This window comes from Microcaecilia unicolor, chromosome 14 (assembly GCF_901765095.1).
Source record: "Microcaecilia unicolor chromosome 14, aMicUni1.1, whole genome shotgun sequence".
Taxonomy (NCBI): Eukaryota; Metazoa; Chordata; class Amphibia; order Gymnophiona; family Siphonopidae; genus Microcaecilia; species Microcaecilia unicolor.
Window position 1 is genome coordinate 11,018,896 of NC_044044.1, and position 144,179 is coordinate 11,163,074.

Below are 144,179 nucleotides of genomic sequence, written 5' to 3' on the forward strand. Positions count from 1 at the left end.
TATTTACGAGTTGAAATAGTTTCTTCAGATCTTTGTTATCCGGTCCTAATTTAGTTTTGTAGTAGGACCTTTTAGTTTGTCTTATTGCATATTTGTATTTTCTGTGTATTTGTTTCCATGCATTGAGTGTATATTCATCTTTTATTTTTTTCCATGCCCGTTCAAGTTTTCTGGATTGTGTTTTGAGTTTTTTTAATTCGTCATTGAACCATGGTATCAAGTTTTGTCTTCTTGATATTCTTCCTAATTCATATATAACTAGAAAACCAGTCTAAGGTAAGCAAAAGATCATTAATTCTTAGGAGGAAAACGCCTCAAGAAGCACCTCTTCCGCTGTACTGCAGAAGGAGGGCTAGGACTTCTTCATCACTGGCGAAAAACCTCCTAGTCTGTATCGCTTGCTTATAGTCTTTTTACAAAGGAAAGCACTCAGCTGTCCGTCTTACATTAACTTTATGTACAAGTACTTAGCTTGAAGGCGTATGCTTTCCTTCTGTCCTTCAATGTTGCAACAGATAGGGACTGGTCAGCGAGATGAAGACGCCCGTCGGTTGCTTCATAGAAAGGAACAACAGTAGATCTTTCGTTTGAACACTTTAGTCCCGAAGGAGCTTATTGGCAAAATAGAATGGATTCGTTTTTTCTGATATATTCCATTCTTGCTTATGTTTTATGTTATTCTTTTGCCCCGACCAACGAAGAGTTCTGATTGGATATGAACGATAGCGTCTGACGTCATGAGAAGTAGATATAGCGGCCATAATTAGTTTGTTGCTGCCCTTCATGCATCCGTCAGCAAAATGAACGGAAAGTAAGCTTTTGTCTGTGCAAGCTGCGAGTTGAGTACAAGCAACACATCTACATAGCTCTTTCTTTTGTTTACAGGGAGTGACCAGTGGTTCTGAAGCAGCAGAGGCGAAACGGGGGCCAACGTTGACCACGGTCAGAGTAACATTGAAGGACAGAAGGAAAGCATACGCCTTCAAGGTAAGTACTTGTACATAAAGTTAATGTAAGATGGACAGCCGAGTGCTGTCCTTTGTAAAAAGACTATAAGCAAGCGATACAGACTAGGAGGTTTTTCGCCAGTGATGAAGAAGTCCTAGCCCTCCTTCTGCAGTACAGAAGAAGAGGTGCTTCTTGAGGCGTTTTCCTCCTAAGAATTAACGATCTTTTGCTTACCTGTAGACAGTGGCGTAGGAAGGGGGGGCAGGAGGGGCGGTCCGCCCCGGGTGCACGCACTCAGGGGGTGCCGGCCCCGCTGGTTCCCTGCTCCCTTTGCCCCGGAACAGGTTACTTCCTGTTCCGGGGCAGAGACAGCAGGGAACCAGCGGGGCCGACGCAGCTCCGAGTGACGTGCACTCGGGGCGGATCGGCCCTCCCACAGGTAAGAATGCGGTCTGGAGGGGGGTGCGCCGCAGAGGGGGGTCGTGCCGTGCTGCACCCAGGGGGGGGGTGTGCGCAACGGCGACCCGCCCCGGGTGCATTAGCCCTTGCTACGGCACTGCCTGTAGACTGGATTTCTAGTTATATATGAATCAGTATTGATTAGAGAGGAGACCTGTGCCCCTTTAGAAGTATAGTTCTTGATATACTTGTCTTTAATATGATGTCTATATATGATGGAATGCTATTCTGGGCACAAAATACCAATATTTATGCACAGAAGCATTCCAGCATAAGCATGGATGTATTTATTTATTGTATTTATTTATTAGGATTTATTTACCGCCTTTTTGAAGGAATTCACTCAAGGCGGTTTACAGTAAGAATAGATCAAACATGAGCATTAGGCAATTACAGCAGTAAAAATATTCAAGTAACAATACAAAGTATGCATGGTATACTACTTGCAATGGCAACACAATACGTAATAGAACATTATAATTGGTAGTGAAGGGTAAGGCAAAGTTGTAACATATAGATGAGTAAGAAAGTAGGAAGAATTAGAAAGTAAGGTGATTGATTTGAAGAAAGTTGCACGTGAGATCAGAGAGATGGTTAAATATTATCTCAGCTAGGGTAGGAGTGGATAAACATGTCCCACTGCAGTATGGAAAATGAGCAAGCAGATCAGTATATTATCCAAAATATTTTATCGAAGATACCTTATATAAGACAGTCTTATATACGGTATCTTCAATAAAATATTTTGGATAATATACTGATCTTCTTGCTCATTTTCCACGTTGGATTTCGCAGATCGTTTGCCTTGCTGTTTTCTGGGACCCAATGCAGTATGTGCAGCTCGAGTCAATCCTTGTGTGTGTGTGTGTCAATCCTTCAGAAAGTGGAGAAGAGAACCAACTGAAAGTAACAGGATAGATCATAAGGAATGCCAAGCCAAATGCAAAGCGGAGATAAGGAGGGCAAAAAAGGACTTTGAGAAGAAATTAGCGTTGGAAGCAAAAATACATAGTAAAAACTTTTTTAGATACATTAAAAGCAGGAAACCGGCCAAAGAGTCGGTTGGGCCGCTGGACGAAAATGGTGTTAAAGGGGCGATCAAGGAGGACAAAGCCGTAGCGGAGAAATTAAATGAATTCTTTGCTTCGGTCTTCACCGAGGAGGATTTGGGGGGGACACCGGTGCCGGAAAGAATATTTGAAGCGGGGGAGTCGGAGAAACTAAACAAATTCTCTGTAACCTTGGAGGATGTAATGGGTCAGTTCAGCAAGCTGAAGAGTAGTAAATCACCGGGACCTGATGGTATTCATCCCAGAGTATTAATAGAACTAAAAAATGAACTTGCGGAGCTACTGTTAGAAATATGCAATCTGTCCCTAAAATCGAGTGTAATACCGGAAGACTGGAGGGTAGCCAATGTTACTCCGATTTTTAAGAAAGGTTCCAGAGGAGATCCGGGAAATTATAGACCGGTGAGTCTGACGTCGGTGCCGGGCAAGATGGTGGAGGCTATTATTAAGAATAAAATTGCAGAGCATATACAAAAACATGGACTGATGAGACAAAGTCAGCACGGATTTAGTGAAGGGAAGTCTTGCCTCACCAATCTAATGCATTTTTTTGAGGGGGTAAGCAAACATGTGGACAATGGGGAGCTGGTTGATATTGTATATCTGGATTTTCAGAAGGCGTTTGACAAAGTGCCGCACGAAAGACTCCTGAAGAAATTGCAGAGTCATGGAATCGGAGGTAGGGTATTATTATGGATTAAGAACTGGTTGAAAGATAGGAAGCAGAGAGTAGGATTGCGTGGCCAGTATTCTCAGTGGAGGAGGGTAGTTAGTGGGGTCCCGCAGGGGTCTGTGCTGGGTCCGTTGCTTTTTAATGTATTTATAAATGACCTAGAGATGGGAATAACTAGTGAGGTAATTAAATTCGCCGATGACACAAAATTATTCAGGGTCGTCAAGTCGCAGGAGGAATGTGAACGATTACAGGAGGACCTTGCGAGACTGGGAGAATGGGCGTGCAAGTGGCAGATGAAGTTCAATGTTGACAAGTGCAAAGTGATGCATGTGGGTAAGAGGAACCCGAATTATAGCTACGTCTTGCAAGGTTCCGCGTTAGGAGTTACGGATCAAGAAAGGGATCTGGGTGTCGTCGTCGATGATACGCTGAAACCTTCTGCTCAGTGTGCTGCTGCAGCTAGGAAAGCGAATAGAATGTTGGGTGTTATTAAGAAGGGTATGGAGTCCAGGTGTGCGGATATTATAATGCCGTTGTATCGCTCCATGGTGCGACCGCACCTGGAGTATTGTGTTCAGTACTGGTCTCCGTATCTCAAAAAAGATATAGTAGAATTGGAAAAGGTACAGCGAAGGGCGACGAAAATGATAGTGGGGATGGGACGACTTTCCTATGAAGAGAGGCTGAGAAGGCTAGGGCTTTTCAGCTTGGAGAAGAGACGGCTGAGGGGAGATATGATAGAAGTGTATAAAATAATGAGTGGAATGGATCGGGTGGATGTGAAGCGACTGTTCACGCTATCCAAAAATACTAGGACTAGAGGGCATGAGTTGAAGCTACAGTGTGGTAAATTTAAAACGAATCGGAGAAAATTTTTCTTCACCCAACGTGTAATTAGACTCTGGAATTCATTGCCGGAGAACGTGGTACGGGCGGTTAGCTTGACGGAGTTTAAAAAGGGGTTAGATAGATTCCTAAAGGACAAGTCCATAGACCGCTATTAAATGGACTGGAAAAATTCCTCATTTTTAGGTATAACTTGTCTGGAATGTTTTTACGTTTGGGGAGCGTGCCAGGTGCCCTTGACCTGGATTGGCCACTGTCGGTGACAGGATGCTGGGCTAGATGGACCTTTGGTCTTTCCCAGTATGGCACTACTTATGTACTTATGTACTTATGTGTGTGTGAGTGAGACTAACAAGTTAGTTACTTCTTCCGTTAAAGGCTTGGTTGAAGAGCCAAGCTTTCACCTGCTTCCTGAAGTAGAGGTAGTCTTGTGTTAAGCGGAGCCTTTCAGGCAATGCATTACAAAGTGTGGGAGCTACTCCGGAGAAGGCTTGCTTGCGGATATCACATCATGTAATGTCTTTTGGAGAGGGTGTGGTTAGTGAAAGTGCTTGGGAGGACCTTAGTGTCCTTGGCGGTGTGTGGAGGATCATCCTATTCTTCAGATACTCGGGGCCATTTCCTTTCAGGGCCTTGAACATCAGACATAGAGTTTTAAATTTAGCCCTGATGTTTTTGCAAAAATGGTGTGATGTGATCACGTTGCTTGCAACCTTCTACGAGTCTTGCTGCTGCATTCTGAATCAACTGGAGCTGGTGCAGGCTCCTTGTAGTTTGGACAAGATCCTGGAGAAAATATCCATAGTCTGTTATTGAGACAGACATGGGGGAAGCCACTGCCTGTCCTGAGATTGGTAACATGGAATGTTGCTATTAATTGGGTTTCTTCCAGGTACTTGTGACCTGGATTGGCTACTGTTGGAGATCACTCAGAGATTATTTTGACTTCTTTTCTCTCTCTAGCCCAGGGGTTCTCAACCCAGTCTTTGGGACACACTTAGCCAGTCAGGTTTTCAGGATACCCACAATGAATATGCATGAGGTTAGATTGACATACCAAGGAGGCAGTGCATGTAAATTTATCTCATGCATATTCATTTTGGATATCCTGAAAACTTGACTGGCTAGATGTGTCCCGAGAACTGAGTAGAGAACCCCTGCTCTAGCCCTTTCCTTCCTTTTCCTTCTGATCTCCCCCTCCGCCTTTCTTTTGTCTCACCCATCTGGCATTCTCTTTCCTTCTCCTCTATCTCTGCTTGTCTCTCCGTCTCTCTCTATATGCGAGATATTACAAGTTACGTTCTGCTTTATGCCTATATAAAGTTAATTTCTAATGTGTGTGTGTATGTATTTGTGTGTGTGTGTCTCTCTCTCCCTCTCTGCTCAGGGTCAGACAGTAAGAGATGCCTATACCAGATGCTCCTGCAGGTCCTGCTGTCGTCAAAAGGTAGATTGCTTCCTGCACCTCAATAACTCCTGCTTCTCACAGGCACAGGAGAAAAGTCTTCAGATGAAACCCAAGAAGAAGACCTCAGTGAGAGAGATACCAATCCAGAGAGAAACAGTGAGTGTTAGGTGAACAATGAGACAGTCAAATTAATTCAAAAAAAGAGATCCGGTTCTTTATCACAGCCTGCGTTCCATAGCACAAATTTCTCTTACAAATCCCATTCACAGATTACATTCTAGACTAGAGACCAGCCTACACTGTAGATTTCTTTCTAGACTACATCCTTGTTTCTGTGATAGAATGTTCTAGAACATGTTCTCAGTTCTGTTTTAGATCCTGTTTACACCACCAGTTTTAATCGCTGCCTACCTTCTAACTATACACACAGGCTGGAAAAGACAGGCAGTTCCACTTATCACCGTATGTAGAGACCAATAATTTGCTACTGGTCCCTAGGCAGGGCAGGTTTACCTAAATAATTAGGCCTCCCTTAGTTGTGTTACTAAAATGAACCGATAAATGGCACCAACACCCGAGAGTCATAAGTGAACTTAAAAATAAAATTGCAGACTTATTATTAATAATTTGTAAGCTTGAAGATTTATTATTAATAATTTGTAAGCTATCATAAAAACGTATCTGAAGATTGGAGGGTGGCTGCCAATTTTTAACAACTGGGGAAAGCACTGCTCATGAAATTTTTTCCATTTCCTAATGCAAACATAGCCCAAACATTTTGCTTCCCAATGCTGTAAGCAAATGGCATTCAAATAGACTAAGCAGAAAAAACATGCCATCAGAGGACGGCAAACCGGACACCAGTCTGCACTAATGGCATCTCTGTCTTGTGCAATTAGTTTTCGCCAGATTGCGTGCACAAACATCCGTATATTTTTATTTGTTACATTTGTGCCCCACATTTTCCCACCTATTTGCAGGCTCAATGTGGCTCACATAGAGGGGCAGAATCGAACAGCGCCGGCCATCTACATGGCTGGCCATCTATGTAGCCGACGCCATAAAGGGGCGGAGCCAACCGTATTATCGAAAAAGATGGCCGGCCATCTTTTCCTTCTATAATACAGTTGGCAACGGCTAAATCTCAACATTTAGGTCAAATGTTGAGATCGCCGGGTTTAGAGATGGTCGGGTTCGGTTTTTGGCCATAATGGAAACCGGGCCCAGCCATCTCAAACCCGGCAAGTTGCAAGCCTCTTGGTCGTGGGAGGAGCCAGCATTTGTAGTGCACTGGCCCCCATGACATGCCAGGACACCAACCAGGCACCCTAGGGGGCACTGTTGTGGACTTCAGAAAAAGCTCCCAGGTACATAGCTCCATTACCTTGTGTGCTGAGCCCCTCAACCCCCCCCCCCAACCCACTCCCCACAACTCTACACCACTACCATAGCCCTAAAGGGTGAAGGGGCACCTACATGTGAGTACGGTGGGTTTGGGGGGGGGGGGTTGGAGGGCTCAACATATACCACCACAAGGGTAACAGGTGGGGGGGGGTGGGCCTGGGTCCACCTGCCTGAAGTGCACTGCACCCACTAAAAGTGCTCCAGGGACCTGCATACTGCTGTCATGGAGCTGGGTATGACATTTGAGGCTGGCATAGAGGCTGGCAAAAAATGTTTTATTTTAATTATTTTTGGGCGGGAGGGGGTTGGTGACCACTGGGGGAGTAAGGGGAGGTCATCCCCAATTTCCTCCGGTGGTCAATTGGGGAACTTTTTTGAGGCTTGGTCCTAAAAATAAATGGACGAATGTCATGTATCCTGGGACTACGCCGTAGATAAGTTTGTGGACCAAAGTGCAGATTTTGAAGATGATCCGTTCTTTGATTGGGAGCCAGTGCAGCTTTTCTTGAAGGGGTTTAGCACTTTCGAATCGTGTTTTACCATATATCAATCTGGCTGCTGTGTTTTGGGCGGTCTGGAGTTTTTTTGTGAGTTGTTCTTTACATCCCACATAGATTCCGTTGCAGGACCATTGATTGTATTAGGTTCCGAAAAGTTTCCCTTGGGAAGAAAGGTTTTATTCATTTGAGTTTCCACATTGAATAGAATATTTTCCTTATTACGGTGTTTACTTGGCTCTCGAGAGTAAGGTTGCGGTCGATTGTGACACCAAGTATTTTTAGGCTGTCTGAGGTAGGGAGGGTGTGTCCTGGGGTGTTTATGGTTGTGGGTTTGTAGTTATGTTGAGATGAGAGGATGAGGCGATTAACGCTTCCGACTTTACATACAAAGGCACTCAGCTGTGGAATGCTCTACCCAAGTCAATAAAATCTACCCAGAACTACCTAAGCTTCAGAATATTATTGAAATCAGAATTGTTTAAGAAGGCTTATTCCCCAGGTTCAACTTAATTTAAATTAACTCTTACCATAAATAAGACCTAAGGACACTAATTACTAGTTATTATCTCGTGTCTATTGCTGTTTAATTGTTATTTCCTATCTTATTCTCAATCTGTAAAATTGTTCTTCTTGCACTGTAGCCTCACTACAGATTAAGCCACTTTGAGCCCTGCAATCAGTGAGAAAATGTGGGATATAAATGTAATAATCATATATAATAATTCTCACCTCCAACATTCTGAGGCTGCCTGGAACCGTGGATCATGTTGGAGTAGATAATAGTGATGTCACACAACCCACACCAGATTGGCCAGTAGAAGGGAGAGGGGCGGAGCCACGATACAGGGAGCAGCGAATCAGCACAACACGGGGAATGCACAGCAGCAGGAACAGAAGCCTCTCTCACACAGTCACTCTCACATACACTCAGAGGAAAACCTTGCTAGCGCCCGTTTCCTTTCAAACAGAAACGGGCCTTTTTTATTAGTAAATAAATAAATAAATAAATGTCTGACAGAGGCTTTGCATACAGTTAGCTCCTATGCAAAACTCATCTACACAGGGCACACACAAACCTGTGCAGAAAGCCTAGCGCACTTTACTGAATTGACCCCCTAGTGTGATAATATATCAAACCGTTAGATGTAGGCTTACCATATGGCTCCAGAAAAAGGAGGACAGACTGAGCCAGTCTGGGTTTTACTTCCATTGCTTTCATTGGAAGCAAAACCTGGACTGGATCAATGTGTCCTCCTTTTTCTGGAGCCATAAGGTAGCCCTAGTTAGATGTCACTGTCAACATATTTAAAAGGATGGATTTTACTGTTAGATACTACTACTACTACTACTACTACTACTACTTATCATTTCTATAGCGCTACTGTAGAAATGGAGTGGAGGAGTGGCCTAGTGGTTAGGGTGGTGGACTCTGGTCCTGGGGAACTGAGGAACTGAGTTTGATTCCCACTTCAGGCACAGGCAGCTCCTTGTGACTCTGGGCAAGTCACTTAACCGTCCATTGCCCCAGGTACAAATAAGTACCTGTAAATAATATGTAAGCCGCATTGAGCCTGCCATCAGTGGGAAAGTGCGGGGTACAAATGTAACAAAAATAAAATACTAGATATAAAAAGACAGTCCCTGCTCGACAGAGCTTACAATCTAATTAGGATAGATAAACAGATAACAGCAACAAGTTTTCAGTGGCAGTACAACAGGAACCATTAAAAAAAAAACTATATAATTCAGTCAGATTTCCCAGTAGAATTTACAATAATGAAAATGAAACATATCTGAATGACTAAGAAGCAACCCATCATGGGTAGGGGTGTGGCAGCCCTGGGAGGGGGCAGTGCATTGTTGGAAAGCATGAGGAACACCTTCATGGAAATATTTCCAATCCATCAGTGTATATTTGTGTTTTGTTGGTGAAACTTTTCAGGATATCCACAATTTTTGCATGCATTAGATTATGGTGGAATTGTAGTTGGAGTGACTTCTGCAGTCAGATTGTTTTAACATTTTTATTTTATACTAATTATTCAAGTAGTTTCGAAGATTATAATAAAGGTTTAAATAGTATCAAGTGATAATTTATTACGTTGCAATGAATATTCATAAGAGAGGGATTTGCATGCAGTGGAGACAGTGCATGCAAATCTCTCTCGTGGATATCCTGAAAACTTAACTGGCTGGGCTGCCTCCAGGACCAGGTTTGGAAATCACTGGTTTAATCTCTCCTTGTTACAGTCCTTGCAGAAGATTTGCCACAAAAACCAGAAGATCTCAATACCAAGCTGAGAGAGTGGATGTTGTAAATACTTTTAAAATGGTGAAAATTTGATGATGTTACACAGGTTAGGAAAAGCTCATGCAGCAAGTTACAGTGTTAGATACAATTTATAGAGCACCATGCATGCAAACGGATTTCCTCCATCCCACTGGGTCAGCTACAACCCAGCATACACAGGGTCAAAGGCCAGCCAATAGGAAAAGTCCCATTAGGGATGGGGAACAGGGACATGTGCCTAGGAAGAACCTATCACAGGGCACTGCAAGAAGACTAAGATTTGTAGTCCAAAGAGCACAAGTACTTGTAAACTGTTACAGGCAATGCAATCTGATATAAACAATGTCCAGCATATACATATAAAGAACAGGCAACCTGCCTCCATGCAAACGGGGGCAGCATACCCCTGCTCTCACTCTACCGTAGTACATTCCATGTGCTTTCCAGTGAGATGCAGAGGTATTTTGTAGAGAGAAATAATGGTCCCCTTACACCAGGGGCGTATCTGCGTGGGGCCACAGGGGCCTGGGCCCCTGCAGATTTCGCCCTGGCCCCCCTCCCCGCCGTCAACCCTCCCCCGCTGCTTACTTTTGCTGGCGGGGGGCCCCAACCCCCACCAGCCGAGGTCCGACCCGAAGTCTTCATATTTCGTCTTCCTCCGTGGCCATGCTGCAAAGAAGTAATGCTGCAGTGCTAATTCGTTGAATCCAGTTCGGAGTCTGACGTCGCAGCACGTTGTACGTGCGTACAACGTGCTGCGACATCAGACTCCGAACTGGATTCAACGAATCAGCACTGCAGCGTTACTTCCTTGCAGCATGGCCACGGAGGAGTCGGAGGAAGACAAAATATGAAGACTGCGGGTCGGACCTCGGCTGGCGGGGGTTGGGGCCCCCCGCCAGCAAAAGTAAGCAGTGGGGGAGGGTTGACGGCGGGGAGGGGGGTGGAGAGAGACGGCGGCGGCGGGGGGGGGGGGAAGGGAGGCAAAAATGTGCCCCCCTCTCTGGCTCTGGCCCCCCCTACCGCCGGATTCCAGCTACGCCCCTGCCTTACACCAGGGATTCTCGGCCCAGTTCTCAGGATGCACCTAGCCAGTCAGTTTTCAGAATATCCACAACGGATATGCATGAGATAAATTTGCATGCATTACTTGTATTCTAGCTTCTTGTACTCCAGGAAAATGAAACACCATTGAAAGGTTGGCCAGTGAACCTCAGCAATAACGCTCTATGTTTAGTCTCCTAATACACAGTGACTTACATATTCCAGTCCTCACCGGTTCTTAGCCACCACCCATGTTTTTGTTTTACAAAATCTTAGTAAACGTGAAAAAACTTATTCAAAGTTTCATCAAACTGTATTAATACATTCTTAATATGCTCATCTTTGAAATGTATTATTTATTTATTTATTTATTTATTTAATTTATTTTATTGCATTTGTACCCCACATTATCCCACCTATTTGCAGGCTCAATGTGGCTTACAGAGTGTTGTTATTACATAGTCATGACAGGATCTTGTATACAATCGGTATTAAGCAGAAGATGTATGAGGTATTCGAGAAGGAGGTGTTAGATAGAGTGATGTAAGAGATGTATTTTGATACTTGGGTGGGTTGGGTGGTGATTTGTGTTGTCAAGGGTTCTTTTTGTAGGCTTTGTTGAAGAGATGTGTCTTCAAAGATTTGTGAAAGTTGATTAGATTGTCCATGGTTTTCAGGGCTTATTATATAGGCCTAGTCAGCATAGGGGTTTTCTTCCACCACAGCATGTGTTTGCCGTATTGCTTTATCAGCCACCGGTCATCCCGTCGACAGTCGCCCACAGTGCCGTGTCTAAAAAAAACTTCTACGCCGACTAGACCTATATAATACATTTCAAAGATGAGTATATTAAGAATGTATTAATACGGTATGATGAAACATTGAATAAGTTTACTAAGATTTTGTAAGATAAAAACACGGGAAGGTGGTGGCGGCTAAGAACCGGTGAGGACTGGAATATGTAAGTCATTGTGTATACGGAGACTAAACACAGTCAGTGGCGTTCCGTGGTTCACTTCCACCTGGGGCGGATCGCTGCTGTGTGCACCCCCCCCCCCCCCCAGCTACAGGGCAACACGGCACCCCCTCCCCGGCGTGACCCCCCCGACCCAGGCGACATGGCACCCCCCCCCCCAGTCCCAATCCCCACCTGTCTTACGAGCTCCGTCCACCTGGCGCCTCTGCGCTGCTGTAAAAGAAGAAAATCGCCTCGTTGGCCCTTCCCTTACTCTCTCTGTCCCGCCCTCTGACATAACATCCTATTTCCTTGAGGGCGGGACAGAGAGAGAAAGGGAAGGGTCGGCGAGGCGATTTTCTTATTTTACAGCAGCGCAGACGCGAGGCGCCGCACCACATAGCTGCCGGATGGATGGAGCTGGACTCGCCAGCAAAGCACCCCCCCCACCCGTTGACACCCGGGGCGGACCGCCCCCACTGCCTCCCCCCCTTGGTACGCCACTGAACACAGTGCATTATCGCTGAGGTTCACTGGCCAACCCTTCAACGGTGTTTCATTTTCCTGGAGTACAAGGAGGTCTATGTTACACGCATCCAGTATTTAAAGTTAAGGTGCCTTAGTTGTTTTTACCTTTATTCAATGCATATTATCTCATATATATTCATAGTGTGTGTTCTGCCCTTTCAATGAGGTATGAAAGGCATGCAGTTTAAACCAGAAAATAGAACATCCATATGATAAGACTCAAAAGTCTTGAACCAAAATCTTCTTTAATTCGGTAATCAAACAAGGAACGTTTTCTTCCAGTTCAGATGTGCTGGCAAACTGGGAGTCTGTTCTCAACCAGCTCTCTCTTCCTGCAAGAGAGAAGCTGGGAGTAATTCATCAACACACTCTGTAGTAATGCTGTTTATACTTCTATACAGGTGAAATCTTGACAGTGTCATAATGGTCTAAAAAGAGGTCATATAGCAAAGTCCAGTATAGGCAGATACAGTTCACAGAGGAGATAATGCTGCAGACCAACTCTTACAGACCCGATGGAGAGAGAAAGGGGCCTAACTAGATCAGCATGCACAGAAGACAAGGCGAGCCAATAGGAAGAGTCCCATAAAACACAGGAATCTGGAACATATGCTCAGCAGGGGCGTAGCCAGACAACAGATTTTGGGTGGGCCTAGGCAAGAAGTGGGTGGGCACCAAGTGTTGTCCCCTTCACCCACCACCAAAAAAGATCTCAGCTGGTGGGGAAAATGCTTCTTTCCACCTTAGCAGTCTGCAGCAGGCACACGCGCTGAAAAGTGAGCATGCGCAGGTGCTGGTATCCTGGAGAATAGCGTTTTCATTACCATCAGGGGGAAGTCTTCTGCTAGCGGAGCTTGGGATCCCCACCTGCTACCTCTAATACGTGTGCTGCTGTTGGGTGGGCCTGAGCCCTAATTGGGTGGGCCCCGGCCCACCCAGGCCCACCTGTGGCTACGCCACTGATGCTCAGGAAGAGCCTATTACAGAGAACTACAAGATTGTAGGATTTAAAGTTGCAGGCAATGAATCTGTTACAGACAATGCTTAACATATATTCATAAACAATAAACAGCCTGCCTCCATGTGGTAGAACAGTGTGTCCTGAAATGAAAACCTGACTGCCTAGGGGTGTCCTGAGGACTGGATTGAGGTCCTCTGCGTTACAGCCATAAAATATTTGCAGATGAATTTAAGTTTGTAGAGTAAGTCATGATTTCTTCATGATTCCAGTTCTCTTGTGACCAATTTTGTTTTTACAATGTATAAGATTATTTTTTTGTCTGCTCTCTGCCCCCCCCCCCCCCCCCTCAGAAGACACAGGATGTTCCCAGCTGCAGCAAGTCGTCTGAGAACAGACATCAAGTAAGCCGTGACCAAGAGAATTGCTCAGCTCCTCAGGTAAGTACCTTAAGATTCTTATAAACTGTATTTATTCATCAGTTTTTATTAATTTTATAATGAGTATGAAAACATTTTACAATGTCACGCTCCAGGGCAACTAGTTTGTGACCTGCTGGAAGGAGGAGATGGCATCATCCGTCAGCCAATCAAATCCCTTGATTTAATCTTTGGAAACCTCCCCAGTCTTCCCTTTGAAACATGCTGAGCAGGAATCCTTATTCAGGGCAATTTCATACTGTCCAGGATGCTGCAAAGCCCATGGTCACTTTTTACCCACAGATTTTGTAACAATTTTCACAGCAACAGTACACACATACTTCCACTTTTAAAAACTGCACCCACTAAAACTGCTCCAGGGACCTGCATGTGCTGTCATGGACCGGAGTATGACATCTGAGGCTGGCATAGAGGCTGGCATGTAATATTTTTAATGATTTTTTTTGAGGGTGGGAGGGGGTTAGTGACCACTGGGGGAGTAACAGGAGGTCATCCCCGATTCCCTCCAGTGGTCATCTGGTCATTTCGGGCACATTTTTGTGCCCTATTCGTAATAAAAACAGGTCCGGGTGAAAACATCCAAGTTTTAGTCTTGGACATCTCTGCTTTTTCCATTAAGGCTTAAAGACGTCCAAGTCTTAGGAACGCTCAAGTCCCGCCATCACCACGCGCCTCCGATATGCCCCCCTCAGATTTGGACATCCTTGCGACGGACTTCTGCTAGAGACGTTCAAATTCGGGTTTCGATTATACCGATTTGGATGTCTCTGAGAGATGGACATCCAAGTGCCGATTTCTGTTGAAAGATGGACGTCCATCTCTTTCGAAAATGAGCCTGTATATGTAGTTGCACATAGACATCCAAATCACGGCACCATTGACGCCATACCTCTAGTACGCCCCTTCTGAGGATGTTCAGACCTGGACGTCCATGTTATTTGTTTCTTTTGTGTGATTTGAATTTGGATATCCATGTGATATGGCACTTTTTGGTCATCTATATCATGAACATGGCTTGTATCTTATGCATAACTAAATCTGGTTCTGTTTACTTAGGGGCCCTTCTACAAAACTGTGGTAATATTTGCACTTACTGCATGTTTACTGTGGTAAATGTAAAGCCTGTGTGGTAAATGCGGGGGATGTGCCATGCATCTGCCTTGCAATTACCACACAGGGCAGACAGCACAAAGGCAGATGTTACATGGCAGGGCTAAAAACATATGCTCTCCACACTATCAGCCCAGGCATGTAACATTGCCCCCCGGGACTAACTATGACATGGAAAGATGGTGCAACTGGTTTGCCATCCATTATTTTCACAAACCCTGCACCCTCCAATACAAACTTCAGCCTCTGATCCCCCGCCCCCTGCACAAACCCTGTACCTCTGATACAACCCGTAGCCTCCGATCCCCCACCTGATCACACCTCTGATCCCCCTGCCCCAGCACAAACCCTGAACCCTCTGATACAACCCGTTGCCTCCGATTCCCCACCTGATCACACCCAACACACCCTGACAATGACCAAACACTTGGATCCGGGTCTTGACCTCCCACCTTGAGTCAAGAGCCCTGTCCCCTTGAAAGGCTCCACCCCAACAGCAAACCGGTCCCCTCTAAACTCTACCTTACTACTACTACTACTACTATTTAACATTTCTAGAGCGCTACAAAGTGTACGCAGCGCTGTACAAACACAGAAGAAAGACAGTCCCTGCTCAAAGAGCTTACAATCTAATAGACAAAAAGTAAAGCATTTAAATTTAAAATATTTAAGCAGTCAAGCACAAGAGAACAGTCACAGAAGGACAGAAGATGTTGAAGGGTGGTCAGTGTGATTAGGTGTAACTCTGGTTGGAGTAGTGGGAGAAGGTGATAGAAGAATAGAAATGGGTGAGGTAAAGTAATGAGTGGGTTGATAGGGAGGTTATATACCTTCCTCCCACTCCTCTGATCTCTCCCCTGGGCTTACCTAGGGGTCAGAAATAGTGGTACTGATGACTCCTAGCATTAGTTTCGCAGTACTATTAGCAATACCATGAGACTACCACTAGGGGTCATCTGTGCCATTTTGGAATCAGGTGCCAACCTGGGCAGTACCAGAGATTGCTGTCACCTGGCCCTACTGCACCACCAATTCTGACCTCAGTAAGTATGGGGGGGGGGGGGGGGGGGGGGGGGGAATGTGGGTGTGGGGGGGGGGAAGGGCAGGGCTTTTTCATGGGGGTTGGGCTGTTGATTCAGGATCGGGACCTGGATCCAGGGGTTTAGTCATTGACTGTGGATGTGTGATCACAGTCAGTGTTGCCATACCTCCTGTGACAGCATAATGCACTACTGGACTGCCGATACTGCTCCTTCACTTACCACCTCCTGTGCACTAGCTGTCACAGCCAGCCACCCTTCCACTTGCCCATGTCACACCCAGATTCTGCCCACTCCCACGTTAGGCAGCTAATGCAGGGATTTTACTGCCATAGCTGACAGTAGAGTAGACCTGTACTACTGGTTACTGGCCTGAAAACCCTGTGTTTGCTGTTTAATGCAGCTTAATTCTTTCACCGCTGCCGTTTTTAACTTGACAGAATTAGTGTAATTTGACAGTTCTGCTCTGTTTTGCCTTTTTTTAAAACCCAAACAACACTTTTGCAAATGCCATGAAAAAATGTTGTGAATTTCTTGTCGATCTCTTCACAAAGACTAGAGGAGAAAAGAGTATCCCTTCCACTGAAACAACCATTTGTTTTGGTAATGGTAAAATTTCCTTTTCACCTGGAAAGCCTTTACCTACCATTTCCCCCCCCCCCCCCCCCCCCCAGGTAATAATTATTATAAATTAAATTTGGATTTGTTTCAGTTTCCTCCATGCCTTGTTTCTCTTTCTCTTCAGGGTCATACAGCACACCGGATGAGAAGGAAGAAGCGACCGTCAGCGCACTCATTGTGCCGTTGTGCCCGCTTCCCTGGCCACATCAGCTCCACCTCAGCGGGAAGCTTGTCACAGTCGAGCATGACAGTCTCCCTGACTACTGCTTTGCACATTCTCCAAGCTGCCAGGAGAAAAGTACACCGGCGCCTCCAATACCTTAGAAATAGACGCTGGTGCTCCCACTTTATAGAGAGTCCAGATGACACTTCCACTGGTTGAACCCGGAAGGTGCTAGACTCTTCACAAAAAAGTCTTTACATATGAGTCACTGGAAGCCCAAAGTTTGAGTGTGTCTGGATTTTAAACTTTAAGCATGAATTCACTCAAAATGCTTTCCGAGTCACTTAGGCCTACAGACTCATATACAATTTTTCATTTTTCACTTCTTTTGTATATGTATATCCATCTTGAGAAAATACTCCATGAAAATCCTTCAGTATTGAATACTTTACACTTCTTTTAAATGCCATTAACCCTATCTTAATACAGTTGCATATTGTGTAAATGGCCACTTCTCTCAACATGAATTCATGTTTCACAAACTTTTTTTGTCACAGCCAACACATCTCGTAGTTGCGTGACCACGAGATATATTGGCTGCGTTTAAGGTGCCCTGACCCGTGGCCATTTGTTCACAACATACACCCACTATTAAGATACGTTTAATGACATTGGACACTAAATTAATGTTCCCATCAATCTGTTCCCATATGGCCTATTACGGGAACATTGGACACTAAAGGGTTAAAAAGAAGTGTAAAGTATTCCAATATTGAAGAATTTTCATAGAGTATTTTCTCAAGATGGATATACATATACAAAAGAAGTGAAAAATGAAAAATTATATACGAGTCTGTAGGCCTAAGGAAGTGACTCGGAAAGCATTTTGAGTGAATTCATGCTTAAGGGCTGTCGGGATCCATATAAAACTCATATTAGTAGTTTATAAACATTGATTCGATATTATTCCAATTGGGAGGATTTTAAACATGATATAAGCTACAGATTTTCATTTTGTTTTATTTGAATGCAGTATAGGGACAGTTTAGATTACTATCACCCACCTCAAAACTTCTCCGATTCAAAAATGTACAAAATAAATCCATCAGTTTACCCTGAATCTGCCTTTACCAGTTGGTCTGAATTGTTCAATGTTGGGTGACAAAAATTGAAGTTAAGGGTGTAGCTGCACTATTTGTAATCAGAAACATTTCATTAATGCCAGCTTTGAAACTCCCAGATTACAAACACAAGACTTAACTGAAAAGAAGCATTAAAGAGGAAAATAGTAACAGCCTGAAAAGTACAAAATGCAGCACAAACATCTGAAGAGAGACCTTAGGGAGGAATAAGCAGGGCCATGAAATACCCTATAGTATTTTATTTTGTATTTTTGTTACATTTGTACCCCGTGCTTTCCCACTCATGGCAGGCTCAATGCGGCTTACATGGGGCAATGGAGGGTTAAATGACTTGCCCAGAGTCACAAGGAGCTGCCTGTGCCTGAAGTGGGAATCGAACTCAGTTCCTCAGGACCAGGGCCGTGCCCACACGGTAAGCGAGGTAAGCATGGCAGGAGGGCGCCATCCTCTGGGGGGCGCCCTGCCGCACCATGCTTACCTCGCCCTCTTCTCCCCAGATCCTTTTCCTTTTTTTTTTGTTTAAATTTACCTCTGTCCGGCGGCAGCGTAGCGTTAGTGAGGAGGCAGTGCTCCCCCGCCCCGACGTGTCAGTCTTCCCTTCGCTCAGTTCCGCCTTCTTCTGACATCAGAAATGACATCAGAAGAAGGTGGGACACTGAGCGAAGGGAAGACTGACACATCAGGGCGGGGGAGCGCCGCCTCCTTCTCACTAACGCTACGCTGCCGCCGAACAGAGGTAAATTTAAACAAAAAAAAAGGAAAAGGATCTGGGGAGAAGAGGGCAGGTAGTGTAGCGATCGTTTTTTGGGGGAGGCGGGGCCAACTGCAGGGGGGCGCCGGAGACCCTAGGCACGGCCCTGCTCAGGACCACCAAAGTCCACCACCCTAACCACTAGGCCACTCCTCCATTGTTGCTACTATTTGAGATTCTACATGGAATGTTGCTATTCCACTAGAAGTCGGCCCTTGCAGATCACCAATGTGGTCGTGCCGGCTTCTGCTTCTGTGAGTCTGACGTCCTCAGACTCACAGAAACAGAAGCCTGCGCAGCCTTCTACATGGAATGTTGCTAGTGGAATAGCAACATTCCACGTAGAATCTCCAATAGTAGCAACATTCCATGTAGAAGTCGGCCCTTGCAGATCACCAATGTGGCCGCGCAGGCTTCTGCTTCTGTGAGTCTGACGTCCTGCACGTACATGCAGGACGTCAGACTCACAGAAACAGAAGCCTGCGCAGCCTTCTACATGGAATGTTGCTAGTGGAATAGCAACATTCCATGTAGAATCTCCAATAGTAGCAACATTCCATATAGAATCTCCAATAGTATCTATTTTATTTTTGTTACATTTGTACCCTGCGCTTTCCCACTCATGGCAGGCTCAATGCGGCTTACATGGGGCAATGGAGGGTTAAGTGACTTGCCCAGAGTCACAAGGAGCTGCCTGTGCCTGAAGTGAGAATTGAACTCAGTTCCTCAAGACCAAAGTCCACCACCCTAACCACTCCTCCACTCCATTAGTAACATGAATAACACAACTTGCAATCAGCCTTCCTCAGGAGCAAAGGACAGCTACCCCGTTGCTCCCAAGAAGCCTTCTTAAAGAGGTGAGGGCTGAAGCATGCTTTCCTCTCCCCCCTTTAGACCCACTCTAGACTCCACATGAAGAGTCTCCTCTCCCTCCTAGAGACCTCCCTTCCCCGCTCAAAGACCCCATCCAGCCTACCTCTTAAAATCCCATTTTCTAGGGGTTCCATGGCAGAAGCAATCGCTAATTGCTCTTGTCCCTGCCAGGGCCGCATTCAAAATGGTGCTGTGATCCCCTAGCAGTAGTCTCACAGTACTCTCACTAGGGGTCAAGCTGCCACATAACCTGCGTTATTCAATTTACACAATAATGAAGTGTTTTACATGCATTGCATGCTTTGAATCTCATTATGTTTCCTGCAGTGACAAACTAATATGTATTATGGTAACTTAATGCACAATATTGCCATTTAATGCATTGTAAGAAGCAAATATTGAGCATTATTGCCTTAATGCATCTTAATAACTATCCCCTAAATGAATGACATTAAATAAAGGGAGAATAGGGAATAAGATCAGCAAGAGTACAGGTTAGCAATGAGTTTTTGAAGAACACAGGAGTTGTAATACTGTTAAGCGCATGGTGTTAAATCAACATTTTCTTGACTTTTGTGGTTTTATTCCACTGAGGTGACAGGAACAGATAAGGACAGGCAGTGGCGTTCCGTGGTTCACTTCCACCCAGGGCGGATCGCTGCTGCGTGCACCCCCCCCCCCCCCCCCCCGGATTGACCCCTATGACCCAGGCGACATGGCACCCCCCCCCCCCCAGTCCCCACCTGTCTTACGAGCTCCGTCCACCCGGCGCCTCTGCGCTGCTGTAAAAGAAGAAAATCGCCTCGTCGGCCCTTCCCTTACTCTCTCTGTCCCGCCCTCTGATGTAACGTCCTATTTCCTCAAGGGCGGGACAGAGAAAGGGAAGGGCCGACGAGGCGATTTTCTTCTTTTACAGCAGCGCAGACGCGCACCACATAGCTGCCGGGTGGAGCTGGACTCGCCAGCAGAGCACCCCCCCACCCGTTGACACCCGGGGCGGACGGCCCCCACCGCCCCCCCTTGGTACGCCACTGAGGACAGGCCATGATTTTATTAAACAAAAATCTCTTTTAATGTCAAACAGCATAAAAGTGCAGCGCACTTTTCCACTCTTATCACAGGTGACACACTCATAACATATATACAAATTTAAGAGTTGTAACATTATACAGATTTTTTTTAATATAGAAAAAGAACTCTGAATGGAAATTTTTCAAAGTAAAAAAAAAAAAGGGGGGGGGGAGGAAACCTCCCCAACAACTAAAATGTCCACAAACATTGTCAGTTTTAGACACTATTCAGCCAAATCGCTTGAGGGATTGGAAACTGTGTAAACTGGGGCTGTGAAAGGAAAGCATGAGACAGGGTTCAGTCATTAGGGTTTGTCCCGTTGGTGAAAGGTTTCCTGCATTTGGCTGATGCCACTGCCAATGTAAGCAGGAAGGTCATAGAGCAAGAGGTTCAAAATCACTTAGAGGAAATGCACAGAATGGGTATAGGATTGAGTGGTCCTATAAAATCTTTCATGATACAGCTGGGTCTGCGTGGAGGGCTGAGTGTAATATAGCACATCTTGACATGAGGGAACAGGGTCTGTATAGAACAGTTGAGTGTTCCTGTCTCATATACCCTGCATAAGACAGCAGGGACTATTTCTTTTAGAGAAAATGAAAGTTTGTAAGTTTCATGTGTATTCTTGAATGAAGCGTGTATTGAACACCTGGAATAGCTAGATTACTAGTGTGTGATCTTCTCCTTCTAGCAGCCTTCATTAGCTCTTCTGGGTCTTCTACGACTCTTGGACCATTGAAGGAGAGAGGTAAGACAGGTTTGGTAGGGTCCCCAAAGCACACCACTGTCTTTACTAGGAGATGCCAAATGAGAGTCAACAGTCTAGTGTACGAGCTTAGGTCAGATTTTTCTGTACTCTATTAAAAATAAAAGTTGATGTTCTCCAACTCCTTGGTTTTTGTTCATATTCAGAACTGACCTAATATTCCAGGCTCATCTCTCTGCCCAGTTTCCCCTGGTTTCCCACCAATAGCAAGCTTTCTGTCACTCATTTCTGATCTTAGTGAACTCTGGCCTTCTTTCCAAACTATATGACGTTGTGGACAATGGCTCATCTGGCAATTTATGGTTCTTGAGGTGCTGAAGATCCAGCAAAGCACTAATGGCAATGTGCTCAGATGGGGAATACTGCCCTGAATAAGCCTGGCCCACAACTGGTGCATCTAGACCTTCCTGAGTTTTCTTCCTCTCTGTATCTTCCATTAATTCCTGTGCTTGTGTATTTGAGGTTTCCTTGTTGATATGATCGCTGAGATTTGTTGATGCAACACTTGATGCTGTAGTATGAGGTTCTTCAATTGTGCCAAAGTCAGGGTGGCCTGGACTTCCTGTCCTTTCATATGCTTCCTGGTTCAGGAATCCCTGCCACAGCTCTTGACCAGCATACTGAACCTTCCTCAAGTTTTTACCCTCCAGCAGGGGCTGGTTATAGGGTTGAGAAGGAAATATGGCCATCTGATGATCTTTAAAAGGACTCTGAGTCTGAAGATCCACAGGACTGACCTCAATATTACAAGGAGATGATATCCCCCATGCTTCCTGAAGAACTTCTTGGGAAGGGAGTGGCAACTCCTGGACACTATCATAGACCTTTGGCCTTGGGACTGTGGGCTCCAAGACTGGTTCAGCATTGGCACAGTTTGTCATGTCCAGTAATGCACTCAAAGCATCATGTTCAGCTATAGTAAGCCATTTGGTCCAGATTTTCCCTCCAACAGTGAAGGAATCAGATGTTCTTGGGACTTCAGAGGAATGGAAGTTAATGTACGCCTGAGGTGTCCTGGGGGTACTTTGTTCACAGATGGACATGATAGGACGAGGGGTGTTCAGACGGAAGCACCGAAAGACCTACAAAATATCCCAGAAACAAGATTATAATGGACAATGAGTCCTGAATCTGAGGACTAATGTCTGACGTCATACAGAGAAGATCATTTTCAGCAGAGTAACAGAGTTTGAAGGTAAAGTACACATGGGCATGCAAGCAGATTTTCAAATGAAAATTCACCACAGAATCTCTCAAACAAAAATTGCCTGACCAAGATTTTCTTTTGCAGGTGCAGAAATGTATGGGGAAAAGGAGGTTGAAACAGACATGGGGATTTCAAAGGAGGTTTTCCACAGTTATACAGAGGTTTACCCGTTCCTTTGAAAACTGTTCTCATAGAGCAGGGGTGGGCAATCATGGTCCTTGAAGGCCACAACCTAGTCAGGTTTTCAAGATTTCCACAATAAATATGCATGAGATCTATTTGCATACAATGGAAACAATATGTGCAAATCAATCTCATGCATAAACATTGTGGAAATCTTGAAAACTTAACTGGGTTGCAGCCCTTGAGGACTGTGGTTGCCCACCGCTGCATTACAGTGTCAGTGACTGAGTCAGGGATTAGAACTGAGGCGCAATGAAGGGAAGCGGCTCCACGCCCTGAATCAAAGTTTAGAACCAAGGCACAGGAAGAAAAAAACTGATTTGCCTAAGGCTACACCCACAGAGTAAGGGACAAAACCAGATTTAGGAGCCAGAAGTTTGTAATTCCTGGTTTCCGTTTCACCTGCTGTGACTGAGGTGAGAGGCAGTTGTAGATTCTGTGTCCAGGGGTCAACAGAGGATCCGTGTAGAAGAAATCACTGTAATTAATAGGAAGAACTGAAAGAGAAAAATGAAAATATCTCTTTGTTTACTTTAACTTGCATTTTTTTGTAAACCGCTTTGACACATATCAGAGAGGCAGTAAACAAACAACAAACAAACATGACAACAGGTAAAGACCATAAGGCTCACCTAGCATGCCCAATTTACTTCCTGAGCCATAGAACTTTGTTCGGGAGCCATCTGGGAGAAAATGGCTAAGTACCAAACATCAAGTAATCAACTCCTTTAGAGGATCAAAGAGGAAAGGTAGGGAATCTGAGGCTTTTCCTCCCAGAATTGATCATGCTCCTGAGTGGGAGAGTTACAGTGGGGGAAATAAGTATTTGATCCCTTGCTGATTTTGTAAGTTTGCCCACTGACAAAGACATGAGCAGCCCATAATTGAAGGGTAGGTTATTGGTAACAGTGAGAGATAGCACATCACAAATTAAATCCGGAAAATCACATTGTGGAAAGTATATGAATTTATTTGCATTCTGCAGAGGGAAATAAGTATTTAATCCCTCTGGCAAACAAGACCTAATACTTGGTGGCAAAACCCTTGTTGGCAAGCACAGCGGTCAGACGTCTTCTGTAGTTGATGATGAGGTTTGCACACATGTCAGGAGGAATTTTGGTCCACTCCTCTTTGCAGATCATCTCTAAATCATTAAGAGTTCTGGGCTGTCGCTTGGCAACTCGCAGCTTCAGCTCCCTCCATAAGTTTTCAATGGGATTAAGGTCTGGTGACTGGCTAGGCCACTCCATGACCCTAATGTGCTTCTTCCTGAGCCACTCCTTTGTTGCCTTGGCTGTATGTTTTGGGTCATTGTCGTGCTGGAAGACCCAGCCACGACCCATTTTTAAGGCCCTGGCAGAGGGAAGGAGGTTGTCACTCAGAATTGTACGGTACATGGCCCCATCCATTCTCCCATTGATGCGGTGAAGTAGTCCTGTGCCCTTAGCAGAGAAACACCCCCAAAACATAACATTTCCACCTCCATGCTTGACAGTGGGGACGGTGTTCTTTGGGTCATAGGCAGCATTTCTCTTCCTCCAAACACGGCGAGTTGAGTTCATGCCAAAGAGCTCAATTTTTGTCTCATCTGACCACAGCACCTTCTCCCAATCACTCTCGGCATCATCCAGGTGTTCACTGGCAAACTTCAGACGGGCCGTCACATGTGCCTTCCGGAGCAGGGGGACCTTGCGGGCACTGCAGGATTGCAATCCGTTATGTCGTAATGTGTTACCAATGGTTTTCGTGGTGACAGTGGTCCCAGCTGCCTTGAGATCATTGACAAGTTCCCCCTTGTAGTTGTAGGCTGATTTCTAACCTTCCTCATGATCAAGGATACCCCACGAGGTGAGATTTTGCGTGGAGCCCCAGATCTTTGTCGATTGACAGTCATTTTGTACTTCTTCCATTTTCTTACTATGGCACCAACAGTTGTCTCCTTCTCGCCCAGCGTCTTACTGATGGTTTTGTAGCCCATTCCAGCCTTGTGCAGGTGTATGATCTTGTCCCTGACATCCTTAGACAGCTCCTTGCTCTTGGCCATTTTGTAGAGGTTAGAGTCTGACTGATTCACTGAGTCTGTGGACAGGTGTCTTTCATACAGGTGACCATTGCCGACAGCTGTCTGTCATGCAGGTAACGAGTTGATTTGGAGCATCTACCTGGTCTGTAGGGGCCAGATCTCTTACTGGTTGGTGGGGGATCAAATACTTATTTCCCTCTGCAGAATGCAAATAAATTCATATACTTTCCACAATGTGATTTTCCGGATTTAATTTGTGATGTGCTATCTCTCACTGTTACCAATAACCTACCCTTCAATTATGGGCTGCTCATGTCTTTGTCAGTGGGCAAACTTACAAAATCAGCAAGGGATCAAATACTTATTTCCCCCACTGTATATATTAAGTACTTTTAGTTGAACATACATCAAAGAGTTCAGATTTTTGCACAAGTACCAAACATCACATAACAGCCAATTTTTTCCTGTGGACAATAATTCTGGACAAAAATTTGTGTGTGTTTGGGTTTGCCTAGAGGACACTTGAGTAACATAGTAAACGACGGCAGATAAAGACCTGTATGGTCCATCCACTCTGCCCAACAAGATAAACTCATTTTACATGGTATGTGATACTTTATATGCTATCCTGAGTTCGATTTATCCTTGCCTTTCTCAGGGCACAGACCGTAGAAGTCTGCCCAGTACTGTTCTTGTACTAAGTTCTGAAGCTAAAGTCGAAGCCCCTTAAAATTTACACTCCAGCCCATCCCTATCTATTCAGTCACAATCAGGGCATAGACCGTAGAAGTCTGCCCAGCTCCCATTTTGTTTCCCAATTACCGGCGTCGCCATCCAATCTCTGCTAAGATTCCATGGAACCATTCCTTCTAAACAGGATTCCTTTTGTGTTTATCCCACACATTTGAATTCCATTACCGTTTTCATCTCCACTACCTCCCGCGGGAGGGCATTCCACATATCCACCACCCTCTCCGTGAAAAAATACTTCCTGACATTAGTCCTGAGTCTGCCCCCCTTCAACCTCAATTCATGTCCTCTAGTTCTACTGCCTTCCCGTCTCCGGAAAGGTTCATTTGTGGCTTAATACCTTTCAAATATTTGAACGTCTGTATCATGTCATCCCTGTTTCTCCTTTCCTCCAAGGTATGCATGTTCAGGTCAGCAAGTCTCTCCTCGTATGGTTTGCAACGCAAATCCCATACCATTTTTGTAGCTTTTCTTTGCACCGCTTCCAGTGTTTTTTACATCTTTAGCAAGTTACGGCCTCCAAAACTGAACACAATACACCAAGTGGGGCCTCAACACCTCCTTTCTTCTACTGGAGTCATGTGGCATCCGTGTTAGTCCACTTTTAAAGGTAATCAATAGAAATAAAACATAGAAAAGAAAATAAGATGATACCTTTTTTATTGGACTAACTTTATAAATTTTTGATTAGCTTTTGAAGGTAACCCTTCTTCATCAGATCAGAAATAAGCAAATGCTGATAAGTGAAGTATATGTAAGTGAAACATCAAAGCATTCCAATGACAGTCTCATAGGAAGAGGGTGGGGTAGGTTAGGCGAGAAGCAGGGAGAGTTGGGTGGGAGAGATGGATGGGTGATAAAAGGGTGACAAAGCAGTAGAATTTTATGGTTTATAATGCATTAGAAAACCCAGATCTTTGTTAAGTCCTGTCTAGTGGGTTCAAAATATTTCATCATTTTAACTTCAAATGCCTTACGTTCCTGGACTGTCTTACAATTTCCTTTTAGTGTTCTTACCATAAAATCATTGATGCAGTGTTCTGGTTTTGTAAAGTGCTGTCCCACAGAGCTGACATCCTGGTTGGCACTGGCATTTTTCATATGAAGTCTATGTAAATTAAATCTCTTCTTCAGCATCTGGCTTGTTTCTCTAATATAGCACCCTTCTTCGCACTTTTTACATTGAATGATATATACCACATTTGAAGATGAGCATGTAAAGGATTCCTTTATGTTGAATATGTTTCCATTGTGAATGATTGTAGGATCCTGTGAAATGTTTTGGCATTGTTTACAGCTGGATATATCGCAAGCACGTGTGCCACTCTCTTCTTTTTGAGTTTCTATCGGGAGCTTGCTTCTCACTAGTTTGTGTTTTAAGTTGGGTGGCTGTCGGAAGGCCAGCACTGGTGGGGATGGGAATACTAAAAGAAAGCTTGAAGACAATCCAGGAACGTAAGACCTTTGAAGTCAGAATAATTAAATATTTTGACACCCACCAGACAGGACTTAACAAAGATCTGGCTTTTCTAGTCCATTATAAACCATAAAACTCTACTGTTTTGTTACCCTCTTATCAACATGCATCTCTCCCAGTCTCTCATCCACCCAGCTCTCCCTTTTTCTCACCTAACCGACAGGACCTTCTTCCTGTGAGACTGTAATTGGAATGCTTTGATGTTTCACATATATACTGTTATTTATCAACATTTGCTTATTTCTGATCTGATGAAGAAGGGTTACCTTCGAAAGCTAATCAAAAAATGTATTAACTTAGTCCAATAAAAAGGTATCATCTTATTTTCTTTTCTCTGTTTTATTTTATTTCTAGTGATTACTTACAGGACACAGAATTGCTGATCTCTCATTAATGGCGTATATCAATGTTTTCGCAAGACCAGTCCTGGAGTACCCCCTTGCCAGCCAGATATCCACAATGAATATGCGTGAAACAGATCTGCATATAATGGAAGCAGTGTATGAAAATTATATAAAAAAATTTTAACTGGAGTACTTTATGGTAATTTGTTAGATAATAGGACTCTGGGGATTCATATTTATCCCCTTGTATTTGATAGAGATTACATTTTAACTGCCAGACCCTCGACCATTCTTCTAACGTTCGGAGATCCCTTCTCATCGTTTCTACTCCCTCCAGGGTATCCACTCTATTGGCTCTTTTCGTGTCATCTGCAAAAAGGCACACCTTTCCTAAGTACATAAGTAAGTGTACATAAGTACATAAGTAATGCCATACTGGGAAAAGACCAAGGGTCCATCGAGCCCAGCATCCTGTCCACGACAGCGGCCAATCCAGGCCAAGGGCACCTGGCAAGCTTCCCAAACGTACAAACATTCTATACCAACATTCCTTCCAACCCTTCAGCAATATCTCCCACAAATATATTAAACAGAATAGGCCCCTGTAATGGAAGATGTAAAGGATTGCTTTTCAACCCTGCTTTGATCGATAATGAACGCTGAAATCTTTTGTTTTTGACCGAAAGTAACTTTCCTTGTAAATATAAAAACAAGTTGGAATGTGGAAGATAAGACACAGCTCTAATTAACTTGGTAGGATGGTGCTCGTTTTCGGAAGTTCAGCCTTGCCACCTGGACTTGGAAAACATGTGACCACGTTCCCACAGTGTGGCTTGTTTACCTATTCTCAAGCATTCTGTAATTTTCCTTAGCTCTGAATATGAGTTCTGAGCTTAATAAAAAGGGGGCCTTGTTGCAGCAGAGCTTTGGGGCTCATTTGTGAGTGGACGCACTGTGCAGAGGACTTGTTCCTGGTAACAGAAGCTCCTGGCTCTCGCTGTGAACCGGGCCCCCCCAGCTGATGTTAAGAGCCTGGATGATGTAAGGACCAGTGATGTTGTATGTATAGTGTATTATTGCTTCTTTTCCTGGTCTAAGAACTCTTAGCATTGCTTAGATGTAGAGACCAGTGACGTAATGATTGTTTATATAGCTAATCATTGTGTGTATATAGCTAACCATTGTATATATCTTAATCATTGTAGATTTTAGCACCTCTAATAAAGGTTTCATTTAGCTAGTATGAATCCAAAAGAATTCACGGTAATTATTGAGTAGTCTGTGTCAGTGAGACAGGCTGTAAATCCATAGCAGTACAACCCCAGCACTGACCCCTGAGGAACTCCACTGCTCACCTTCCTTTCCTCCGTGCGGATTCCATTTACCACCACCCTCTGCCACCTGTCGGTCAACCAGTTTCTTATCCAGTTCACCACTTTCGGTCCTAAGTTCAACCCTTTCAGCTTATTCACAAGTCTTCTGTGGGGGACCATATCAAAGGCTTTGCTGAAGTCCAAGTAGATTACATCAAGCGCACGTCCCTCATCCAGTTCTTTGGTCACCCAGTCAAAAAAGTAAATAAGATTTGTTTGGCAGGATTTTCCTTTGGTAATGCCATGTTGCCTCTAGTCTTGTAATCCGTCGGTTTCTAGAAAGTTAACTATCCTTTCTTTCAGCAGCGACTCCATTATCTTTCCTACCACCGACATGAGACTTACCGGTCTGTAGTTTCTCACTTCTTACCTGTCTCCACTTTTGTGAAGAAGGACCACATCCGCTCGTCTCCAATCTCGGGGAACCTCTCCCATCTCTAAAGATCTATTAAATAAATCTTTAAGAGGTCCCGCCAGGACCTCTCTGAGCTCCCTCAGCATCCTGGGATGTATCCCATCCGGCCCCATAGCTTTGTTCACCTTCAGATTCTCCAGCTGTTTATAAACTCTTTCTTCCGTAAATGGCGCAGTATCCACTCCATTCCCAGACGTTCCTTCGCAGCCAACCGCAGACCTTCTCCAGGAGTTTCCTCCGTGAACACCGAAGAGAAATAATTGTTTAGCACGTTTGCTTTATCTTCATCACTCTTCACATAGGAATGGAATTGCGAGACTGAAAGATGATGAGAATGGCTCTCTCTTCTCCTTTCTCCAATATAGGTGAAAAAAGTCTTGTCACCACTCTTTACATCTTTAGCCATTTTTTTTTCTGCTCGCGCTTTCGCTAGCCATATTTCCCTCTTTGCTTCTTTTAGTTTTATCCAATAATCTTTTCCGTGATCCTCTCATTGTGTTCTTTTGTATTTCTTGAACAAAGTCTCTTTTGCTCTTATTTTTTCAGCTACTTCTTTGGAGAACCATATAGGCTTCCTGCTTCTCTTGTTTTTGTTTACTTTCCTCACAAAAAGATCAGTCGCCATATATTTATAGCAGCCTTTAGCTTGGACCACTGTTTTTCCACTTCTCCTACGCCTTCCCACACCAACAGCTCCTTCTTCAGGTATTCCCCCATTTTATCAAAATCAGTATGTCTGAAATCCAGTAAAGTTTTGTGCGTCCGCACTCCGCCTTCACCCTTATATCAAACCATATGGTGTGATGATCACTATTACATAGGTGGGCGCCCACCCAGATATCGGAAACACTACCTCCATTAGTGAGCACTAGATCCAGCATCGACCTTTCCCTCATGGGTTCCATCACCATTTGTCTGAGCAAGGCACTTTGGACAAGATGCACTAAAATATCATTAAAGCCCTTCCCTTACGGGAATCGGTAAGGAACGGGCATGCATCAAGGAAAAGGAATGCAATGAGCTGCTCGTTGTAGCTCACTTGCATTCTCTGTTCCATCGGTAAACAGTCGGCCAGTCGAGCACGCGCAGAGCAGCCAAGCGTTATGCTGGCTGCTCTGCACATGCCAAATACGCCTCTGTGCCGCCCGAAAGGAAGACGCCGCGCCGCTCACCCCCTCCACGGCCTGCTGCAGGAAGGCTCCGATGCGGCTCGATCATAGCAGGAGAGTGCAGTTGAGGACGTCCATCCGTCATACCCCACCTCCAATAATAAAAACGCGTTGTGATTGGCTCAGAGACTTCAAGGTCTCTCTGCTGAGTGAAGCACGTTCAAAAAGGAAGTTTTTATTATTGCGGGGGGGGGGGGGGGGGAGGAGGATGTCCAAAAAGGACGTCTTTTTGGATGGACGTCCTCAACTGCACTCTCCTGCTACGATCGAGCCGCATCGGAGCCTTCCTGCAGCAGGCCGTGGAGGGGGTGAGCAGCGCAGTGTCTTCCTTTCAGGCGGCACAGGTTTTTATTAAGTGAAGGACATCCAAAAAGAACGTCTTTGGAGTGGGGGGGGGGGTTCAGGTGAAGGACGTCCAAAAAGGGTGTCCCTGACAACATTTTTTTCTTCCGATTTGCCCCAACAAGAGGTGTAGACCTCCCGTTAGGTTTTTCACGGTAAGGGGATCGGAAAACCGTAGTGCATCTCATTATAATAGCCTTGCAATAGCCTTTGGATCATCTGCATTCCGTTTTCGTTAGCTGCTACCGTGATCGGAAAATGGCTCAGAGAAGCCTTTAGTGCATGCCAGGGTTTACTACTTGCTTGTTAATGGCTCGTTAAGTTTACTGCATCTGGCCCTTTGACAGGCATCCACAATCTCCCTACTTCTTTCCGATTCTGCAGACAGGACGTTCCAATCCACGTCAGACAAATTGAAATCTCCCAACAGTAGCACCTCCCCTTTCATACCAATCTTTAGAATATCTTGTATCAGATCCTTGTCTAACTTCTTCGCTTGCGCAGGTCTGTAGATAACTCCCGTGTGGATACAGGTTCCGTCTTCTCTTTCCAGAACAATCCATAAAGTTTTTTCCCCAGGTTCCCCGCATTTCAGCCGCTCTGATATTCTCTCTCACATACAGAGCCACTCCTCCACCTCTTCGGCCCTCTCTATCCTTCCTAAAAGATTATAACCCGATACGGTCACATCCCATTCATGAGAACCGTTGAACCACGTCTCCGTAATAGCAACAATATCCGAGTTTTCTTCAAACATCAGAGCTTGCAAGTCTTGAACTTTTTACTTAGACTACGAGCATTTGTGCACATAGCTTTCCATGTGCTTAGTGAGTTTGGGTGGTTTTTTATATTTACATGACCTTTCCCTCTGCCATCATGTTTATTCTGGGGGTGACTTTCTGAAATCCCCGTTTTCCTTTTTGTCACCCCCACTCTCTAGTTGGGGGTGTTGCCAGGATTTGGGTTTCTGCCAGGTACTTGTGACCTGGCTTGGCCACTGTTTGGAAAACAGGATACTGGGCTAGATGGACCATTGGACTGACCCAGTATGGCTACTCTTATGTTCTTATGTAAGTATACGTATCCCATTCTTGAGAGCCCTTTGTGCTTTTTTCTTTGGACTAGAAATCCAAATAGTAGCAACATTCCATGCTACCAATCCCGGGGCAGGCAGTGGCTTCCCCCAAGTCCATCTTAATAACAGACTATGGACTTTTCCTCCAGGAACTTGTCCAAACCTTTTTAAAACTTAGATACGCTAACTACCGTTAACACAACCTCCAGCAGCGAGTTCCAGAGCTTAACTGTTCTTTGAGTGAAAAAATATTTCCTCCAATTTGTTTTAAATGTATTTCCATGTAATTTCATTGAGTGTCCTCTGCCACCTTTCTTCCAAAGTAAACATGATGAAAACCACCATTTTAATAGCCACCTTGTGGACCGACTCCAACCTGTTCATGTTTTTTGAGGATGCAGTCTCCAGAACTGTACACAGTACTCTAAAAGGGGTCTCACCAGAAACTTATACAGATGAACTTTCACATCTTTATTCCTACTAGCCATTTTTTTTAAGCTTCTACCTTCTAAGTACTTTGAGACTCAACCTCATTTGTTGGCCTATTGAACTTATGGAGTTCCTGTCCTCTCTAAGGGGTCCTTTTACAAAGGTGCGCAGAAAAATGGCCTGCGGTAGTGTAGGCGTGGGTTTTGGGCGCGCGCAGAATCATTTTTCAGCGCACTTGTAAAAAAGGCCCCTTTTTCGGCTGAAAATGGACGCGCGGCAAAATCAAAATTGGCGCGCGTCCATTTTGGGTCTCAGACCTTACTGCCAGCCATAAACCTAGCGGTAAAGAATTTGGGCAATAAGGACCTAAGCGCGTCAAGATACCACTTGGCGAGCTTAGAAAATAAAAAATATTTTTCAGACGCGCGCCAAAAATGAAATTACCACAAGAGCCACGCGGTAGTCGAGCAGTAAGCCCATTTTGGCACGCATTGGGCACGCATAGGCGCCTACACGGCTGAGTAAAAGAGACCCTAACTCAATTATTGTAAACTATTTTGCTATTGCCCTATGAAAGGCGATATATTAAAAATAATAAACCATAAATCCATCAAGCATCCTTTTGGCTTTTGCCATCATCTTTTTTTACTTGTTTGGCTATGTTCAGTCCCACTCTTCTTTGTATACAGAAGTACTTCACCTCCATGCTGTACCATTCCCTTGGGTTTTGCAGCCCTAATACATGACTCAGCATTTTTAGCAAAATTTTACACTATTCTTGAAGCTTTGTCCCTCCTCAAGCTAGCCACACTATCAGGGGTATCTAGTCTACCCTATTACAGGTTTTGGTATCATCCACAAAGAGGCAAAACTTACTAGACGCTCCTTCCGCAATACTGCTCAAAAAAATGTTAACAAGAGCCAAGCCAAAGACAAATCCCTGCGGGACATCATTGGTACATTCCTTTTCTCCGAGTGAACTCCATTTATCACTACTCTGTCGCCTTCCACTCAACCAGTGTCTTATCCAGTCAGTCCATCCCAAAAGCACTCAGTTTATTTATACGTTGTCCATGTTGGACTGCGTCAAAGACTTTGCTAAAATCTAAGTACTCCACATCTAGCGCTCTCCCTCAAGACAACTCTCTGGTCATCCAGTCAAAGAAACTAATCCAATGTGTCTGAAAAGACCTGCCTCATGGTGCTGCCGCAGGTCCTGCAGTCCACTGGATTCCACAAACCTCACTATCCTCTGTTTTAGAAACATTTCTCTTAATTTACTCACTAGAGAGGTCAGACTGACCAGCCTTTAGTTTCCAACCTGCTCCATACTTCTGCTTTTATGGAGAGGGACCATATCTACCTTTCTGCAATTCTCCAGGACCACTCCCAACTCTAAAGAAGCATTGAAAAGGTAAGCCAGCAGAGAGCCACTAGAATTTTCCTAAGTTCCTTCAGTACCCTCAGATGTATCCTATCCAGCCTCGTCACTTTGTCTACCTTTAGTTTAGTTAGCTCATTGCAAACGCCGTCTTCTGAAAATCATTCAAGATCTACCACCCTTCCATTCTTACTTGCATTTGTCTTCCAATGTCCTAATCCCTGCCCAGTGGCGTTCCTTGGTCAGTTGCCACCCGGGATGGTTAGCCGCTGTGCACCCCTCTCCCCCGGGCGTTATCCGTCTCCCCCAGGTGCAGTACAACCCACCCCCCTGGGTGCAGCGTCCCCCCCGGAGCATCACCTCCAAGCCCCCCCCCCCCCCCCCCCAGGTGCATTCTTCTTACCTGCTGGGGTGCTGGGAGCAGCCGCATGGCTGTTGGCTTCGCAGGTTCCCTGTTCCCTCTACCCCGGAACAGGAAGTAACAGAAGAGGAATAAGGGAACTGGTGGAACCGACAGCCGTGCAGCTGCTCCCTGCACCCCTCCTGCAGCATGCACCCGGGGCGGATCACCCCCAAAACCCCGCCCTCAGTATGCCACTATCCCTGCCTTTCATCTATTTACAAAGAACAGAAATATTTGTTAAGTACATAAGTAATGCCATACTGGGAAAAGACCAAGGGTCCATCGAGCCCAGCATCTTGTCCACAACAGCGGCCAATCCAGGCCAAGGGCACCTGGCAAGCTTCCCAAACGTACAAACATTCTATACATGTTATTCCTGGGATTTTGGATTTTTCCAAGTCCGTTTAGTAGCGGTTTATGGACTTGTCCTTTAGGAAACCGTCCAACCCCTTTTTAAACTCTGCTAAGCTAACCGCCTTCACCACATTTTCCGGCAATGAATTCCAGAGTTTAATTACACGTTGGGTGAAGAAACATTTTCTCCGATTTGTTTTAAATTTACTACACTGTAGTTTCATCGCATGCCCCCTAGTCCTAGTATTTTTGGAAAGCGTGAACAGACGCTTCACATCCGCCTGTTCCACTCCACTCATTATTTTATATACCTCTATCATGTCTCCCCTCAGCCATCTCTTCTCTACTACTACTACTACTACTACTATTTAGCATTTCTATAGCGCTACAAGGCATACGCAGCGCTGTACAAACATAGAAGAAAGACAGTCCCTGCTCAAAGAGCTTACAATCTAATAGACAAAAAATAAATAAAGTAAGCAAATCAAATCAATTAATGTGAACGGGAAGGAAGAGAGGAGGGGGTAGGTGGAGGCGAGTGGTTACAAGTGGTTACGAGTCAAAAGCAATGTCAAAGAGGTGGGTTTTAGTCTAGATTTAAAGGTGGCCAAGGATGGGGCAAGACGTAGGGGCTCAGGAAGTTTATTCCAGGCGTAGGGTGCAGCGAGACAGAAGGCGCGAAGTCTGGAGTTGGCAGTAGTGGAGAAGGGAACAGATAAGAAGGATTTATCCATGGAGCTGTATAGCCCTAGCCTCCTTAGTCTTTCTTCATAGGGAAGTCGTCCCATCCCCGCTATCATTTTAGTCGCCCTTCGCTGCACCTTTTCCAATTCTACTATATCTTTCTTGAGATGCGGCGACCAGAATTGAACACAATACTCAAGGTGCGGTCGCACCATGGAGCGATACAACGGCATTATAACATCCTCACACCTGTTTTCCATACCTTTCCTGATAATACCCAACATTCTATTCGCTTTCCTAGCCGCAGCAGCACACTGAGCATTATCCTTATCAGCTTCTACATATTTCTCCCTTTCCCTCCTTGAGCCTCATAATACTACTTTTGCACTTCCTCTTATCACTAACCTATCTAAAAAAAAAAAAAAAAAAGTTTTTAGCACCCCATTTTACCGTATTGGCTATTTTTACTTCTACGTGCATCTTTGCTTTCCTATTTAACCATCTTCTCTTTGTTTTTCCAGATATTGTTCAGGCTGAGAGCACAGAAGGAGAAATCTCAGGCTCTGTGGTGGGGTGGGCTATGAACTACCAGCCCGGACTTGGGGTAAAGGAAAAACAGAGACAAATTTTGAGTTCCTGAAAGCCAAAGTTCAGTGTGGGGACTGCACTGGAGGAGATGATGTATAGTCTGGAGAGGTAGCTGGTAGTGGTGAGGTTACCCTGGGGGACAGGATGTGCAGCCTATGAATAGTGAGCTGGCAGAACAAGGGAACAGGACCACAGTATTTTTATTACAAGCCAGAGGAGTTTTGGAAGTATCAAAAGAAGCGTATTTTGGGGGGACATTACCAAAGCAACTTATTGAAGAGAAGTATTTTGCTTGGAGGTGTCTTTTCAGGGTTTCTCTGGAGGTGTCTGCATAACAATTGGTGAAATAGAAGGATCCCACAGAACTAATGGAAGAGAAGAGTCCCAAAAAGGAGAGAACAAAGAGAAAGAGGTAAAATTAAATAGACCAGTTTCATATTTTTACGTTTCCCGGGCTTTCTTCTGTCTGTGAAACTCAACAGATGAACTGTATAGAAAATTTTGCAACAGACTGCTGGAAATGGACATTGGACTGTTCGTAGGGTGAGTGGAAGCCCTTGACAGTGAAGAGAGATAGACACTAGGAATCCACATACAGCATGCCATGGAGAGATCTTCCAATTGCCCCTCAGGACCTATCAAAAGAAAATAAGGAGACGTCTCCACCTTCATTCTTGTAGCCCTTGGAGCTGCTAGATCACATAGTCCACTGAGGAACCAGCTACATGTATATACATTTAGTTCCTCAAGTCTCATACGGCTTCTGATGCAGACCCTACACCATTCTGGATCTTTTCCAACCCACCTATATCCTCTAGGGACTATCTATATCGTTAACCACTTCTACATGCCCTCACTCCTGACTCTTTCACAATTATCTCTCACCCTGGTCTTACCTGAACTGTTTCCTGTGGTCTTACTTGCTCCAGATATTCCCTCTTCCAAAATCCTTTGATGGGCAGGATCCACACCGGCAGCCTGATCCCCATGGGAGCCCTGCAGGATGGCCATGGCAGTGTAATATGATATAAAAGAAGGGTGTGACAGATTCCTGCTGGAGAACAAGCCCCCAATGCTTGGAGAAGATGCCTAGAGGGCAAACACCAAAAAATGTATTAATTAAAAACTCACACAGTATAGAACGCGAAAAAGCAAATAAGGCTCAGATCAGCCTCGGTGACCATTCTAAATATTTACAAGGTGTATTTTCACAAAGCTGTTTTGCACATGTGGTACGCGAGTCTTGGTTTCTTTATTTATTTCAATTATTTATAATCCACACAATCTTTAAAATTCTCAGAGGAGCACAGCAAACATACATAATTAAAATATAACACACAACACATAACAAATAAACATCGTCAGAGCTCTAGCAACATAAGATAAAATCACAGGTGTAACAATTTGCCCTTCAGCAGACTAATAGAAAACCTCTCTGATCACACTGAAATCAGTTTCATATCACAGTTCAACTATTATAATTCAATTTTGTGGAAGTTGGCCATCACGTGAGGAGTTATTTTGTCATGAAGGTTATTTTTTCCAACTTCTATCTGAGAATTGGGGGTGGTCACGTTTGAAGCAGTTTCATAACTCAGGTGGACATGGGATCTGATTGGTTCCTATCATGTTCGTTTATATGTATCCTCACCACCCCAGACCCCCAAATCAGTTTACTGAATGGTTGCATAAAAATATGAATTAAAACTGGAGAAAGTGAAATAAATTTCATTCTTAGTATGGTTCCATTCCCCTTTCCTCCCTCTAGTAAGATCTCAAAATGTTTATGGCAGAATAAACCCTTAGAATTGCTCCCCAAAAACTTAAAATGCATAAAACTCTGGGTGCTTAACTTCCCAGACTTTTACAAGATCAGGACCAGGACACTGTACCAGTGACTTCACAGTGAGAATCCTCAAAGGTAACTTCAAAACAATACAGGAACGTAAGACCTTTGAAGTCAGAATGATTGAATATTTTGACACCCAACAGACAGGACTTAACAAGGATCTGGGTTTTCTAGCCCATTATAAACCATAAAATTGTATTTCTCTGTTTATCACCCTCCTCTCACCTACCCACACCCATCCTGTTAGAATATCAATGAAATGCTTTGATGTCCCCATGCATACCTCCTGACCACCCCCACCCTCCCACCCTGTCAAAGTAATGCTTGGATGTTTCACTTATATATACTATCTGCTACCACATTTGCTTATTTCTGATCTGACGAAGAAGGGCAACCTTCGAAAGCTAATCAAGAAATGTATTAAGTTATGTCCAATAAAAAAGGTATCATCTTATTTTCTTTTCCATGTTTTATTTTGTTTGATTTCTATTGATAACCTTAAGAGTGGACTAAGACGGCTACCACACCTCTCTACACAACATATAATTAAACTCTAGAATTCGTTACCAGAGAATGTTGTAAAAGCAGTTAGCTTAGCGAGGTTTAAAAAAGGTTTGAATAACTTTCTAAAAGAAAAGTCCATAAGCCATTATTAACAGGGCCTTGGGGGAAATCCACTGCTTATGTCCAAGATAAGAACCATAAAATGTATTCTACTGTTTTGGAATCTTGCCAGGTACTTGTGACCTGGGCTGGCCACTGTTGGAAACAGGATACTGGGCTTGATGGACCTTTGGTCTGTCCCAGGATGGCAAATGCTTATGTTCTTACATAATTTTAGACTGACAAGTCAGCAGGTTCTAAGCACGGCCGGATCATGGCTCCTCACATTTTATTACCTTTGCCTGCCAGCAGTCAGCAGCTGGGGCCTTTGGTTTCCTACTGGTCCTCAGATTTCTCTCACTGATGTGATTGACAGTTGGTGGAATCGTGCAGGTTGCCCCAGTATGTGCTCCCCCTTGCCATGATCCAGGCCGGAGAACTTAGGCAAAAGAAAACAGATTGAATGAACACGTCAAATGGATTATCTTTTTTTTTTAGGGTGGAAGGGGGTTTGGTGACCACTGGGGGAGTACGGGGATGTCATCCCCGATTCCCTCCGGTGGTCATCTGGTCAGTTCGGGCACCTTTTTGAGGCTTGGTCCTGAAAATAAATGGACCAAGTGAAGCCGGCGAAATGCTCGTCAAGCCTGGCTTTTTTTCCCCATTATCGGGGTTTTAGATTTGTTAGGAACTGGACAACATTCTGGGGAAGGGGGAGCCTATTCCGAAAGGATGGGCTCCACCTTAACCAGGGTGGGACCAGGCTGCTGGCATCATTTATAGAGCACCTTTTAAACTAGAAACGGGGAGGAAGGCCGACAGTTGCTCAAAAGCGCATGGTTCGGGATAAGGTATCTTTCAAAGATATCACCAAAACAGGGAAGATAGGGTATCCTGATAGTGAGGTTACAAAAGAGACCGTAGTAGATCAGGTGTCCTTAAATAAAAATAAAAATCAGACAAAAAGATTGCAAATTAATACTGTCAAGTACTAAGCATCATGTAAATAGGAACAACAAACATACTTTGAAATGTCTATATGTGAATGCCAGGAGCCTAAGAAATAAAATGGGAGAATCCTATATAATAAAACGCACCTCCAACATTCTGAAGCCGAGAAAGTGAAGTCTTCAAGCCTTGAAGCATTCCTGCAACGTTCCAGAACTACGTGTTGTCCATTGAGGAGATGGAGCCTTACAGAGCGCACGAATGCTACAAGGCTTGAAGGCTTCACTTTCTCACACACACACTCTCTCTCACACATTCTCTCTCTCTCTGACACAAACACACACAAACACTGTCTGTCTGTCTCTCTCTCTCACTCATTCTCTCTCACATACAAACTCCATTTCTCACCCACACAATCTCTCTCAAACATACACACTCCGAGGAGAGGGGGGCATGGAACTCGGAGGGAAGGGGGGGCCAAGAACTCGGAGGGGTGGAGAGAGAGGGAGGGAGGAGAGGAGAGAGAGGGAGGGAGGGGGGGCCTGCACCTCGGACAGAAGGGGGGCCTGGAACTCGGAGGGGAGGAGAGGGAGGGAGGGAAGAAGGGGGTCATGGAACTCGGAGCCCCACACACACACTCTCACTCTCACACACACTCTCTCTCTCTGACACAAACACACACACACTCTGTCTCTCACTCATTCTCTGTCTCACTCACACACACACTCCATCTCTCACACACACTTTCTCTGTCACACACACACACACACTCTCTCTCTCTCTCTCTCAAACATACACACTCCGAGGAAATCCTTGCTAGCGCCTGTTTCATTTGTGTCAGAAATGGGCCTGTTTTACTAGTTAGAATATATTGCACTAAATGAAAAATTAGATATAATAGGCATCTCTGAGACCTGGTGGAAGGAGGATAACCAGTGGGACACTGTCATACTGGGGTACAAATTATATCGTAGTGATAGGGTGGATCGAATTGGTGGAGGGGTAGCATTGTATATTAACGAGCACCTTGAATCAAATAGATTGAAAATTCTGCAGGAAACAAAACACTTCTTGGAATCACTGTGGATTGAAATTCCATGTGTAAAGGGGAAAAGGATAGTGAGAGGAGTGTACTACCGTCCGCCTGGCCAGGATGAACAGACAAATGCAGAAATGTTAAAAGAAATTAGGGACTCAAACAAACTGGGCAACACAATAATAATGGGTGATTTCAATTACCCCGATATTGACTGGGTAAATGTAACATCGGGGCACGCTAGGGAGGTAAAATTCCTTGACGAAATCAAGGACTGCTTTAAGGAGCAGCTGGTACAGGAGCCGACGAGAGAAGGAAAAATTTCTAGACCTAGTCCTTAGTGGAGCACATGATCTGGTGCAGGAGGTAATGGTGCTGGGGCCACTTGATAACAGTGATCATAATATGATCGGATTTGATATTAGCTTTGAAGTAAGTACACACAGGAAATCAAATATGTTAGCGTTTAACTTTAAAAAAGGAGACTATGATAAAATGAGAAGAACGGTGGGAAAAAAAACTTAGAGGAGCGACTGCGAGGGTCAAAAATTTACAGCAGGCGTGGATGCTGTTCAAAAACACCATCCTGGAAGCCCAGGCCAAATATATTCCGCATATTAAAAAAGGAGGACGGAAGACCAAACCGACAGCAGGCGTGGTTAGAAAGTAAGGTGAAGGAAGCTATTAGAGCTAAAAGAAAATCCTTCAGAAAACAGAAGAAGGAACCGACTGAAAATAATAAGAAACAGCATAAGGAATGTCAAGTCAAATGCAAAGCGCTGATAAGGAAGGCTAACAGGGACTTCGAGAAACAGATTGCGTTGGAGGCAAAAACACATAGTAAAATTTTTTTTAGGTATATTAACAGCAGAAAGCCGGCAAAAGAAAGATTACATGAATTCTTTGCTTCGGTCTTCACCGAGGAAGATCTGGGTGGGATACCTGTGCCAGAAATGGTATTCAAAGCTGACGAGTCAGAAACATTTAATGAATTCTCTGTAAACCTGGAGGATGTAATGGGGCAGTTCTACAAACTGAAGAGTAGCAAATCTCCTGGACTACTACTACTACTAGTTAACATTTCTAAAGCGCTGCCAGGGTTACGCAGCGCTGTACAATTTTAACACAGAAGGACAATCCCTGCTCAAAGAGCTTACAATCTAATGGACAAGTGTAGAGTCAGTCAAGTAGGGGTAGTCAATTTGGGGCATTCACGATTACATGAAAGGTACAAAGGTATAAAGGTTAGGTGCCGAAAGCAATATTGAAGAGGTGGGCTTTGAGCAATGATTTGAAGATGGGTAAGGAGGGGGCTTGGCGTAGGGGTTCAGGAAGTTTATTCCATGCGTAAGGTGATGCGAGGCAGAATGGGCGGAGCCTGGAATTGGCGGTGGTGGAGAAGGGTGTTGAGAGGAGGGATTTGTCCTGTGAGCGGAGGTTTCGGGCGGGAACATAAGGGGAGATGAGGGTAGAGAGGTAATGAGGTGCTGCAGACTGAGTGCATTTGTAGGTAAGAAGGAGAAGCTTGAACTGTATGCGGTATCTGATCGGAAGCCAGTGAAGTGACCTGACAAGAGGGGTGATATGAGTATATCGGTTCAAGCGGAATATAAGGCGTGCAGCGGAGTTCTGAACTGATTGAAGGGGGGATAGATGGTTAAGAGAGAGGCCAGTGAGGAGTAGGTTGCAATAGTCAAGGCAAGAGGTAATGAGAGCGTGGATGAGAGTTCGGGTTGTGTGCTCAGAGAGGAAAGGGCGAATCTTGCTGATGTTAAAGAGGAAGAAGCGACAGGTCTTGGCTGTTTGTTGGATATGTGCAGAGAAGGAGAGGGAGGAGTCGAAGATGACTCCGAGGTTGCGGGCAGATGAGACGGGGAGGATGAGGGTGTTATCAACAGAGATCGAGAGCGGAGGAAGAGGAGAAGTGGATTTTGGTGGAAAGACGATAAGCTTGGTCTTGGCCATGTTCAGTTTCAGGTGGCGGATGGACATCCAAGCAGCAATGTCGGATAAGCAGGCCGACACCTTGGCCTGGGTCTCCACGGTGATGTCTGGTAGTATTCATCCCAGAGTACTGATAGAACTGAAAAATGAGCATGCGGAGCTATTGTTAGTAATATGTAATTTATCCTTCAAATCGAGAGTGGTACCAGAAGACTGGAGGGTGGCCAATGTAACGCCGATTTTTAAAAAAGGTTCCAGAGGAGATCCGGGAAATTATAGACTGGTGAGTCTGACGTCGGTGCCGGGCAAAATGGTACGAACTATTATTAAGAACAAAATTACAGCGCATATTCAAAAGCATGGATTAATGAGACAAAGTGAGCATGAATTTAGTGAAGGGAAATCTTGCCTCACCAATCTACTAAATTTCTTTGAAAGGATGAACAAACATGTGGATATAGGTGAGCCAGTAGATATTGCGTATCTGGATTTTCAGAAGGCGTTTGACAAAGTACCTCATGAAAGACTCCAGAGGAAACTTGAGAGTCATGGGATAGGAGGTAGTGCTCTATTGTGGATTAAAAACTGGTTAAAAGATAGAAAACAGAGAGTAGGGTTAAATGGTCAGTATTCTCAATGGAGAAGGGTAGTTACTGGGGTTCCCCAGGGGTCTGTGCTGGGACAGCTGCTTTTTAACATATTTATAAATGATGTGGAGATGGGAGTAACTAGTGATGTAATTAAATTTGCTGATGACACAAAGTTATTCAAAGTCATTAAATCGCGGGAGAATTGTGAAAACTTACAAGAGGATCTTACAAGACCGGGAGACTGGGCGTCTAAATGGCAGAAGACGTTTAATGTGAGCAAGTGCAAAGTGATGCATGTGGGAAAGAGGAACCCAAATTATAGCTACGTCATGCAAGGTTTCACGTTAGGAGTCGCGGACCAAGAAAGGGATCTAGGTTTCGTCGTTGATGATACGTTGAAACTTTCTGCTCAGTGTGCTGCTGCAGCTAAGAAAGCAAATAAAATGTTAGGTATTATTAAGAAAGGAATGGAAAACAAAAATGAGGATGTATCACTCCATGGTGCGACTGCACCTCGAATATTGTGTTCAATTCTGGTCGCTGCATCTCAAAAAAGATATTGTGGAATTAGAAAAGGTGCAGAGAAGGGCGACGAAAATGATAAAGGGGATGGGACGACTTCCCTATGAGGAAAGGCTAAAGTGGCTAGGGCTGTTCAGCTTGGAGAAAAGGCGGCTGAGGGGAGATATGATAGAGGTCTATAAAATAATGAGAGGAGTTGAACGGGTAGATGTGAAGCGTCTGTTTACGCTTTCCAAAAATACTAGGATTAGGGGGCATGCGATGAAGCTACAATGTAGTAAATTTAAAACGAATCGGAGAAAATGTTTCTTCACTGAATGTGTAATTAAACTCTGGAATTCGTTGCCAGAGAATGTGGTAAAGGCAGTTAGCTTAGCGGAGTTTAAAAAAGGTTTGTACAGCTTCCTAAAGGAAAAGTTCATAGACCATTATTAAATGGACTTGGAAAAAATCCACAATTTCTGGGATAAGCAGTATAAAATGTTTTGTACTTTTTTGGGATCTTTCCAGGTATTTGTGACCTAGATTGGCCACTGTTGGAAACAGGATGCTGGGCTCGATGGACCTTTGATCTTTCCCAGTATGGCAATAGTTATGTACTTATGACCCACAGAAGTCTCTCATACACTGAGTCAGTGACAAAGCCTGGTATTATAAAAGGGCGATAAAGTGATTCCCCCGAAGTCACACTTATGGAGTCAATGACAGGTAGCTGTGTCTGCTGGTTACTCAGTGTCCTCACGCTATCTTTACCTTCATAGAGGGGAGAAGAGGGTCTTCCTTCCCCACAGTCACAAGGAATCAGAGGGGCTTGGGATCCCAGCTGAGACCTTTCAGGTACTTTAAATCCATCTTGCCACTGGAAGTTGGTGTGGGTCCTGCCATCTACCCATGGCCTACAGGGAAAAAAGCACGAGTAAACTGTGCAAAAATCTAAAAAAAATGTTTCAGATAATATTTATATCCAGAAACAAATATATAACACAAACTGGAACATGCTTAGATTATGTGAAAACTTTTTCACTGTTTATATTTCTTCATTATTCAAAAATATTGATGTAATAAACAGTCAAGATTCCTTGTGATGTAATAAACAAAAGACCGTGTCTCCCTCGCACCATTTCCTCATTCTGGTTTAAAAATACAACAACATGTACATAATTCAAAACATTGTTCACAAGAGGGAGATTTGTCTAAATATTTTGGTGGAAAATAACAAGAATATATGCTTTCTTGACACCTCTTACGCCAAATGCTTTGAATGATAACAGTGAATGGTCAATGTTCCTTTAAATCTGTCGCTACTCAGGTTTATTTAAATGCACGTATTAGCGTTCTTTCTATTCGGTGGAGCAGCAAACATGGCGGTGTTGAAAGATGCACATCAAACAACTACAGTTTTGCATACTTAATTTGAACATATCATCATTTATTCTATTTATACACCGGTTCTTATTGCGATAACAAAACAGAACGGTTTACATTTAAAAAAAATACATCTCAAAGCACACAAAAAGAACTCCAGTCAATAACAGGAAAGCACAGCAAACCAGACGCAGTAAAAACATAGTTAGTACAACACAATATCTAAATTAAATACACATTAAATACAGTTTAACCTAAATTTTAGCATTTACCCTACTCTTATAGATTCTCTTCTATATAATTGGTAAAAAGAAAAGTCTTCAGCAGTTTTCGAAAGTGAGTATAAGAGTTCTCCAGTCTAATCTCTTTAGGAAGTCCGTTCCAAAGGGTAGGGGATAAGAAGAAAAATGCTGATGCACGGGTACATTCCCATCGAGCCTTAGTAGGCGGATGAATGACTAACCTATTGTCTGTTAAAGACCTGAGAGTCCGAGCAGGAGAATAAGGAATTGTCAAGCTAAATAAATAGCTGGGATTAAGTAGATGAAATGCCTTATGTGTTAAGGTAAGCGCTTTAAATGTAAGTCATCATAGAAGAGTTTTTGTATTTTTCCGTTTGTTCATTCTAGAATGGTTCCTGAAGAAGCCCTGGATGTAGGGGTGAAACCAGTGGCCCGATTGGTTCCACTTTTTGGTGCTTTGGAGCACTGGTGTAGCCATTTTCCTTTAGCACTTACATAGTAACATACATAGTAGATGACGGCAGAAAAAGACCTGCACGGTCCATCCAGTCTGCCCAATAAGATAACTCATATGTGCTAATTTTGTGTATACCCTACTTTGATTTGTAGCTGTGTTCTTCAGGGCACAGACCGTATAAGTCTGCCCAGCACTATCCCCACCTCCCAACCACCAGCCCCACCTTCCACCACCGGCTCTGGCACAGACCGTATAAGTCTGCCCAGCACTATCCCCGCCTCCCAACCACCAGTCCCGCTTGCCACCACCGGCTCTGGCACAGACTGTATAAGTCTGCCCAGCACTATCCCCGCCTCCCAACCACCAGTCCCGCTTCCCAACACCGGCTCTGGCACAGACCGTATAAGTCTGCCCAGCACTATCCCCGCCTCCCAACCACCAGTCCCGCTTGCCACCACCGGCTCTGGCACAGACCGTATAAGTCTGCCCAGCACTATCCCCGCCTCCCAACCACCAGCCCCACCTTCCACCACCGGCTCTGGCACAGACCGTATAAGTCTGCCCAGCACTATCCCCGCCTCCCAACCACCAGCCCCGCCTCCCAATCTTGACTAAGCTCCTGAGGATCCATTCCTTCGGCACAGGATTCCTTTATGCTTATCCCACGCATGTTTGAATTCCGTTACCGTTTTCATTTCCACCACCTCCCGCAGGAGAGCATTCCAAGCATCCAGTACTCTTTCCGTGAAAAAATACTTCCTAACATTTTTCTTGAGTCTGCCCCCCTTCAATCTCATTTCATGTCAATTTTATGGACAATGAGTTTCTCTGAGGGGCTATTTGTTGAGCAGGGAACAGAATCTTCCAAAACAAAGAAAACAGAGGATGATCATTCTGCCATATTGTTTTTGTTATAGTTTATAAAATTTAGCAAAATAAGATGCATTCATAGCAACATTCACTGTTACAGTGCATTTGTAAATGAAAAATAAAACCGTGAAAATGTTAAGTTTATCTGCCTCAAGGATGTAAAATCATCAAATATATTAGTTTTAATCAACTCCTCCTTCCCTCCATATATTTTCCTTTATGGGAACTCGAAGATTTAAAAAAAAAAAAAAAACCACCAAAACATGTAGCTTTGATGGAGTAAAAGGAAGAAAAAAGACAGGGACAAGAGAGAGAGAGAGGGAGAAAGAAGAGAATGAGACAACGATAGAAGCAAAAACAGAAGCTCATGCAAGGCAGATGCAAAAAAAGAGAAGCACATTTCAGGAAAAGGTATCGAAATCTCACCAGCTATCTCCTCCCCCTTGCTGTTGAATCCCAGGGTTCCTCTCTTCCTCTGAGACATAACCTTCCTCCTCCTCTTCCTCTGAGCACCCCTCAGTCAAGCAAGTTTCCTCTGAGGATTCTCTGCCCTCCTCCTCCTCCTCCTCTACGTATTTGGGGCCTCCATCCAGCATTTTGTCTTAAAACTCATGTACAAACTGAAAAAAAAAGAAACCCACTTTTGTTAGGCAAAGACCCTGAACCCCAAACACATGTAAAAATGAATAGGAATGCACTGCTGCAGATATATGACCTGGCTGGATCCTAGAGGAGACTCCAGGCTGGTCCTGATTTTCTTATTAACTCCTCCAATTGCTTTCTGGGACCTTTTTAAGAAAATTGTAAATTACACCAAGCCAGTACTCAGTGCTTTTTCTTCTTCTTCTTCAAAGGAAGGTGCTGGTAGTTAAATGCTGAGTTGTCTTTAGGGACTGTAGGGGAGGGAGGAATTGAGGTGACAGTCCAATGCCCCACACCCACACTATCCCCCTTCCTGCCAGGAGGTGAAAGAGAACAGCCTTCTGTTACCTCCTCTGCCACTCAGTCTAACCTGGGGGACTGACTGATGCTGCTTTTCTCCCTCCCCACTGCTGTTTTCCTCCAACCTCCTTGATTCCCCCCTCCTCCCCTCCTCTACTTTCTTTCTCTTCACCCCTCCCCCTTCCTTACTGTTTCTTTTTTTCAGATTCAGAAAGCTTTATTATTATAACGAGATGATGTCTATATGTGATGCTGAAATAAGGTAGAAAGGGGCTAATCTCATAAGTATCCTTTTGTATGAAAAACTGTTTTACATGCAAAAATGGGCACTTACATAAGCAGAGCTGTCAAGTCACCCATTCCAGGAGGGAGATGTTTTGGCCAGTCCTGGATTTCTGCCAACCTCATCCTGGTGCATTATGGGACCTGCAGCACTGATTTCAGTGGAAAGAATCATGGGTCTTGCCAGGTATTTGTGGTCTGGATTGGCCACTGTTGGAAACAGGATGCTTGGCTTCAGTGGAGTACCAAGGGGGGGGCGGTGGGGGCGGTCCGCCCCGGGTGCAAGCCGCTAGGGGGGTGCCGCACGCCAGTCAGCGTCGGTGGTGTCCATGCTCCCTCTGCCCCGGAACAGGAAACTGTTCCGGGGCAGAGGGAGCATGGAAACCAATGACGCTGACCGGCGCGTGGCACCCCCCCCCCCCAGCGGCGTGCACCCGGGGGGGTTCTTTCACCAGGGTGGGGGGGTGTCCCTTCGCTGTGGGGGAGGCACGCGCTGCACGGGGGCGCTGCACCCGGGAGGCGGGGCGCATCGGCAATCCGCCCCGGGTGTCAGCGCCCCTCGGAACGCCACTGCTGGGCTTGATGGGCCTTTGGTCTTTCCCGGTATGGCAATATTTATATACTACAAGTCCCATACTGCTTTGGGATATAAGTTTAAAACCAGGACCGGACAAAAAAGTCTCCCTTCTGGAATGGGTAATTTGGCAGTTCTGTATAAGCGCTTGGGAGTGCAAAAAAACATTAAGTGCCCTTAGCTTTTCAGAGTCTGTTTCTGTTTCCAAGTTAAGTTTTAAAAAATCATTTGCTTCCAACCGGTGTGTACATTGCAGATGCACTCCACATACAAGTACTGTTAGAAGTTTTATGCATGCAAATGGTTTCAATAACATCTTAATGATTTAAAAAAAAAAAAAAAGAGAGCATTCCCAGGGGCAGAGGCTGGGCAGAATTGTGATGGAGTTGTGACATACCTGCACATATTATAAAATACGCTCATATCTTCACAACGTAGGGGGTCTTTTACTAAAGTTTAGCTTGAGTTATCTGCAGCAGGGCCCATAGGAATAAAAGAGGACATGTCCGGGTAAAACCCTACCTAAATACAAAATTGAAAAAGATGTACATTTTCCAAAAAAGCAAGCAACCATGAGTAGCATGATCCCCATTCTCTTCCCTACCAGCCATGAGCAATATGCCCCCCTCTCCTCTCCATCACCTCCTATCCATGTCCTGCATTTTCCACTTTTCACTTCCCTTCCCTCCCCTCCGTGTACGGCATGCCCCCCTCGCCACCTCCCTTCCCTCCCATCCACAAGCAGGTTGCCCCCTTCTCTCCCTCCCATCCGTGAGCAGCTTGCCCCCTCTCCACCCCTCCTGGCCCTGCCTTGCAGCCCTGGTGGTCTAGTGGCCTCTTTGGGGCAGAAAAGAACCCCACTGCTTCCTGCCTGCTGTCGCTAACCTCCTCACTGTCACCACTTCTTGAAAATGGCCGCCGAGACTTTGAGCAGTAGCCTTGCGAGACTCCCGCTATCTTCCTCTGAATATTAGCAGTTAGCTGGCTAAGTGTGAAGCTCTGAATGTCAGCTGAATACTGTGTTTCTTTTTACACCATGTATAAAGGGCAATGCAGTGGCGTTCCTGGCCTGGATGGCACCCGGGGCGGAGCGCCGATGCGCCCCCCCCCCCGGGTGCAGCACGCCCCCCCCCCCGCTAGCTGACACCTCACCCCCCCAGCGAAATGACACCCCCCCCCCCGGGAAGTAACCTGTTCCGGGGCAGAGGGAGCTGCAGCGAACGAACGAAGTTTAGCGAACTCGGAGGAGCAGGTGCGCGCCGCAGCACCCCCCAGTGGCGTGCACCCGGGGCCGACCGCCCCCACCCCCTTGGTACGCCACTAGGGCAATGCAATGAAACGGGCCCTAAAGAAATGTACTTTGAATAAAGAAAAAAAAAAGCCATAATAAGGAAAAAGCAAATTAGGAATAAGATCATAAGACTAACCATACTGGGTCAGACCAACGGTCCATGTAGCCCAGTATCCTGCTTCCAGCAGTGGCCAATCCAGGTCACAGGTACCTGGCAGAAACCCAGTTAGTAGCGACATTGCATGCTACCAATCCCGGGCCAGCATTGGCTTTCCCCATGTCCACCTCAATAGCAATATAAACATAAACACTTAGTATACCTTGGCTTAAATTAGACCACAATAACAGGGGTCAATTCAGAAATGTCATAGGAAGTTGAAACAAAAAGGAATCAATCAAAAAAAAAACAAACAGTAAATAATCCCTAATATTCTTATGACAAAAACATAGCTTAACCTAGGCCGCTTTTTGGAACAGCTAATGTTTTCAATAGAAATCAAACAAAATAAAACCACACCTCTCTACTTAAGATGGAACAGCTAATGAAACCCCTCTCCCCTCCAAAAACAAAAATTGCAGTTGAAAAGGTTCGTTAAAATATATATGAATGTTCCGTCAAATAAATCAAACATTTGCATGGGGGTATCTTCATTGAAATCTGGCACCTAATGAAATTATATGCAAGAAATGTCTTCCTTCTCTTGTGCAAAAAAAACCCAAAAGGGGTTCACAATTTCCACAAATAATACAACAACACAAAAGAAAGTGGAAAAGAAACCAACTTCAAGAGATCAGTCCAAACACCAGGGTAAGATGCTCCCAAATCAAACTTTATTTGCACCCTATACGGTCCGTGTTTCGGCTTTAGAAACAGGTTGGTGTGAGATAGTATACCTACCCTAATCAAGAGACATTTGCTCGTGCCCTCCATCGTCAATCAGTATACCACTGCGCACTCACTGATCGACCCCTGATGAAGGCTTTCTAAAGCCGAAACACGGACCGTGTAGGGTCCAAATAAAGTTTGATTTGGGAGCATCTTACCCTGGTGTTTGGACTGATCTCTTGAAGTTGGTTTCTTTTCCACTTTCTTTTGTGTTGTTCCTTCTCTTGTGTCCATTTTGATACGCCAGGGAAAATGGAGATTTTCCCATCCATAAAAGTAAAATCGTCAGCTCTGAAGAAAAAGAACAGCAGAGCTCTCACTGATACGCCCACTGTGGGCCAGATTCTGTATAAGGAACCTAAAAAATCCGTGTGGTGAACGTTTCCGCCTAAACGTATTCTATAAGCGGTAACTAGATTTAGGTGCGGTATATAGAATACGCTTAGTTCATATCCCAGCGCCTAAAACTACGCATCTCCATTTACACCAACGAAAATGTGGCGTAAACCACACTGGTATGGAAGAAAGTGAGATGTCTGACCACGGAAATACAAGACCTGGAGAAATGGATCTTAAAAATACTTGTTTATTGATGAAAAAAAGACTCGACACAACCGTTGTGTTTCGGCTGATAGGCCTGCATCAGGAGTACCGTTGTGTTTTGGCCGATAGGCCTGCATCAGGAGACTCCTGATGCAGGCCTATCGGCCGAAACACAACGGTTGTGTCGAGTCTTTTTTTCATCAATAAACAAGTATTTTTAAGATCCATTTCTCCAGGTCTTGTATTTCCGTGGTCAAACATCCCACTTTCTTCCATACCTGTGTTCTCCCGTGGAGCGTTCGAATTCTTTTTTTGAACAGTAAACCACACTGGGCCATATTCTATAACTACGCACATAATGCCCGTTTCCCTGCCTATAGCCACGCCCCTTAGGATGTAGGCACAGTTCATTACAGGATACGCTTTAGCGAGTTGTGCGCGTAAATTCTAATTATAGCCAATTAGTGCTCATTATTGCTTAAGTGCTGCTATCAACGCTGATTAGCTTGTTAAGCCTATTAAGTTACGCACAGTGTTATAGACTATGCCTGGATTTTGGCACGGAACGCTAAGCACGCAATATAGAATCCAGCGTTGCGTGCATAAATGTTAGAATATTAGCACTTATACCATATGTGCACACAGTGCTTTTTTTGCAGGCAAAAAGGTACCGGTACGCATGCAGGGCCACCCTTAAGGTTAGGGTCACTATGGCTCCGCCTCTATAGTAGCCACAGCCCCACAGTAGCCACACCCACTTTAGCAGCCATGGAGTATGTAAAATGGCATTATTGAAAATTGTACACCAGTCCCTGGGTCCAACAAAAAAAGCCCTTAAGAGTGACCATAAACTAATAAAATATATAGAAAAAAATTCAGCTGAACCCCCCCCAAAAAAGCAGACTCTGGCATGTAGGACAACACCAGAAAAACAAAATTGTATTTTTCCCCTTGTACCGCTATAAAGATAGCAGACGTAATTTCAAAAATTGACATATTCCATTCACTACATTATATATTAACAACTATAAATAAAACAAAACATTAAAACACCTACTACACTACTTTATTTTTAACTAAATATAAACTTCTTTTTTCTACCTTTGTTATCTGGCCACGTACTTTTTTTCAGTTGTGTTTGTCCCAGTTTCTGGTTTCTACTTTCCTCGTCTTCTCGTAACTCTGTTGAAAGTGTGTGTCCTCCTCTTTGTTTGTCTTTTTTTCCCTCATTTTTCTTTTCCTTTCAGCTTTTCTTCAATTTTCTGCCTCTGTTCAGATTTAATTCTTTCTTACTAGCCAGTATTCAATTTCCCTCTTTTGACTGGATCTACCTACAGCTTCCCCCTCTCTCCTCCCCTCTTCCATTCAGGATTTCCCTTATGTCTCCTCCCCACTTCCATCATCTGCCCCCTCTCTCCTCCCCACTTCTATCATCTGCCCCTCTCTCCTCCCCACTTCCATCCAGGATTTACCCCTTCTCTCCTCCCCACTGCCATCATCTGCCCTTCTCCCCACTTCCATCCAGCATTTTCCCTCTCTCTCTCTGCCCCACTTCCATCATCTGCCCCTCTCTCCTCCCCACTTCCATCCAGGACTTCCCCTATGTCTCCTCCCCACTTCCATCGTCTGCCCTTCTCTCCGCCCCACTTCCATCCAACATTTACCCCTTCTCTCCTCCCCACTGCCATCATCTGCCCTTCTCTTCTCCCCACTTCCATCCAGCATTTTCCCTCTCTCTCTCTGCCCCACTTCCATCATCTGCCCCCTCTCTCCTCCCCACTTCTATCATCTGCCCCTCTCTCCTCCCCACTTCCATCCAGGATTTACCCCTTCTCTCCTCCCCACTGCCATCATCTGCCCTTCTCCCCACTTCCATCCAGCATTTTCCCTCTCTCTCTGCCCCACTTCCATCATCTGCCCCTCTCTCCTCCCCACTTCCATCCAGGGCTTCCCCTATGTCTCCTCCCCACTTCCATCGTCTGCCCTTCTCTCCGCCCCACTTCCATCCAACATTTACCCCTTCTCTCCTCCCCACTGCCATCATCTGCCCTTCTCTTCTCCCCACTTCCATCCAGCATTTTCCCTCTCTCTCTCTGCCCCACTTCCATCATCTGCCCCCTCTCTCCTCCCCACTTCTATCATCTGCCCCTCTCTCCTCCCCACTTCCATCCAGCATTTCTCCTCTCTCTCTCTTCCCCACTTCCATCATCTTCTCCCTCTCTCTTCCCCATTTACATCCAGTATTTACCCCCTCTCTCCTCTAAACTTCCAGCCAGTCTCCCTTCTGTACTACTACTACTACTACTATTTAGCATTTCTATAGCGCTGCAAGGCGTACGCAGCGCTGCACAAACATAGAAGAAAGACAGTCCCTGCTCAAAGAGCTTACAATCTAATAGACAGACAATAAAGTAAGCAAATCAATTAATGTGTACAGGAAGGAGGAGAGGAGGGTAGGTGGAGGCGAGTGGTTACGAGTCAAAAGCAATGTTAAAGAGGTGGGCTTTCAGTCTAGATTTAAAGGTGGCCAAGGATGGGGCAAGACGTAGGGGCTCAGGAAGTTTATTCCTGGCTTAGGTTGTAGCGAGACAGAAGGCGCGAAGTCTGGAGTTGGCAGTAGTGGAGAAGGGAACAGATAAGAAGGATTTATCCATGGAGCGGAGTGCACGGGAAGGGGTGTAGGGAAGGACGAGTGTGGAGAGATACTGGGGAGCAGCAGAGTGAGTACATTTATATTATTTATATTTATATTATCCCCCCCCCCCTTCCATTCATCATCTCCTGCCTCTCTCCCACCGCCGCTGCTGCTGCTTCTTCTTCTTCTGATGAGTAGCAGCGGGGGCAAGGCAAGGAGAAACAGGCCAGCCGTGTTCGGGCACACGCTGTGGACTCTGCCGGTCCCCTGCCCCGGAACAGGAAGTTGATGTCAGAGGGGCAGGGGATGAGCAGAGCTCACAGCGCGTGCCTGAGCACTACAGCCCCACACCTACTACTCATTCCTCCCCCCACCCCCCCCCACCACCACCACCACCACCACCACCCCCCCTCACTGCTGCTGGTCAGGCAGGGATTCCTGGTCTGGGAGAAAAAGGTGCCGGTACCTTGTACCATTGCGTACTGGCACAAAAAAAAAGTCCTGGGTATACACATACTTACATAAGTGCTAGCAGCAAATACCTAATGAACTTATACAGTACTTATTTGCAATGGGCACCACATAGGCAGGGCTCCCACTTCCACACGTAACCTACAGAACAAATGTAAGTGATACGTGTCCCTGTTGCATTAAGGTGCCCACCAGGGGCGTAGCTAGGTGTGGGGGCATGAGCCCCCGCAGATCTAGAGTTTCCCCCATGCTTTCACCCCCCCCCCCCCACCGCCAACCCTCCCCCGCCACATTCGACCCCCCCCCTCTCGTCGCCACCGTCAGGTACCTTTGCTGGCGGGGGTCCCCAACCCCCGCCAGCCGAAGTCCTCTTCAGCGCCGGTCTCCGGTGCATTGCTGATCTGGATTCTGTTTCTGTGAGTCCTGACGTAGGAACGTGCAGGACTCACAGAAACAGAATCCAGATCAGCGAACGCACCGGACTCGGAGACCGGCGCTGAAGGGGACTTCGGCAGGCGGGGGTTGGGGACCCCCACCAGCAAAGGTACCTGGCAGTGGCGGGGGAGAGTTGGCCGCGACAGGAGGGGGGGAGGGGTCAAAAGTGGTGTGGGTGGGGTCAGCGGCGCCAGGGGGGGCTAAAATGTGCCCCCTCACCTCAGGCTCTGGACCCCCTCCTGACGAAGTCTGGCTATGCCCCTGGTGCCCACAGTTAGGCTAAACGTTAGGTGTATCAATATAAAGTTATTCTAGTGGAGTGGAGTTGCCTAATGGTTAGAACAGTAAATTGAGCACCAGAGGAACTAGGTTCAAATCCCACCGTGGATTCTTGTGGCCCTGAGCAAGTCACTTAACCCTCCATGACCTTGGGTACAAATTTAGGGCCCTACTGTTTTTAGTGCATGCTCACCATGTAGGAAGGTTTGGGTGAGTTTGGGGGGGGGGGGGGGCTGACACTTTTCAACAGAAGTGTAACAAGTAGGGGGAGGTATGGGCCTGGGTCCACCTGTCTAGAATGCATTGCCCCGACTGCTCCACTACAGGGATCTGTATGCTGCTCTGATAGACCTGGCTATAACATCTGAGGATGTCAGAGGCTGGTGAGTAATTTTTCTATCCACAATTTTGGGGTATGGGATGGGTCAAGGAACATTGGGGCAGTAAAGGGGGGGGGGGGGTCATCTCTGATTCCCTTGTAGTCATTTAGGGCGCCTTTTTGTCCCTTATTTATTTTAAAAACAGGTCTAGCCCCAGGCATTTAGATTTTCGCCCAGGATGTTTTTGTTTGGTTCTATTATGGCTGTAAAACATCCAAGTGTTAGGCATGCCCTAAGCTTGCTCCTTTCCCACCTCCACAACACCCCCAACACGCCCCTCTTGTGATCTGGACGCATTGCAAACAAAATGCATACATAAATGCAGTGGCGTTTCTAGGGGGGGCTGACACCCGGGGCTGATCGCCGATGCGCCCCACCCCCCCGGGTGCAGCGACCCCCCCCCCCCCGGGTGCACGCCGCTTGGGAGGGGGGGATGCCGCGCACCTGTCCTCTTCGTTCGTTTCCATGCTCCCTCTGCCCCGGAACAGGAAGTAACCTGTTCCGGGGCAGAGGGAGCACACAACGAACGTAGCGGACAGGCGCGCCGCACCCTTCCCAGTGGCGTGCACCCGGGGCGGACCGTACCCACCGCCCCCCCCTTGGTACGCCACTGCATAAATGTCTGCAAAGCAAGATTCGAAAATACAGATTTTAACATTTTGAGAACAAATGCATCCAAACGCTGCTTTATGCTCTTTCAAAAGTGAGCCCCTAATTAACTTTGTAAGTCTATGAAAATAAACCTCCGTATGACTTTTCTTCAACATCACTTCCCCTGTAGGGCATGCATTCAAAAGGCAGGAGCAATGCCCATTTGCCCGTTTGCTCCTGCTTCCACACTGCCGTCTTGGAAACTAGAAGCACTCGACTCCACGAGGCGTATCCTGGGACAGGTGCCGCCATTTTCCAAATGGGTGGCGTGGAGGCAGGAGCGAGTAGGCATCGCTCTTGAAGGTACGCCCTGCCCTGCAAGAGGAGGCCTGGGGAGGTGTAGAGGTGCCACCAGATACCAGGATTTTTTTTAACTAAGGGGAAAGGGTTTATGTCGGGGAGGGGGGGGGGGCGCGACTAGACACAAGGGATGTTAGAGCTGATGCAGAAATCCCTGTCAGGGGCAGGGGGTTCGGGTCAAAGGGCTCTCCTTAGCCTTCTACACTGCCTTAGACCTGGCGGTACATTTTTAACAATGTGCTCATCCGGTAGACATCAACGCACAGCTAAAAAAAAAAACTTTTCTGCATTACTGCTGAATAACAAAAAAAAAATGTGCTGTGCACTGATGTGTGTCACACGTGTAAACCCATACATATATGCAGATGATGTCACGATCTACATCCCGTTCAAACACGATCTAAAGGAACTCTCCAACAAGATCAACCAAAGCTTCCAAATAATGCATTGCTGGGCGGATGCATTCCAGTTAAAACTCAACGCAGAAAAAACACAATGTCTCATACTCACCTCACAACATAATACAAGTAAATTCACCACCATAACCATACCCAATGTTTCCCTTCCCGTCTCTAATACATTGAAAATTCTCGGAGTCACCATTGATCGAAATCTCACGCTTGAAAACCACGGGAATAATACAACTAAGAAGATGTTTCACTCCATGTGGAAACTCAAAAGAGTAAAACCTTTCTTCCCAAGATCCATCTTTGGCAACTTGGTACAATCAATGGTACTTAGGCACCTGGACTATTGCAATGCACTCTACGCTGGCTGCAAAGAACAGACCATCAAGAAACTTCAAACAGCCCAGAATACCGCAGCCAGACTCATATTTGGAAAAGCAAAATATGAAAGTGCAAAACCCCTAAGAAAGAAACTGCACTGGCTCCCACTCAAAGAACGAACCACGTTCAAGATATGCACGATAGTTCACAAAATCATTTATGGAGATGCCCCGACCTACATGCTAGTCCTCATCGACCTACCTCCTAGAAATGCTAGAAGATCAGCCTGCACATTTCTTAATCTTCACTTCCCTAGCTGTAAAGGATTAAAATACAAACTAACACATGCGACCAGCTTTTCCTACATGAGCCCACAGCTGTGGAATGCACTACCAACAAAATTGAAAACAATTTTTTTTTTCTTACATTTGTACCCTGCGCTTTCCCACTCATGGCAGGCTCAATGCGGCTTACATGGGGCAATGGAGGGTAAGTGACTTGCCCAGAGTCACAAGGAGCTGTCTGTGCTGGGAATCGAACTCAGTTCCTCAGTTCCCCAGGACCAAAGTCCACCACCCTAACCACTCCTCCAACGAAATAACCAATTTTCACAAATCTCTGAAAACCTCTCTCTTTAATAAGGCCTACCCCGATAATCCGTAGCTTAACATTAACACTTCACCATTCCAACCTGACTTTGAACGACGTCTTTCTATAACTGTTTGCTTAGTTCTTCTCTGTCATCCCTGATTTCTTTGTAACACCAATTGTAGCTTTTTACCCTGTAATGGCGATGCCATAACAGTGCTTTGTAAGCCACATTGAGCCTGCAAATAGGTGGGAAAATGTGGGATACAAGCAGGGGTGTGCTGGTAAATTGTTAACAGGGGGCTCTCTCTCGCCAGCAAAGTAAAAGAGAATTCAGGAGGGGCCCAAGCCCACATTTTGGGATCCATTTGTTAAAGTAGCCATGGAGAACCGGCTCCCAAAATTCTTAAAAACTCAACAAACGGCTCTTGAGAGCCTGTGAGAGCCTGCTCCAGCACACCACTGGATACAAATGCAATAAATAATAATAAACTTCAGCATCCTGTGGCAAATTAGGAGCATGTAGACAGCCCACTACTCATATGCTTCTGCATTGGCCCCTTGGATGGTAAGCTGTTCAGACACAACAACGAACTTCCTGTAGCTGAATGTAACTCATCTTGAGCTACTAGGGAAAAACATTAGCAAAACTGAAATTCTCTTTCCCTTCTACGAGCCTTTCTTAAGGCAACATTTGGATCTCCTATGACAAAGGGTGTGAACACATACAATCAAGACTTTTGGTTTCTTATTCTTAATTACTTTTTGAATATTTCTATAATTGTCCATTCATGTTAAAAGTGTACAGTGGGTTGTGTAGATTCAGCAAAGCAATCTTTTCCACTGCATGTGGGAAAAAAGAACCCGAATTATAGCTACGTCATGCAAGGTTCCACGTTAGGAGTTACGGACCAAGAAAGGGATCTGGGTGTCGTCGTCGATAACACACTGAAACCTTCTGCTCAGTGTGCTGCTGCGGCTCGGAAAGCGAATAGAATGTTGGGTATTATTAGGAAAGGTATGGAAAACAGGTGTGAGGATGTTATAATGCCGTTGTATCGCTCCATGGTGCGACCGCACCTCGAGTATTGTGTTCAATTCTGGTCGCCACATCTCAAGAAAGATATAGTAGAATTGGAAAAGGTGCAGCGAAGGGCAACTAAAATGATAGCGGGGATGGGACGACTTCCCTATGAAGAAAGACTAAGGAGGCTAGGGCTTTTCAGCTTGGAGAAGAGACGGCTGAGGGGAGACATGATAGAGGTGTATAAAATAATGAGTGGAGTGGAACAGGTGGATGTGAAGCGTCTGTTTGCGCTTTCCAAAACTACTAGGACTAGGGGGCATGCGATGAAACTACAGTGTAGTAAATTTAAAACAAATCGGAGAAAATTCTTCTTCACCCAACGTGTACTTAAACTCTGGAATTCGTTGCCGGAGAACGTGGTGAAGGCGGTTAGCTTGGCAGAGTTTAAAAAGGGGTTAGACGGTTTCCTAAAGGACAAGTCCATAAACTGCTACTAAATGGACTTGGGAAAAATCCACAATTCCAGGAATAACATGTATAGAATGTTTGTACGTTTGGGAAGCTTGCCAGGTGCCCTTGGCCTGGATTGGCCGCTGTCGTGGACAGGATGCTGGGCTCGATGGACCCTTGGTCTTTTCCCAGTGTGGCATTACTTATGTACTTTAATGGATTTTAAACTGTATTTCTTATGCAGCAGAATGTGGAATATGTAGAACAATGTGAAGACTTTTGCAAGGCCATGTACTTCTAATAGGTTCAATAGGGACTAGCTGATCTGTGCCACCCAGGTCAAGCCGAGTCAGTCAGTCCTGGTTTTAGGAAATAAATCAGGGCTATGAGTCTCCATATACATTGCAGTAGGAGTAGATGACCAGGACTGGCTGAGCTGAGTCATCAGAATGTCAGTGGATGGGTCACTGTGATGTCACATGCGTTTGTGATGTTACAGTAGCTGCCTTCTCTTTGCAGTCAGTCCATGAGTTTCTGCTTTCAGTGACGGTTGCTGTCTGGATTGCTCATGGACCGTGTCTGTGCTTAATAGGTCTTTCTGCTGCGCCTAGAGATGCGTACTATGAAATATTTGCTGAAAGTGTCTCTGTGCCTCCTGCTCTGCATCACTGGGAGCTGCTGGGCAGGTGAGTAGCAAATATTTTATCAATTTTGGTGTGTTACACACACAAATACCACATCTCCAGACAGCTGTTTCTGGTATTGCCCCTGATAAAATTATGTCATCTGAAATGGAGGGTCAGCGGAATGTAGTTTTTGCCAAGGTTTCTAGCGCAACACTGAAGACAACATAATATATACAGGAGCCTGGACTTCTCTTGAAGCCTTTCAAGAGCCTTTCAAAGAGGTAGTGGAATTAAAAGTCCTCAGCTCAGCCAGTCCCCGGTGACAAGGAGTTTTCTGACGACCCTAGCAGAATCACCATATTCAGGGACTTCTGACATACTGGGAAGGAGAATGGAGGGAGGTATCTGGCAGGTAAAACAGATTTAGAATCATTGGGAAGTGAGACATTGACCTGTAAACTCCTCTCTTTCAGGCTGCGGATTTCGACCTGACTATGATAAGCGTCCTGAGAATGGCACTCGCAGAATGCACCAGTCCCGAATAATTGGTGGCAAAAACGCCCTCCCTGGAGAATGGCCCTGGGCTGTCAGTATCCAATACTGGGGCCGTCATTTTTGTGGAGGTTCCATCTTGAATGGCTGGTGGATCCTTTCAGCCGCACACTGTTTCAAAGACGGATCGTACGTACCTCAGCTTCCTTCATGCAAATAGTCCCCAGGTTTTTTTGCAATTTACACCTTACATTAGTCCCACTTTCAGCCCCTGCACCTTCTGTATTTTTCTTGGTCCCCTTTGGCATGCTCAACTCCCTGTGCTCTCCGTGCTTTTGCTGGAGCCTCCTGTGGTATATTTTCAGTCCTTGTGGTTCTCTGCATTTAGCTGGGGTCTCCTCGGATACTTTCAGTCTGTGCCAGTGCCAGCCTAACTATTACACTGACAGAAAAGAGCACCTGCAATCAAAGCGGGGTACAAATAAAATAAATAAAAATAAATAAAGCAAAACAATAGTTCCTGACAGCCACACAAACTCAAAGGACCGTCACTATAGAGAGGAGAGGTTAAACCAGCGGTGTCCAACGTCAGTCCTCAACCCAGTTGGGTTTTCAGGATTTTCTCCATAAATATGCATGAAATCTATTTGCATGCACTGCCTCCATTGAATACAAATAGATCTCATGCATATTCAGTGTGGAGATCTTGAAAACCCGACTGGGTGAGGGCCAAGGTTGGACACCCCTGAGTTAAGACAATTATCAAATATCTGGGGTTAAAAAAGGTTTGGACAAGTTCCTGGAGGAAAAGTCCATTGTCTGCTATTGCGATAGACGTGGGGGAAGAAGCCACTGCTTGTCAATGGGATCAGTACCATGAATTACCAACCAGAGCCGGTGGTTGGGAGGCAGGGCTAGTGCTGGGCAGACTTCTACGGTCTGTGCCCTGAAAATGGCAGATATTAATCAAGGTCAGGTATACACAAAAAATAGCACATATGAGTTTATCTTGTTGGGCAGACTGGATTGACCGTGCAGGTCTTTTTATGCCGTCATCTACTATGTTACTACAGAACTGCAGTACCGGCTAGAGCACATTAGTAATCTACTACAAGTAACACAGACTCTAGCTCAAATCATTCACAATAGCTCTAGTATTATCTGAATGCTTTTTGATTCAGAGAAAAGCCCTCAGAACCCTTAGACACACTGTCTTAGGTTTTAAACACTGTTACTAGGTTTACAACTTTGTAGTCAGTGTTCAGTTTCTATCATTGGGCAAAAACTCTGTTTAGCGTGTAAATCTCACTGCCCTAAATAGCCAGATGACCACCAGAGGGAATCGGGGATGACCTCCCCTTACTCCCTCAGTGGTCACTAACCCCCTCCCATCCTCAAAAAAATTGTTTTTTAATATTTTTGCCAGCCTCTCTGCCAGCCTCAAATGTCATACCCAGCTCTATGACAGCAGTATGCAGGTCCCTGGAGCAGTTTTAGTGGGTGCAGTGCACTTCAGGCAAGCGGACCCAGGCCCATCCCCCCCCCCCACCTGTTACACTTGTGGTGGTAAATATGAGCCCTTCAAAACCCACCAGAAACCCACTGTACCCACATGTAGGTGCCCCCCTTCACCCATAAGGGCTATGGTAGTGGTGTACAGTTGTAGGGAGTGGGTTTTGCGGGGCTCAGCACACAAGGTAAGGGAGCTATGTACCTGGGAGCTTTTTCTGAAATCTGAAGTCCACTGCAGTGCTCCCTAGGGTGCCCGGTTGGTGTTAGATTGTAAGCTCTTTTGAGCAGGATCTGTCCTTCTTTGTTAAACTGTACAGCGCTGCGTAACCCTAGTAGCGCTCTAGAAATGTTAAGTAGTAGTAGTAGTAGTAGTGTTCTGGCATGTGAGGGGGACCAGTGCACTACGAATGCTGGCTCCTCCCTCGACCAAATGGTGTGGATTTGGTTGTTTCTGAGATGGGTGTCCTCGGTTTCCATTATCGCCGAAAATCGGGGCCAACCATCTCTAAGGAAGACCATCTCTACGGTCGACCTAAATTTCGCGATTTGGGCGTCCCCGACTGTATTATCGAAGCGAAAGATGGACACCCATCTTGTTTCGATAATACGGGTTTCCCTGCCCCTTCACCGGGATGTCCTGCGAGGACGTCCTCAGGAAAACCTGGGCGCCCCTTTCGATTATGCCCCTCCACGTGTCTCGTCCTCTGCTGCATCCTGGTGAAGGGATGAGTTCTTTGGCTGGAGGCTTGTGGGCAACAGGCATGGCAGTTTGCAGTGTTCAATTGAGCCCCCCCCCCCCCCCCCCCCACACACACACACATCAGAGTCGCAGCTGCAGCCCGGAATGGAAGCTTGGCAGACAAACACAGGGTTCTGCGGCTGCTCCCAGCATGGCTTCCAGCAATCACGGTGGCGCGGAGGACCTGTTTGGCGGCGGCGGGCATTGGGGACGGAGGCACAGAAACTGCAGCATTGGAGAAGTGGCAAGTGGAGCTTCCGACAAGGAGCTGCTGCTGGAGTGCAACCCCAGATCCTGAGCCCGGCAAGGGGGAAACAGGCAGCGAGGGAGAGACTGGAGTTGCCTGGGGGGTGCTGTGTTGTCGTATGGCTACTTGAGGTTCCAAGAAAGAAGCGGAAATTACACGAGGAGGACGTTTTAAAGATGGCAAAGTGCCCCTCCCTCGCCTACCATGGGTTCCTCTTGGGCGTCGGAAATAGTCACAGAGGTCCGCCAGACCATGGAACAGACTTTGGGAACACATATGCAGCAAATTATAGATAAATTGGATGCTATGGAACACCGATTCGCTACTTTCACCAAGGATCTTCAGGAGGTTCAACAGAGAGTTGGAGACGTGGAAACTTCAACGCAAGAATTTTCATTGGAAATTAAGAGCCTTCAAGATAAGGTTGCTTCTTTGGAAAAAAAAGTTGATGACTTGGAAAATCGCTCCCGCAGGAATAGCCTAAGACTGGTTGGATTGCCGGAATCGGTGCATGATGCGGAATTACGTGGTTTTCTGGAAGCTTGGTTCCCTAAGGTCTTGTAACAACAAAGTATGGCTGGCCCTCTGCGCATAGAACATGCACATTGACTGGGTCCCAAGCGATTATCTACGGTCCGTCCCAGGACAGTCATCTTTAGACTGCTTCATTATCATCACAAGATGGAGATATTGTCAGCACTTAGAAGTGGTAAAACTCTGGAGTGTGAAGGACATAAGATTTTGTGGTTTCAAGATTATTCTATCAAAGTTTCTCTTCAACATAGACAGTTTGTGGCCACCTACATAAACTACAAGTACACTTTAGCTTGTTATATCTGGCAAAGCTGAGGATCCACCACAATGGAACTTTTCAATATTATAATACAGTTGAATCAGCGCAAGTTTTTGTGGCTCAGCTGGAACGTGATAGGCCGAGCACCTCCAAATGACTTATGAGATCTTAGAATTATACCTGGGACCTCACTGATAATGACTGTGAGGATGGGGGGGGGGGGGGGGGGAGTGTGTTCTGTGATGCTTTTGTGTTTTGTTTTTCTTAAAGGCAGAAGATCTGCTGTTTGTTTGCACTGTTCTGTTTGGCTAGGAGGGAGACTGGGAGCGATTAGATCTTTTTTCAATTTTAAGATACAAGTTGGGGTCTGCAGTTGGGGGTACAGAAGTTGTGAACTCAGGATTGTTAAATGGGGGAATATGCAACAGAAGATACTATGGTCAGAGTGGTGGGGGTACTGGCTGGGATGCCCTTATCGCTCTCTCAGAATGGTTATCAACTTTCTGTATCTTTTATACAATGCTATCACATCATGCCCTTCAAAATTGTAACTTGGAACGTGGGAGGTATTTCTTCCCCAATTAAGCATCAGAAAATACTTCACACGCTAAACCAACAGAAGGTGGCCATAGCTTTCCTCCAAGAAACACATCTAGATGAAAAGGAACATCAAAAGCTTTGCCACTTGTTAATCTGTTCATGAGCCCTTGTGCCTAGGCTGAGGCTTAGGAAGGATCTTGGCCAAGGCCTAGGGTAGACCAAGCAAGCGCTACGCAATACCACAGCCACAAAGCCCCGCACACTCAGGACACTCAACTAGCACCAGCAGAAAAAGAGAGATAGACCACTCAGGCAGGCCTCACGGCCGAACGGGAACCCACTCGTACAGAGTCCAAGCATACAGGCCTCACGGCTGAACAGGAACCGAGTCATATAGTAGGGAAGGGAAAAGATCAACGAGGGGTCCCAAAAGGGACTGGAACTCATGCAACGCACACAGCGCTAACTAGTGACACAAGAGAGGGGTGACAGACAAAAGGCTGGCAGGCACAGGCTACGACCAGAAGAAGAGAATGCAAACAAATGCTACACAGAACTATGCAGGTAGCAGAGGCAACGCCCTGAGGGAAAAAGGGAAAACCGAGGACAGAATGAGACACAGACTCTATAAAAGTGAAGCTCCACAGGAACACTCTAGGCTGTACCATACAGCACTCCAATACACTAGGCTGTGCCACACAGCACTCAAGGGTCAAGGGAAGCCACTCACAAGAATACACAAGGCTGTGCCACAGAGTCAAGAAACAGACACTAGAGACAAAGAGAAAAGCACGCAAACAGGGAAAGCTGCCTTTACATACACAAATCAGATAAGGAGCAATGCACACAAGAATCAGGAGACAAAGACAGCAGACAAAGAGTTAAAGCAGATTAACGAGAAGGGCTGCTTTTAACACACACATCAGGAAGAAGCAGGGCTTACACTGCAGTCCAAGGTTAAAAGCTACCAAAGGGAAAAAACAATGTTCTTACCAGAACTCAGCAGCACACAGAGACAGAGCAAACAGAGCACCCACAGATGCACGGAAGCAAGGTAATCAAGGAAAGCAGCTAGGCAAGGGAAACAATCAAGCATACGCTGGGAACAACCAGCACACAGAGAAGCTACAAGCAACAAGAGGAGTAAACAAACTCCAAGAGATGCACAGTGTGCTACTAGCACAGACAGAGAGAGGGACAGAGGCTCAGCTGACAGGAATCAACGCTAAAGCAGGGGCTATAGGGAGAGATAAGCTTAAATAGATCTGGCTTCTGATGTCTGCTGCTTCAGATGTCAGCTCAATCCCTGACAGGCCAATCAGAAGCGAGTTCCAGTCATTCCCCTGCCTGAGGACCTCGCGAGACTGGGGGATTGGGCATGCAAGTGGCAGATGAAGTTCAATGTTGACAAGTGCAAAGTGATGCATGTGGGTAAGAGGAACCCGAATTACAGCTTTGTCGTGCAAGGTTCCGCGTTAGGAGTTACAGACCTAGAAAGGGATCTGGGAGTCATCGTTGATAAGACGTTAAAAATGTCTGCCCAGTGTGCTGCCGGCGGCTAAGAAAGCGCACAGAATGTTGAGTATTATTAGGAAAGGGATGGAAAACAAACACGAGTGTGTTATAATGCCGTTGTATCGCTCCATGGTGCAACCGCACCTCGAGTATTGTGTCCAATTCTGGTCGCCGCATCTCAAAAAAGATATAAAGGAATTAGAAAAGGTGCAGAGAAGGGCGACGAAAATGATAAAGGGAATGGAACGACTTCTCTATGAGGAAAGGCTGAGAAGGTTAAGGCTCTTCAGCTTGGAGAAAAGGCAGCTTAAGGGTGATATGATAGAAGTCTACAATATAATGAGCATAGTAGAGCGGACAGATGTGAAGCGTTTGTTTACACTTTCAACCAACAACAAAACCAGGGGACACAAGATGAAGCTAGAATATGGTAGATTTAAAACAAATAGGAGAAAGTTTTTCTTTACTCAGCGTGTAGTTAGACTCTGGAACTCGTTGCCGGACAATGTAGTGACAGCAGCTGGCCTTACGGAATTTAAAGGGGGTTTGGACAGATTCCTGAGGGAAAAGTCCATTGAATATTATTAATTTTGGGGGGGGGGGGGGGGTGTTGCCAGGTTGAAGCCTGGATTGGCCGCTGTCGGAGACAGGATGCTGGGCTTCATGGACCCTTGGTCTTTTCCCAGTATGGCGGTGCTTATGTACTTATGCCTAGACATGGAGTTTGCCTCGCTCTTGTCATGGGAGTGTATTGCTGCAGCCAATGAGAGCTGTCTGGCGGGCTCTTTTGAAATGTTGGAAGCAGAATCTGAATGCTAGTGATCTATTGCCGTGTAGGGGTAATGCTGATTTTCCACCAGGGCTGGAATCCGGCCAGTTTAATAGATGGGCAGACATGGGCATTCTTTTGGTTGAGCATTTTCTCAATGAAGAATGTGGGGTTTTTTGTTTTTTTTATTCTTTCAAGGATTTACAGCAGAGGCTTTCCCTAACCCACACAGACTACTTTGCTTATCGGCAGTTGCACCACTATTACACTAGTTTAGAACACAGGGCTGTGCATACGAGACTAGGTCAGAAAATCCGAAAAACATTTTCAGGGAGATGCATTTGGCCAGGTTTCTGTATCAGGTCCAAATAGAGCTTTGGTTTCTTTTCTCCTTCCTCGGGAGTGTGGTCCTCTTAAAGAGGCTTGGAGTAGAGATCTAGGGTACGACCTGCAGGGGGTGGATTTTCAAAAACTAATTAAAGCTATTCCAAAGCAGGTTGGAAATGCTGAAGCTACAGAAGAGTCAATATCGAATACTTTACAGGGCACATATATCACAACATCAGGCTGCTAGGGCAGGTTGGGTGCCTGTTGGCCAATGCTCCAAATGTCAGTGGGGGGGGGGGGGGGGGGACAATACCTTTTTTCATGCCTTTTGGTGATGTAGTGGCATTCAAGCATTTTGAAGGTCGCTTCATCGATATTTAGGTATTCTTTTTTAACTAACCTTTTCCGTAGATGGGAAGGCGGTAGAACTAGAGGACATGAAATGAGATTGAAGGGGGGGCAGACTCAAGAAAAATGTAAGGAAGTATTTTTTCACGGAGAGAGTGGTGGATACTTGGAATGCCCTCCCGCGGGTGGAGAGGAAAACGGTGACGGAATTCAAAAATGCGTGGGATAAACTTAAAGGAATCCTGTTCAGAAGGAAGGGATCTTCAGAAGCTTAGCCGAGATTGGGAGGCGGGGCTAGTGCTGGGCAGACTTCTACGGTCTGTGCCCTGAAATACAAATCAAGGTCAGGTATACACATAAAGCAGCACATATGAGTCTATCTTGTTGGGCAGACAGGATGGACCATGCAGGTCTTTATCTGCCGTCATCTACTATGTTACTATCCTGCTTATTTTCGAAGGAGAAGGGCGCCCATCTCCCGACACAAATAGGGAGATGGGCGTCCTTCTCCTAAGGTCGCCCAAATTGGCATAATCGAAAGCCGATTTTGGGCGTCCTCAACTGCTTTCCGTCACGGGGACGACCAAAGTTCAAGGAGGCGTGTCGGCAGTGTACAGAAGGCGGGACGTAGGCGTGGTTAACAGATGGGCATTCTCGGCTGATAATGGAAAAAAGAAGGGCGTCCCTGATGAGCATTTGGCGGACTATACTTGGTCCATTATTTTTCGTGACCAAGCATCAAAAAGGTGCCTGAACTGACCAGATGACCACTGGAGGGAATCGGGGATGACCTCTCCTGACTTCCCCAGTGGTCACTAACCACCTCCCACCCCGAAAAAAACAACTTCAAAAACTTTTGTCTTTTTTTTTTTTAGAGTATGTTCTTTGCTATGCCTCTGCAGTTGAGGATGTCCAAAATGTGGATGTTTCTGTGAGAAGGACATCCATGCCTTTGCTATGCCTCTGACACCCTCATTTATTTATTTATTTACTTGGATTTTGGATCACAAGTAGCAGCAGTGGGATTTCAACCAGCCACCTCTGGATTGCAAGACCAGTGCTCTAACCACTCTGCCACTCCTCCACTCCACTCCCTTGAAATGTGGCCATCCCTATGGGGGGGCAGTGTGCAGGTCCCTGGGGGGGGGAGGTATGTGTGTGTCAGCGGAGGCATAACGAAGGTCCTTCTTTCAAACATTTTGGACATCCTCAACTGCCCCCCACAGGGATGGCCAAATTTCAAGGGAGTGGCATAGAGTGGTGGAGTGGCAGAGTGGCCTAGTGATTAGAGCACTGGTCTTGCAATCTAGAGGTGGCCGGTTCAAATCGCACTGCTGCTACTTGTAATCCAAATAAATAAATAAAAAGGGTGTCAGAAGCATAGCAAAGGCATGGACATCCTTCTCACAGAAACATCCACATTTTGGTCACTTCCCCTGTGCAAATGAGCTAACAGTGAGCAGCTCATTTGCATGCTTCCCCTGTGCAAATGAGCTAACAGCGAGCAGTTCATTTGCATGCAACTTCCTTCATGCATGCCCATTCCTTTCCGGATCGGCAAGGGAAGGGCTTTTTCCATTCAGTTAGTGGGACCAGTGCATTACAAATGCTGGCTCCTCCCACGGCCAAATGGCTTGGATTTGGTCGTTTCTGGGATGGGCATCCTTGCTTTCCATTATCGCCGAAAACCGTGGACGACCATCTCTAAGGTCGACCTAAATTTCATGATTTGGGCGTCCCCGACCGTATTATCGAAGCGAAAGATGGACGTCCATCTTGTTTCGATAATACGAGTTGCCCCGCCCCTTTTCGGGGCCGTCCTTAGAGATGGGCGCCCCCATTCGATTATCCTCCTCCATGTTACTATGTCATCATGTAATCTTTTCTTGGAAAGGAGTCTTGCTGAATAAATGGGAGGCATATGGGATCTCGGACAAAAATTTGTGTAATAAAGCTTATGCATTGGGGAACAGGTGCACACTTAAGCACTGAATGCAGGAGGAGCCTCCCTCTTTTTTATATTGGAGAAATAGACTTGTGGGAGGCAAGGGCTGTTTGGAATTCTCCAAAGGGAAGAAGGGCTTTCACGTCCATATGGAATTGTTACTTGCAAAATATCTAATATAATAAAACGCACCGTGAACGTTCTAATGAGGACAACGTTCTGAAGTCACTCAAACATTTCTTAGGGTTCGTGGATTCGTGGTGTGAAGCCAGCCAGGCTGCCAGCCGTCTCTGCCCCGCCCTCGCGTCAAATGTCATGACGTCCAGGGCAAACGTCATGACGTCGACGGCGAAAAAAAAACGCAGCGTCAGGGAAGGAGGCGGCGCTCCCGACGTCTCTAGCCTTCCCTTCGCTGTGTTCCGCCTTCTTCTGATGTCAAGGATGACGTTAGAAGAAGGCGGAACACAACGAAGGGAAGGCTAGACGTCGGGAGCGCCGCCTCCTTCCCTGATGCTGCGCTGCCGGAACCGCCGCCATGGAGGTAAATTTAAAAAAAAAAAAAAAGGGATGTAGGGGGAAGAGAAGAGGGTGGGCAGTTGAACAATGGGAGCGGGAGGGCAGAGGAGAAACGACAGCAAGGATGCGAAGGGGGGGGGAAGAAGGGGGCGGGACATGCTGGGACATGGGAGACAAAAGAGCATGGATGCGAGGGGGGGTCATGGAAGGGAGAGAGGGGAATTGCTGGAAAAGGATGAATGGAGGGGGCAGGGGACATAGAAGCATGGATGGGCATGGATTGAGATGGCAGGGCTCAGGGAGAGAGGGAAATTGCTGGAAAAGGATGAATGGAGGGGGCAGGGGACAGAGAAGCATGGATGGGCATGGATTGAGATGGCAGGGCTCAGGGAGAGAGGGGAATTGCTGGAAAAGGATGAATGGAGGGGGCAGGGGACAGATGGGCATGGATTGGGAGGGCAAGGCTCACACTCTCTCTCTCATATACAATGTCTTTCTGACTCTCACTCTCACACACTCTGTCTCACAATGTATCACATTCACTCTCTATGTGCCACACAGTCACTCACACACTCGCTTGGTCTCATACACTCACTCTCACAGAGAATCTGTGTCTCACACACACTCTCTCTCTCGCACACACACTCTCACACTGTGTCTCACATACACACTTGCACACACTCTCATTCTCACACACACACTCTCACAAACACACTCACACCCAGACTCACTCTCTCTCTCACACACACACACACTCACACTTTCACTCTGACTCTCACACAGTCACTCTCACATACACTCTCCCAAACATACACACTCCGAGGAAAACCTTGCTAGCGCCCGTTTCATTTGTGTCAGAAACGGGCCTTTTTTACTAGTTTCCCATAAAGCAACTGTAGAATTGAATAGATTTCAGAGTGTTTCCTAAGTTGGTACTGTTATATTGGGAGTTATTTTTGGGGTTCTCTGCTTGCTTCGGGGAGGATGGATTGGGAATACTAGATGTTATTCTTCAAAGATGGGGTTATCACCTCTCGCCTAGACTACTGCAATTTGCTTCTCGCTGGTCTCCCGCTCAGCCATCTATCTCCCCTTCAATCTGTCCAAAAACTCTGCTGCGCATCTTATATTCCGCCAGAGTCGCTATACTCACGTTAGCCCGCTCCTCAAGTTGCTTCACTGGCTCCCTATCCGCTTCCGCATACGGTTCAAACTTCTCCTTTTGACCTACAAGTGCGTCCACTCCGCAGCTCCTCAGTACCTTTCCGCTCTCATCTCTCCCTACACTCCTCCCCGTGAACTCCGTTCGCTGGGTAAATGTCTCCTGTCGTCCCCCTTCTCCCCCACTGCTAACTCCCGGCTCCGTTCCTTCTATCTTGCTGCTCCCTATGCCTGGAATAGACTCCCTGAGCCAGTACGTCAGGCTCAGTCTCTGGCTGTCTTCAAGTCTAGGGTTAAAGCCCACCTCTTTGCTACTGCTTTTGACTCCTAACCATGACTCTCTTACTCAACACCCTCACTTATCACCCCTACCACTGCAATTTCCCCACCCCTAGCTGTCTGTTCGTCTGTCCAATTTAGATTGTAAGCTCTGTTGAGCAGGGACTGTCTTTTCATGTTCATTTGTACAGCGCTGCGTAAGTCTAGTAGCGCTATAGAAATGTTTAATAGTAGTAGTAGTATAAGAGTCCTGATGCTGGGCCATCTCAGTGTATGTTTAAGTTATGGGTACAGTAGGGTTGGAGGGGGGAGAGGGGTGCTCTTGTATGCAATCATTACTTTGGAAAGGGACTAGGGTAATGAGGGGGGAGAGTGTGGGAGTCTTCTCATAAAACAAAAATGGGATCATGTGTTATCCAGCTTTTTCCTGTCTGATGTCCTTGATTATTATTCTGTTATGTTTGATTGCTGTTCTTGTCTAGACTTGATATCTAGCTGTTAGATGTTGGATATGTTTGATCCTAAATAAAAATCGTTCAAACTTAAAAAATTATCCTCATATATTTTCGGGGTAGGTAGGGCAGTTGCAGAGGGGTTGGAAAGAATTCAATCAGTCATGCTCTGGATGCTTTCCCCACTTGTTTTATACAGTTGCAGGTGGGTAGTTTGGGGGCATGAGGGTAGTTGTAAAGGCATAATTTTATGAGGTGGCACAGTTGCGAAGAAGAATTTTGGGGTGAAACTTTCGTGGGGAATAGCGTTTGGGGATCAGCATGATTTTTGGAATGGAGGGGTAATTTTGAGGCGGGGCAGTTTGTAAGAGGTGTTGTATTTGGGGGTCGGACCATTTTGGGGGTGGTATTTTTCTGTCCCATGAGGGCTCATAATCTGAGGACATTGAGAGTTAAGTGACTTGCCCAAGATCACAGAAAAGCTGTATTGGGATTTGTACCTGGCTCCCCTGATTTTTCAGCTTTAAGCATTAGGCTACTCCTCTGCTCCCTAAGCGATTGCCTAGGTCTGCCTAGTGGAAGAGCTGGTCCCCTGACAGGGTCTCTGCTATGTCTTTTGTGCTCAATTGTAGAACCACTTACGTGAAAGTGGAAGTTGGAGTAACAATCTTCAGGAGAGACAAGGAAGCAATAGATGTGCACAAGGTTATCAAACATCCATGGTACAACGACGGAACCTATAACAATGATATTTCCCTGCTGCTACTCTCCAGCCAAATAGAGATGAATGTGTTGAAGACACCTATCTGCCTCCCACATGCAGAAAAATTTGTCTATGATGAGTGGCATACATGCTATGTCGTTGGATGGGGCACATTGGTGGAAGGTGAGTGCACATTGAAGGTGTAATTTTACAAAGTTATTTTTGTAGATGTGTAAATATGCTATTATAAAATTCTGACCAGTGTACAAAGACACACATTAACATCATGGAGCATATTTATTTTGCCGTTGGCATGTACAGGGGTGATCTGGGAGGACCTTGCAAGCGCATGTGTAGATTATAAACTGAATGGTCACTGTTGAGTACTGCTGAATAAATGTAACTCCTTTACAGAGTACAACCAATAACCTGAGAGGACTGAAATGAGTGTTCTGGTTCTTAAGTGTCACGGTCTCAGGCTCTCGGACACTGGAACAACGTGAGCCCTTGGGCTACTGTCGAGGAACGGCAGCAGCAGACAAAATCCCCCAACCAGGACTGGACAAACGAGCAAGGACAGAGCTGGAATCTGCAACTGTTTTCAGCTCCACCACCTCCCGTGGGAGGGTATTCCATGTATCCACCACCCTCTCCATGAAAAAATACTTCCTGACATTACTTCTGAGTCTGCCCCCCTTCAACCTCAATTCATGTCCTCCAGTTCTACCACCTTCTCGTCTCTGGAAAAGGTTTGTTTGCGGATTAATACCTTTCAAATATTTGAACGTCTGTATCATGTCACCCCTATTTCTCCTTTCCTCCTAGGTATACATGTTTAAGTTGGCAAGTACGATTTGCAATGCAAATCCCATACCATTTTTGTAGCTTTTCTTTGCATAGCTTCCAGTCTCTTTACATCTTTAGCAAGATATGGCCTCCAAAACTGAACACAATACTCCAAGTGGGGCCTCACCAACAACTTGTACAGGGGCATCAACACCTCCTTTCTTCTGCTGGTTATACCCCTCTGTATGCAGCCTAGCATCCTTTGGGCCACGGCCGCTGCCTTGTCGCATTGTTTCTTCACCTTCAGATCCTTGGACATCATCACCCCAAGGTCTCTCTCCTGAGTCGCTTACTAATCTCGCCCCTCCTATCCTATATCTCTCTTTTGGGTTTCTGCACACTAAGTGCATCACTCTTCACTTCTTGGCATTAAATTTTAACTCAAATACAAGTGTGCTCTGATATTATCATAAAACAAACTATTGATTTATTAGTACATGAACATATAACAATATATCCACTTTGAATTTCCAAAGCTCCCCCATCCCAATCTCGCAGCCACTCAAACACGCACCCCCATGCAACCAATTAAATCATTCAACCCCCCCAAGTACCACTAACTGATAGCTCCACATTGCCAAAAACTTATAACAGTTCGGTCTACGACGTCAAACAATAGTGCATCAAAAAGTCATAACAGTTCACAGTTCAAACTCGTGAAAAGAATGTCTTTACATTAAATCTCTTCAATGGTTCAAAGGGGAAGATAAATGCACCAACATTTCAAGCCTTCAAAGTTACAAAAATTTCAAAAATCTTTCAGATAATGTTGATTCGAAACAAGTTCAACTTGCTTCGATATAACTTCAGCTTTTATCCATGCTTGGCTGTGCAACTTGACTGAGGGAGAGACTCTGTGAGACCCATCCAAACCCTGCTGTTAAGCATGAGTTTTATTCATTCTCATTCCTCAATGCGAGACCGCATTTTGGTGATCCTTCAACAGGAGGAACTTATTCTCGAAACCTACAATATTAATCAAACCATTTCTAAACTCTCACATATCATAATAATCCCATGGTTAATTCAATTGATACTATACTTTATGGCTGCTTACCTTCGAGACTGCATTCTAAGCGGGGTGTCCCAGGCACCGCCCCTAAACGTCACTGATTCTCTTACGTGCATGCAGAATTTAAATACCCACATAACACCACCCATCACATAATTTCCTCCCCTAAATCCATTCCTTCTTAGTTAGTATCCCTAGTCTGTATTCCTGCCTGTTTGAGACCCTGTACCTTGTACCCTGTTCTAGCCAAGCTTGTGTTTGTTTCCTGCCTGTTTGAGACCCTGTACCTTGAACCCTGTTCTAGCCATGCTTGTGTTTGTTCCCTGCCTGCTTGAGACCCTGTACCTTGAACCCTGTTCTAGCCAAGCTTGTGTTTGTTTCCTACCTGTTTGAGACCCTGTACCTTGAACCCTGTTCTAGCCAAGCTTGTGTTTGTTTCCTGCCTGTTTGAGTCCCTGTATCCTGTACCTGCTGAGTCAAGTTTGTCTTGAGCCACTCCATCCAGTAAGTCCTGCCGGCTGCCTGCACCTGGGGGCTCAACCCCTGGGGAACGGCAGTCAAGTGTAGGTGAAACCTTGTTCTAGTCCAGTGTGTTCCAGTCCGTGTGTTCCGGCTTGCCCAGTCCTGTCTTGTCCCTGGTGTGGGGTGGTTTTGCCTTGCCACTGCCACTCCTTGGCAGTGGTCCAAGGGCTCACAACCCAGTGTTTCCGTGAGAAAACGTGACTGAATGCAAAGGCCATGAGCTCAACAAGATCACCCCTTCAGCTAGGCTTCCAGCCTAGAACTTTTGCCTCTGTTGGTAATCCGGGTTCCAGACCCTGTGCAGCTCCTGATTCTGGTTTGGATCCCAGTCCCAACCAAATTTTTGCTCTTGATCCTTTTATGACACTCCTGGATTACAGTATTAAACTGTGGATTGACCCAGCCCTAGAGAAGACTCCTGAAGCTGCGGCCAAGAGAAAGCGTTGGGAGGGCTCTAATTTCTTTGGAAACCCAGTCTCTTCTATCGATCCTTCTACCAAGCTCTTCTTGTACCGCTTCAGATGTCTCTCGGATCCAAGCCTGCGGGATACTCCTGAAGCCCACGTAGAAAGAAGGTGGCTGCTTGGTTCCAGTCCAGTTCGTAATTCTGATGTCAGTTCCAGCTCCAGCCAAGTTGCTGAGTCCACGCCAAGTAGCAGTTCCAGCCAAGCTGATGCTGAGTCCAAGCTGAGTTCCAGTTCCAGCCAAGATGCTGAGTCTGGATCGAGTTTCAGTTTTGGCCCAGATGCGGAGTCCAAGCCGAGTTCCAGTTCCAGCCAAGATGCAGAGTCCATGCCGAGTTGCAGTTCCAGCCAAGCTGATGCTGAGTCCAAGCCGAGTTCCAGTTCCAGCCATGGTGCTGAGTCCAAGCTAGTTCCAGTCAAGATGCTGAGTCAGGATCGAGTTGCAGTGCCAGCCAAGATGCTGTCTGGATTGAGTTCCAGTTCTAGCCCAGATGCGGAGTCTAAGCCAAGTTCCAGTTCCAGCCAAGATGCTGAGTCTAAGCCAAGTTCCAGCTCCAGCCAAGTTGCTGAGTCCACGCCGAGTTGCAGTTCAAGCCAAGCGGATGCTGAGTCCAAGCCGAGTTCCAGTTCCAGCCAAGATGCTGAGTCCAAGCCGAGTTCTAGTTCCAGTCAAGATGCTGAGTCAGGATCGAGTTGCAGTGCCAGCCAAGATGCTGAGTCTGGATCGAGTTCCAGTTCTGGCCCAGATGCGGAGTCCAAGCCAAGTTCCAGCTCCAGCCAAGAGGCTGAGTCCAAGCTGAGTTCCAGCTCCAGCCAAGTTGCTGAGTCCACGCCGAGTTGCAGTTCCAGCCAAGCTGATGCTGAGTCCAAGCCAAGTTCCAGTTCCAGCCAAGATGCCGAGTCCAAGCCAAGTTCTAGTTCTAGTCAAGATGCTGAGTCAGGATCGAGTTGCAGTTCTGGTCCAGATGCAGCGTCCAAGCCAAATTCCAGTTCCAGCCAAGATGCCGAGTCCATACCTAGTCACAGTTCCAGCCTAGATGCTGAGCCTAAACCTATCTGTTTTTGGCTTCCTTTCCCTCCTGTCTGAGAATCCTGAATCCTTTGTGCAGTTGCACTTCAGCCTTGTTCTTGTCTGGGTGCCTGTGGGTGCTTCTGTCTTGATTCCAACCCTTTCTGCTTTTGGCTTCCTGTATCCTGTGTAAGATCCTTGAATCCTAACCCTCTTTCAGTCAAGCTTGTTCTTGAATCCTGTATCCTGTGCAAGAACCCTGAGTCCTAACCCTCTTTCAGTCAAGCTTGTTGCTGTACCTTGTATCCCATGTGAGAATCCTGAAGCCTAGCCCTGTTTCAGTCAAGCTTGTTTCAGTATTCTATACCCTTTGTGAGTATCCTAAGTCCTGTATCCTGAATCCTGTTTTGGTCAAGCTTCTTTAGTATACTGCTCTGTCCTGTAAGTCCTGCAGGCCACCCACACCTAGGGGCTCAACCTCTGGGGAACGGTGGTCAGCGCAGGTGAAGTCTGGTTGCTCCAGTCCTGTTAGTCCAGTCTAGTCTGTTCCAGTATTTGGGTCCTGCCTAGCCAAGTCCGTTGCAGATTCCAGCTCTGTCCTTGCTCGTTTGTCCAGTCCTGGTTGGGGGATTTTGTCTGCTGCTGCCGTTCCTCGACAGTAGCCCAAGGGCTCACGTTGTTCCAGTGTCCGAGAGCCTGAGACCGTGACACTTAAGAACCAGAACACTCATTTCAGTCCTCTCAGGTTATTGGTTGTACTCTGTAAAGGAGTTACATTTATTCAGCAGTACTCAACAGTGACCATTCAGTTTAATAGTTCAACTACTATGGAACAAATTTCCTTACCAGAAGATGGGACAAACAGTTTATTAGAATAGCAACCATAAACCGTGGTGGAATACTCAAGATCCAATTAAGGGGTCCTTTTACTAAGGCACACTAATAGATTTACCTTGTGCTTACAATTAGCACGCGCTAAATGATAAGACGCTCATAGGAATATAATGGGCATCTTATCCTTTAACGTGTGCTAAATCTGTTCGCCTTAATTAAAAGGGCCCCTTAGTGATGAGCCTGTAATGATGGATTAGATTATGAGGCTCAGGTATTTTTTTTTATACCTTCCTGACTCTTACCTTTGTATATTTGCTTTTTATTATTTATTTATTATTACATTTGTTCCCGCGCTTTCCCACTCAAAGCAGGTTCAATGGAGTGGAGGAGTGGCCTAGTGGTTAGGGTGGTAGACTCTGGTCCTGGGGAACTGAGGAACTCAGTTCGATTCCCACTTCAGGCACAGCTCCTTGTAACTCTGGGCAAGTCACTTAACCCTCCATTGCCCCATGTAAGCCGCATTGAGCCTGCCATGAGTGGGAAAGCGCAGGGTACAAATGTAACAAAAATAAAATAGATACTATTGGAGATTCTACATGGAATGTTGCTATTCCACTAGCAACATTCCATGTAGATTCCATGTAGAAGGCTGCGCAGGCTTCTTTTTCTGTGAGTCTGACGTCCTGCACGTACGTGCAGGACGTCAGACTCGCAGAAGCCTGAGCGACCACATTGGTGATCTGCAAGGGCCGACTTCTACATGGAATGTTGCTAGTGGAATAGCAACATTCCATGTAGAATCTCCAATAGTAGCAACATTCCGAATCTCCAATAGTAGCAACAGTGGAGGAGTGGCCTAGTGGTTAGGGTGGTGGACTCTGGTCCTGGGGAACTGAGGAACTGAGTTCGATTCCCACTTCAGGCACAGGCAGCTCCTTGTGACTCTGGGCAAGTCACTTAACCCTCCATTGCCCCAGGTACAAATAAGTACCTGTATATGTAAGCCGCATTGAGCCTGCCATGAGTGGGAAAGCGCGGGGTACAAATGTAACTAAAATTACATAGTAATAGGAATACAGAATATTGTTAGGGTAAAAGTTAAGTATACCAGAATAACAGAAGAGATGGGTAGGTAGAGATAGGCAATGGAGAAGGGGAGTAAGGTGGGAGATATAGTCTGGGTCAATGTCGTTGTCATATGGGTATTTTTATTTTTGTTACATTTGTACCCCGCGCTTTCCCACTCATAGCAGGTTCAATGCAGCTTACATATTATATACAGGTACTTATTTGCACCTGGGGCAATGGAGGGTTAAGTGACTTGCCCAGAGTCATAAGGAGCTGCCTGTGTTAGGTAGATGGGTCCATAAGATTAGTATGGGTCATTTGGATAGGCTTGCTTGAATAAATGGGTTTTTAGTGCTTTCCGGAAGGGTAGATAGTCACAGATTGATCGGATAGATCTGGGGAGGGCATTCCAGAGTTGGCTGCCATGTTTCTCATGTGTTGTTAGTGTTGCTGTTTATAGTTGTCATTTTTATTGTTGTAACTCGCCTAGGGCACATGCTTGAACTGATGGGAGCTAAATGCAACTAATGGGGCAATATTTAAACCAGGGTTCGACAACCATGGAAAGTATACACGGAAAATGACTCATACAAAAATCAATTAACCAGAGTTTTGCTGTCAGTGGAACCGTTGAAGGATACAACAATGGGACAAGACTTGTTTAACAGTGTTGTCAACTGATTAGAAAGGCAGAAGCATATGGTAACAGACCATTCTGGTAATGTGTGTTCAGTTTTGTTGACAATGAGTTGAACGGCGCATTCTTTACTTTTCTGTGTGTGGCCTGCTAGAGATAGTACTGACATCCAAGCAGCCTTCTGTGTGTAAAGTTTGCCCACTCCTGAGTCAGCATTCCTTATAAACACCAGCTACAGCATTTAAACATATACTCAGTATTCACTACCGGCCAATATCTGGATAGTATGCAGGGCCGTACAAACCTGGTAAGCGGGGTAAGCGCCGCAGGGGGGCGCCTGCTTTCAAGGGCGCCGCCGCGCCGCCCTTGGTGCTTTAAATCTTTTAATTTACCTCCGTTCCAGCAGCCGCGTCATTTGAAAGCCCTGCCCCGTCTCTAGCCTTCCCTCCCTTCGTGAGTTCGTTCCGCAGTCCCGCCTTCTGACGTCATTTCCTCGAGGGCGGGACTGCAGAACGAACTCACAAAGGGAGGGACGGCTAGAGACGGGGCAGGGCTTTCAAATGACGCGGCTGCTGGAACGGAGGTAAATTAAAGATTTAAAGCACCAAGGGCGGCGGGGGATGGGGCGATTCGGGCGAAGGAGAATCGCTGGACAGGGGCAGAGTGGGAGAAGAGAGAAAGGAGATGCTGGGGGGGGGGGGCGCGGGTGCCGGAGGAGGAGTGTGCGGGCGCCAACTCATCGTCTGCAGGGGGCACCAGAGACCTTAGGACCGGCCCTCATAGTATGGGTGTGGCAGTGTCCGCTGGAGTTATCTAAATAATGGAGAAATTCAGTTCCATTATCTGAATAACAATGTGTTCAACTTTAGAACAGCATTTTACCTCTGAGCTGTGCCAAGGATCTGCCCTGGCCTTGCCCAATCATTATTTGGTAGTCTACAATGACAAGGACTCTGCATTCATGGATCCTACATCCAGCAATTAGTTATCACTGGTGTACAATAGTTGGGACTCCTTTCTGTCAGGGACTGGGAATGCTGCCTCTGCATCATCTCTAGCTCCTGCTGATGCAAGGAATGGACGATGTAAGGCAAGAATAAAGCTCAAGATTCTTCTCATGGAAGTAGGCAGCACTGTCATTGAGCCACTGCCCTGTCTTCAGGTTTCTAAGTAACAATGGAGGGGAGGTTTATTTATAGTCAATAAATGATAAATGTTTTGTTTTCTATTTTTTGCAGGCATACGAATACCTTACAAACACTTACAGAAAGTGGAGATGGTCTTCATAGACTGGGATAGGTGTCAGAGATGGTATGGGACAATAACACACAACATGTTATGTGCGGGTTATGAAGAAGGAGGCCGTGATGCTTGCCAGGTTACATTTTACTTATAATACAGTTTGAGATATTTAAATGTCTCTTTCATGGAACTGTGAGAGGAGACTTTAAGGACCTAAATATATATATGCAGGAAAGGGGCATATATGGTTGATTTTATTAGGGTAGGTATTTGGCTGATGGCAGTCTTAGCTGCCACCAGATTCCTGGATATTCAGTGCTGGGCCGTGTCTGAATATTCAAGTTCATGCGGCCGTCTATCTTAGGTGCGATGTTCAACACTTAACCGCATAAGCGACACCTCATATAGGAACTGACTTTTATGCAGTTCAATTTGGCCACTTAAAGTAGGGTGGTTAAGAGCTGAATATCGGCCATTTAACTGCCTAAGTGCCAACTCCGCCCCTGGACTGCCCACAAAGGGCCCTGTTTACTAAGCTGCTCTGTAAGCACGCAAACTTTTTAGCGAGCGCTAACGCTAGAGACACCCATAGGAATATAATGGGTGTCGCTATCGTTAGTGCGTGCTAATTTTTAGAACGTGCTAAAAAGTTAGTGCGCCTAAAGCACGGCTTAGTAAATAGAAGGGCCCAAAGTCGCTGGCTCTCAGTGTAGCGGTCCATGGTGATATTCAGGGTCACTGACTGGTTAAGTGCCACTGAATATTAGCAACTAACCCTGCACAAATGATTTAACCAGCCAAGAACCATTTCTGGCCAGTTAAATTGCTTTGAATATCAACCCCATTGTTTTTATTTCTATGTTATTTTAATGCATGTATTTTTGCCTTTGTATTGATTATGTTAATTCTCCAGTGTTTGTAAACCATCTTGAACCTATTGGTGGTGACAGTATATCAGAGCTGTCAAGGGGGTCGGATCGCTGAGGAGATGCCCCTAACTCCACCCCACTCCTCCCAGCCACATCCCTAGCTCCACCCCACTCCTCCCAGTCACACCCTCAGCTCTACCCCCTCCTCCCAGCCATACCCCTAGCTCCACTCCACTCATCCCAGTCACCCCCTAGCTCCACCCCACTCCTTCCAGCCATGCTCCTAGCTCCACCCCACTCCTCCTGGCCACACCCCTAGCTCCACCCAGTCACCTTCCCCCAACACCCACTCACTATACCTCTCTGCTTCTCCTCCAATGGACCTGGGCCGGCACCAACAATCAGCTTCCCTCTCGGACAGCAGGAGAATTGTGTCATAGTGGGTGGGAGAGGCAGCTCCCATTTCGGAGCCAGACTCGGAGCAGCAGGTAAAAACCCTCAGCTTGCACAGACAGACCCTCTCTTTCTCTGCCTGCCGCTAAAGTGTGCAGACCACGAAGAAGCATGCTACTACTACTACTACTTAACATTTCTAGAGCGCTACTAGGGTTACGCAGCGCTGTACAATTTAACAAAGAGAGACAGTCCCTGCGCAAAGAGCTTACAATCTAATAGACAAGTGAACGGTCGGTCCGATAGGGGCAGTCAAATTGGGGCAGTCTGGATTCACTGAACGGTAAGGGTTAGGTGCCGAACGCAGCATTGAAGAGGTGGGTTTTAAGCAAAGACTTGAAGACGGGCAGGGAGGGGGCTTGGCATAAGGGCTCAGGAAGGTTGTTCCAAGCATAGGGTGAGGTGAGGCAGAATGAGCGGAGCCTGGAGTTGGCGGTGGTGGAGAAGGGTACTGAGAGGAGGGATTTATCCTGTGAACGGAGGTTACGGGCGGGAACGTAAGGGGAGATGAGGGTAGAAAGATAGTGAGGGGCAGCAGACTGAGTGCATTTGTAGGTAAGAAGGAGAAGCTTGAATTGAATGCGGTATCTGATCGGAAGCCAGTGAAGTGACCTGAGGAGAGGGGTGATATGAGTATATCGGTTCTGGCGGATATGAGACGTGCAGCAGAGTTCTGAACAGATTGAAGGGGGGATAGATGGCTAAGTGGGAGGCCGGTGAGGAGTAAGTTGCAGTAGTCCAGGCGAGAGGTAATGAGAGCGTGGACGAGAGTTCGGGTGGTGTGTTCAGAGAGGAAAGGGCGAATTTTGCTGATGTTAAAGAGGAAGAAGCGACAGGTCTTGGCTATCTGCTGGATATGCGCAGAGAAGGAGAGAGAGGAGTCAAAGATGACTCCGAGGTGCAGGCAGATGAGACGGGGAGGATGAGGGTGTTATCAACTGAGATAGAAAGTGGAGGAAGAAGAGAAGTGGGTTTTGGTGGAAAGACGATAAGCTCAGTCTTGGACATGTTCAGTTTCAGGTGGCGGTTGGACATCCAGGCAGCAATGTCGGATAAGCAGGCCGATACCTTTGCCTGGGTCTCCGCAGTGATGTCTGGTGTGGAGAGATACAGTTGGGTGTCATCAGCATAGAGATGATACTGGAAACCATGAGATGAGATCAGGGAGCCCAGGGAAGAGGTGTAGATTGAGAAGAGAAGGGGTCCAAGGACAGATCCCTGGGGAACACCAACAGATAAGGGGATGGGGGTGGAGGAAGATCCATGAGAGTGAACTTTGAAGGTGCGGTGGGAGAGATAGGAGGAGAACCAGGAGAGGACAGAGCCCTGGAACCCAAATGAGGACAGTGTGGCAAGAAGTAAGTCATGATTGACAGTGTCAAAAGCGGCGGATAGATCGAGGAGGATGAGGATGGAGTAGTGGCCTCTGGATTTGGCAAGGAACAGGTCATTACAGACTTTAGAGAGTGCTGTTTCTGTCGAGTGAAGAGGGCGAAAACCGGATTGAAGCGGATCGAGGATGGCATGAGAGGAGAGAAAATCAAGGCAGCGGCTGTGGACTGCGCGCTCAAGTATCTTGGAGAGGAAGGGTAGGAGGGAGATGGGGCGGTAGTTGGAGGGACAGGTAGGGTCTAGTGATGGTTTTTTGAGGAGTGGCATGACTACGGCATGCTTGAAGGTGTCGGGGACAGTTGCAGTGGAGAGAGAGAGGTTGAGGATATGACAGATGGAGGGGGTGATAGTAGGAGAGATGGTGTTAAGTAAGTTGGTGGGGATGGGATCAGAGGAACAAGTGGTGCATTTTGAGGAGGAAAGAAGGCGGGTGGTTTCCTCCTCGGAGATATCAGGAAAGGAGGAGAAGGAGGTCTGGGTTGGTTGGTTGAGGGAGAGGGTTGAAGGGTGAAGAGGAGGAGGTGGCTTGGTAGTGAACTCAAGGTTGATCTTTTGCACCTTGTCGCGGAAGTAGTCAGCCATGCTGACGTCAACACGCACATACCTTTTCGTTGCTGGCACATGCATGTTATTGGGCCTGCAGGGGGAATGTTGCTTGACTACTGGAGCCACTCAGCGGGAGGCTCTGTGTCTTTGGTTGGAGTGTGGGAGATGACCTGCCTAAGAAGGGATTCAGTGGGAGACTTGGTGGATCTGGTAAAAGTTGGTTTTTATTGTTAAAATATCCAAGTACCTTAAAGATATAAATAAAGCACAGGAAGTAAACTTTTCTCAATGAAATGGAAGTTTTTCGAACATTAGGTCATGATATGACACTCAGAGGAACTATTTCCTCTCCAAAAGAATGGTGGATGCAGGAATGGTTTCTGGGGGATGTGGTGGAGACACAAGAAAAATTACATAATTCAAGAGGAACCAGGATAAGCAAAGAAGTGAGCGAAAAATCAGAGATTAGCTGGCGTCTGTGGCATTGCACCAGGAAGTAAATTCAGAAGAAAGTAGATGGATGTTATGGGCCTTATCTATTCTATATTTCTAAGTTAATATTGTAAAGAATTTCTACATTTTCTAGTGTATCTTGTTTTATTGGCTTCCGATTATTTAAAGCAGCTTGCATCTTTTATCATATAGTGCATGGTTTGACTTCTGCTGTATTGAGAAAAAATATTGTTATATTTGGTATGTCTTCTTGCCTGCTTGACAAGCTTATTTTTTGACCGCCATCTTGTAACAATTTGCAATTTATAAGTGTGGCCAAAACTGTGTTTTCATCTGCAAGTGTCTCTCTTTGGAATTCTTTTCCAACCTCTGTGACTTGAACAGAGCTATTGGAAATTTAGGAAAAAGCTTAAAACATTTTTTTTTTTTAGTTACATTTGTACCCCGCGCTTTCCCACTCATGGCAGGCTCAATGCGGCTTACATGGGGCAATGGAGGGTTAAGTGACTTGCCCAGAGTCACAAGGAGCTGCCTGTGTCTGAAGTGGGAATTGAAGTCAGTTCCTCAGGACCAAAGTCCACCACCCTAACCACTAGGCCACTCCTCCACTGTTGCTACTATTTGAGATTCTACATGGAATGTTGCTATTCCACTAGCAACATTCCATGTAGAAGTTGGCCCTTGCAGATCACCAATGTGGCCGCGCAGGCTTCTGCTTGTCTGACGTCCTGCTTCTTCATGCAGGACGTCAGACTCACAGAAGTAGAAGCCTGCGCGGCCACATTGATGATCTGCAAGGGCCGACTTCTAGTGGAATAGCAACATTCCATGTAGAATCTCCAATAGTAGCAACATTCCATGTAGAATCTCCAATAGTATCTATTTTATTTTTGTTACATTTGTACCCCGTGCTTTCCCACTCATGGCAGGCTCAATGTGGCTTACATGGGGCAATGGAAGGTTAAGTGACTTGCCCAGAGTCACAAGGAGCTGCCTGTGCCTGAAGTGGGAATCGAACTTAGTTCCTCAGGACCAGAGTCCACCACCCTAACCACTAGGCCACTCCTCTTTTTGGTTGTTCATAATTTACTATTCACATGATTTTTGTTGAATACTGCTTTTTATTTTTTGTGTGTATGTACATATGCTAGTTAAATTTTGTGCAATCCTTTGTTGTAAATCTTATTGAGCCCGTTTCAGGGTTATAGCAGTTTAAAGCACTATATTGTTATTGATATTGGCACCTTGTCTAATCTAAGGGATTGAACACCTAATCACTGGCCCCAGATCCCAAAATCTTTTGTTATCTACCGATAAGAAATATCGACCATTACAGGTATATAAAAAGCAGTTCTTTATTCAGCAGCGCAACACAGATAAATGGCAAAAAGAAACGATGATTTCTAAGATAATTTCTAAGAATCCCTAACACTGATTGCTATAATTTCTACCATAGGTAATTAAACCTAATGATAATGAACAGGTATCAGATGGTTTCTACATACACTCTAAATTCTGGCAAAGGCCAACTACCAGCTATACATGACCACAGAACTTAAAATAGAGGTAGAGTCAGTCATAGAAGCATAAGGCTATATATAAGCCTAAGCATGGGATTAGAATAAAATAGACAAAGCCTGTTACTGATTTATCGTCTTTGGCGACTTGGCAGTAGCAGCAATTAAGACAGGCTGTTGGCATCGGAGCCTTCCCTCTGCAAGTCCCGCCTATGCGGAAACCAGAAGTTGAAACAAAGTAGGCGGGACTTGCAGAGGGAAGGCCCTGATGCCAACAGCCTGTCTTAATTGCTGCCGTGTCACCACAGACAGAGAGTGAGGGTCCAGAGAAGGGGGTGAGAGGAGTAGGGGGAGCGAAACAAGATGCCGGTTACATGGCGTGGGGATAAGCTGAATATGGGGAGAAACAGGGACCTAGAGAAGGGGCAGATAGGCACTATAAGGATAGGGATGCAGAGGGGCAATGCTGAAAGGGGCCAGATAGGCACACAGAGGCAAGCAATGCTGAAAAAGGGAAGTGAGAGCACGGGGGGGGGGGGGGGGGGCAATGCTGAAAGGGAGGAAGATAGGCACACAGAGGTGGGCACTGCTGAAAAGTAGGAGGGATATAAAGACACAGAAGAGGGCAATACTGAAACAGAGGTAGACATGGATACAGGGAGGCAATGCTGAAAAAGGGGAAGGGAGATAGGGACAGAAAGGGTGGCAATGCTGAAAATGGGAAGTGGGCAATGCTGAAAGGGGAGGGGAGATAGGGACACAGAGGAGCAATTTTGAAAAAGGGGCAGGGACGAGATAGGAGCACAGAGAAGCAATGCTGAAAAGGGGGAAGATAGAAAGGAACATGGAGGGGGCAATGCTGAAAAAGGGGAGGGTAGATAGGGACAAGGGGGCAATGCTGAAAAAGGGGAGGTGAAACACGGACAGAGAGGAGCAATGCTGAAAAAGGAGTGGGGGGGGGGATATAGAGACAGAGGAGCAATACTGAAAAAAGATGAGAGATAAAGAGGACACTGAGAAAGGGCAGATGGTATTATTAGGAAAGGTATGGAAAACAGGTGTGAGGATGTTATAATGCCGTTGTATCGCTCCATGGTGCGACCGCACCTTGAGTATTGTGTTCAATTCTGGTCGCCGCATCTCAAGAAAGATATAGTAGAATTGGAAAAGGTGCAGCAAAGGACAACTAAAATGATAGCGGGGATGGGACGACTTCCCTATGAAGAAAGACTAAGGAGGCTAGGGCTTTTCAGTTGGGAGAAGAGACGGCTGAGGGGAGACATGATAGAGGTATATAAAATAATGAGTGGAGTGGAACAGGTGGATGTGAAGCATCTGTTCAGGCTTTCCAAAAATACAAGGACTAGGGGGGCACGCGATGAAACTATAGTGTAGTAAATTTAAAACAAATTGGAGTAAAGTTTTCTTCACCCAACGCATAATTAAACTCTGGAATTCGTTGTCGAAGAACGTGGTGAAGGCGGTTAGCTTGGCAGAGTTTAAAAAGGGGTTAGACGGTTTCCTAAAGGACATTTCCATAAACCACTACTAAATGGACTTGGGAAAAATCCACAATTCCAGGAATAACATGTATAGACTGTTTGTACGTTTGGGAAGCTCGCCAGGTGCCCTTGGCCTGGATTGGCCGCTGTCATGGACAGGATGCTGGGCTCGATGGACCTTTGGTCTTTTCCCAGTGTGGCATTACTTATGTACTTATGTAATCATAGGGGGGAGGATAGGGACAAGGACACAGGAGTAATGCTGAACAAGGTGGAGGGGAGATAAGGACACTGAGAGGGCAGATGGTGAACATGGGGAGGGGGATAGGGACAGGGACACAGATGGATAATGCTAGGAAAGAGGTATGATAGGGACATAGAGGGGATATGCTGGAAAAAGGGGTGAGATATGCACCCAGAGGAGCAATCCTGGAAAAGAGGATGGAGGTGTGATGCTGAGAAAGAGATGGAATAGTGACACTGAAGGACACAGAAGGGAAATGCTGGACAGGACAAAAATGGATGCAGAGGGAAGATAGATGGTGGGCATGGAAAAAGAAGAAATGTCAAATGGGCATAGACTCTGCAAACACAGGGGAAAAAAACAGAAGAGAGCAGAAAAGAGACCCTGGGACCACAGTGAATAGAAAAAATAAAATGTTCAGATATCAAAAAGTAGAAAAAAGTATTTCATTCTGAATTTATTAATTGGAATATGTCAGATTTTGGAAATGCACATCTTTGATATCTTGCATTTCTGTTTCTCTGTGTTTACTGTATGTACGTTCTGACTGCTTGAGGTTCCAGTTATTTTTTTTTTGCCTTCAACTCTCTATAGCTGATCTGTGGTCCTTTGTTTCATATTTGCTGAGGGGCTATCTGGGTTTTGTGCATGTTACCAGTATGTAGTTTCTGTCTAGAGATCCATTGCAGAGATAAGGTTGATATTCTTTGAGCCCTGGGAGTTAGTGATTTTAAATGAGGTTTTTTTGCACAACTTTGTGCATAGTGTTTTGCAGTGGAGGATTTGTGTGTTGGCCTTACTGAGGGGACATCAAAACTTTAATATAGTTTTAGTTTGTTATAAATTCAGGTGGGGTTTTAGAAGATTTTGCAGGATCTGATGTGTGTTGAGGTGGTTGTCAATGTAGCAGAATTGTGTGTGGTCATGTTTATACCCCCCCCCCCCCCCCCCCCGGTTTACAAAGCTGTGCTACAATGCCAACACAATGAATGGGCTGTGTCAGCATTACCCCACTGGCACCCAATAGCGCGGCTTTTACAAACAGGTAAGTAAATTGTGAGACACTGCCTCTTCAGGGGTACAGTTCAAATGTTTCCATAGTTGTGTGTGCAGTTTAGTGTTGGTTAATTGCTTGAATACTGTAATTGAATTTAAATTATGTAACATTTCACCGTGATGCAAAAAAAAAAAAAAAATAGACGAAACCAGTCTTCGCAAAAATCGTCAATGAAAACAAAACAGCGAAGATGGCTCAAAAATAGGAAGGACGACGTATCGAGTGTTTATTTCCTCCAATCCGGGTTCACATTCGCGATTATGAAACAGGCTAAGTGAATCAGGAGACAAAAGGCCAAATTGGTTCCAAAGCAATGCAACTTTATTGCTAGCAATGAACAGCACTGAGTTCTCTCAGGATACTGTGTGTCATAAATCATCTGACACTTACACTTATACTTCCCTGCTGGGCCTGCGCATTAGGCCCCTTATACATCACAGTGGACATGCGCAGTAACACTTGTAGTTCTTACAGTAGTTCACAGTACATACACACGTCATAATACTGAAATGATACTGGCAAGGGAAACGAAACTTAGTATCTTGCTGTACACACAATGCTCCTTTCTAGCAAAGGAGATAAGGTTCGTTAGGCTCAGAGATGCAGGTTGGGGGGGGGTGACGACACCCTCCAAGGTCATCTAGTCATGTGACACCTACGTGCAAGCTGGTTTCTGTGCAAGCCTTGCTTATTACTGTTACAAGCTATTTACCTAATACACCTGCATCCCGTCTTATGCTAATGGGTGGCAAGCAGCACAAGCTGACAAGTTGTAGTTAAGGCACAGTACAAGAGAGCTTAAATGTCCAATACATTCAAGTATGGAGTATGCCAAAAAAAGGCAGAAACAGAGGTAGTATAAAGTCCATCAGTATGCACAAATCTTGAGGTTGTTCTGTTAGTCCAGTAGTATCCAGTGTTCCACTCCTACAATTCCCCCTTTTGATACTTGAACATCCATTCTGGTGGAAAGTATCACTTCCATTCGCCTGAAAGGGAAGAGAAACAAGAAGCATTAGCAAGGAGGCAAAAAGGGAGCCCTAGGCTCTTGTGCAGCCGCTGGTTGCTTCGCCGGGGTTGAGACGGAGGGTCCCTAGTGGAATCCCCCCCCCCTTTGTAGCCGGACTTGTGCTGTCACAAGGGCATTGGCTCGTGAAGTGCTCGAAAGAACAAGATTCTGCCTCATCCAGGAAATTCTGCTTCATCCACATCCACATCAGATTGGGGGATGGGGGAATACATCTGGAGAGCCATGAGTTGGGCGGCTGCTCGGCGATCAGCGATACTTTCCATGGTGGAGCGGAGACACCTGAAAATAAAAGGGAGAGACAAGGTATTAATAGGCAGGACAACAAGAAGAGGCCACCCATAACGAGGAGGCCCTTGAGACTCCCAGAAGTCGGTAGCCAGTTGGTTAAGGAAGATGTCCAATCCCAGGCGCTATTCCAAGTTTGGACGGGAACGTGAGCCAATTTCACCATCCGGTCAGTAATCTCTCTGATGACGTGACTCTGGTCATCAATTTGTAGGCAGCAATTGCTGAGATTGAATTTGCCGCACACCCCTCCTTCCTGGGCCAAGAGGTAGTCAAGAGCCAGGCGATTCTGGTAAACCGCAGTAATCAATTTAGTGTTTTGGCGTGCCAGGATGTTAAGGGCAAGGGCCGAGTCGTTAGTGAGTATTTCGAGCACTGCCTGCAGGCGGATAATGCGATTCAGCATGTAGATAGGGGTACGATACCTATATGTGCCAACTTCAGCCCATGTGGCCGGCCCATAGTAGTGAATGATACGTTCGGGAGGCCACTCGTTGTCCTTCCAGTCTCCTATCTGGACCTTGGGTTTGATGTCTCGAGGGGACCGTTTTCGTCTGCCCATGTGATCGGGCCCCTTCTCCATATACAGAGGTATACCCAACGTCTCGCCTACGCGTAGAGGCAGGAGGAAGAAACTAGGACGGACGGTGCCCAAAAGGCAGGTACCATACCAGTGGGCTGGGAGCTGCTCATAGGCCCTGCGACCACAAATATAGTAGTAGCCCTCCGGGGCGATCCATTTAAGGGAGGCGTTTCCCCCGTATGTCCAGGTTGTGTTCAGTGTGGGTTCGGTCCAAATGGGCATTGGGGCGGGCAGATTGTCCGTTTGCCACCAGGTGGTACGGCTTCCATTAAACTGGAGGACCCCCGTGCAAGCGGAATCTCCCACTGGGACGGAATAGCGCTTCGAGGGGGCCCGGCTAGCGCAGAGGGTACCTATGATATTGGTCCTCAGGGCCCATTCATAAGGCCTCGGACGCCGGGGAAAGGTAATGTTGGTGGCATTGAGGACGTCCCACATATGCTGGTGAATCTCTTTCGCTTCCCAGGGCCATTGCTCACCCATGTCGGTGCCTCCACAGATGAAACAGTTGGCAATTCCCAGGGAGAGGGCAATATTTTCGGCTAAGTTGAGGAACATGTTCCGAGCTTCAGGAGAAATGGGAAACTTAGTCGCTGCCTCCTCAGCGCGAGCAATTTCGTCGAATACATCCTGGTACCCGACAACCGTGGTCTGATAGTGGGTGGGTGCCTTCTCCTCAAGGCTCTGGCTGATGGTGATGAAGGTTATAGGGTCCGCTCCGGCCCCGTCGATGCCAAAACCCCAAGTTTGTCTCCAGGGGGTGCCAGGTCCCCTTAGCGGCCATTCAAGGAGCACGGTGTTGTCAGAGCCTCTGCGAATTTCACCTAGACCAGGGCATCCGGGGTATCCGCCTCCGGTGTATGCACACACTCGTTCCCATCCCGAGGTCCGGGTGTCTGCTGCACAAGGTAACCAAGACCAGGGGGATCCATATCTTCCGTCTAAAGTAAGGGGGCAAACATACTTGTGATCATTTGCATAGGCCTTGCGCCAAGCCAGATTACCGCACTTGTGGGACCAGGGGTGTCTGTCTATAGCAACACAAAAGTCAAAGGTAAGGGTGGCTACAGTTTGAGTACCACCGGCAATGATGCGGGTGGAATTTACGTAATACAGGACGCCATCTCCCTGGACCCCCATAGACCCGACATACTGGGGAAGCCCCACACTGAGGGTAACATTGTAATATCTGGGTTTGACTGGGCTGTGGCAGATAGTAAGATTGCTCTGGAGGCACCGGTGAAACTGTTGGAGTCCAGTCGGGGTCGTAATGGCACAAACCGGAAGGGGTCGGCAATCACCTTCCGGAGGCTGTGACTGATGGATGAGGGTAGTGATCAGGTGATATCCCCCCTCTATGCGATGGCGTACTGAGCGCAGGCACTCAGTGCAGTTCTGACTCAAGGTGATAGGCTGGTTCGAAGATGGGCAGAGGAGGATTATGAAGAGTAGCTTCATCATCATATGTATGGGGGGAGGTATCCCAACCTTTGCAGTAGGAAGATTATGAGACTTAGAATGACGGCTCCAATAAACAGGGAGCCAAAGACACAGTGGGTCCAATAGCTGAGCTTCTGTTGCTGGGTAGGCATGGACCTGGTTCACTTCCTCGTTAGGGTCAGCCGTAGTGGAGCGTCAGGGTGTTGACGGGCAGTCCAGACTTTAGGCGTGCAGCTGGTAGGTGCTGCGGGTTTCAACCTGGTCCAATGTATCCACACGGGACTTCCTGCAATTTTAACAGCGGTTGGGGTGGTTAGGAGAACAAGGAAGGGCCCTTTCCACTGGGCTTTAGACAGTCAGATTCATCCCACTCCTTTACCCAGACTTCATCTCCCACCCTAAACTGGTGTGTAGGATTAGTGAGGACCAGGGGACCTACACTCTCAGTGTACTGTTGGATGTCCTGCACTACCTCGCGTAGGGCCCTCATCTGCTTTACTAAGGAGCTCTCGCCCTGTATCTGCAAGGAGTCGGGAAAGGAAGGTAGGGGTGGTGGTCTAGCATACATCATCTCGTAAGGAGTGAGGCCTGAAGCCTTGGGGGTGCACCTGAGATGTAGCAAGGCCAGTGGGAGTAGGTCGGGCCATTTGGCTTTGGCTTCCTGGCATAGCTTGGCTAGCTGGTTCTTCAAGGATCGGTTAGCTCTCTCCACTACTCCACTGCTCTGGGGTCTCCACGCACAATGTAACTTCCAATCGAGGCCCAGCCTTGTACTGAGTTGTTGAGTCACTTCGCTGGCAAATGCGGGGCCGTTGTCAGAATTTATCTGCCTGGGAAGGCCGTATCTTGGCAGGAGGTGATGGATCAATAAGGACGTGACTTCCTTCGCCATTTCCGTTCTGGTGGGCTGGGCCTCGATCCATCCGGTGTAGGTACATACGGCGACGAGGATGGCTTTGTAGCCCCTGGCTGGGGGCATATGCCTAAAGTCAATCTGGCAAACGTGGAACGGACTAGTGCCTCGGAGGACATGTCCTGGCGTGGGACCGGGTCCCGTCCTCGGGTTATTCCGGGCACAAGTCGTGCATTGGGTGGAGGCATTTTTGGTCCAGAGTGACAATTTATTGATGTAGTAGGTCTTCTCGAGCAGGCGTCTCAGAGCATCCTTGCCTAGATGGGTGCGGTTGTGGGCCTCTCTGGCCACCGTCCAGGCCAAGGTTTCGGGTATCCATATGCGCCCATCCTGCAGTACCCACCAACCATTGCGTGATTCCAGGCCCTCTTGCCGGGCCCACTCCTCCTCTTGTGGGGCATAGGTGGGTGTCTCTGTGGGGAGGTGAACGACTAGTACAGGGTCAGAGGAATGAGAAAGGTAAAGGAGACGACTTGCCCTTTTTGCTGCATCGTCCGCCCGTTGATTTCCCCGGGCGATAGGGTCTGTCCGGCCGGTGTGGGCCCTGCAATGCATCACAGCTACTTTCTTAGGCTTCCATACTGACTCGAGTAGCTGGCAGATCTCGGTGGCGTTTGCGAGTCCCTTCCCTTCAGCGGTTAGATAACCTCTCTCTTTGTACAAGGCTCCGTGCACCTGGAGGGTGAGGAAGGCGTATTTGGAGTCGGTGTAGATGTTAACAACTTTTCCTTCAGCCCACAGGAGGGCTCTGGTGAGGGCGATCAGTTCCGCTTTCTGGGCTGACGTTCCGGGTGGCAGAGCCATAGCCTCGATCACATGGTCCTCAGACACGACAGCATAGCCAGCTCTTCGAATTCCCTCTATTACTTGGCTGCTGCCATCGGTGAACAGGGTGATGCCCCCTTGCCAGGGTTGGTCCTTAAGGTCAGGTCTGCTAGAATGTACAGTGGCCATTACCTCTTCACAGTCGTGGAGTGGTGGTTCAGGGGCCGGAAGGAGGGTAGCAGGATTAAGGTTGGTTGTGTCCAGGATCCGCACCTCCGGGTTTTCGCACAGGAGGGCTTGATATTTAACCAATCGGGAGTTGGTCATCCATCTGGGTCCGTGGCTCTCGAGTAAGCCGCGGATGGTGTGCGGTGTAGTCACGAAGAGGGTTTGGCCAAACGTGAGTTTATTGGCCTCGTGTATCAGCAGACAAGCCGCCGCAATGCTTCGGAGACACCCCGGCCATCCTCGTGCCACGTTGTCCATGCCCTTGGAGAGATATGCTATCGGGCGTTGCCAGGTACCGACCAGTTGGGTGAGGACTCCAAGTGCCAATCCCTTCTTTTCGTCGATGAACAAGTGGAACGGCTTGGTCACATCTGGCAATCCGAGCGCTGGTGGGGCCACAAGGGCCTCCTTGAGGTCCTGAAGGGCTTTCAGTTCGTGTTTCTCCCACTGGAGGTGTTGGCCCTCGAGTTCAGGTCCTTTCAGTTTGGCGTACAAGTCTTGGGTCAGAACAGCGAAGTTGATGATCCAGATCCGGCAGTACCCAGCGGCTCCTAGTAATGCCCGCAATTCCTTCTTATTTGCAGGAGTGGGTTGGTTGCGGATGGCTTGGGTTCGGGGGGTACCGAGCCTTCGGGTTCCTTCTCGGAGGTGGAAACCCAGGTACTCGACTTCGATCTCACATATCTGGGCCTTTTCCGGCTGGCTCGGTACCCCTGGGCTTCCAGAGTTTTCAAGAGGTAAAGGGTGGCTTCTGCACAGTCCGTGTACGTTTCACGGGCCACCAACAGGTCGTCCACGTATTGAACGACCGGTCCATACTCGTCCTGATACGTCCTCAGATCCTGGGCAAGTTGGTCACCAAAGAGGGTAGGTGAGTTCTTGAATCCCTGTGGAAGCCGGGTCCATCTAAACTGCTGCTTACTTCCAGTCTGTAAGTCTTCCCACGTGAAGGCGAACAACTTCTGGCTATCGACAGCAAGAGGGATGGAAAAGAAGGCGTCCTTCAGATCAATGACACTATACCACTTGGTCTGGGCTGGCACTTGGGCTAGGATAGAGTAGGGGTTCGGTACAAGGGCAACTATGTCGGCTACCTGGTTGTTAACTTTCCTCAGGTCCTGGATGGGTCTGTACTCTGATGTTCCCGGCTTCTTAACGGGCAGCAGTGGGGTGTTCCACGCAGATCTAATCGATTTAAGGACCCCTTGTTGAAGGAGTTTCTGTAGATGAGTTTGCATACTATGCCGGGCTGCATAGGGGATGTGGTATTGCCCTTGGTTGACGACTTGAGCATTTGGTTTAAGTTCAATCCAGATGGGGATGGCGTTAACGGCCAGTCCGCCGGGGTTCACCTCTGCCCATACGTTGGGCACCTCGGCCATCAGGGCCCTCCTCTGCAGTGCGAAAGGGGTGTCCTGGCAGTAACGGCAGTCGTCAGGGCCTGCAATGAGGGGGGCGTGTAGTCTCCATTCTTCCCGCACAGGACAGATGAGCGTCACCGGTCGATCTTCAAAATGAGCTTCTACTTCACCCGTGGGCTTAAACTTCAAGGTGGCTTGAAGTTTACACAGTAGGTCTCAGCCAATCAAGGGGACTGGGCATTCGGGGACATGTATGAACTGGTGAGACACCGTCGTCCCTCCGATCTGGACTTGGCGTTCCTTGAGGAGGGGAGCAGTGAGTGACTTCCCGGAGGCCCCCCACAATCGGTATGGTTTCTTTCGTTGTCGGGGCTATGGCAGTGGTGATAACAGATCGCTGAGCCCCAGTGTCTAGTAGGGCCTTCATTAATTGCGTCCCCACCTGGATCTCCACCAGAGGGTCAGTGGGGACTCTGCCCTCCCGGTCCCTTCATGCAGTATGGTCCCGGGTGGCGTCAAGGGCCATCTGCCATTCCTGTTGCTCGCCGCGTCCCCGACCGCGGCCCCGGCCCCGTCTGGGGCCTCTTGGGCGGTCGTCGTCCTCCTCCTCTCTCTTCTGGTCTCGTGGCTTCTCCGGGCAGTCAGCCCACCAGTGCCCTTCTTCTCGGCAGTTAGCGCACTGGTTACGTCCTATGGGGGACCGCGTTCCTCTTCCTCTTCGGCCCCTGCCTCTGCCCCGCGGTCTGGACCCCAGACGTTCTTCTAGTACCGTGGCCAACACATCTGCCTTCTCACGCATCCGTCTGGTCGACTCCTTCCGGGCTTCAGTCTTCTCTTCTTGGTCACGGTATCTAAATACGCGATCAGCTATAGCCTTCAGTTGGCTGATACTCATCCCTTCAAACCCCTCAGTCCTCTGGAGCTTTCTTCGTATATCCGGTGCTGACTGACTGACAAAACTCATGACCACTGTAGGGAGGTTCTTGGAGTCTTCGGGATTTATTGGACTATGTCTTCTAAATGCTTCCATAAGTCGTTCAAGGAAATCCCCTGGACTCTCATCCTTCTGTTGGACTACATTGTGGATTTTTGCCATATTGGTAACCTTCTGTTTTCCCTTCTTAAGGGCCGCCAGGTACGCCTGCTGGTACCGGCGGATGACGGCTTGGCCTTCAGCGGTTCGGTAGTCCCACACAGGGGCAGCAGTAGGTGCTTCCGCCTGTAAAAGGTTCTGTAAGTTGGCATGGCCCGGGTTCGCGTCTCGGACAGCTTGCTCCATATTCTGTTGTAAGAGGCGGCGTTCTTCTGTGGTCAAAATGTGGGCGCTCAATTGTCTAAGGTCACCCCATGTCGGATTATAACTGTATATAATGCCTTCCACCAATTCTATCAGCTGTTCAGGTTTCTGGTCGTACAAAGGCCCATGTAATTTCCAGTTATACAAATCGGCACTGGAGAAGGGAACGTGGCTGTAAACGGTTGACTCGATGGGCTGGCCCCCTTCTGCTGCCGGGTTAGGGGTATACAGTGGTGGAAATAAGTATTTGATCCCTTGCTGATTTTGTAAGTTTGCCCACTGACAAAGACATGAGCAGCCCATAATTGAAGGGTAGGTTATTGGTAACAGTGAGAGATAGCACATCACAAATTAAATCCGGAAAATCACATTGTGGAAAGTATATGAATTTATTTGCATTCTGCAGAGGGAAATAAGTATTTAATCCCTCTGGCAAACAAGACCTAATACTTGGTGGCAAAACCCTTGTTGGCAAGCACAGCGGTCAGACGTCTTCTGTAGTTGATGATGAGGTTTGCACACATGTCAGGAGGAATTTTGGTCCACTCCTCTTTGCAGATCATCTCTAAATCATAAGAGTTCTGGGCTGTCGCTTGGCAACTCGCAGCTTCAGCTCCCTCCATAAGTTTTCAATGGGATTAAGGTCTGGTGACTGGCTAGGCCACTCCATGACCCTAATGTGCTTCTTCCTGAGCCACTCCTTTGTTGCCTTGGCTGTATGTTTGGGTCATTGTCGTGCTGGAAGACCCAGCCACGACCCATTTTTAAGGCCCTGGCGGAGGGAAGGAGGTTGTCACTCAGAATTGTACGGTACATGGCCCCATCCATTCTCCCATTGATGCGGTGAAGTAGTCCTGTGCCCTTAGCAGAGAAACACCCCCAAAACATAACATTTCCACCTCCATGCTTGACAGTGGGGACGGTGTTCTTTGGGTCATAGGCAGCATTTCTCTTCCTCCAAACACGGCGAGTTGAGTTCATGCCAAAGAGCTCAATTTTTGTCTCATCTGACCACAGCACCTTCTCCCAATCACTCTCGGCATCATCCAGGTGTTCACTGGCAAACTTCAGACGGGCCGTCACATGTGCCTTCCGGAGCAGGGGGACCTTGCGGGCACTGCAGGATTGCAATCCGTTATGTCGTAATGTGTTACCAATGGTTTTCGTGGTGACAGTGGTCCCAGCTGCCTTGAGATCATTGACAAGTTCCCCCCTTGTAGTTGTAGGCTGATTTCTAACCTTCCTCATGATCAAGGATACCCCACGAGGTGAGATTTTGCGTGGAGCCCCAGATCTTTGTCGATTGACAGTCATTTTGTACTTCTTCCATTTTCTTACTATGGCACCAACAGTTGTCTCCTTCTCGCCCAGCGTCTTAATGATGGTTTTGTAGCCCATTCCAGCCTTGTGCAGGTGTATGATCTTGTCCCTGACATCCTTAGACAGCTCCTTGCTCTTGGCCATTTTGTAGAGGTTAGAGTCTGACTGATTCACTGAGTCTGTGGACAGGTGTCTTTCATACAGGTGACCATTGCCGACAGCTGTCTGTCATGCAGGTAACGAGTTGATTTGGAGCATCTACCTGGTCTGTAGGGGCCAGATCTCTTACTGGTTGGTGGGGGATCAAATACTTATTTCCCTCTGCAGAATGCAAATAAATTCATATACTTTCCACAATGTGATTTTCCGGATTTAATTTGTGATGTGCTATCTCTCACTGTTACCAATAACCTACCCTTCAATTATGGGCTGCTCATGTCTTTGTCAGTGGGCAAACTTACAAAATCAGCAAGGGATCAAATACTTATTTCCACCACTGTAGGTGGTAGATTGCCGGACCGGGTATAGGTCAGTAATTCCCGCCCTTCGGCTGGAGGGGAGGGTGTTGCGCGGACTCGATTGGGGAAACCGAGTGATTTTCTTCACGACCCGTTGGCTCTTCCTCGAGGTTGCGGGGCCTGTTGACTCGGGCGAGCCTGGTTGGGATACGTCTTCAGCATCCGACTCTGACTCAGAGGCCTCGGCGTTATTCTGGCCCTCCGCCATGGCCGTAAGGTCGGGGTATATGGGGGCGTAGGGAGGGGGCGCAATATCATCTTCGTAAGCCTCCGTCGTAGCAAGTATCGGGGCCTTCGGATGCACTTTTTCGGGCAAATCCTGAACTTTCCCTCGGTTTTCCTTCAGGGGTCTCATTCTGGGAAGTGTGTTGGTAGCACGGGGCGTGGCCTCTATCTTAGTGGTGGTAGCACGGGGCGTGGCCTCTATGGCTTCGATGCTAGGGGCGGTCGGCCTTGTGGGGGCGGACCCTGCAGCCTTCTGAACAGCAACGGTTGCCGGGGTTTGGAGAGTGAAGGCATGGGTCTGCAGGGCTTTAAGTTTAGTTTTCCGCCCCTTTCTCTGGTTTACCACCATGAGGGCGGCTTTTTCTACCTTATGTTGAGCCCAGTTCGGCGGGTTTCGGACTACATTCAACCACGCTTCTATATACGGTATGTCCTCGGGACAGCCTGGGTTTCCCTCAACTATAACGATGTCCATCACTGCCGCCACCTTCTCATACTCAAATGACCCCTCCGGAGGCCATTCGGCAATCCCCAGCCCAGGCCACATAAATTGACATCGCTGTATCATCCCGGCCCTACTACATTTATCTTGGTCGAACACTTCGCTAAAGTGCTCCGTCATTAAATCTAGAGGTGTGGATCCACCCCCGCCCATCCTAACCTGAGTGCCAAAGGATAGGAGACAGACAAAGGGGGAAAAGGATGGTGGAGGAGTAAGGGGTCTCGTTCCACCAGACACGGAAGGGTCAACACTCGGCCTGACCGGAACGCGGTCGCCCGGTCCGGAAATGCAAGCCCACTCACACACTTTCATACGCCACAAGAAACCCTCCCGTTCAGTTTCTTCGCCAAGCCTAGTGAGTTTCGGGACCTAGTCCGTATTAGTCACTGGCTAAAAGAGGGTGATCATGCCTCTTCTTCGGTCCTTACTGGGCCGGTCACTACGTTGAGTATACTCGCCTGTCCGCCGGGGTCGCAGGCCGCGCCGTCGGTGCGCTTCTCTCCGGAGTCAAAGAAAAAGGTGCCTTGCCGGAACCACGCAGCCCCCTTTCCAGCCAGCCGGAATTGATCGGCCCTCCTCTGGGAGATGGATGCTGAAATCAGCGGTGGCCACTCACCACCTTCTCGGGAGGGGATCGATGACCCAGCCCGACTGCAATGGGAGAGGGGAAAGAATATAATCCGATTTTCCCTTTTGTAATTCACTCCTGGCTGGCTCGCCAATGAAACAGGCTAAGTGAATCAGGAGACAAAAGGCCAAATTGGTTCCAAAGCAATGCAACTTTATTGCTAGCAATGAACAGCACTGAGTTCTCTCAGGATACTGTGTGTCATAAATCATCTGACACTTACACTTATACTTCCCTGCTGGGCCTGCGCATTAGGCCCCTTATACATCACAGTGGACATGCGCAGTAACACTTGTAGTTCTTACAGTAGTTCACAGTACATACACACGTCATAATACTGAAATGATACTGGCAAGGGAAACGAAACTTAGTATCTTGCTGTACACACAATGCTCCTTTCTAGCAAAGGAGATAAGGTTCGTTAGGCTCAGAGATGCAGGTTGGGGGGGGTGACGACACCCTCCAAGGTCATCTAGTCATGTGACACCTACGTGCAAGCTGGTTTCTGTGCAAGCCTTGCTTATTACTGTTACAAGCTATTTACCTAATACACCTGCATCCCGTCTTATGCTAATGGGCGGCAAGCAGCACAAGCTGACAAGTTGTAGTTAAGGCACAGTACAAGAGAGCTTAAATGTCCAATACATTCAAGTATGGAGTATGCCAAAAAAAGGCAGAAACAGAGGTAGTATAAAGTCCATCAGTATGCACAAATCTTGAGGTTGTTCTGTTAGTCCAGTAGTATCCAGTGTTCCACTCCTACAATTAGACGTTATCCAAGAGAACTTTGAGAAGCTGCCTACAAAGACGCTCCAGTACGATTATATTAACCATCTTTGAGAGACAAAAACAAAGATTGCTACATTAGAAGTGAGCTTACATTAGAAGTGAAAAGACTCCTGATGCAGGCCTGATAGGCCGAAACGCAGCTGTGTCGAGTCTCACTCACCGACCTTCTTATTGTATTATTTATCATTTTTTACTGTTTCTGATTTTAGTGATGTTTGTCTAGCTACTAATAAATTTGTTTTTAACTGGATATCCACTTGATACATTGTCCTTCCTATTTTTGAGTCATCTTCGCTGTTTTGTTTTCACATTTCACCATGATAGAGAAATCCATTTTAAGATTCACATGAAGGCATTATTTGTCAATAAAAGTAGCCAGCAGCCCTTCCATAGGCTTCAGTCCTTTCACCACCATACCAAATTTATACCCCAAATGAACCACAACAAAAACTTGCTCATTGGCCTTCACTCTCCTCTTTGGGGTAGGCCACCCTAGGCCTCTCTGGTCCAGCATCTTCCTTCCTTCCAGTGCGTTTTTTCTAGCAAAAAAAAGTGTGGGTACTCAAATGCCAGGCCACCCTTCAGGGGTGGGGTGATCACTGAGGGACTCACCCCACAATAGCCAGACCCCCTGTAACCAGTCACAGAATCTATGGCAAGGCAGAATTGGTGTGTAGGGCCTGAGCTCTTTCATTAAAACTTGAGGACCATGGATCAATTTTAGCAATGGAAAAGGTGCCGGTACTCAGTGCCCCCAAGTACCCCCTCAAAAAAAGCCCTGCTTCCTTCCCTTCCTTATCACCCCACCTCAACTTTTCCAGCAAAAAAAAAAAGTGATAGAAAGGAGGTGGAGGTGATGTTGGGGCACACGGCTGATGGCTCTGGCTGTGTGGTTCCCGGACTTCCTGTTTCTGAGGGGCAGAGCCATCGGCAGCATGGCCTAGACAACGGCTCTGCATATTTATGCTGGTTATTTTATTTTTGGCAGGGGCTAAGGAAGCTGTGCCGCTGGACTAGTGGGGGGGATGGGGGCCCATCCACAAACATTTGCCCAATAGGTGGTTAAAGCAGCGCTGTAAACAATGGTTGTATAAGAATAAGATCATTAAGTACTGGCTTTGTTTTACAGAGGACAGATGCTTTATTTCCTTTTTCCCACAGGGTGACAGTGGTGGGCCCCTGGTGTGCAAGTACTGGAAGAATGATCTCTGGTATGAGGTGGGGATTGTCAGCTGGGGAAGGGGCTGTGCTTGGAAAAGGCTCCCTGGTGTCTACACTCTAGTGTCCAACTACATAAACTGGATAGTAGCAGAGACGGCTGATGCTGGGAAGCCATATCTACCAGATGAAATGCTTAAGGAGGAGGAGGAGGAGGAGGAAGAGGAGGAGCAATCTCTTGATGAAGTTTCCGTAGCTGCACCAACTCCCATTGTTCCAACTCCCATTATTCCAACTCCCATTGTTCCAACTCCCATTATTCCAACTCCCATTGTTCCAACGCCCATTGTCCCAACGCCCATTGTTCCAACTCACATTGTTCCAACTCCCATTGTTCCTACTTTCATCCCGAGTATCAGTTCCACTGCTAGTACTCCCTCCGTTCCCTCAACTCCCATTGTTCCTACCTTCATCCCGAGTATCAGTTCTACTGCTAGTACTCCCTCCGTTCCCTCAACTCCCATTTTTCCTACTTTCATCCCGAGTATCAGTTCCACTGCTAGTACTCCCTCCGTTCCCTCAACTCCCATTGTTCCTGCTTTCATCCCGAGTATCAGTTCCACTGCTAGTACTCCCTCCGTTCCCTCAACTCCCGTTGTTCCTGCTTTCATCCCGAGTATCAGTTCCACTGCTAGTACTCCCTCCGTTCCCTCAACTATCCATGTCAAACCCATTATTGTCACCGGCAGCCCGTCCTACGGCACTAACCTACCCAGTTACAAGCCACCTAGTACGGAACCCTATTTTCCTCCTTATTTACCCTCTAGCAGCGTCCCCTTCATCTCCTATCAGCAACTGCTAGATCTTCATAATCTGCCCCATGGCAGCACTGTAAGTTACACCCGCCCTCATCGCCTCTAATTGTCACTGACAATCCCTACTAATTGCTTCTACTATTATTAACTGCCCTCCCCCACCCCCAAATGCCACTATCCCTACAATGTTCTACTACCATCTACAACTGGGATGCTGCTTTTTCTTGCGCTGTTCCTTCTTCTCCATTCTTGAACTGCTGCTGCATGTCACAGAAACATCTACGTCTGCGGCTTTTAAAAACTTGTATTAATGCAAACTCAGCGTAGGTTTTCAGACAAAGCTTCTATGTATTGTAAACCTATTTACCATTGCCTACAAGCAATAAATTGAGAATTCTATTTTTTTTGGCCTCACGGTGTGCTCTTGCTCTTTTGGGCTTCCAGCTCAATCAGAAGTAGGGGCTATTGGACTGTTGTGCCATAAGCTTTCATTTGCAGCTACCTACCTGGGGTTTCCCCCCCCCCCCCCCCCCCCTTATTTCATGTCCCCTCCAAATTTACTTATCCCAGTCATTGCAGCAACCAGCCTCAGCTGGGAGCTATGAAAAAAAAAAAAAGACTCCTTCCAGAACCCCCCATATTCTTGGGCTCTAAATTCAGCCACTAGGTGTTGCCAACGGACAAAGTTTAGGAGGGATGAAGAAGCAATTCTCCCTGAGAATTTTCTGGGTACCGATGCTGAATTGAGTAGGACACTTGGTTTACGCATTTTCAGCGTTCTTTGGTTATTATGGAAGCAATTGTACCAGTTTTCTAGAAACTGAGTACGGGCCAGTGGCGTATCCAGCATACCTGGGGCAAATCATTTTTTTTTTTTACACCCCTCCCCCATCATTGTTTTGGTACCTTTCCAAATGGCCACCAGGCTTCAGCTCTGCCAGCTTTTAGTTTACTGTTCAGTTGTCAAACACACGGCTAACACAGACAGTGGCGTACCAAGGGGTGGGGGCGGTCCGTCCTGGGTGCACGCCGCTGGGGGGGTGCCGCGCCGCGCGCCTGTTGCCCTGTCTCAGTCCGAGTTCGCAATTCGCATGTGTTCACTGCTCCCTCTGAGTCTGCCCCGGAACAGGTTACTTCCTGTTCCGGGGCAGACTCAGAGGGAGCAGTGAACACATGCGAATTGCGAACTTTCTCGGAGACAGGGCAACAGGCGCGCGCCGCGGCACCCTCCCCCCAGCGGCGTGCACCCGGGGGGGGTGTCATTTCACCGGGGGGGGGGGAAGAGGTGTCATTTCGCTGGGGGGGGGGGGGCACATCAGCGTTCCGCCCCGGGTGTCAGCTAGGGTCGGAACGCCACTGAACACAGATAATATGTATTGTCTTTATTAGCTGAATCTAATGGTTAGAGCAGCAGGCTGAGAACCAGGGAAGCCAAGATTGAAATCCCACTGCTGTTCCTTGAGATTCTGGACAAGTAACTTAACCCTCCACTACCTCTGGTACAAAACTTAAATTGTAAGCCGGAGACAGGTAAATACCTACTGTATCTGAATGTAACTTGTCTTGAGCTACTACTGAAAAAGCTGTGAGATAAATCCAAATCCAAAATCCAGTAACAGGCATACTGTGAAGTAATACAAAACACTACAAATGCCATTCAGGGCCTACAGAACAATTCTACCTTACCATAATAGCAGTAGCTTCCATGAATCGCACAACAAGGGCCTATCTACTACTACAAATCATTTCTATAGCACTACCTATCAGGAAACACCATAAACAGTGGGGGGAACAGAAGAGGGAGAGGGAGAAGATGCTGGTTACATGGTATGGGAACAAGGAAAGAAAGGGGATAAGCAGGGACCTAGAGAAGGGGCAGATAGGCACTATAAGGATAGGGATGCAGAGGGGCAATGCAGATAGGCACATAGAGAGGGGGGCAATGCTGAAAAAGGGGAGGGGAGATAGGAAAACAGAAGAGGGCACCTCCTAATTGCCATCACCTGGGGCAAACTACCCCCATCACTCCACCCTTGGTATGCCACTGGTGTGGGGCCATAGTACAGCATTGCTGTACTGGGACAGAGTGAAGATCCATCAAGCCCAGTATCCTGTTTTCAACAGTGGCCAATGCAAGACACAAGTACCTGGCAGAATCCCAAAAGAGTAATAGGTTCCATGCTGCTTAACCCAGGAACAAACAGTGGATTTTTGCAAGTTCACCTTAATAATGGTTTGATGGACCTTTCCTCCAGGAACTTGACCAATCCTGACAAGCCCTCTCTCCCCCAAATCCTTCTCCCCTACATCCATCTGATCAAGAAAGTCAAACTATGCCTATAGGGTGTTTCCACTGTATGTTGACTATGCTCTCTTCCCCCAACTGCCCCCCCCCCCACCTCCGCAGCATCTCCAGCTCCAATGGAAGATCTGAGCCAGGAACTGAGCACAGCTGTCTCTGCATAGCAGTACACAGCACTGCCTCTGAACCACTACATCGGCCTGTTCTTCACTCAAGCTACAGAAACCTTTGCCCACAACCTAACTTCTACTAGAAGAACCAGTGGCGTAGCAAGGGCGGGGCGGTGGGGGCGGTCCTCCCCGTGTGTCAACGGGTGGGGGGGTGCATCCGTCCACCCCCCCCCCCCCCGGCGCAGCGCCTCCCCCCCCCCGACACGGTCCCCACCTGCCTACGAGCTCCATCCATCTGCAGCGCTGCTGTAAAGAAGAAATCGCTTCGTCGGCCCTTCTCTCACTCACTGTGGCCCGCCCTCTGACGTAACTTCCTATTTCCTCAAGGGCGGGACACAGTGAGTGAGGGAAGGGCCGACAAAGCGATTTCTTCTTTATAGCAGCGCTGCAGATGGATGGGGCTCGTAGGCAGGTGGGGACCGTGTCGGGGTGGCGCTATGCCGGTGGGTTAGTGGGTGGGGGTGTCGACGCTGGTGGGGGGTGTCGTGTTGGTCTGCACCCGGGGGGGGGGGGGTGCAGCGGCGATCCACCCCGGGTGGCAGCCGCCCCCGCTACGCCACTGAGAAAAACTATGATAAAAGATCATAACATTTGTGTTTGATTGAAGCCCTTTAGGCATGCCTTTTATATAGCACCATGAAAAGCACCAGCCTGTATTGAGTAATTTGTGTCTGTGACACTCAAAGGTCAAGACATATTGTGAATGCACGTTCAACAGGACAAATATTAATGAGTTTTGGAAAAACAGCTCAAATACAAACAAGCAGAGTCGCTTATTCATAACACGCTATCTATACAGGGCTACCAAGAGACAGAGCCGGGCCCAGGGCAGGGCCACCGCAGCTGCCACTCCCTCACTTGGGCCATCGCCGTAGCCCTCTCCTATACTCGGGCCACTCCCCCCTCCCCCCACACTCGGGCTGCCACTGCTGCCCCACCTCTCTCAGGCCACTGCCACCCTTCCTGCGTCTGCTCCGCCCTCAGTCTGTCACTTTCCTCCTCCTGTGTGCTAGGACCCATGTTATTTTGTTAACATAATCACCCAGATCCCGACACACAGGAGCAGGAGAGAGACAGACTGAGGGAGCAGAACCTTTTGCCTGCCTCCGGAAGCCTTGCCAGCACCTAGCCCCCCTTGGAGTCCAGGCCCGGGAAATCTTACCCCCCCCCCCACCCCCACCCCCGGCACAACTGACAGAAATGGTGAGCCCTTGGACCAAAGCTGGAGCTTTCAGGGCCGGTCTTAGCAAGTGCGGGGCCTGTACAGACCAATTTGGTGGGGCCCCATCCTAGCCCCGCCCCTACCCCAGCTCCACCCTATTGATAAGTTTATTCAATTTTTTAGAAACTTTTTTATTTATGAAATTTCAAATAAAGACAAATGAAGCTAAACTTGTACAGAAAAACTGATTGAAACAATAAGCACAATGCTATCATGAAACCTCCCCTCCCCAGAAATTATTCAGTTCAAGTCCACTACAATTAGTAGTTCCAATTCTCATAACCCCGGGGGGGTCAGAGGTGCAGACACACAATCTCTCCACTGCAAAACACTATACACAAACTTGTGCAAAAACACACTCATAACCTTACCAAACCATAACAGCACTAATTCCAAGGACTGGACGAGCTACAACCTTATGCGTGGAAAGGCAGAACTGTAATTACAGCAGGCTCTAAAACACCAATACACTACCTCGTGAAAAAAAAACAAAAAGGGCTGCAAATACTACACACTAGCAGGATACTGCATCTTGATCACACATGAAAAACACATGACACAGCAGATATGACAGCAAAATACTGAACTGGAAAGTTGCCTCAAGAAGTCAGACTCAGCATGCAGCAATACTAGAAAAATTGAAACTTGCATGCAAAATATCACAGATGCACATTTCCAAAAGCTGACATATTCTAATTAATAAATTCTGAATAAAATACTTTTTTCTACCTTTGTTGTCTGATCATTTAGTTTTTCTATTCGTTTGGTCCCAGTGTCTTCTGTTTTATGCAGTGTCTTCTTTCCATTTGATATTTTTTCACTCACCATGTCCACCATCCTCCTGTGTCCTGTCTACCATCTGTAGCCCTGTCCCTATCCTTTCTCCAGTTTCAGCATCTGCCTTCAAAGTGCCCCTCCATCCATGTGCATCTACTTTCCTCCCCTCCCCTACATCCATGTCCAGCATTTCTCCTCTCTCCCTTCCCCTCCATCTATGTGCATCTCCATCCTTTGTCTTTCCTTCCCTCCATTCCTGCCCAACATTTCTCCTCTCTCCCCTGCCCTCCCCTCCATGTCCAGCAATTTCTCCTCTCTCCCTGGGCCCTGCCCTCCCATCCATGTCCTTCCTTGTCCATCGATGCTCCTCTCTCCCCTTCCCTCCTCCATCTATCCATATCCAGCAATTCTCCTCCCTCTCCTCCATGTCCAGCAATTAATCCTCTCTCCCTGGGCCCTGCCCTCCCATCCATGTCCATACTTGTTCCTCTCTCCCCTTCCCTCCTCCATCTATCCATTTCCAGCAATTCTCCTCCCTCCTCTCCATGTCCAGCAATTAATCCTCTCTCCCTGGGCCCTGTCCTCCTATCCATCTCCATCCTTGCTCCTCTCTCCCCTTCCCTCCTCCATCTATCCATATCCAGCAATTCTCCTCCCTCCCCTCCATGTCCAGTAATTAATCTTTTCTCCCTGGGCCCTTCCCTCCCATCCATGTCCATCCTTGTCGATGCTCCTCTCACCCCATCCCTCCCGCTCCCATGTCCACCTGCCCGCCCTCTTCTCGCTTCTTGTTCAACTATTTAAATTTACCTCGCTCCGCCTCCGACGTCTGCGCAGCGTCAGTGAAAGCGCTGCCTGTCTGACGTCTCTCCACCAGCCTTCCCTTCGCTCGTTTGTTCCCTCAGTGCCCCGCCTTCTTCTGATGTCATTTCCTCAAAGGCGGGACACAGAGGGAACGAATGAGCGAAGGGAAGGCTGGTGGAGAGACGTCAGACAGGCAGCGCTTTCATTGATGCTGCGCAGATGTCGGAGGCGGAGCGAGGTAAATTTAAAGCGCTGGGGAATCAGGGATGAAGCGGAGGACTGGAGGCTCAGGCTGACTGAGGCGCGCCACGCAGGGCCCCCTTAAGTGCGAGGCCCTATGCGGCCGCCTCGGCCTAAGACCGGCCCTGGGAGCTTTGGCAGACAAATCATCTGGGCTGGCACAGGCAGGAGTCACAACAGACTGGACTAAGATAAACTAACAGACTCAACAAGGCAGGACAGAGGCAACTAAACACAATGGACAACACAAGGAGCGGATCCAGACGAGGCAAGGAAAAGAAGGCAAAGAGGCCAGAACTGGAACCCAGACAGGACAAGGCAAGACTCTGAACTGGATTAAAACTGGGACTCAGGAAATACAAAATAAGGCAAAACGCGGAACTAGATTAAAACTGGGTCCAGAAAAGGGCAAGACAAGGCAAGGACTGGATCCGGATAGGACTAGACATAGAGACAAGACAAAGCACAACTAGACAGGCAAGACAAAGGGTAGGAGCTAGGCAACAAGAATAACATGAAGCAAGACAATAAACAAGGCAGGAACAGGATTCAGGATTCTCGAGCAGGCTTGGCTGGAACAGGATGTATTTATTTATTTATTTATTTATTTATTTATCACATTTGTATCCCACCTTTTCCCACTGATTGCAGGCTCAAAGTGGCTTACAAAAATATTGTAGTAAGTTAAAATGCAAGAAGAACATTTTTTTACAAGTTGAGCATAATAGAAATAACAGTTGGACAGCAATGGGTATTGAAGTAGGATATAATTAACAATTAATCAGTAGTAAATATGAGGATTAGGCGTAATTAAAGTCCACTGGATCATAAAATAGTAAGGGATAATTCTGATTATGTTGAATCTGGGGAATAAGCCTTCTTAAACAATACTGTTTTCAGTGATTTCCTAAAGTTTAGGTAGCTCTGGGTAGTTTTTGTTAATTTGGGTAAGGCGTTCCACAGTTGAGTGCCAATGTAAGGGAAGTTTGAGGCGTAAATTGATTTATACTTTAAACCATTACAATCTGGGTAATGTAAGTTCAGATATGATCGCGAGGAGCTGGTTCTGCTTCTGGGTGGTAAATCAACCAATTCTAGCATGTATTCTGGTACCTCACCTTAGATTATTCTGTGGATTAATGTACATATTTTAAAGGCTATTCGTTCTTTTATAGGGAGCCAATGCAGAATGTATCTGAGTGGTTTTGCAGATTCAAATTTAGATTTTCCAAATACCAGTCTTCAGGGCCGCCAAGAGGGGGGGACAGGGGAGACAAAATTCCCCGGGCCCAGCCTCCAGGGGGCCCGTCGCCGCATTCTGCCCTTCCCTCCTCGTCCAGCGATTCCCTCACCCCCTGCCCTCCCATCCATTGTTCAGCGATTCTCCCTGCCCTCCCTCAGCTCCCAGCCGTCCTCGCTCGCCATGCCTTCCTACCCCCCCCTCCCGCATGCGTTTAACCGTTTTCCTTTTCTTGATCTGTCATCGGCAGCGCTGCCATTCATTCTCACAGCAGCTCCGCTCCCCTCTGCCGCGTCTATCCGGCCCTCTCTGCTGCACTTCCTGTTTATGTAACGTAGGGCCAGATAGACGCGGCAGAGTGAAGCGGAGCTGCTATGGCAGCGCTGCCAACGACGGATCAAGAAAAGGAAAACGGTTAAACGCGTGTGGGGGGTAGGAAGGCATGGCGAGTGAGGATGGCTGGGAGCTGAGGGAGGGCAGGGAGAATCGCTGGACAATGGATGGGAGGGCAGGAGGTGAGGAAATCGATGACATGGAGAGGAGGGCAGGGGGGAGAGAAGAGATTGCTGGACATGGAGAGGGGGAGAGAGAAGAGATCGCTGGATGAGGAAAGGAGGGGAGGGCAGGAGGGAGAGAAGAGATCGCTGGACAGGAGGGGAGGGTAGGGCAGGGGGGAGAGAAGAGATCGCTGGACAGGAGGGGAGGGCAGGGAGGAGACAGAAGAGATCAGTGGACATGGAGGGGAGGGCAGGGCAGGGGGGAGAGAGACAAGATCACTGGATAGGAGGGGAGGGCAGGGCAGGGGAGAGAGAAGAGATCGCTGGACAGGAGAGAAGGGCAGGGGGGAGAAGAGATCGCTGGACAGGAGGGGAGGGCAGGAAGGAGAGAGAAGAGATCGCTGGACAGGAGGGGAGAGGAGGGCAGGGGGGAGAAGAGATCACTGGACAGAAGAGGAGGGCAGGGTAGGGGGAGAAGAGATCACTGGACAGGGGAGGGCAGGGGAGAGAGGAGAATTGCTGGACGGGAGGGCAGGGGAGAGAGAATTGCTGAACATGGATGGATGAATGGAGGGGGCAGGGGAGAGAGGAAATTTACTGGATATGGGTGAATGGAGGCGAAGCCAGGGGAGAATGGAGAGTTGCTGGACATGGATGGATGGAGGGAAGGGAAGTCAGGAAGGAGATGCACATGGATGGAGGGGAAGGGAGAGAGGAGAAATGCTAGACATGGATGGAGGGGAGGGAAGACAGGAAGTACATGCACATGGATGGAGGGGAGGGGAGTGAGGAGAAATGCTGGATATGGATGAAGGAGAAATTGCTGAATTTAAGGGCTGGATAGGAACACTTTCAGGGCAGATGCTGAAACTGGAGGAAGGATAGGAACAGGGCTACAGATGGTAGACAGGACGCATAAGGACACAGGAGGATGGTGGACATGGTGAGAGAAAAAATATCAAATGGAAAGAAGACACTGCATAAAACAGAAGACACTGGGACCAAAGCGAATAGAAAAACTAAATGACCAGTCAACAAAGGTAGAAAAAAGTATTTTATTCAGAATTTATTAATTGGAATATGTCAGCTTTTGGAAATGTGTATATGTGATATTTTTCATGTAAGTTTCAATTTTTCTAGTATTGCTGCATGCTGAGTCTGACTTCTTGAGGTAACTTTCTAGTTCAGTATTTTGCCTTCATATTTTTTTTATTTCTAGTTCCTTGTGTCATATCTGTTGTGATATGTTTTTCATGTGTGATCAAGGTGCAGTATTCTGCTAGTATGTAGTATTTGCAGCCCTTTTTGTTTTGTTTTTCATTAGATAGTGTACTGGTGTTTTAGAGCCCGGTGTAATTATAGTGCTGCCTTTCCACGCATAAGGTTGTAGCTTGTCCTGTCCTTGGAATTAGTGCTGTTATGGTTTGGTAAGGTTATGAGTGGGTTTTTGCACAAGTTTGTGTATAGTGTTTTGCAGTGGAGAGATTGTGTTTTGGCCTTACTGAGGTGGCACCAAAACATCAGAAAAGGTGTAGAGCCTAAATCATGACACACTACCTCTTGAAGGATCTACATATTGTGCAGGGGCCTGGCCTGGTGGCGGACGGAGGGGACCTGGGGGGGGCCCATGGGCAGCCTTGTCCCGGGCCTAGCCCAGTCTCGCCGCAGTATTTTGGGCCGTTTGTAATTTCTTGAGTAGTTGTTCTTTGCATCCTGCATATATAGCATTGCAGTAGTCCATCTGGCTCAAGACCATGGATTGTATCAAATTGCGGAAGACTTCACAGGGAAAAAAAGGTTTTATTCGTTTGAGTCTCCACATTGAGTAGAACATTTTCTTTATGGTGTTGGTTACTTGAGTCTCTAGTGTTAAATATCGATCAATTGTGATCCCTAGAAGTTTCAAATTATCCGAGATTGGCAATGAAAGGTTGGGGGTATTTAAAGTGGTAGGATTATAATTGTTATATTGAGACGATAAAATGAGGCAGTGGGTCTTTTTGGTGTTTAATTTCAGATGGAAGGAATTTGCCCATTTTTCCATTATGGTCAGTCCAAGAGTAATTTGATTGGTAATTTCATCCAAGTTCTTGCTGAAAGGTATATATATATTGTTACATCGTCTGCGTAAATAAAAGGATTTAAGCCTAGTCTGGATAGGGCATTGGCTAATAGGGTCATCATTATGTTAAATAGTATGGGGGACAGTGGTGATCCTTGAGGGACTCCGCAAGCTGCATTCCATGAAGAAGATAAAGTTGAGTTTACTTTCACGTGATAGGATCTAAGTGAGGGGAAACCCTTGAACCATTCAAGTACAGATCCACCTATTCCGAAATAGTCCAAAAGATGCACCAAGATGTTATGGTCAATCATGTCAAATGCGCTGGACATATCGAATTGCAAAAGGAGTATATTCTTTCCAGCAGCAATTTGTTTCTCAGGATTCTAGAACAGGCTTGGCTTGGCTGGAACAGGATTCTGGAACAGGATACTGAAATTATACGTGTTTGAGGCTTCTGCAGATGAGAACACAGCCCACGGGGATGGGACGGAGACGGGGACGGTATGGGGATGGAAACGGGCAGGGCTGGTCTTAGGCAGAGGCGACCAAGGCGACCGCATAGGGCCCCGCGCCTAAGGGGGCCCCGCACGGCGTGCCTAAGGGGGCCTCGCGCAGCGCCTCAACTCTGCCTCGCTTGTGCCTACGCTCCGACCTCCGCCGCTGCTCGCCTTAGTCGCCTGAGATGATCCTCATTCCCATGGCTCGGCCACTCCGCTCCCGCCACCCCCGGCGCGGCATCCACCCCCGGCTTGGGTCCGCTACTAATTGTAGTGGACTTGAACTGAATAATTTCTGGGGAGGGGAGGTTTCATGATAGCATTGTGCTTATTATTTAAATCAGTTTTTTTTGTACAAGTTTAGCTTCATTTGTCTTTATTAGAAATTTCGTAAATAAAAAAATGTTCTAAAAATGGAATAATCGTATCAATGGGGTGGAGCTAGGGTGGGGGCGGGGCTAGGGTAGGCGGGGCTAGGATGGGGCCCCACCAAATTGGTCTGCATAGGGCCCCGCACTTGCTAAGACCGGCCCTGGAAACGGGGCCCACGGGGATGGGGTGGGGACAAATTTTATCCCCGTGTCATTCTCTACTTTGGAGAGAGCGGTGGAAGCAGTGAGAGTCCTGGGGGGGAGGGGAAGGATTGTTAAAACGGAGTAGAAATTTTAAAAGAATGGGGAAAAGTGTGAAGGGTCTGCTACAGGCTGAGGAAAACAACTGGCACAAAATACATGAACTTTACATAATGGTGGGCAAATACGGGCTAGGCCCTTGCTTTATAGAGCTACAAACAAAGCTTAGTTAACAGCCTCCTGCAATTCATAATTTCGAGAATGATTCAATGCAGAATGAACTGTTGTCTCCAGATTTGCTAAGGCCTGCGCATCAGCAAGAAGATGCCTGTGACCCACTTTTGCTGATGCAATCACCTCGCAGCCACTGCACCATGGATTTCTTGTGCAGAAATAAAGGAATTTGGTTAAGTTACCCCAGTCACTTTGGAGCCTGGGCTTAGAGAGACTTCCCTGAATTCCAAGAAACATAAAATGAACATTCTTGTGATCTTTGAAATCAGAATGTCCAGAACAGAATGACTTGTTTACCTTATCTTCCTGACAGAACTATATTTAATGGGCATCCCCAGGGGTCAAAAGTTATCTGGTGATCTCATCAGATTCGGGCTGCCCTCAGTGCTCTTATCAACTTGTAAAAGTCCACTGAAATCCTCTGCTCATCTCTGCACTGTTGGGACGCTGCCTGTTCGCCTGCTGACCTGCAACTTCATCACAAAGGAGAAGAAACTTGCTTCACTTCCAGGTTGCAGGGGTGGACTGAGAGTGGTCTAGGTCCCCGGGCACTGGGGGTGGCCGCTGCCCCAACACCCCCCTACCACCGTGCTGCTGCTCCCCCCGCTGACGCCCCTACTGCCCCGGTCCTACCTGAAGGGCCCTGGTGATCTAGAGGTCTCTGCGGGAGGGGGGGGGGGAAGAGCATGTTCTTTCCTGCCCGCCGCACTGCCGCTATTCCCCCGCCTGCCAGCGCTGCCATGTTTTCAAAATGGCGGCTGAGATTTCTGCAGAGAAACTCAGCTGCCATTTTGAAAGTACGGCAGTGCTGGGCAGGGGGAATAGCGGCAGCAGAGGCAGGAAAGAACATGTCCCCCCACCCCACCCCTCCGCAGAGGCCACTAGATCACCAGCGGTGCACTTTAAAGGTAGGACCTGGGAGGGCTATAGCATGCGGCAGGCATCCAGGCAGAGCCTCTGGACTCCCTAGAGCCTCTGAGCCCTCGGGCACTGCCCGGTTGCCCGAATGGTCAATCCCCCCCTGCCAGGTTGTATACAAGCTCTCTTGTGCTAGTGGTATTAAGCATGCGGTCCAAATAGTGGGTCTCGGGAGCGTGCATTGCTCTCAAACCATTTCTGATAACATTTAGGGACCCTTTTAGCAGTACATAAGTACATAAGTAATGCCACACTGGGAAAAGACCAAGGGTCCATTGAGCCCAGCATCCTGTCCATGACAGCGGCCAATCCAGGCCAAGGGCACCTGGCCAGCTTCCCAAACGTACAAACATTCTATACATGTTATTCCTGGAATTGTGGATTTTTCCCAAGTCCATTTAGTAGTGGTTCACGGACTTTTCCTTTAGGAAACCGTCCAACCCCTTTTTAAGCTCTGCCAAGCTAACCGCCTTCACTACGTTCTCCGGCAACGAATTCCAGAGTTTAATATGCATTGGGTAAAGAAACGTTTCTCCTATTTGTTTTAAATTTACTACACTGTAGTTTCAGCGCATGCCTCCTAGTCCTAGTATTTTTGGAAAGCGTGAACAGACGCTTCACATCCACCTGTTCCACTCCACTCATTATTTTATATACCTCTATCATGTCTCCCCTCAGCCGTCTCTTCTCCAAGCTGAATAGCCCTAGCCTCCTTAATCTTTCTTCATAGAGAAGTCGTCCCATTCCCGCTATCATTTTAGTCGCCCTTCGCTGCACCTTTTCCAATTCTACTATATCTTTCTTGAGATGCAGCGACCAGAATTGAACATAATACTCAAGGTGCAGTCGCACCATGGAGCAATACAACAGCATTATAACATCCGCACACCTGTTTTCCATACCTTTCTTAATAGTTTCGAAATTGGTGCGCGCTGTTTCCTGCGACAGAAAATAATTTGATTTTCTACCGCAGGGGGCGTTCCCGGCCGTAATTAGCAGCGCGGCTACATTGGCGTGCACTGCCTGATTATCGCAAGACTAGTACGTGAGCCCTTACCGCTAGGTCAATGGGTAGCGGTAAGGGCTCAGGCAGTAGATAGCCGCACGCTACTTTTAATTTAAGCGCACGGCCACTTACTGCCCCATTTAAAAAATGCCTTCTCAGCTGCGGTAAAAAACGGCCCAGGGCGCAGGCCACAAACACGTGCCCACACTACCCCAGGCCACTTTTTACCGCAGCTTAGTAAAAGGACCCCGAAATGAGAATTGATTTATTGCTTTTCTCTGAGCTACCTAGCATCCTATATAATAATTTGCACCTCCAATGTTCTACGTCTGGATGCCTGGGTTCGTGACATCCATTCCCAGTCATTGCCCCGCCCTCGCGTCACAACGTAATGACGTCAGAGGTCAGAACAATGAGAGGGAAGGGAATGCTGGAGGCGAGCTGACGTCAGGAGGGATGTTACGAATGGAACGGAAGCCGGCGCCAGCCAGCCAGAGAACGTTCAGGTACAAATTGAGGGGAGGAGAGAATCGCGGAACATCGAGGGGAAGGAAGGAAGGGGAGGGCAGGGCAGAGGAGAATTGATGGACATTGGGACATTGGGAGGACAGTAGAGGAGAGAATCGCGGGACACAGACGGGAGGGCAAGGAAGAGGAGAATCGCTGGACATGGAGGGGAGGGCAGGGGAGAGAGAAAAAGCTTACAGGACAGCCTACTTAGGGCCCGTTTCATTGTTGAGGAAACGGGCATGGTTCCACTAGTTTGTACATAATTCTTACATTCTAATTACCTCAGTTTTATCTTTGGCTGTTCGACTTGCTTGTAAATAAATCAGCTTTTATTTTTGTAATCTTTGGGCCTTGTGTCAGTTGTTTGCCAGTGTTCCCAGGAGCTAAGGACTCAGATTCGAATAGTCAGGGAGACGTGGCCTAGAAAAAGCAACAGGGCAGGTGATCCGCAAAATCCAATACGGTGGATAAAATAGCAGTTCAAACGAAATTTCTTTTCCTCAAAGTTTATTTGTTCAAAAACGAAGAGGCTGTGTCAGGGACAATTCAACAACTGACAACAAAATTAAGCAAGCAAATGTTAGTTCATACAATATAACATATGGAAAACTTAAATACCCAAACAACCATATATTATTGCAAATAATAAGACTAGTAATAACACACATACCTGTAATACTCATCAATATTCATTAGAATTTAAACCAAAACATGTACATAAAATCTAAAAAATATCCATTAAAAGGCAAAGGGACAAAAAACCGGAATTGTATAGATGTAGAGGTGAAAACAGGAACACTTACCAAAATGGAGTTATATAATAAAACTCTTACCAGCCTGGTTCTGTAGACTAAAAAAATCAATTTGAAAAATGCAGATTACAAAATAACATACCTCAGAATCAATCAAAACGCAAAAAATAAAAAGCCAAAAAAGAGCATCACTTACCAAGATTGCTCACAAGATGGCACCTAAGCACAACATATCATCAGCTCCATTGCAGCATGACTGAGCACCATTCTCATAGCCCCACTAAAATGCTGAAAACCCCAAAAAGGGTTAAAGGTCACCAGCTCCAAAGGTTACTTTTCAATCACAATCAAATCACAAAATCAACTCCAAAAAGAAACTTATGTAATCCTCTGGTATGAAATTGCTAAGTAGGTAGCAAAAATAACTAAAAAAAAAACACTTAAAACTGTTTAGGCATTAATTAAAAAGCCAGGATTCTATATATGGCACCTAAAATATCTGGGCGGAACTAAGCGTATTCTATAATATTTAGGTGTGGTGTATATTTATTTATTTAGATTTTGCTCACACCTTTTTCAGTAGTAGCTCAAGGTGAGTTACATTCAGATACTCTGGATATTTCTCTGTCCCAGGAGGGCTCACAATCTAAGTTAGTACCTGAGGCAATAGAGGGTTAAGTGACTTGCCCAAGATCACAAGGAGCAGCAATGGGATTTGAACCGGCCACCTCTGGATATCAAGACCGGTGCTCTAACCACTAGGCCACTCCTCCACTAGCAACATTCCATGTAGAATCTCAAATGGTAGCAACATTCCATGTTCCACTGCACTAACCACTAGGCTACTCCTCCACTAGTAACATTCCATATAGAAGCCTGCCCTTGCAGATCAGCAATGCAGCCGCACAGGCTTCTGTGAGTCTGATGTCCTGCAGGACATCAGACTCACAGAAACAGAAGCCTGCGCAGCCGCATTACTGATCTGGAAGGGCAGGCTTCTACATGGAACGTTGCTAGTGGAATAGCAACATTAACATTCCATCTAGAATCTCCTATAGTAGCAACATTCCATGTAGAATCTCAAGGTGAGTTACATTCAGGTACTCTGGATATGTCTCTGTCCCAGGAGGGCTCACAATCTAAGTTAGTACCTGAGGCAATAGAGGGTTAAGTGACTTGCCCAAGATCACAAGGAGCAGCAGTGGGATTTGAACCGGCCACCTCTGGATTGCAAGACCGGTGCTCTATCCACTAGGCCACTCCTCCACTTAGTTGATACTGCAGCGCCTAATTTTATATGTGCCCATTTACGCCAAAAAAAAAAAACTAGTGTAAATCCCTTTGCGTAGATTTAGGCGCACTGACCAGTATTCTGTAATTACGTGTGGAAATTTTGGCATACCCACAAAATGCCCCCATAAACACATCCCTTTTAAGCTACACACGTTTATTTTGAACTGCAGTGGCCTGCACTGGTGTAGGTGCATGTTTTGGACGCGCGCGCTGGTCAATTTCCTGAATGCGCCTGGGGAAAAAAAAGGATTTTTTTTTATTGTGCCGGAAAACGGACATGCGGCAAAATGAAAACCAGCGCCCGCCCATTTTCAGCCTGATACCTGAACACCACCCACTGACGTAGCAGTAAGGTCTCCCATGCTAACCGGGCAGTAAGTGCCCAGCGTGTGCCAACTGCCGATTACCACTGAGTAAGCACCCCGTGGTAGAAAATAGAAAATATTTTCTACCGCATGGTTTGGGCGCAGGCCAAAAATGGAATTACTGCCCGGGGCATGCAGTAGCCAAGCGGCAGTGCCAATTTGACGCACGTTGGATGCGCGTAGACGCCTACGCACCTTAGTAAAAGGGCACCTTAGTGATTTCCATGCACAAATTGTGATAATTGCCAATTAGTGCTCATTACCTCTCCACTCTCATCTCTCCCTACATTCCTCACCATGAACTCCGCTCACTGGACAAATCTCTCTTGTCGTCCCCCTTCTCCTCCAATGCTAACTCCAGGCTTCGCTCCTTTTCTCTCGCGGCACCTTATGCCTGGAATAGACTTCCTGGACCTATACGTCTAGCTCCATCTCTACCTGTTTTCAAATCTATGCAGAAAACCCACCTTTCCACTGCTGCTTTTTAGCTCCCATTAATTCCCTCACCCGTAACTGTCTTGTCTGTCTGTATTATTTAGATTGTAAGCTCTTTGAGCAGGGACTGTCTCTTTGTGTCAGGTGTTCAGCGCTGCATGCGTCTGGTAGCGCTATACAAATGCTAATAATAATAATTATTATTGCTTGTTTAGTGCCGTTTAAATACGCCAATGACCTTGTTACACCAATTGAGTTACACACACATCTCCACGCGGAATCTAGGCACCACATATAGAATCTGGACCTATAGGGTGTCATAATAAGAACAAGCAAAAATACCACTCAAATTGCATTAAATATATCGCACAGACATCATCAGCGTGTTCCAAATACCAGAACCAATGCAAGATAAACAAATTTTTAGTGATATGCTCAAAAATCAAGCAGGGAATGTATTTATGTATTTATTTATGGTTCATTTCTACCCCACATTTTCCCACAAATGCAGGCACAATGTGGCTTACATGAATTATAAAAAAAGAAGTACAATACATGAACGCTACTGAAGAATAAGGATGTAACACTAGCAACAATGATAATGGCTAAACAGCAGAGTTACTGATGGAGTATGGTTTTTCGAATAGGAACGTTTTCAGCAACTCCTTGAAAAGATGGTGATCAGCTTGCGATCTCAAATGCAAAGGTAGAGCGTTCCAATTGTTCGGGCTGGAGTAGTGGAAAGACGAGGCAAAATTGTAATTCTGTTTAATATGTACGCCGCATTGTAGAACGAGAGGACATGATATGAGAGTGAAGGGGGGGGGGCAGACTCAAGAGAAATGTCAGGAAGTATTTTTTTCACGGAGAGAGTGGTGGATACTTGGAATGCCCTCCCGCGGGAGGTGGTGGAGAGGAAAACGGTAACTGAATTCAAACATGCGTGGGATAAACATAAAGGAATCCTGTGCAGAAGGAAGGGATCCCCAGAAGCTTAGCCGAGATTGGGAGGTGGGGCTGGTGGTTGGGAGGCGGGGCTAGTGCTGGGCAGACTTCTACAGTCTGTGCCCTGAAAATGGCAGATACAAATCAAGGTAAGGTACACACAAAAAGTAGCACATATGAGTTTATCTTGTTGGGCAGACTAGATGGACCGTGCAGGTCTTTTTCTGCCGTCATCTACTATGTATGTATGTTACTATGTTACCTGCTCCTGTGGGAAAGTGCGGGGTATAAACGTAATAAATAAAAAGAAGCTTGTATTTGACACCCCTACAAGTTGGGTAATGTAGTTGGAGATAGGAGCGAGCTGGGTTTTTTGGCATTTCGTGGTGGTAGATTTATTAAAGGAATCATATATTCCGGAGCTAATCCGTAGATTATTTTATGAGTTAATGTGCAGATCTTGAAAGCGACACACCCAATTTTATAATTATGTGATGCGCAAAGTTTGTGCTATACTCAAAAGTGAACATCAAAAATAACCAGGTGAAAAAGACATAATACGAAATAAAGGTGTAATGCCGTCAGATTAGTAATAATGCACCCAAGAGACAATCATAATAAAGAACTGCTCATAGGGGACCCCTTTTACCAATGCGGGCTTACTACTCGCTGGCAGGACTGGTGGTTGGGAGGCGGGGATAGTGCTGGGCAGACTTATACGGTCTGTGCCAGAGCCGGTGTTTGGGAGGCGGGGCTGGTAGTTGGGATGCGGGCATAGTGCTGGGCAGACTTATATGGTCTGTGCCAGAGCCGGCGGTGGGAGGCGGGACTGGTGGTTGGGAGGCGGGGATAGTGCTGGGCAGATTTATACCGTCTGTGCCAGAGCCGGTGGTTGGGAGGCGGGGATAGCGCTGGCCAGACTTATACGGTCTGTGCCAGAGCCGGTGGTTGGGAGGCGGGGCTGGTGTTTGGGAGGCGGGGATAGTGCTGGGCAGACTTATACGGTCTGTGCCCTGAAGAGGACAGGTACAAATCAAGGTAGGGTATACACAAAAAGTAGCACATAAGAGTATATCTTGTTGGGCAGACTGGATGGACCGTGGAGGTCTTTTTCTGCCGTCATCTACTATGTTATGTTATGTAAATAGGAAGTATTGTCGGGCTACCACAGCAGCCCGGCGTACTTCCCACTCCTAGCAAGCTGTCATGTTCAGCGCTACAAAAAATATTTATTTTTCTAGCCCCGGAGTGTAGCCGGTGGTAACTGGGCAATGCTGCATGCTGCTGGGTTGGCGTGGGAGCCCTTACCGCCACCTCAACGGGTGTTGGTAAAGGCTCCCCCCCCCCCCCAGAAATAGCCGTGCGGCAAGTGCTTTACTTGCCGCGTGGCCATTTCCTGCAGGAAAGACTTCCCTTTTACCCTCTGCAGTAAAAGGGGGCCTCGGTGCGTGTGCAAAATAGGTGCCGAGGCCAACGCAGGCTCACTTTTGCCACAGCTTTGTAAAAGGGGGCCCAGGGTGAATCTCGCACTTCATTCACTGGGCAAAAACCTCCAAGTGAAAAATGGTACAGCGTGTGTGTTTTTATAGAAAGTGCATGTCGTATTCATAAACAGTCTAAAACAAATCCAAAAGGCAGCTCAAAATTCACACTATCCAATACATCAAAAAATAAAAAGCAGTGAAACAAAATAACAATTATGTGCTACTTAGCTTTGTCGCTTTTGTACTCAAAAGTGAAGCGGGAATGTATTAAAATGTCCTACACTCAATATTATACACTGCAGAGAAAGCAACATTAGCCACTCACCTTGCATGGAGGAGTGGCCTAGTGGTTAGGGTGGTGGACTTTGGTCCTGGGGAACTGAGGAACTGAGTTCGATTCCCACTTCAGGCACAGGCAGCTCCTTGTGACTCTGGGCAAGTCACTTAACCCTCCATTGCCCCAGGTACAAATAAGTACCTGTATATAACACATAAGCCGCATTGAACCTGCTATGAGTAGGAAAGCATGGGGTACAAATGTAATGGAGTGGAGGAGTGGCCTAGTGGTTAGGGTGGTGGACTTTGGTCCCAGCACAGGCAGCTCCTTGTGACTCTCTGGGCAAGTCACTTAACCCTCCATTGCCTGCTGCATTGAGCCTGCCATGAGTGGGAAAGTGCAGGGTACAAATGTAACAAAAATAAAATACACAAACAGACTCACAGACAAAAATAACCTTCATGTATTCTAAGGGCATATGATCTGTTTAATTTTTTATTGTGGACACTGTAATTTCTTCTTAGGGATGGCCTAGTTTTTATTAGATTGTAATCCGCATTGATCCCAGTTGGGAAATAGCGGAATATAAATTTTATTGTATTGTATTTCCCTGTAGATGGCACTGTATTCCACAGGGACAGAAAACACCTATTTCCAGCCTCAGGCAGACAGTGCCACCTATACTTGTAAAATCAAATTACATGTGTACGTGGTGGATATCATTGAGATCTCTACATGTTAGTGCGGGTGATTTTTGCCACTTAAATGTGTAATTCACATCATCATTTTTTGTACCTATTCTTTGATGGCTCTGCGTTCAGTAAAACCTTTTCTAAGTATGCCCTGACCTAGATGGAGCTGACGGCTGCATGCCTGCTCTGTTCACCCCTTATTTGGAGGAGGGGGTGTACTCTGCCCGGGGGTGTGTGTGTGCATGCTCTGCCCGGGGAGGGGGGTGTGCTCCACCCTGGGTGCCATATAAGGTAGGTACGCTGCTGCTTGCATGTACACGCTATCCTCACCGGCCTCCCACTTAGCCATCTATCCCCCCTTTAATCTGTTCAGAACTCTGCTGCACGTCTCATATTCCGCCAGAACCGATATACTCATATCACCCCTCTCCTCAGGTCACTTCACTGGCTTCCGATCAGATACCGCATTCAATTCAAGCTTCTCCTTCTTACCTACAAAAGCACTCAGTCTACTGCCCCTCACTATCTTTCTACCCTCATCTCCCCTTACGTTCCCGCCCGTAACCTCCGTTCACAGGATAAATCCCTCCTCTCAGTACCCTTCTCCACCACCGCCAACTCCAGGCTCCGCTCATTCTGCCTCGCCTCACCCTATGCTTGGAACAACCTTCCTGAGCCCTTACGCCAAGCCCCCTCCCTGCCCGTCTTCAAGTCTTTGCTTAAAGCCCACCTCTTCAATGCTGCGTTCGGCACCTAACCCTTACCGTTCAGTGAATCCAGACTGCCCCAATTTGACTGCCCCTATCGGACCGACCCTTCACTTGTCTATTAGATTGTAAGCTCCTTGAGCAGGGACTGTCTCTCTTTGTTAAATTGTACAGCGCTGCGTAACCCTAGTAGCGCTCTAGAAATGTTAAGTAGTAGTAGTAGTAGATGTCCTTTTTTCAACCTAGATGACCTATACCAATTTTGGGTCCCAATGCAATAACTATTTATGCTATTCTTTACTGCAGTGGTCTATTTGATTTTCCCGTGCCTATGCAGTAAGAATTTTGAGTGTGGGGAAATCAGCAGTGAAACCACTGCATTAAAGAGCATTGCAAATGGACATGAAAAATGCAAGCAAACCCCTGAGTACTGAATTGCTTCTTATGTAAAAACAAGCCGTTTAGCCCATTTTTTATTTGTGAAATGTAATTCCCTTATTGTTGTAATATTTTGTCTGTGTGTGAGAGAGAGAGAGAGAGAGAGAGAGTGAGTGTGTGAGAGAGGGAGAATTTTTGCAGAAGAAGATTGGAGTGTCAGTCCACCATTTTCCTTTAAATATCTCACTTCCTGTCAGTTAGTAAGCCAATCTCTACTCGTGCACTAACAATGAGACATTTTTGTCATCATGATCCAGCAAAGGGGTGCATATTACCGCAGTGGTGCATGCTGTTTCTTCTGTCAATGCACACTTTTTTAATGGTGAGGTAATTCGCATGCAAAGAAAGAGAAGAAAAAAAAGCTCCAGAATAAAGGGAGCTGGTGTAAATGCATCACGAATAAAGGTTCTTTCTAAAATTACACACATGAGAATACTGAGCGCTGAAGTTTAGTCTACTGCACAGCACAGTGCACTGAGGTTTTAGGGGTCCTTTTACGAAGCTGTAGCAAAAGGGGGCCTGCGCTGGCGTAAAAGGCAGGTCTTTGTTGAAAAAAAACATACTTTTGTTTGTTTTTGAAAAAAAAAAAAAAAGAAATGGCCATGCGGCAAGTGAAGCCACACGGCCACACGGCCATTTCGGGGGTGGGGTGGGGAGAGAACTTCCCACCACCCACTGAGGTGGCAGTAAGGGCTCCCGCACTAACCTAGCGGTAACTGGGCAGCACACGGCACTGCCCAGTTACCACCGGGTACACATCGGCACTACAAAAATTGAAATATTTTTGCAGTGCTAGAAATGGGGGGAGGGAACTACAGCTGGGCTGCTGCGGTAGCCCAGTGGTACTTCCCTTTTAGCGAGTGGTAAGCCTGCGTTGGGCTTACCGCCAATTCGTAAAAGGGCCCCTTAGATTTTAATACAGCAAGAACACCACTTATGTTCCTGACATTTTCCATGTGCTGTGATTCCACAGACCACCAGTAGAGGGTAGCAAAGGACTAAACAGAAAACTAAGAGGGGCATTTTTGATATGACATCAGTCGGACTTTGGACGTTTTGCGCCTAACGTCCCAAATCTGAATAGTAAATGTAAGCATTTTCAAAAAAGCAAAACATCTATCTTTTTTTTAACCATTTGTAACAAGGTTGTGTGCTCTGTGTATTTAAAAATGTAGAAAACCAAACTATTGGGATGTAGGAGGGGCCAGTATTTTTAGCAGACTGGTCCCCCAGACATTCCAGGAGAACAATGGGGCACTGCTGTGAACTTCATATAAATGCTCCCAGGTACACATCTCACCATTGCCCCCTTACGTTTTTTGCTGAGCCTTTCAAAACCCACTACCCCCAACTGTACACCACTACAGTAGCCATTATGGGTGAAGGAGGCATCTATATGTGGGTACAGTGAGTTTCTGGGGAGTTTGGGAGGGTTCACAGCTTCCACCACAAGTGTAATAGGTAGGGGGAGGTATAGGCCTGAGGACACCTGTCTACAGTGCACTGCACCGATCAGGGGCGTAGCCATGGGTGGGCCTGGACAGGCCCAGGCCCAGCCACTTTCCCTCCAGGCCCGCCCATCCAACATCCTGCTGCTGTCGCTGCCTTTTCTTCCACGGCTCCGCCAGGTCCGGGAAGCAGCGTTTAGCAGTGTTGCCTGCCTTTTAAAATAATTTGTCTCCCCAGGCTCCACTGCATTTACTTTTCGTCCATTGCAAAGCGCTGCCGTTCGCACACGCAGCTCCGCTCCCCTTTGCCGCATCCATCTGGCCCTACGTATCCACTACAGGAAGTGGATCAGAGAGGGCTGGATGGATGCAGCAAAGGGGAGCGGAGCTGCCTGTGCGAACGGCAGCGTTTTGCGATAGGCGAAGAAGTAAATGCAGCGGAGCCTGGGGAGACGAATTATTTCAAAAGGCAGGCACGCAGGCAACGCTGCTGAACGCTGCTTCCCACCACGCTGGTGACTGGAGCAGGGATGAGACTTCTCAAGCCTTGGGGGCCTCCAGAAGATTCTTCAGCTGGCAGGGCCCGGAGATCCCCGCCAGCCTAGGTATTTATGTTCACAGGAGGGGGATGGACAGAGAGGAAATATGTGGGTCATGCCTACCCAGTCCACCCCCAGGCCCACCCAAAAATTGAGGTCTGCCTACGCTACTGGCACCGACCACTACATTACTCCAGGGACAAGCTTGCTGCTCCAATGGACCTGGCTATAACATCTGAGGCTGTCATAGAGGCTGGTAAACAATATTTTTATTCACATTTTGGGGGGATTGGAGGTGGTCAGTGACCACTGGGGAAGTAAAGGGGGTCATCCCTGAATCCCTCCAGTGGTCATCTGGTCATTTAGGGCACCTTTTGTGTCTTATTCATTAGAATAACATGTCTAGACCAAAACGTTGAAGTTTTCCCCTTAGACATTTTGGTTTTGTTCCATTGTGGCAATAAAATGTCCAAGTGCTAGGCACGCCCTAAACCCACCCTAATCCCACCTTCAAAATGCCCCTGACACGCCCCCTTGTGATTTGGACGCCCTGCAAAAGAAAAGCATAGATAGATGTCTGCAAAACAGGTTTCAAAAATACAGATTTGGATGTTTTGAGAAGAAATCCGTCCAAACGGTGCTTTATGACGATTTTTGGAATGTTTTTCTCTTTGGAAAATGAGTCCCTTAGTTTTGTGAACATTCAGAGCACTCTGATTCTGGGTTATGCTTGTGTTCTATAACAGAACCCAGGCGCACAAGTTCTCTTATAGAATAGGCTCCTACCACACCGCTTTGGGACACCTAAATGTTACGTTCAGGACCTTATATCCCGCCATATCCCTGACGGCTTATACTTACCTAGGGACTTTGATCATAGAATTATGCACTACTATTCAAGATTGTTTTAGTAATAAGCAGGGTTGCCAGGTGGAAAATTTTTTTCCCACCCAAACCAGCCTAAATCCAGCCCAAAACCCGCCCAAACTCAAACCCCGCCCCTGACACCCCCACCCCCGCGTCATCACCCCCGCCCCCGCCGTCATCAACCCCGCACCCGCCGTCATCGGCCCCGCCTCCCCCTGTCATCGGCCCCGCCCAAAACGTCACTAACCTCGCCCAAAACGTCACTAACCCCGCCCCCCCGCGGCCGAAAAAACCACCCAAAAAACCGCCCAATTGGCAACACTGGTAATAAGATGCATTCTGACACCTACTGGCGGTTTCTATTGGCTGCTGCTTTCCACTCAATCCGGGCATTTAAACCTGTCAGTTCCAAATTGTTCAACCTAAAAATCCAACATTGCTCAAACTGAAGTCATTTTCTTCCTCGGTCATCTCACCTCCCCCCCTTTAGAATCCACAACTTGATCGATAATAAAACATGTCCAGACACTTTCTATACAAATACACACGCAGTAACCAACCCCACAGGCTGTGATAACCCTGTCTGCTAGACCAATTGCCAGCATTCTGTTTATATTGTTCAGACAAGTGAAAAGCTAAAAGAAATAGTGTAAAATATATTTTTTCCTGCACAGATATACTTTTGTAAAGTAAAGTTTCTGTTTTGTATTCTGGTTTTGTGAATAGATGGCTTACCCTGAGGGTCTCAGACAGTTTAAAACCAGACTCTCCCTCATGCAGATTCACAAAGTTGTATCTCACATGTTAATCTGATCGTCAGCCCTTGTGCCTAGGCCGAGGCTAGGAAGGACCTTGGCCAAGGCCTAGGGTAGACCAAACAGGCGCTAAGCAATACCACGGGCCAAAAAGCCCTGCACACTCAGGACAACCAACAAGCACCACCAGAAAAGGGAGATAGACCACTCAAGGCTGATCTGGTGCCCACTCTTACAGAGTCCAAGCGTAAGGGCCTCACGGCCAAACTGGAAACGAATCATACACTAGGGGAGGGAAAAGAACAACGAGGGGGTTCCCGAAGGGACTGGAGCTCAAGCAACGGTGGTTAGGAAACTGCTGTAATAATAATGAGAATGATCTAGAATACATCCCTTGCTCTCTTTCTTGAGATGGGACTGGTTCCATTTTGTTGGCTTGTAGGAGAAGCTCAATTTCATCTTGAAGGAGTTGGATATGACATTATGATGGTTGCCCCCATCTAAGGGGTTTTCATGACAGAATGGAGACAAACCTTAAGTGATAACCAGTCTAGGTGATGCTGAAACCCCAGAAATCTGTTTTCACATTGGTTAATTCCTTGTAAAAAAAAAAGGGTCCTTGTAAAAAAAAACAAAAAACAAACCACAAGTAAGGCAGTGGGCAGGTTGAACAAGTGATTGTGTTCAGATGGGTCAGTCAAAAAGGAAGAAGGCTGCTTGGACTCAGTCTGTGATGTCTGTTTAGGCTGTATCCTTTCCTTTTGACTGGGCCTGGGTTGCGTTTGTCTTGTGAAGAGAATATAGATTTACTTTTGAAAATAAAAACTCCTTCTATATCTAGTTGTGTTTGTTCATCTAAAGGATGATGTAGCTCTGAGTGAAAAAAAGATGTCGAAGGGTTGAACAGTGGACTTTCACTGTATCAACCATTTTCTTTTATCTTTTCTCCAAAGCAATATCACCAACATAACATGTATCAACCAACTTTGTATAGATGCCTTTCCTAAGGCCTGATGCCCTTAACCACACAAGAAGTCTGGTAGCAATAGCTGAGGCAGAGAGTCAGGAAGCAGTGCCAAAAACATCATAAATGAACAAATTAGATGAGTACCACATTCATCACTTCAGCCGTGAGTGACTGAAATGAGTTCTGCCTATTTCTACACCGGAAGAGTGGTGGCATACCCTGAACCTTTTTGAAATAAGATATGCATATATGACACCATACGTAGCTGAAGAGAAGCAGTTCTTGCAGAGAACACAGAACTGCATAATTACATTACATTACATATCGGTCTTATATTCCGCAAAAACCTATGCAGTTCAATGCGAAACAAGGAGACCGAAATACAATTCATGAATCACAAAGTTAGCATCAATTAACTAGAGAAATCAGCCCACATATTTTCTAAATAGAAAAGCTTTTAGTTGTTTTTCTGAATCTTAAAGAAACCCTCAGTGACCAAACTGAGATAGGAAGAGAATTCCAAATCGAGGCAGCTGTCTAAGAGATTTAACTGTACTCACTGACGGAAACTTTACAACAACCTGGTCCCATGATAGCTGTCTATTTAGAAAAATAAAAATTCAACCAAGTATTGCTGAGTGTCTCCAAACAGGGACCGAAAAAAGAGGACACGTCCGGGTAAATTCAAACATATGGTAACCCTACTCCAGTGGTCAGCTACTCAACCGGGGCACCTTTTGTACCCTGCATATGATTGAAACAGGTGTACGTAAAAATGTCCTCCCTTTGCAGTCTTGGAGAAAAGAATCTCCTGGACAGCGTACTTTTCCTTCATCTTCAAGAGCCTGCTTCGTAGTGCACCCTGAGGCAATAGAGACAGTATATCCTGGTGCACTCATAACAGTTTTCCTACTGGTGAGTAGGGCTTGCATACAGGAGCATATCGCTGCTAGCAATCTTTCCCTCACAGGTGGTACAGTGTTGAAACCCTGACGTGATCTGTGCCACGGCTCTACAATCAGAAAATAAACTGAAATAATAATGACAATATACTTTTTATTTTTTAGGAAAATCTAGTATAGAGAAGAAGAGAAGCTCTTCAATAAATTCCAGGGAAACTTTGTTTTCACATCCATTCTGCAAAGCAAAACAAAACAAAACTGATGAGACCACTGTGCCTTGGATAGTGCCATGCAGGCTTCAGAGTCTACAATAATTTTAAGCTCTTCTATTCGTGATTCAATCCTGGCTGCTTGTGGAAGGAAAAAGGAGCAATACGCAGAGATATAGAAACTGTGTGAGACCAACAGGAGGGGGGACAATAACCTGAGATATGAAAACCGCTGAAGGGAGGGAGAGGGGCAGGAAGGTGAAAAAGCAGGGACAATAAACCAAGAGAGATGGAGAGAGTGCCTAGCAGTCCATGTCTCTCCCTGCCAGGCTGAAGCCGGATAAGCAAACCAGTGATTGTTCTTTAATGGTTTCCTGGGAATGCTGCAGGCACAGCTTGGCAGGAAGTCATTAAGTTCTTGGCAGAAGAGGATCCTGGGAAAAGAACAAAGTAGTAGCCAAGAATGACATGGAGGCAGGCCTTTACAGCACAGCGCAGAACCCAGTTAGGGCACAGAGACCTGACTAGGTGGGGTGTGGGACGGGAGGAAGATGGGGGATATCCAGAGATTTTTATGTGCAAATGGAAGAGAGACAAAGGAGAGACAGTCAGTTAATCTCTCTAGGCCTCAGTGACAATCCACAGCTTTTTCATGAATTCATAGGGGCCAGTGTGTCTCCAAATGGGTTAGTTTTCTGTGTACTGTTACAGGAATGGACCTCACTCTTTAACCAGGGTGTGTTGCTGTCAGTTGCTCAACTTTTACTGCTAGTGCTCCTACCAGACTTTAGGCGAATCCTGGATTTTTACAACTCCATCCTGGTGCATTACAGGACCTGCTGCGTTTGATTTCATTAAGCAAAATCAAGGGATACAAACGCCAAACTGCTTGGGGATATAAATTCGAAATCAGGAGGGCTGGCCAAAAAGTCTCGCTCCTAAAACTGGGCAACTTTGGCAGCTCTGCCTTCATGTTGTGCGTAGCCACTTCATACTTTTACTGATCCCACTCTGGGGAGTTGTAGCAACAGCCTCGGGATTCCTCGGTGCAGTTGAATTCGGCAGCTGAAAAAAAAAATAAGAAAAAAGAAACTGCAGCTGCTATGCCTTTGAAGAGGAGGCATCCATGCCATGCACTATTGTTGTCACTCTTGGGGACTCCTTTTTACCCCATGACTCTTTTTTTCAGGCATAGTCTGTGGTGATATTCAGAGCTCCAATCCTCTGGTTGACACTGCCTCTTCCAGTGGCTCCTCACTGCCATGCTCCAGCAGCCACTGCTTTGCTTCCCTTGCAGCTCCAGAGTTGCCAGAAGTATTGTCACACACTGTTAATTTATATTTTCTGATTGCTGAATTTTAATTTATTTGTTTCCCACCTCAGCTGCTTCTAGAGATCTGTAGCAGTCTTTCTTGTTCTGTTTTTCCTGCATGAATTATATTGGTATAAGCAACAAAGCCCGTTTTGTGAAAAATGAAACGGGCCCTAGGAAGGCTCTCCTCTAAGCGATTTCTCCTCTCGCCCCTGCCCTCCCCTCCATATCCAGCGATTCTGGCCTCCCCCCCCCATATCCAGCGATTCCCCTGTGCCCTGCCCTCCCCTCCGTGTCCCGCGATTCTGGCCTCCCCTCCATGTCCGGCGATTCTCCTCTACCCTGTCCTCCCCTCCATGTCCAGCAATTCTCCTCTGCTCTGCCCTCCCCTCCCCTGCGTGTCTTGCTATTCTGGCCTCCCCTCCATGTCCAGCGATTCTCCTCTGCCCTGCCCTCCCATCCCATGTCCAGCGATCCTCCCCTCCCCTCCCATCCATGGCCAGTGACTCTGTCCTTCCTGCCGCCCTGCCTTTAAGCCGTTCATCTTACCTTGGGTCACATCGCCTCCAGCCTTCCCTTGCCTTCCCTCTCAGTGTCCCGCTCTCCTCTGACATCATTTCGTCTTTCCACGAGGGCGGGACACCGAAAGGGAAGGTAACGCTGGAGGCGAGCTGACATCAGTATGCTGTTACGAACCCAGCCACCCAGGGAAGCAGAGTTACATCATTCAGTGTAAAAAATGTGACGAAGGATGCTATATTGGAGAAACAAGCCAGATGCTAAAGACAAGATTTAATTTACATAGACATCACATGAAAAATGCTAGTGCCAGCCAGGATTCCACTCCTGTGGGGCAGCACTTTACAAAACCAGAATACTGTACCAGAGATTTCATAGTAAGAATCCTGAAAGGTAAGTTTAAACAAATACAGGAATGTAAGACCTTTGAAGTCAAAATGATTAAATATTTTGACACCCAACAAAGGTCTGGGTTTTCTAGCCCATTATAAACCATAAATTTTATTTATTTATTTATTTGCTGCATTTGTACCCCACATTTTCCCACCTATTTGCAGGCTCAATGTGGCTTATACTATGTTGCAAAAGGTATAATCATAAACAGAGTAAGAGGTATGGTCTAATTTAACATATTACTGTGTAAGAAATTAGGTAGATAGGTCAGTAGAATTATTTACATAACACAAAATAAAACAGGTACGATATAATGACCAATAGTGATAATGTGATTAACATAATCAAATTAGAAGGGATCAATATTAGTTGGTTTAGATATAGAATGGAATCAAGTCATTAAGGAGGATTTTTATTGTAAGTCTCTTCGAACAGGTGCATCTTCAATAACTTCCGGAAGGTTGTCTAGTCATGCGTTGTTTTTATAGCTTTCGGTAGTTTATTCCATGATTTTGTGCAGAGGTATGTGAAGGTAGATGCGTGTAGTGATTTGTATTTGAGTCCTCTACAATTGGGGTAGTGGAGGTTTAAGAAGGTACGTGATGAACTTTTGATGTTTCGTGCAGGTAAGTCAATTAGGTCTGACATGTATGATGGAGCTTCTCCATGGATGATTTTATGGGTTAAGGTGCAAACCTTGAACGCAATTCGATCTTTTAGTGGAAGCCAATGTAATTTTTCTCTGAGGGGTTTGGCGCTCTCATACTTCGCCTTTCCGAATATGACTCTAGCTGCGGTATTTTGGGCAGTCTGGAGTTTCTTAATGTTTTTTTTCTTTGCATCCTGCGAAAATGGAATTACAGTAATCCAGGTGGCTCAGTACTAGCAATTGCACTCGTTTGCAGAATACTTCCCTTGGGAAAAAAGGTTTCACTCTTTTCAGCTTCCACATAGCAAAAAACATTTTCTTTGTCACATTCTTCGCATGGCAATCAAGGGTGAGATTTCGATCAATAGTAACACCCAGGAGTTCTAAGTTATTCACAATAGGGAAAGTGTGGCATGGTGTATTAATATTGACATAATTAGTCTTGTTAAACTGCGATGATGATAAGACATTGAGTCTTTTCTGCATTGAGTTTAAGTAGGAAAGCATCAGCCCATGAGTTAATGATTTGGAAGCTGGTATTAATTTTATCTGTAATTTCTGATAAGTTGTTCTTGAATGGAATGTATATTGTGAAGTTGTATTGCTCTGTTTCCCTCCTCTCACCTACCCACCCCCATCCTGATAGACTGTCACTGAAATGCTCTGATGTCTCACTTATATATACTGATTATATTATATCATGAAGGAAATCTCCTCCTATTTCATTTAAACCAACAATCTAGAATGCAAAGGAGATTAAAGACAATTCATATTCCATTGACGTCTGTTCAAACTATACAATTAATGTATAGAGGAAAGGCCTCAAGAAACCCCCGGCTGTGTAACTCTATAGCTCTCGGGGACTGGGCTGCTTCATCATCGGCTCAAAACCTCTGAGCTATAATCCATACACCACAATTTTTTCTAGTCTTTTCTTGCTTAAAGTCTTTTTCTCTTAAGTTTTTTTTAATATGTTTAATTTTAAATTGAAGGCTACTTAACTTATTTGGACCTGGTCCTTTTCTTGTCAGAACCTTATCAACGCTGATCGCGACCACGACCTTACGGTGGCCAGCGTTTCGTCACCTGCTTCAGGGTCGTGTGGTCTGATTTGATCTGCAAAAAAAGAAAATTTTAAAACACAGATCCAAACTATTCTGTTGGCATTACATCATTTTTTCAGTCTTTAAATCCTTTTTGTTTTTTTTCAAACACCTTACGTTCGCAAGATTTTCAGCTATGGAGTTACACAGCCGGGGGGCTTCTTGAGGCCTTTCCTCTATACATTAATTGTATAGTTTGAACAGACGTCAATGGAATATGAATTGTCTTTAATCTCCTTTGCATTCTAGATTGTCACTTATATATACTGTCATCTACCAACACTTGCTTATTTCCGATCTGACGAAGAAGGGCAACCTTCGAAAGCTAATCAAGAAATGTATTAAGTTATGTCCAATAAGAAAGGTATCATCTTATTTTCTTTTCCATGTTTTATTTTGTTTGATTTCTATAGATTCTACATGGAATGTTGCTATTCCACTAGCAACATTCCATGTAGAAGTCGGCCCTTGCGGATCAGCAATGTGGCCGCGCAGGCTTCTGCTTCTGTGAGTCTGACGTCCTGCACGTACGTGCAGGACGTCAGACTCACAGAAACAGAAGCCTGCGCAGCCTTCTACATGGAATGTTGCTAGTGGAATAGCAACATTCCATGTAGAATCTCCAATAGTAGCAACATTCCATGTAGAATCTCCAATGGTATCTATTTTACTGTCATAGTAATGCTTGAATGTTTTCACTTATATACACTGTCGGCTAGCACATTTGCTTATTTCCGATCTGACGAAGAAGGGCAACCTTCGAAAGCTAATCAAGAAATGTATTATGTCCAATAAAAAAGGTATCATCTTATTTTCTTTTCCACTTTTTATTTTGTTTTATTTCTATTGATTACCTGATAAACAGGGAAAAGTCCACGAGTTGGAATGCATACGTGTTTCACTGACGTGTGCTATAAGGCATGTTGTATTGCCTTTTTAATTTTATTTTCAAATGTGTACATATTAAGCCTAATATGATTTTTATGACTGTTTTCTGTAGTTTTATATGTCTGAAGCAGCCCACTGACCACATTGGGTGATATTTTAATAAAGATATTTGTTTTATATGGACCCACTCTTTGTTGCTTCTACGTTTTGGTTTGCATCCAAGGAGCTTCTTTTGTGCTGTAAGCACTGGCTTTTGCCAGATCTACCTTAATAATGATTTATGGACTTCACCTCCAGCAGTTTGTCCAAACCTTTTTTACACACAGCTACATTAACTGTTTTTACCACATCCTCTGGAAATGTATCAGAGCATAATTACGTATTGAGCGAAAAAAAATATTTTCTCCTATTAATTTTAAATGCATTGCTAAGAAACTTCATTACGTGTCCCCTAGTCCTTGTACTCTTTGAAACAGTCAACAAAAGATTTGCATTTACCTGTTGCATAAGAATAGCCATACTGGGTCAGACCAATGGTCCGTCTAGTCCAGTATTCTGATTCCAACAGTGGCCAATCCGGGTCACAAGTACCTGGCAGAAACCCAATTAGCAGCAACATTCCATGCTATCAATCTTGGGACAAACAGTAGCTTATAGACTTTTCCTCCAGGAACTTGTCCAAACCGTTTGAAACCCAGATACGCTAACCGCTGTTACCACATCCTCCGGCAACGAGTTCCAGAACTTACTATTCTTTGAGAGAAAAAATATTTCCTCCTATTTGTTCTAAAAGTATTCCTATGTAATTTCATTGAGTGTCCCTTGGTCATTGTACTTTTTGAAAGAGTGAAAAATCGAATCACTTTTACCCAGTCACTTAACCCTCTATTGCCCCTGGTACAAAATAAGTACCTGAATATATGTAAACCACTTTGAATGTAGTTGCAAAAACCTCAGAAAGGTGATATATCAAGTCATTTCCCTTTATCATTTTGGTTGCCCTTCTCTGTACCTTTTCTAATTCTAACTATATTTTTTTTTCTAGGGCTGCACATTGATTAAAAAATTTAATCACATGATTAATCACATAATGCATCCCCCACACAGTGCAATATATAGATAGCAGTTGTAAATTCTCAAAACTGACATATTTCAATTAGTATACTAAAAATAAAATCATTTTTCTTACCCTTGTTGTCTGGTGATTTTCTCTCTCCAATCATCTGTTCCCTGTCTAAGGTTCTGCTTCCCTTTGCTCCCAGCAGAGTTCTGTGCTCTGAACTCTGCTTCCAGGACCTCCTGTCTATTCACTATTTCTTTTTCTCCTCTTTCTCATCCTGCCCTATGTCCATCTTTCACATTCAACTTTCATCCATTTTTCTCTCTCCTTTTCAAATCTGTCCAGTTTCCATCTCTTCCCGTCCCCTCTATTCATGGACACCATGTCCTCCTGTCTCTCTTCTCGCCCCTTCCCCTCCATGGGCACCATCTCTTCCCTCCCCTCCCCTTCATGATCACCATTTCTCCCCTATCCTCATAATCACCATCTGCCTTGTTTTTTTCAATCCCCTATTTCCAGCATCTATGACTGTCCCTCTCAAACACATCTGTTTCTGCTCTCTTTCTCCCAGCAAATCTTCCTGCGCTCCTGAACAGTCAACCCTCCCCCCATTCTCTGTCTCTTCCTCAAACCCTTCTGCAGTTCTGAACCCTCAACCCTCTCCTCATGGTCCCCATTCTCTCTCTCCCCCCCCCCTCTTTCTCCCAAATCTTTCTGCACCCCTGAACCCTCAACCCTTCCCCCCTCCACAGTCCCCATGCTCTCTCTCTCTCTCTCTCTTTCCCTCCTGCTTTCTCCCAAATCTTTTTTTTTTTGTTACATTTGTACCCCGTGCTTTCCCACTCATGGCAGGCTCAATGCGGCTTACATGGGGCAATGGAGGGTTAAGTGACTTGCCCAGAGTCACAAGGAGCTGCCTGTGCCTGAAGTGGGAATCGAACTCAGTTCCCCAGGACCAGAGTCCACCACCCTAACCATGGTGCGACTGCACTGCTAAAGACAAAGTCGGAGGGCCTGAGAGGAGCAAGTAGAAGGAGAGAGAGAACGCAGACCGGGTGGGGGGATAGATTCTGGAGTGCAGAAAGATTTGGGGGGGGGGAGGGAATGGGGACTCGGGGAGGGAGGGTTGAGAGTTCAAGAGTGCAGAAAGATTGGGAGAAAGAGGAAAGAAAAGAATGGGGATTGAGGGGGGAGGGTTCAGGAGAGTAGAAAGTGGAGGCGTAACCCTCCCCCCTCAATCCCCATTCTTTTCCTTCCTCTTTCTCCCAATCTTTCTGCACTCTTGAATTCTCAACCCTCCCTCCCCGAGTCCCCATTCTCTCCCCCCCCCAAAAAAAAATCTTTCTGCACTCCAGAATCTATCCCCCCACCCGGTCTGCGTTCTCTCTTTCCTTCTACTTGCTCCTCTCAGGCCCTCCGACTTTGCCTTTAGCTGTGCAGTCGCACCATGGAGCAGTATAAAGGCATTATGATATTCTTTGTTTTATTCTATATTCCTTCCTAATAATTCCTGACATTGGGGTCTTTTCACTATGGTGTGCCAAAAAATGGCCTGTGCTGTTGTAGACGCGTGTATTGGACACGCGCAGGCCCATTTTTCAGCGCGCCTGCAAAAAAGGCTTTTTTTGGCTGAAAATGGATGTGCGGCAAAATAAAAATTGGCGCGCATCCATTTTGGCCCCGAGACCTTACCGCCACCCATTCACTTAGAGGTAAGGTCTCACGCGTTAACCGGGTGGTAATTGTCAGCGCGAGTACAATGCCAATTACCGCCCAGTTAGTGCCGCACACTGGAATATAATATATATTTTCTGGCGTTCCTACTAGACGTGTGTAAAAAATGAAATTACTACACGAGCCATGCGGTTAGTAAAAGGGGCCCACTGTTTGCTTTTTTTGGCTATCAAAGCAACACGTTGAGCAGAAAAATTTCAACATATTGTCCATGAAGCCACCTAGATTTTTTGCCTGGGTGGTGACTCCTAATGTGGATTCTAGCATCGTGTAGCTATAATATGGGTTATTCTTTCCTCTGTGCATCACTTTGTACATATTAAATTTCATCTGCTGATTGGATGCCCGGTCTTCCAGTCTCCCAAGATCCTCCTGAAATTTCTCACAGTCTGCAGGTGATTTGACAGTGTTGAATAATTTTGTGTCATCTGCAAATGTGATCACTTCTCTTGTTCTTCCCATTTACAGATAATTTATAAATACACTGGACCCAATACAGATCCCTGTGGTACTCCACTATTCATCTTTCTCCATTGAGAGAATTATCTATTTAATCCTGCACTCTTTTCTATTTCTGAATGAGCTCTCAATCCACATGTCACGGTTCAAGCAGTACCCTGCACCCTGACTCACCAGCAGCTGTTAGCGGGGGTCGGGGAAAGGAGCAGCGTTCTCTCCAGGGGGCCCATGGTCTTCCTCAGTGGCAAGGCAGACCATCGGTGCAGTTGCTCCCGCGCCAGGGCGCTTGCCTGATGGCTTCCCTGCCAGTAGCACACATTCTTATGTGCACGCCCACCGGGAATACTTTTAAAGGGCTCGCGGCGGGAAGAATTCTGGACGCCGCCCTTTCACATCACCCTACAGGCCTACTTCTGGGGCTCGGGCCCTTCCCACATTGCCTTCATAACACTGCTCATGCTGCCTCTGTTGGCCTTGCAGTCTGGTCTTCAGCTTCTGTGTTCCAGTCTTCAGCTTCTGTTTCCCAGTCTTCAGTCCTGCCCTTTGTTCCAGTCTCCAGCTTCGATGTTCCTGTCTTCAGCCCAGGTCCCATTTCCACTGGGCCTGCCCCCAAGGATCCTTTTTAGGGCCATCCCAGGTCCCAGATCCATCTGGGCCTAGCCCCAAGGGTCTTTTACGTGACCATCCCAGGTCTTAGTTCTAGCCAGGCCTGCTCCCAACGGTCCTTTTCAGGGCCATCTATTGGACAAATCCTGCCTAGAGTACGGTTACCATACGTCTAGGTTTCCCCGGACATGTCCTTCTTTCTAGATGGCTATCGGGCGTCTGGTCGGTTTTGTAGATTGTAACAATTTATCCGTGTTTCGGGAGATGGGCTTTGCCTGCATTGAAGTTGCAGGAGGCCGTCCCAAATAACACAGACACACATGCATGCATCAACAGCATCAGAGGTCATCTGATGTACTAGTGTGTGTATGTGTGTGTGTTGACCCTGCCTCATGTAGCATGTTCACTGAGGCAGGAGGTTGAAGAGAGTGTCCTCTTTTTTTTTTGTCTCTGCAAATATAGTAACCATAATCTAGAGTCATCTACCATCTGTTGTAACTCTTCTGACCTCCAGGTTGGGAACGTGGCAATGGTCCAAGAGCTTACCTTCCAGACCCATGTTAGATTGCAAATGCCATGAGTTGGACCGAGTCACCAGCCTTGCAGCTACTGCAACAGCTGGCCCTCCAACACCAACTGCTCTCTGGAGCGGTCCAGGATCTGACCTTGTGCAAAGACCATCTCCAGGGCCCTGCAGCACTTCTGCCCACAGCACCTTCACCCAAGAGAGCCAGCTTGGTGTCAGTTCTGCCCCTGGCAACCCCGAGGATCCGACTTGCACATCCGCTCCATTACGGGAACCCAAAGATCTGTATAGGCTTCCTCAACCTATGCCAGATCATCTTCAAACTAAAGGCACGAGATTTCCCTTCAAACAGAGCCCAAGTGGCATATATCATCTCCCTTCTTTTGGGATCAGCCCTTGCCTGGGCGTCTCCTCTCTGGGAGAAAATGACCCTGTGTTGAACAACCTGAGAGAGTTCCTGGGTCAGTTTTGGAGGATCTTTGAGGAACCTGGGAAGGCCTCTTCAGTCAAGTCTGAGCTTCTGAACCTGCAACAAGGCTCACAGACGCTGGGCAACTACACCATCCAGTTCCGGACCTTGGCATCGGAGCTGGAATGAAAGTAATGAAAGTCTGGTGGCCGTGTTCTGGCAGGGGCTGGTCCTGGTTCCCCAGATTAATGATGAGCTGGCTGGGTGTGACCCTTCCAATATTGTTGGCTGTCCTCATCCACTTGTGTACCTGCATGGATATCCAGTTTCGACAGCAGGCTCAGCAGAGGCAGTCCTTCTACCAGAATGTCTGTCTAGCACCTAGTTTTCAATATGCCCCCCGGGTGCCCGTTAAGATGTCTGCATCCACCAATGCTGGGGAACCTTTGTTTATGTTTATTCAAGCTTAATATAACGCCATTACTTCATATAAGATCAAAGCAGTTACAATACCAGAATTTCAAATAATAAATGAAAGGAACGCCATAAATAATAGGAAAAGAGACTACACTGAACCAACAAATAAGATTAAAACAAGATAAATACTAAAACATAAACATTTAAAATTTAAAACACAAACCCTCTAAATCTGCCACAGGAGACAATCTAGGACATTGAATATATTGATTCAAAGGCCAGCTGAAAATAATACGTTTTCAATTTTATTTTGAAATTTATCAAAGACATTTCATTCTGAATCTCTGAAGGGAGATCATTCCAAAGTCTTGGAGACAAAAATAAAAAGGCAGATGATCGAGTACATTCAAAATGAGCCTGTCTGGGAGATGATGAAAGAAGATGATACATAGACAAGACCTACAGGAATGTTGTAGAGAGGTCCCACCTCCAGTCAGGTAGCCTCTGTGTTGCCTTGGAGGAGGGAGGACTCCCAGAAGGTGAACTAGGAAGTACTCCTGTAGCCAGGACCTGCACACCTGGGAATGGACTAACCTCTCGCACCAGGGATATGTCTCCAGGTACTGCCCGGGAAGGCAAGGATACGACAGCTGTTGTGGCTGGTGATTCAATCATTATAGTGGATGGGTCATATGGCCTTTATCTACCCTCATGTTTCTATGTTTCTATGCATAGTCAGAACGCCCATGCCCCTCCCACGTTAATGCCCACTTTGCAATTGTGCGTAAAAGAAGCTAGGTACTCAGGTTACAGAAGAGGACACTACCCTTTGCAGTTATGTGAACAGGTTTCTTTAAGGCAGTCACCTTACTTTCTAACTCTTCTTACTCTTTGACCTATCTATATGTTCCATCTTTGCTTATACCCTTCACCGTCAATTAAAATGTCCTATTACGTATTGTGTTGACACAATACGCTCCTATCCGTAACCTCCGCTCACAGGACAAATCCCTCCTCTCAGTACCCTTCTCCACCACCGCCAACTCCAGGCTCCGCCCTTTCTGCCTCGCCTCACCCTATGCGTGGAATAAACTCCCTGAGCCCATACGCCAAGCCCCCTCCCTGCCCATCTTCAAATCCTTGCTCAAAGCCCACCTCTTCAATGTCGCTTTCGGCACCTAACCATTATTCATCTATTCAGGAAATCTAGACTGCCCCAATTTGATTGACTGCACTTTTTTGTCTTTTAGATTGTAAGCTCCTTCGAGCAGGGACTGTCCTCTGTGTTAAATTGTACAGCGCTGCATAACCCTTGAAGCGCTTTATAAATGTTAAGTAGTAGTAGCAGTACTATCCCATACTTTGTATTGTTATTTGAATATTTTTACTGCTGAAATTACCTATTGCTCATGTTTGATCGATTCTTACTGTACACCACCTTGAGTGAATTCCTGCAAAAAGCGGTAAATAAATCCTAATAAACCGCTAATTAGTGTTTGTTAGCACCAATTACTGGCACTTATCTCCAATTATGTGCCAATTTAGCCCCAATTAGCTAATTATGTACATAACTGAACCTGTTCTATAATTAGGTGCACAAATGAGGGTAATTCAAATCGTACATATGTACACAGAATTACATTAAAAAGTAAAATGATATTTATTTCCAAGTCATCAAAACAGCAATTTCCTTTAATCATCCTCATCCTACAAGGGCTGCATAAGTGGCTAAACATGTAACTGGCAGGATCCGTCCAATGTTTTCCTTGTCTGGTTACTGCGGCTCCTGTAACTGCTGCTTGTAAAAGCAATCCTCTTGCTAGTTTCTAGTGCTGTATTGCAGCAACCAGAAAGGGAAAAACATCGACTGCTCCAGCTGGTTATTTGTTTAGCCCCTGATGTAGCCCTTGTAGGGTGAAACACGGCCACGTTGGGCGATTAAAGGAAATTGTTTGCTGTTTTGATGACTTGGAAATAAATATCATTTTACTTTTTACATGGTTTGCTCTTTTTTTCTCTTGTTCCGGATCTTGCAGGTTGTTCGCTTGTTTTGTTTGTTTGTTTTTTTGGACACAGAATTACATTTAAATTCTTGATTCTTTTTTTTTTATTATTATTAAGTTTGCAATTTTAATTTATAAGCCATATACTAACTTGAACAGGCAATGCGGATCCATACATAATAACTTAAACTTATACAAATAAAAAAGAAAACAAATTTCCCCTTTCCTCTTTAGACCGCAAAACGTTAGGGGCCACATGAAGGAATTATAACAGGAGAAATCTTAAAGCAAGATTATTATAGCATTATATAGCTTAACACACACCTAACCATTCACATATTCTCTCGATTTTGAATCTTACCAGCAGACAATTTCTTAACTTTTATAAATTCACTAAGATGTTCAGGTTGAAAAAACACATATTTTATCCCCAGGAACTTAAATTCTTGATTCTGGTTTATAAAATCTACCATATGGGACACCTATCTCCCTCTCTCGGTATCTCGGTATTACGTTCATCATAGCAGAAGTTAATTAATAGCTGTGCCTTCCTTCAAACATATTCATTTACAGATTATTTCTGACTCTACCTTTAGCGTCAACTGGTCCACCTCTGTGGAATCATTTATCTAATTCCTTACGGTTAGAGCCCATCCTATTCAATATTTATGAAAACATTAAAGGCATTTTTGCTTTTAATTTGCGTCCTGATGACACAGCAGTGGGGGATGATAGATCACAGTGAGTAGAAACATTGAGTCGCACAGTTAAGTCCTTTTATTTTCCTCTGTATATGTTATAAATGTAAGTTATCTTTCTTCCTTATGTACCTGTCTCTTCTTATATTTTATGTAAACTGCAGTGCTTGTATTGCCTAATAGCAATATATCAAATTTTAAATACACTATAAAACTGTCAATTGCAAAGAAGACTAAACTAAGGGAAAGGGAAATGTACGTAAGTACATAAGTAATGCCATACTGGGGAAAGACCAAGGGTCCATCGAGCCCAGCATCCTGTCCACGACAGCGGCCAATCCAGGCCAAGGGCACCTGGCAAGCTTCCCAAACGTACAAACATTCTATACAATCAAGCCATTGTGACATCACTAATGAGGTTGGCTCTTATTGGTGGAATGAGCCACTATGACATCACAATAGGTTAAATCACTGCTCTATGTAATAAAAGTGAGCCAAGTAGAGGACATAAGTACATAAGTAATGCCACACTGGGAAAAGACCAAGGGTCCATCGAGCCCAGCATCCTGTCCACGACAGCGGCCAATCCAGGCCAAGGGCACCTGGCAAGCTTCCCAAACGTACAAACATTCTATACAATCAAGCCATTGTGACATCACTAATGAGGTTGGCTCTTATTGGTGGAATGAGCCACTATGACATCACAATAGGTTAAATCACTGCTCTATGTAATAAAAGTGAGCCAAGTAGAGGACATAAGTACATAAGTAATGCCACACTGGGAAAAGACCAAGGGTCCATCGAGCCCAGCATCCTGTCCACGACAGCGGCCAATCCAGGCCAAGGGCACCTGGTGAGCTTCCCAAACGTACAAACATTCTATACACGTTATTCCTGGAATTGTGGATTTTTCCCAAGTCCATTTAGTAGTGGTTTATGGACTTATACTGGGACGATATACTGCCTTTCTGTGGTTTTTGCAACTACATTACAGGTACTTATTTGTACCTGGGGCAAGGGAGGGTTACGTGACTTGCCCAGAGTCACAAGGAGCTGTGGTGGGAATCAAGCCCAGTTCCCCAGGATCAAGATCTGCTGCACTAGCCACTAGGCTACTCCTCCATTAGCAACATTCCATGTAGAATCTCAAATAGGGAAAGAGAAATGGGACTTGGTTTTTGCAACTACATTCAAAGGGGTTTACATAGTATATACAGGTACTTATTTGTACCAATGGAAGGTTGTGTCTTACCCAGAATCACAAGGAGCTGCAGTGGGAATTAAAGCTGGTTCCCCAGGGCCAAGGTCTGCTACACTAACCATTAGGCTATACTAGCAACATTCCATGTAGAATCTTAAATAGGGAAAGGGAAATGGGGCTTGATACACCACCTTTCTGTAGTTTTTGCAACTACATTCAAAACGGTTTACCTATTTGTACCTGGGGCAAAGGAGGGTTAAGTGACTTGCCCAGAGTCACAAGGAGCTGCAGTGGGAATTGAACTCAGTTCCCTAGGATCAAAGTCCACTGCACTAACCACTAGGCTACTCCTCCACTCCAAGGCGATGTAGACTTGATAAGTATCTAATACCAATTATTTGTTTGTTGTTACTGCTCTAGGGATCTAATTATTAAAATTGAAACAAAGGGAAAGAGTGGAGAGGAGAGAAGGGAGAGACGCCAAGAGTCTTCAGCTGGTGGGGCTTGGACAGCAACACTAGCCACATCGGAGATGTGCCACTGCTGGGTGGGCCTCAGCCCAAAGTGAGTGGGCTTGTGCCCACCCATGGCTATGCCACTGCTCCAACTCCAACAGTTGCTCCAAAATCCTAACAAGTTGGCAAACCTCTACTCTGGCTCGACAATTTTTCCTGCTTGCTTCAAGTCCCTGTTATTTGAGCGCCAGATTATGTAACTTTGATTATGTAATCATGATGTTACATGTGTGTTTGTGTGTTTAATAGCACAGACAGGGACTGATTCATTACTTGCTTTCTAGTAGTGTCAGTCGTAGACACATAAGACTATATATAAGCCTAAGAATAGAATTAGAATAAGATAAACCAAGACCTTCTACTGATTTAAACAATATTCATCTATTGCCTCTTCCTTATAAGCAGTGCTAGTGTAGGAACAAGGTCATTAAGTACTGGCTGTGTCATTTCTTTCCTTTCCCCCACAGGGTGACAGTGGCGGGCCCCTGCTGTGCAAATACGTGAAGGATGATCTCTGGTATGAGGTGGGGATTGTGAGCTGGGGAAGAGGCTGTGGTGACAGGCAGCAACCTGGTGTCTACACTCTAGTCTCCAAATATCTGAACTGGACAATAGAAACGACAGCCGCTGCTGGGAAGCCATATGTGCCAGACGAACAACGTCTGTCAAAGGACAAGGATGAAGAGGAGGACACCACTGCTACTTCTTCGGCCACTACTACTACTACTACTACTTCTACTACTACTACTACTACTTCTACTTCTACTTCTACTACTACTACTTCTACTGCCTCAACATCCATTATTAGCTCCACCACCCTGTCAACTCTCCCTAATGTTCCTGTTGTTCCTGTTGTCCCTGATGTCCCTGCTGTCTGTGATGTTCCTGTTGACCCTGATGTTCCTGCTGTCCGTGATGTTCCTGCTGTCTCTGGTGTTCCTGTTGTCCCTGATGTTCCTGTTGTCCCTGTGTCCCTAATGTTCCTGCTGTCTCTGATGATCCTGCTGTTCCTGTTGTCCCTGCTGTCCCTGCTGTCCGTGATGTCCCAGCTCTCAAACCCATCACCTCCAAACCACAAATTATCTAAAAAAACATCTAGTTTTAATTAGACTCCCTAATGGCTCCTCAGTTGTCACTACTATTTCCACTAGATCCTCCAGCAGGGTCCCCTTCATCAGCTACCAAGATTTGCTAAACCTCAATAATATGACCAGTGATGCTGTCATTAACCCCCGCTCTCATCGCTACTAACTGCCACTGATATCCCTTCTGCCACTAACTCCTCCTACTTCTATTAACTACCCTCCTACAAATGTCACTATAACATTCTACTGCCACCTACAACTGGGCTGCTGCCACTGTTTCTTGCACTCTCTCTTGTTCCCCATTCTCGAGTTGCTGCTGCATATCACAGAGATTGGCGACTTTCACCTACGTATATGAAAAAACAAAGCAGCACAAAACAATCCTTCTATTTTTGCAAACTCAGTGTAGGTTATCAGATAAAGCTTTTATATGTTGTAAAATAAGTTACCTTTTCCTACAAGTAATAAATTGGAAATTCCAGTTTTTTTTAGTCTGACAGTTTTCTCCAGCAGATTTGGGCCTCCAGCTTGGTCAGAACTAGCATCTATTGGACTGCAGACAGTGCTATTAGGTCTTCATATACTGCTACTTTGGTTCCCCCCCCCCCCCTTATTTCATACCCCCTCCAATTCACTAAGCCCATCATAGTTGTAACAGTTCTTGCTGGAGGCCATTCTACAAAGCTCTTTCCAGAACCCTGTATTCCTGGGCCCTAAATTCAGCCACTAAGTACTGCCAATGATCAGAGTTTTGGAAGAGTGGGGGGCAATGTTCTCCTAAGCATTTCAGGGGCCAGTGCTGAATTACACAGTTGGTAGGGATGAGGAGAGGTAAGGAGGACACTTGCCCTGGATATTTTCAGTATCCCTCTCTAGCTATGATGGAAGCAGCTGTACCAATTTTCTACAAATTACTACTACTACTACTACTATTTAGCACTTCTATAGCGCTACAAGGCTTACGCAGCACTGTACAAACATAGAAGAAAGACAGTCCCTGCTCAAAGAGCTTACAATCTTATAGACAAAAAATAAAGTAAGCAAATCAAATCAATTAATGTGTACAGGAAGGAGGAGAGGAGGGTAGGTGGAGGTGAGTGGTTACAAGTGGTTACGAGTCAAAAGCAATGTTAAAGAGGTGGGATTTCAGTCTAGATTGAAAAAGGTGCCCAAGGATGGGGCAAGACGTAGGGGTTCAGGAAGTTTATTCCAGGCGTAGGGTGCAGCGAGACAGAAGGCGCCAAGTCTGGAGTTGGCAGTAGTGGAGAAGGGAACAGATAAGAAGGATTTATCCATGGAGCGGAGTGCACGGGAAGGGGTGTAGGGAAGGACGAGTGTGGAGAGATACTGGGGAGCAGCAGAGTGAGTACATTTATAGGTTAGTAGAAGAAGTTTGAACAGGATGCGAAAACGGATAGGGAGCCAGTGAAGCGACTTGAGGAGAGGGGTAGTTTGAGTAAAGCAACCCTGGTGGAAGACAAGACGGGCAACAGAGTTTTGAACCGATTGGAGAGGGGAGAGGTGGCTAAGTGGGAGGCCAGCAAGAAGCAGATTGCAGTAGTCTAAACGAGAGGTGACAAGGGTGTGGACAAGGGTTTTGGTAGAGTGCTCGGAAAGAAAGGGGCGGATTTTACGGATGTTGTAAAGAAAGAAACAACAGGTCTTGGCGATCTGCTGGATTGAGAGGCACCAGGAAATCGGAGACCTTCTGTCACGTCTTTCAACTTCAAGGCTTCTTCTAGCAGCAGCATCAGCAATGTAAGCGAGCGCTGCTTTCAACCTGCCCCGGAAGTCTTGCGTCCCGCCTATGCGGGAAGCTGTACAGAGAGTGCTTCCG

At 46.4% G+C, this 144,179-nt stretch overlaps 1 protein-coding gene across 1 annotated transcript; it reads left to right on the forward strand.

Moving 5' to 3' along the window:
- The first annotated feature begins 58,755 nt into the window (after positions 1 to 58,755).
- Positions 58,756 to 119,983, forward strand: LOC115458283 (serine protease 55-like). Its single transcript, XM_030188147.1, has 8 exons — positions 58,756 to 58,834; positions 59,248 to 59,459; positions 70,762 to 70,780; positions 71,059 to 71,295; positions 78,743 to 78,882; positions 99,825 to 100,122; positions 100,483 to 100,712; positions 119,858 to 119,983. The coding sequence occupies exons 1-8, from the start codon at positions 58,762 to 58,764 to the stop codon at positions 119,981 to 119,983; spliced, it is 1,335 nt and encodes a 444-aa protein (XP_030044007.1). The 5' UTR covers positions 58,756 to 58,761.
- The last annotated feature ends 24,196 nt before the right edge of the window (positions 119,984 to 144,179 follow it).

Bases quoted from the DNA above. Each gene is read 5' to 3' on its own strand.
- LOC115458283 (XM_030188147.1), top strand. From the start codon at position 58,762: ATGCGTACTATGAAATATTTGCTGAAAGTGTCTCTGTGCCTCCTGCTC. The intron at 71,296-78,742 runs GTGAGTGCACAT...TATTTTTTGCAG, and splicing joins ATGGGGCACATTGGTGGAAG to GCATACGAATACCTTACAAA. The intron at 78,883-99,824 runs GTTACATTTTAC...TTTTTCCCACAG, and splicing joins GAGGCCGTGATGCTTGCCAG to GGTGACAGTGGTGGGCCCCT.